At 45.9% G+C, this 144,179-nt stretch overlaps 1 protein-coding gene across 1 annotated transcript; it reads left to right on the top strand.

Moving 5' to 3' along the window:
* Nucleotides 1-4,187: 4,187 nt before the first annotated feature.
* Nucleotides 4,188-115,926, top strand: MAP2K6 (mitogen-activated protein kinase kinase 6). The gene is made up of 12 exons (XM_075014318.1): nucleotides 4,188-4,439; nucleotides 60,511-60,577; nucleotides 65,905-65,953; nucleotides 74,156-74,269; nucleotides 78,583-78,702; nucleotides 80,235-80,351; nucleotides 81,636-81,687; nucleotides 84,625-84,752; nucleotides 86,418-86,495; nucleotides 89,947-90,086; nucleotides 97,117-97,162; nucleotides 101,877-115,926. The coding sequence occupies exons 1-12, from the start codon at nucleotides 4,424-4,426 to the stop codon at nucleotides 101,952-101,954; spliced, it is 1,005 nt and encodes a 334-aa protein (XP_074870419.1). The 5' UTR covers nucleotides 4,188-4,423; the 3' UTR covers nucleotides 101,955-115,926.
* The last annotated feature ends 28,253 nt before the right edge of the window (nucleotides 115,927-144,179 follow it).

A 144,179-nucleotide genomic window follows, 5' to 3' on the forward strand; every position in this document is an offset into this window, starting at 1 on the left:
ACGATCAAGATGGAATTTACACAGGAACAGACCAAAGTTACATCCACAAGAATCTCCTGTTAACATGCATCCCAAAGACCAATGTCTGCATCCAAAACAAAAGCTCCTAGTTCTACTGAAGAAAGTGTCACATGGGAATATTTATTTTTGAAGTTCCGAGTTATAGCAGTGGATGCAGATGGCGAGAGTATGCACCATAGACATACTATCGCTACAAATAGCAATGTAGTTGTGGCAGCGTGGGTGGTAGTTCCGAGTAGCCAGCTGAGCAGAATCCTGGCCAGGCCCCTGTCTACATACTCTGGTGGCTAGCCTGTACCAAGATGGGTATACTGTTATGTGTAGTAAATTGAATCAATCTGAATTGCCTTGGGTAGCTCTCTAGGCTCACACGTTAACCTCCCTGGACATTCAGTAAAGGATTTAAAAGTACCCATCCTTCTAGAATAAAACAAATTTGATTACTAAGGGAAACAGCTGAATTGGAGCTCATTTGTAAATTCCAAACTACACAATTAGGCCTCAATAAGGACCATAAGTGGCTAACACTCTATAGAGGCAAGTTCCTCTCCGTGGATATTCACCTCTCCCCATCAGCTACCCTGAATGGCCACAGTCACCCTGATGGATCACCCCAGCTTCTTCTTCTTTTTTTTTTTTTTGCAGTCATTTTTGTACATATGTACTTATTTTTGTATTTCCACTCCAGTCATTCTGATGAAGTAGGTTATATCTACAAAAGCTTATGTTCTTATAAATCCATTAGTCTCTAGAGAACTCTTTTTTTTTTCCACCTGACTGCAGTGTTCAGGCTATGCATTGTTCATCACAGGGGGACACCAGCTGACCCTCATTCTGGAGAGTGATGACTTCAAAGGGAGGCATTTGGCTACATATAGCGACATGCTATACACAGTAAAAGGACGGCTTTTATGCATGCTGACCCAGCTGCAACACACAATACGTAGTTTAAAAATCTGCTCATCATGAAGGCTAATCCTGTAACCTGGAACAGACGTACAAGGGCGGCCTGGGCTTGCCAGTGCTTTACTTCGTATGCAACTTCTAAAAGACCCCATGCACATTTGTCTGGAAGTTTGGAATGATGTTTTCAACACAAACCCAAAGTGAGCATTAATAATCAGGCAAGAGCCAAGAAATTCAAAGCCGAAGTTGACACTTATTCCCTTCCTCCTTATAGTGAGCCTTCAGCTTCTCATATCTAATGCGCTCTTCTTCATCGCAGGGGCAATTTGAGGTATCACTGAAGCATTGCCCATACTCCTGTCCATGCACAGAAACATCTAGTTGAATGAAGTGTACTTTTAAACTCAAGCTAAATGCTTGTCCATGCCACACACTGTCTTTCCCTGCTGCTTGACTGCTCTGCAGCGAAGACAAGTCACACACACACACACATATTTTGGGTTGGAAGTGGCTTGGAGGAGATGTAGGGTCCTGATGCTGAGCTCACTGGTTTTATTCTTGATTAATGCCCAATCACATGGGTAAATTTAAGCACATGAGCAGCCCTCCCATTGACCTCAAACTAAGCGAGAGGGTAACTCTTTGCAGGATCAGACCCTCAGTAGAACCAAGATCACAGTTGAACAGTGTTAAACTTTCATATTCTCTCACAGCCCTCAAAGAGTTTAAATTAGAATGTACTAAGTTCTCCATTATTATCAAATTTTGACTTTTACACTGGTGCAGTTTTAAAAAGTATTCTAACGTAGCCCATGCCCTTGTGTCATTATCACAAACAATTCAGTAAAATATATACTACCCAGAATATCTATTACATGTTGTACCTCCCTCCTCTGGCACCTTTGGGATATGATCCCGAATGAGGGGATTTGCCGGACTGGAACAAGTCAGACCCTCAGGCTGCCTGGAGGGGGACCCCACTCATTCAGGGCTCCCCTGTGGGGCTGCTGGGTTCTGTGCTCTGTGCCCCAGCCAGCTCCCTGCTATGGGGCTGTGGGGCTCCGTGGCAGTGGCTGGGGTTCTTGCAGCATGAGGGCTGCCAGTGGGATTCGGTGCCCTGGTCAGCTTGCTGCTGTGGGGCTGCCAGGCTCCTCCTGCCTGCCTGGGGTCCCCACAGCCGTGGGGCTGCGGACGAGACTCCAGGGGCTCCTGACAGGACTCCTGACCGGGACTGGGCTTCCCACAGTGGGGCTCCCCAACCCCAGCCAGGCTCCTGGTAGTGGGTCTCCCCCACCTGACTCCCTGCCCTGGAGCTGCCCCTGGGGCTTCCCAGAGCAGGCTCCCTGCCACCAGCAGAGCTCTACTCTGCCCCACACAGCTGGAGCACCCTGGTTCAGGTGCTCTCTGGTCCAGCAACTTCCATGGTCCTGCCAGAAGAGGGATGCTGCTACATGAGGAAGTGCTGCACAAAAGTTTTAATTTGTACTGAAAACTGTTGGGAAACAATACCAAAGCACAGATGATCACCCTGAATAAAACAGCAGCAGAAAAGCAGGTTTAGTGCTCTTCAAGAAAATGCCATCACATTAATTTAGTTTTGTTTTTTCACAGTCAGATAAAGACATTCAGAAGGGCACCCAGCAGGTTAAAGACTGTCTGAGTTTGGAGTCTCTCTCCGTAAAATAGTTATTCAATATAAAAAAACTTCATAAATGAAATTGTATGTAAGACCTTGGCCCGTCACCTGAAAAAATGAATGGAAACAGAACGTTAAATAGAGCCTTTCATTCCCATGATATGACGAGAACTTCACAATAACATTTGGCAGCCTGGATACCTCATGTTTTGTATGATGAAAGAGGTCAAGGCAATATATGAAAATAAAAGAAACAAGTATGATTAGTTTTTATACTTTAATAATGCAATGACAGTTACAGGCACTCCTGAATACAGACCTAAAGAAAAATGTGTTTGTACCCTTCCTTTTGCTTCTTTATGATGGAAAGAAGGGAAATCTGGATAGTTTTCATTCCTCTCCTCACAATTATTTTTCCCCATGGTTGATTTTTTTTTTTTTTTAAGTCTTAGAGTCTTCAGTAAATGTCAACTCTTATCCTCTCTATATTTGCTAGAGGAAATATTGGGAAGCTGAAGCAGGAGATTTTCTAGACCCGAAAGAGGAATGGTCATGTAGCATCTTCCAATTATTTTTCAGTGAACTAGAAGGGTATTTTTTTTTCAAATAAATGAATTTCAATTACACTGTCTCCCTCAATTGCCCCCGTAAGGGCTTATTTAAAACCTGCAGTGCATAATCTACCGATTTTTACGCACCCACATCTCTTTTCCTCTGAAGTATTTAAAAGCTGGAGTAATCTCCTTTCCCTTCCCATTCCACAGGAGAAACCACAAGACTAGATTGTAAATTCACATGTTTCTTTTTGTGGCTGGGAACAAACCGATGTGCTGTAATCACATCAGACCCTAACACAAGGAAGGCCAGACTGAAGCAATTTTGCTGGTGCCTAATTTTGAAAGCAGTAAAATCAAAGGGCAGTTTTGGGGGGATGGGGAGGGGGTCAATGCCATCATGCCAACCCATGGATTTGCAAACTGCTCCTACTCACTGACAGTTTCATTCATCCAGTGGAAAGCAGCTATCCTAGGAGGCGGCTGGAAGGAGACAGGGTTTGTCATGGTCAGGGAGTTGGGGACCAAAGCCATATAGAGGGCTTAATATCCCTGGACTCTGCTGCATATAGCAGCGTCGGTGAGAGATGTTGTAGTCAACCTGTGTTGCTAAGCAGACATTTTGCATCAACCTCCATAAGAAGAAAGAACTCTTAGGAACTACCACGAGCAGAAAAATGCACAGGATCGCCGAAGGAATACTGTAACTCAGGCGACAGTAATCTGCCTCTCCCCAGCAAGACTCCCTGGAATTAGGCTGCTATTGACACGCTCCCTGTAAGCACAAGACCTTACGTGCAGTCGTTTGTGCCGAAGCCGATGTCTACCGCGTGAAAGAGCCGATACATGTTTTGCAATGCAGCCAGCTTGGCGGTGCTGTGCCGTGCGATCTTTGCAATGCACCGCGGCAACTGTGTCTCCCTTAAGGATGCCTTCCATGGACTCCTCCGGAGAACTACATTACCCAGCGACCGTTGCGGTGCTCGTAGGAAGGACGTCTGCGCACTAAGATACTCAGATCCAAGTTTGGAGCTTTTAGCTGCCAGCCCTGGCCCATCATGTAGGTGCAGCAGAGCCTTCCTTTCCATTGCAACTGGGGGAAAAAAATCACTTTGCAATCTGTTTTGCAAGGTATGCAATTGCACCTCCCCTCTCTGCAAAGGGATCTGCTGCAGCAAGTGAGAAAAACTCCAGTTGCATGAAGATTGAGCGCTTGCAGTGTGCATCTTTGTTGCAAAACTAGCTACAGAAGAGAGGCAAGGCAAAGTCTTTTGTGCTCCCCTCCCCCATCAAAGCAAAGGGGAAAATGTCTCAGCCGAGAGGTAAGGATCCTACTTCTGTTCCTTGCAAAATATGCAAAAAGTCGTGCATGCATTTTCAAGTGCATGAGTGCAATTGTCGGGATGCAGTTGCATTTTGAAGTTTGAGGCTTTCCATAGCTCTCAGTTGCATTTCCTGTTTTGTGTGTGTGTGTGTGTGGTTTTTTTTTTGCAGACACACACATACACACTCACACACACAGTTCCTGTAAGGCAGGGCTTTGCCGTTCAGCTGTGCATTGACGTTATTTGCATTCTTCTGCTGGGATTACCGAGCTCTTTTTGCCTTTTGCATAGTCAGGACAGATAAAGAATGCCGACAAGCATATGCATGCACTAGGGTCTGTATTTGCAAAATGCACCTAAACTGCGGCTGCGGATAATTTCCAGTGCAGCATTAAACCAAACTTTTGCATGCAAGATCTCGGCAGGGGATGGAAGGTGAAACTTGAGTGGAGTTACTAGGAATTAAATATATACCTGTTTCCATGAGAAAGAATTGTTCTGGTGCCAGCACTGAGATCATTTTCCACCGACACCTTCCACCCCCATTTAATATTGGGTAACTTTTGGTCAGAGGCCGGGAGTGTGGTTTGCAATGTCAGATTGCTGGGAATAGGCAATGGAAGAGTTGTGTTTTACTTTGCCTTTTAAAACACTCTTGATGGCTGGGTGTGTGTGTGTATTGGGACTGGAGCACTTCTGAGTTTTTTGGAAGCCCCGTCGACTTGGAGGGAGACTGTTCTCTTTTTTAAACCTTTGGTGATTCAGGATTCCTGGTGCTTTGTATCCTAAGGAGGACAAAAAAGTTGTGGTCGAGTTGTTTAATTGCAACTATGCTGGCGTGGGGGGAGGGGTTGCAATATACATCTCAGACAGGTCTTGAATGGAAGGAGGAGGAGTGGATTGCTAGCCAGTCACTGTGCACGTAGATGCATATATGTGGGCGACGAGGTGCCTTGGCTTCACCAAATGCAACTCTCAGCCTGATTTCATAGGGAAGCTGCTCATTCTTGTAGGCTGCAGCCATCCGAGAGATTCTAGGGGTGAATTAGAAGCACTGTCAGCATCGGACACTAGGGACTTTGACACGCAAGTTGCAGGACACACTGTTCTAATCAATACTCTTTGACTAGGTGCAATGGGAAAGGACATGGTGAGAGGGTAAGTTTGTCCTTTAAAGGGATTGCTTTCCTGTTCCCGCCCCCCCTTCCCATTTTCCTTTTGTAACAGAGAAATCCAGAAGAGGTGTATTATTTATTCCTAATTTGGATTAGCTGCAATCGTCTTTTCCAACCCAGTGGGGAATTTATAAAAGTTTCTCACAAAAGGAGCCAAAAACGTTTGTTAATATAAAACAGAACGAGAAGATGCCCATGAGTCACTAACGATTCTCCATCATGCTGAGCAATAGGGCCATGGTGTCTAACGTGCTAGCCCCTGGTGGCTATGTGGCTGGTTGAGTGTGACTACTTGGCTTGGACACTAAATATATCTTCAGAATAATTGGCTAGTTCACTGGTGGAGCTGTTCTTGAGATCTCCCAGCCACAGAGCTGGAAAAAACTGATCAACCAGAACCAGATGCCTCCTAGAAAAAGACTTCTGAGCAAAACTGGGTTTCCCTAGTAGAGGGAAAGAAATAATCCCATTTCTGGCTTTAACCTAGCTTTTTGCATTTCCCGGTGCTGGACTCATCAGTTTCCTTCATTACCAATAAAATCATAGTGGACAAGTAGCCAACCCACAAAATATTATTTCAGTGAATAGGTTCATTCTTGAATTCCCTTTTCCATGCATCCCACTCTCAGCTCCATCATAGTTTGCATTACTTTTGAATTGAGTCATCAACCGTCTCTCCCCTACCTCAGGAAGCTGTATTGAAAGTCATATTTTTCAGAATTAAATAAAGGCTTAACATATGTTAGATCATTTAATATTGGATATGAAGTTATCCTTCCAGGCTTCTAAAAATAAATGTTTATTCAAAAGTGCCTGCCATTCAACTATGGAACCCCCTTTGAAAGTGATTTCCAACAACTTGTTCTGAAAAGTTGAGAGAGTCTATTTAATTGGCTTTGGTAGTTTCTTTAAAAACATAGGCGATGCAGTTAGTTGTTCACTTTGTCGATATGTACATACAAGAGCAAGTCTCATTCTGGGTTTAAATGATGGATCAGTATTTTTAGATACCACATGTTTGTAATTGGAAATAAAATATAACTATTCCTGTTCCATTAAAAACATGTAGACAACAGTTTGAGGTAGTGATTGTCCTAGGCAGGCATGTCAAACTCAAAGCTTACTGAGGGCTGCACAAACAAAAACAGATAGCTTTCAGGGTCACTAAAAAAAATGCACTTCTACTGGAAAGTCATAAATATTTATTATTACAGATTATGTTTTAGGTATATTTTATAATATTTGTTCAGGTCTTGTTTAAATATAATACAATAATTTTAATTGCATTCAGTACTTGATAGGAAGTTTATTGTTTTATAATTTTACTTATAGTTTATAAAATTTGATGTGTAAAATTGTTTTTTTGCTTATGTATAATCATTTTTAATTTAAATATAAATTTAAGGTACTCTGTGCCCACGGTGGCTCCCAGCCCTGTGGCTGCTGGGATTCCCCCCCAGCTCCGGCCAGGTAGTGGGGGCTGGGGATGCCAGGTGGCCTTCACTCCCCTCCCAGCTCTCAGCCACAGGGCCACAAAAAATATGATGGGGCCACATTTGGCCCACGGGCTGGATGTTTGACGTGCTTGGTTTTAGGTATAGTTGCTTCCTGAATTGAGATGTAGCAGTCTTGTGCAGGTTTCTTTTAATAACAGTAACTCTAGTACAGGTTGAACCCATATAATCCGGAACTCTGTCATCCAGCAACATCTATAATCCAGCATGATTTTAGTTAACTGGATGACCATTTATCACAGATGGGGCCAAGTTTCCTGTGGTTCCATAAAGTTTGTTTGCAGCCCCTAGTCCTCAGTGTTGTTCTATGCTGTGATTTAGCTGTAATTTACCACTAAGTGTCTTCTAAGAGCCAAGTAGGTAGTGAAAGTGTTGGTGATGCTGCTAGACAATATTGAACTCCCGTGGTCCGGCAAATTCTCTCATCTGGCAATGGTCAGGTCCTGAGGGTGCTGGGTTAGAGAAGTTTGACCTGATCTTATAAATACATTGAGGTTCAGAATTCTTGTGCTAGAATTCAAAAGTGGCATGGCAAGCACGCTGTAAATTAAGAAGGCAAGTCACAAGAAGGTACAGAATTCTAGCATCTTACACATTAAGCAACCCCGGGGAAAACAGGATTTACTTAGTTCTGTTAGTTATTCAAGAGCCTCAACCTGTGTTCCTGTGTATGGAATTACTTCCTGTCAAAGAAAATGCAGCAAAAAAGTGAACAGAAAGAATTGAGAACCTAGAATTTGTAACCAAGTTTCATTTCTGTAGCCCAGAAGTAATTCCATCTTGCTGTATGCAAAATCATCTCCTGTACTATCTGTTTGAGGATATTGCAGAAGAATTAGAATCACTGCCAGATATGGAATGTGTGGCTGTGACAACTAGTAGGCTACTATGGGAGGAAAAAAAGGGGAGAAAATTCTTTATTATGTAGATTCCTCACTGAACTCATGAAAGCCAGAGGCTAAAAGTCTTAATTAATATGCTGTAGTATATACATTTATTATAACTGATTATCAGTTGCCATTTACTTTTTAAATCCATATTAAAAAAAATATCTTGCTGACACTTAGATTTTATTAAATAGTCTAGAAGTTCTGATCACAGTACTGAGATCAGAGTGTGAAATAGTAATATACTTAAATACTGGTTCTGCATTTCAGTGATTTAAGTTTAGGATTGTTTTTTAAATCAAATTGAAATTCAGTGCTGATAATGTTCTAAGAGGCTGGTCACGTGTGTCTCACTGACATATGTACTTACGGACTTTGATCAAAGGAAGTACACATATTGAATGTTACATTTAATATTTTTCCTGCTCTAAATAGCAACTGAACAGATATAAAACAAAAATAATAACTGATGTTTTTATCATCTTTGTGTATAGCACCCCTATGGGTTTCTGCTGGTATAAAATTAACCTCTTCTAAGCTTTGTAAAGATTCAGGTTAGTTATGTAATATCTACTTTTTCTCCACAGCACTGTTTTAGAACTTCTTGCTATTAACATACTGTCCTTACAGAATCACTTGGCTATGAGAGAGCTTTGAAAAGCAGTGTAAAAAGTAATGTGTGGTGCAGTCATGGAATGCTGAGACTAGCAAGTTTTTCTAGTTGGGTAAATACTGCAAATGTTAAGTTATTTGTAGGAATTCTGCCCTTTGAGCTGATAGGGTTTGTTTCCCCTTCCAATTTTCAAAGGGGGTTAATTATAGTCCCCATTTATTGCGTGCATTGTCTGGTTCTGTGTAGCATATTTTTATAATGGAATTGGTCACTCTAATTGGGAGGGACCTGAAGAAGAGAGAATACATTTAGCATTTGAAAAAAAAAAAAAAGTCAGTCTCTTAAAGGAGAATGTTCCAGTTGTCACAACTATCAGAGGAATTTGTCCAGGGTTGAGAAAACAGAATGTGAAACTGAAGATTAAGGGGTGGAAGATCGCAGCTTGACTATTCATTACTTATTGACACAGAATGGACCAGTATTTTGAACAGCTGACTAAGTAGGAGTGGTTATAATTTACAGTTCCGTCAGGCTTTTGCTAGCTTAAGCAGATGCTATTTGTAGCACCCTACCTGTGCTTTTCGTAGAGCAACTCCCAACATTATTCTCTGGATTACCGACTGGTAGCCTTGGAAGCGTTAGACTTTTAGGTGGTTAGTGTTGATAAAAGTTGATTTAACTACACAAAAATATTTCCATCGATTATCAAAATGTACATCTAGGTACAGGGGGAAAAAAGCTGCTTTAGAACTTTTTAGAGTTAGATTTGGTATTTACTTGATTTGTTTTGACACGTGATGTTGACAACTTCTGCTTTAACTTTTCAACTCACGGCATCTCTCATGAAATTATTTTTCAGCCATCCCCTGCAGTTTCCCACAACTTGAAAATTGAAATAGAAAAAGTGCTTAAAAATGTTCATAGTTTATGTATGGAGAGAGCGTGTTCTACCAAGCTTACCTATCAGAAAAGAGGTATACAGTCTGGCCATGTCTACACGGTGTGCTGCTGCCAGCAGTGTCATGTAAATGAAATGCTAATTTACAAATCGTGCGCTTCGTTTGCATACTTTTGCGTGATCACTGTCCCGGCAGAGGCTTGTGTTTCCACAAAACAAGCCGTGTTGATGGGGCTCTGTTGAGCAAACCTCCCCTTGTTGACAGCCCCTTATCCCTGAGATACACATCTCATAGAACTGGAATGGACCTTGGGAGATCATCGAATCTTCCCCTGCTCTCTTGGCAAGACCAAGCACCCCCGCCACCTTTTTTTTTTAATTTAATTGTCCCAGATCCCTAAATGGCCTCCACAATGATTGAATTTAGAACTCTGACAAAAAAGAAGGATAAGGGGCTGTCAACAACGGGGGGTTTGGTCATCAGAACCCCATCTGCATGGCTTGTTTTGTGGCAACAGAAACCTCTGCTGGGACAGTGATCATGCAAAAGTATGCAAACGAGGCGCACAATTAGTAAATTAGCACTTCATTTGCTTTGTTGAGAGTCCTCATTTGCATGACCCTGCTGGCAGCAGCGCACCGTGTAGACGTGGCCTCTGTGTTCTCTTTACCCTTCACCGAAGAGTCATTTCTGCATCTTATGGTAGTTTCAGAAATGCTGCCTCTTGAATAGAGGCTACAGCAGTGACTCCTAACCTGGGGTCCGTGGATCTTTGGGGGTCCACAAGGGTATTGCAGGGGTTCCGCGAAAAAAATAAACAAACATGATCCTAGAAAGTACGTTTTAAAGACATTGCCTAGTTACAATCAATTATTATTTGTAAAATTAAATATCTTCTGATAAGGCTATAAATCGCTGTCCAAAAATCTACGTTGCGTTTTCCTGCTTCATTTATTGAAGTGTACGTAGTGGTTAGGATTGGCTTTGATGGGGGTCTGCAAATGGTTTGGGAGGCGTTTGGGGGTTTGCACTAGTGAAAAGGTAGGGAGCCACTAGGCTATGGGCATTTGTCCCACATGTTTTGAAGCTGAAAGTGGTGGGTTCTGTGAGCACACCCTGTATCAGAGATAAAGAGTGGCAGAGGCCGAAGGGCTCCAGAGGGTGCCGTTGCTCTGCTAATATCTTGGATGGGAAGTGGTGTCGCCAGCTGGCTCTGGTGTTAGGAATGAGAGAGCAAGCAAAGGACAGTTGGATGCTAAAGCATATAAGGTCTCCTGTCCTTCAGCCTGTGAGCCGCTTGTCTCCTGCTACTCTGGAATAGCATGGGTGAAATGGACGACTTACTTTCCAGGACACCAGCTTTCTATAGTGCCTTGTGGACCATGTGCTGGTTTTGAGTTTTTGGGAAAAGTGAAACATTAAAATACTTTGAACAACAACAGTGATAAACAAATAGAGCAGAAACCAGCGATCTTGTGTCTCAAATGACTTTAAACTTCACAGCAACACTGTGATACAGGGGAGAGAATTTTTAAAAAGCACATCTCACCACCAAGATGTAGTGAACCAAGATGACTATTTAGCATTCCCTGGCAAAATCTTGAGCTAGTAAGGAGAAGGGAGTAAAGAACATTACATTCAATTAAACCTGGTGGGATTTAGAAAGGTAAGTATTAGACTTCTGTCAAAATTTGGTGCAGACTATAGTTAGAAGCAAAGTTCCTTCTAATTTTTTCCATCCATGTGCCGAATAATTTTTTCTATGTGCCATGGCATGTGCAAATGCGCACTACCGAGAGAAAAAAATCCTCACTGTGGGCACTGGGTGATATTGAAATTTCTCCTGAGCGTCCACAGACGTGCAGCGCTTACACAGAACGCTGGTCACAAGTCACATCTATGATTATGAGTAGGGGAAAAAAAAATCTCCCCACAGTATTTGCTTTCATCGTTCAGTTTGTTCCTTGGTGACAAAGGTCCTTATTAAGAAACTTTTAAAAAAATAGTTCTTGTAAGTGTTTTTCTTGGGAACCGCTTTTCAAAAGGATTTCAAAAACCGTTCAAAACATACTGTCTGAGGGTAGTTTTGTCAGAAACGAATTGTTTTAAATTAGCTTTTAAAAAGTTATAGAGGAACACTTCAAAAAAAATGGGACCTTGAATGGGCAGCAAAGCTGAAGTCCTAATCTCGTGTCATTGCTGGCACACTGAGTATTGTTGTATCTATTACCATATTTAACTTTTGTTGCCCTTTTTTTTTTTTTGCTCTCCTGTCTCTCCTTCCAGATGTGTTCCCAGTCTGTGCGCTGTAGAGTTGTTGTGGTAGCCGTCAGTCCCAGGTTATTACGGACACAAATCACCCACCTCATCTCTCCTTTGTAGGTTTAGCGTTTCCAGCCCTTACATCACCGGATGGTGGGAATACAAGACGACATGTTTATTTTAACTGCCATATGGAATAAATTGTACTAATTCTGTACTACCATTTTGCAGAGAAATACACATGCTCCATGCTTTCAGCTGTGTGATGCAAGCTTACAGTTTTTACAGGCAGCTGGTCAAAATAACTCTAGCACTTCTATTGTCAGCAGAGAGAAAAATAATTCAGACCACCTGGAAGGGAAAGCATACATAATAATGGATATCACAGCCTTATTTTTTTCCACAGGCCTAGTCGTTGGATGCTGGGGTTAATACCACACATTCTTCGCTTTGTCAATTTGTCTGTGTAGCATCAGCATTTTATAGGCTAGCCATCTACCTTTACAGTAGCTATGAATCTTCGAAGAGCAAAAAATTATGTAATATGTTGAGTCAGTCTCTGGTGGCTGGGCAAATAGAGGGACTATTCCTCTAATTCTTAAGCATGGCCAGAGCTATAATTTTTTTTTTTTAAAGTCACTGCCTGTAAAAGTGCTTAGTGTTCTTCCTTAGAGGCCTGTTCGGAAATGTTTTGAGATTAGAAGTATTGGTAGGAGTGATGCTTAGAAGTGAATTTAAGTCTCACAACATCGATGGCTTTAAATTTTGTGCTGTACGGTATTGAAACATAGGAAGGTGAATACGTAGAATTTTCACATTTTCTTAAAATCAACTAGAAGTCCTGGGGCACCTTATAGACTTAACATTTATTGGAGCAAAAGCTTTCATGGGCAAAGATCCACTTCATGAGATGCAACAGATTAACATGGCTACTCTTCTGATATCTGTCACTTCTTAGATATTGCCTCCAACGATGTTTTCTTCTGGCCTCTCATCACTTCCAAATCTTCCCGCTTGCTCATGCTCACACTAACGGCATGTCTACATGAGCAAATTTTGTTGACAAACCTTCTGTCGATGGCCAAATGTTGACAAAACAAAAATCGCCAGAGGACATTCGAACTTACGCCCTCTGTCAACAGATCATATCCGCATTGGGTGCACCATTGCCAACTGTGTGAGCAATGCACTGGGGGTATGTATCCCACAATGTTGTGTTGTGGGAAGGCAGAGCTGACCCCTGTTCATCTTAGGATTCCCTCCAACTTTTTTCCACAGCCTCCTTAGCTGCTGGGAGCAGCATCATGGGTCACTCTGTGCAGGGTGGATTGTTTTAAATCAAGGTTAATTAAGTACTTGATTTCATTCATAATTTAAATCACCAAAATCATTGATTTTAAATCAAGTTTCCCACGGATACTACCTCACATAGTTGTTCAAACAATCTTATCACTAAAACATGTTAATTTAGGGCTCGGTACTGTATTTTAGAACTTCTCAGAGCCACGATGGCCAGTGTGTCCACATGTGGAGAATGCGGAAGCGTGTGACTGGCTTGGGCTCTGGTACCACTCAGTTCTTAAGGCTGCGTAGCTTGGGGCTGGGCGGCTCTGGGGAGTCACCGGCGGTGCAGAGGGAGTCGGTGCCTGACTGTAGGGGAGCAGGGGGCATGTGGCGATGGGGTGTCTTGCTTAAGGACGCCACTGTTCTCAGACAGTACAGATTACCCTGGCTCTGTGAGCACTCTGTGCTGAGGAATGTCACTGCAGTGCAGGTCTGTCTCCCATCCCTAGCCGCAATCTGCGTGGTCCTGTGTTCCTAGTGCAGGGCAGATCAGAAGCAGTCCAGTACTTTTTGTTTGTTTTTCAAAGGGAGCATAACACTCAGCTGACAGATACCCTGGCTAGGAGCTTTGAAAGGGGAGGGGCCATGCCTCAGGGCAGCAGAGATCAAAACACTGAGCAGTGCCCTCAGGGCAGGCATTGTGGGATACTGGAGGAGGCCAGTTCTGTCAACAAAACAAACAGCAGCATCCACACTGTCTCTCTGGCCACAATAAAGGGAGCAGAAAAGGGGAAAAAAGTCTCTCTTAAGGGTGGAAGCGTTTTGTCATTGAAACCAGGCATTTTCCCTCCAAAAGTTCAATTGCAGTGTGAACATTCTCCCTGTTTTGTTTCCAAAAGGCAGTTTTTGATAACAAAACTTGGTAGTGTGGACACACTTCCACATAGAAAAGAAAATGCGTGATTAGTCATACTTACTCAATAAGATGGAGATTTCAATAAATAGTGTAGGGACTGGAGAACACAGTCCTTTTGTAGTTTACATTACTTAGACAAACAGCCAGATTAAAAGCATTATGTTTTAACCTGACATTTCTGAGCACTTGGCTGAAGTCTCGTGCGTTTCGTTACACCTGTCCTTTCAGCATGCGTTTATTTTAATATGTCCCATCCTGCCAAAATACTCTTCTCCTCTTTCTTCAGCTGCTTCCTTTAGCTTAGAGTCATGCAGAAAATCTTTGATCAAAATTCCTGCAAGTTATATTCGTACTTTTGCATACTATTCTTATTCGTTTAACGACCTAGCGACTGCCAGTTTCATCAGTTGGGGACTGAGCTTGTACAAATGTGGTGCAAAAAACCATGCAGTTAGAGCTGGGGAAAAAAGCAATATTTTGGGGTCTAGTGCGATGTGTGAATGTGTAAAGTCAAATTTAGACTTGAAGTTCTTTTCCCCTCCAGAGGCCTTAGTGGGAAGAAAGAGCATCAGTTATTGGGGCTGCTACCTGGCTTAGAGGGGAAGTGTGGGTGGCTGTAAAAAAACGTAGCAAGTGGAATAAAGGAGAAGTCAAGGGCCCCATTTACACGAGAAACCCGCTGAGCATCTACACACAAAATGCATTGTTTTGATCTGAAGTCAAAAGAATAAAGCCCCTTTTCTGACAACCCTTTTCCTCTCCCAGATGAGGAGCAGCGCCTTTTTTCGGCTGACTCTTACAAAGAAGAAACATGGGTAGATGATCCGCAGGCCCTTCTTTTGCAAGAGCAGTCCTCACGGTGCTAGATTTTTCTATCCCTGGCCCTTTCTTTTGAAAGAACAAGGGCTGTAGGGAGGGTCTCTATCAAAAGAGTCTCCCCTGGGCCCTCCCTGCAACCCGTCACTGCTGGGAATAGCTAACAGCGCCAGAAGCTTTTCACACTGGCGCATTACAGCATTGTAATTTGCCGCACTTGGTGTGTGTTTAAGTTTCTCCACACCCCTGAGCCGCAAAGTTGAAGTGCAGTGAAGCGCCAGTGCAGACTTAGCCTTAGTATCTGCCCATGGAACAAATATTTAAGAGTGGCCTCTTCAGGTATAACAGGATCCAGCGTCTAGAAGTTGAAGGTAGACAAGGTCAAACGGGAAGTAAGATATACATTTTTCATAGCAAGAGTAGCCTTTGGCACAACTCATCAAGGGTTATTGGTGGGTTCTTCAGCCCTGATTTAAAAAAAAAAATCCAATCTTGTTTTATCTTATGCTTTAGGTCAGGGGTATGTGTACCCTTGGGGGGTACTCGGAGTTCTTTCAGGGAGTACATCAACTCACCTACACATTGGCCTAGTTTTACTTCAAGCTACATAAAAAACACAAGTAAAAGTCAGTAGAATCTAACGGTTCCTTCAGACAAAGACTTGTTTCTACTGCTCCATATGCCTGACACTGAAATGTAAGTCCAATATTTCTATTCCTATTCATTTATTGAATAATAAGATGGTAGAATGTCAGCAAGTTTTCTGTAGTAGTCTTCTGTGATAGTTTTGTGTGCTTTTGTACAACCATGCACACCCTCCTCAGGCAGCGTCGACTCCGCTGGCTTGGCCACGTCCACAGGATGAATGATGGAAGGATTCCAAAAGACATCCTGTATGGTGAGCTAGCCTCTGGCAAAAGACCTCCCGGACGCCCCCCGCTGCGCTACAAAGATGTCTGCAAGAGAGACCTCAGAGAGGTAGACATCGAGCTGGACAACTGGGAAGAACTAGCAGACGACCGCAGCAGATAGAGGCAGGGGTTACACAAGGGCCTTCAGAAGGGCGAGATGAAGATCAGACAGCTAGCAGAGGAGAAGCGAGCGTACAGAAAGCACAATAAGGACTTGCCAGACACCCACTGCATCTGCAAGAGATGCAGCAAGGACTGTCACTCTCATGTGGGTCTTCATAGTCACAATAGATGCTGTAAATGAAGTCCTCAATTGAAACTTTAAATGGCGCGATCCATAGTCTATGCAGACTGAAGGATGCCTACTACTAGTGATGTATAACTTGGTGGTATGCAAAACAGATCTGACTCCTGAAAAGGGTACAGTAATCTGGAAAGGCTGAATGGCACTTGCTTTGAAACCTCAGATTACTTTAGGGGCATGTTTCTCAACCAGTGGTACGTGCACCGTTAGAGGTACATGAGAGAAGTCTGGGTGTATGTATAAACTTTTATATACTTTGTAAAAAAGTGTACATTATAAAAAAGGGTTGAGAAACACTGCTGCAGGTATTTTTGGGGAAGCCACCTGACCTTTGTGATACAGAAGCTCAGATTAGAGGATCACAGTGGTCCTTTTTGGCCTTGTAATCTGAATTTCTAAAAATAGGGCTAGAGCAGTGGCATGGGAACAGCCAGGCGGAATTGCAGCTTTAAAAAAAAAATCAGATAAAATTTCACAGTTGTAGGCAAGACTTCAGAGAGAGAAACATTTCCTTCACTTAGGTGGGAGAGCTCTTATGACCAGAGCTAACAGACACAGTTTATTGCTAAGTCACATTTTCCTTCCATACAGTCGCTGTTTTGTTAGTTTGATTGGTTTTCATATTTATACTCAAAGTGGGCATTTGTCAGAATATTATGAGAGGTGTAGGAATTTGTTTCTTCCATTAAAACCCTGGGGTATGGTCAGCTCTTCGCTTGCTTTTACGAGGCTAGAAAAAGAAAAATCAGAGACGGAAAAGAGGAACCCAAGATACAATTGTTGCAAATACTGGTTACAGAAATCCATACTTTCTACAGTTACTGAAAGTAGGATGCAATTTATGAAGATTGCATATGGTTAGATTTTATAAGTCGTTTTGCAGAAGGCATCTCTGCATGCAAATAGAACTACAGCAAAAGAAACACAAACGGAATGTTCATTCGTTACGAGTGACCTCAGGGCATCATGAGCATCACATTTGGCTGAGCTCCTCTGTTGGTTACAAACAATATTTACAAGTGGAACTTGCACTTCAAAGGTGCAGAATCAATTAATTGTGTCTTGGAGAATGAAGACCCAATCTGCATGCACATTCTCTCATGGGCGCACAGGCAGGAGTTGCTGCTGTTTGCTTGATCTGATGTTAAAGCAATGATGCCTTTATCAGACTATCAATTAAATCTGTGATTAGTTTGCCTCTATCTGAATCACCCCCTCAAAGGCCGCCTAGCTATTGCTTCTTTAGAGAACAATAAACTGAGAAGCTCAAGACCCGTTATTACAGACGGGGACTTCAGATTTGTCAGTAAAGGATCAATGTTTGATCAAAGTAACTGGGAGGAAAAGTTACTTAGCAGAAATAAAAAAAGCAGTTTTCCAAATGAAAAGAGATTTGCATAAGTTTCGTATATGAACTACCTCAAGGTTACAAAAAGGGATGATTTTTTAAACAGGTCAAAACAGTCCAGAAGCGATGATTGTCAGATTTCCCTAACCGAGTCCACTCACATATTTACTTTCTGGAGGATCTTGGTTATTCAGTCACATGTAATTTAAAGCTAGCATGTGTCTCAAAATTCCCAAGGCACAGGGCAGATGATAGCATAATACAGTTGCTAAATGTTCCACAATTCCAAGAAAACCAGGATCAACAAGTTTTTGCAGCACGAGCCTCAAAAGAGAGCAGGCCATGCCATCTTAGGGATGTTTTTAAGGAGTTTTTAAAGCGAGAGTGAGTTCTTTTTTATTCCCCAGGATGTCAGGATGGGAAGTGGGGAGAACAACAAATCTAAAGCTCACACAGAGCTCAGCAACCGGACTCAAGTTATTTAGAAAATCTTCAATGTGAAGATTCATTACACCCCTAAGAAAGCAAAGTTGATCAGTGGCATCCTCAGGAAGACAAGCTCCTGAGAATGTTGCTCAACCTTTGTTTGGAGAGAGGTCCTTAGCGAAGTTTTTAGCAAAATCAGGGGTGACATTGGGGGAGGATAGGTACATCGCTCTCCAAAACGCAGTGGGCAGAAGGGGGCCAGATTCTCTGGGTAGCCCAGGAAGCGAGTGGTGGGGACCTGATGCCTGGACCAGGTGGTGGTGGGGAAATGGAGCAACCCATCGCCACCGCTCTGGATGCATCACTCAATGGAGGAGTGGGACTGCCTGGCACAAAGCAGAACTGGTGAGGGTGGGGGGCGGTGGGCTGCACCTTCTGCTGCCAGTGCAAGGCCCGTACTAGTCTCCCAGGCCGAATCACCCGGGAAAGGAGACTGGGGCAAGAGGCCAGGCCAGGGTGGGGGCATTGTCCCAACCCTCCATGGGCGAGGGGTGGTGCGGGGTGATCATGGGGGTGGGGGAAGGGGGCTCATGTGGCCAGTGCCTATGCCCCCCCACACGTCATAGAACACTCAAACTGGAAGGGACCTCGAGAGGTCATCAAGTCCAGTCCCCTGCCTTTGTGGCAGGGCCAAACACTGTCTAGACCAGGGGTCTGCAACCAAAATAGCAAGAAGAGCAATTTTTTCAAATTCAGTTACAAAATCAATACTTCAGGAGATACAATGCATGAGAATGAGACATTCCTTAATAAATAATGTCAAACCCTACTTTCTGTCTCCCCTGTTTTAAGAACAGTGCACACACAAGTTTGTTAGTTTTACCCTGGTTGGATAGCAAATGAGGACAAGGAAGATGCTGCGCCCCCAGCAAAATCTCTCAGCTCCTATTGGCCAGAAACCAGTCAATGGGAGCTGAGAAATTGTGCAGCACTATCCCTACCCAAAGCAAAATCTCTCAGTTCCCATTAGTCAGTTTTGTGCATCTGGCCAGTAGGAGCTGAGAGATTTTGCTGGGAGTAGGGCAGTGGAGCCTGATTTCTTAGCTCCCGTTGGCCAGTTTCCAGCCAATAGAAGCAGAGGGAATTTCCTGAGTGGGTGGGGACAGCTCTTGAAGCTCCACACCATCTGCAGCCCTAGGCATCTGTCGCAAGCTAGATTAAAAGGCATGGTGGTGTGGGGGGGCGGGATTCAGCTTCAGAGGCCTCTCTTGCTCACCCCTGCTATAGAAGGCAAAGTGCTCCTTTTGGATCCATATTTTTCTGTGATTTTTTTTTTTTATTTTAGACCAAGCGGCAGGACAGAGACTTTGTTTTGTGTTTGTACAACACCTAGGGTGTGTCTACACTGGGAACTAACTTCGAGGTTAATTTCGATGTTAGGTGATACTTCAGAGTAGCCAGCAGAGTCTACACACATTTTCCCTTAGTTCTAAATTAACTTGGAAGTAACGGAGCCCAACTTCAAAGTCCTTACTCCATTCCCGAGACTGGAGTAGTGCCCTACTTTGAAGTTTGACTTCAAAGTCGGGTGTGTGTAGATGCTCAACTTCAAAGTCTGTTTTTTCGAAGTTGTACTTCGAAGTAAGCAACTTCCAAGTTGTTTTTGTAGTGTTGACACAGCCCTAGTATAGTGGAGTCCTGGGCTATGTGAGGACTCAGATAATTCATAACCCTAATACTGCACCTAACTGCGGGGGAGGAAAAAAAAAGTTCCATTTTTTCTTTTGAGCTAGGCAGAGCTTTTTCATTTGAATGCAACCTCTGTTCTGGGTGTTTCTTTTTATTGGCTGACAGCTGTGGGATCTCCCATCCTGAAAGAGAAGATCTATGAGAAATACGCAGACTTTGAGCTTTGGAAATGCTGAGATTAATTTTTTAACCAGGTTACAATACAGGCTTGCTCCTTTCTAACGGGGAGGGGTTTAGTGTTGTCCGCCTCCCTTGAAACTGGCAGAGTATGGGGGTGAGGGAGGGAAGAATTTTTGCAAACCCTGCTGGATAAAGATTAAAAACTCCAAATACACTATATAAGTAAGCAAAACATGCTTTAAATTGTAGCGTAACTCAGGAAGCTGGAATGACTTCTAGATCTGGGAGCTTTAATGCATAGCTCCTGTGGGTGTAGCATAAGGGAAAGAGCAATTTATATCCCGTGAGGAGCTGCCACAATCATACCTTTATGAAAGGCGTAAATTAGCAAAGATAGCCATTGGCAACCGCTAGATCTGAGAACATAGATTAAAATGCAGTTCTCCTCCAAGGAGCGTCTGGTTTGGTTTGGCTTTCTCTAAGGTCTTCTATTCCACAAATCCTCTCTTTGTTCATACTCAGCCATAAATCATTGGCTAAGGTGACACGTTTTTATGGCTCGTTCGTTCTGTTATGCCTGCAGCAGGAAAGAGCTCGTGCAAGCTGGGATTCTGGTCCTGCAAGCACCAGAATCACTTCCTAAAAGCCAATCAGTGACACCCCTGCAATCCCACAGTCTTTGTGAGGTTGTGTAGGTGTCACAGAGTCATAATTGGCAAGCGATGGGATTCCACAGGTCTTCAGCGAGCACAACATCTGGCCTGCAAGAGCCTCTGCAGTGGGTGAGATGCGTGTATAGCAAAGAACAGTCTGACTTGCAGAACCCAAGCTGAGTTTTCAGGGTGGGGAGGTCGGAAGAGGGGGATCCCCCCACAGTTTGACACAAAAAGCGAGCACGCTCGAAGACAGGGCGAAGTTCAGACATGCCACAGGGCAGAGTCACTTTTCAGAACAGCATCACGCTGGCCCACATACTGGAATTACAATTCCAAACAGCCTTTAATGCTTTGCCGTGCCAGTTAATATATTCAAAGCCCCGACGGCTGACCTTCACAGCACGCCTGTGTAATCCACACACTTTCTGGGGGTGGTGTACGGGCCCATGCAGTGCCATTGAGACCACTCACAAAGAGCATAATGAGTCTGCTAAACAGACTTCGCTAACCGCTTTTAGTTTATGCAGTAGAAGTTCACATACTAGGTTCCTGAGGTCCCAGGTTTGATTCCGCCTGTTTACGTTCACAGCAGCCATGTAATTTACTATGTAGCGCTAATTGAGTGCTGGCCTAAACCTAAGCCCCGCCCCGCCACTGCTCAGGTCCCTCACCCAGCCTAGGGGTAGGGGCTACTGAACCCAGGACCCAACTGATTTTGTGGGACAAGAGAGGAATAAAATAGGGGCAGGGGTACAGGCTACAGGTGCAAAATAAGGGAACCAGAGGGAGACACGGAGCAGAGAACCCTGGACACTGTCCACTGCTCCTCGAAGCTGCAAGGGAGACAGATGCCCCCTGCAAACCTTGGTTTGCCCCTCAGATTCCTAACAGGTCTGTGCTTGCTACTTTTTGACCCCTCCTCTCTGGGCTGTGCAGGGTAATATAGAATAGTTTGTGTACTGACACCCCTCTGCCTCCCGAGCCTTGAATATTTACAATGCACAAAGTTGACAGAGTAACACATTAATTGCAAAGAAATGAAACACAAACCAGTGGTTGAGAACATTTTCCACACTGGGAATCCCCTCCCATTGATCGGCATGAGACTGCCAGTGTTCGTAATCCCCTAAAAGCCCAACCTGCTAGCTTGTGAACCCCTGATGCACACAGCTAAAATGGGATGAAGCACCACCTGAGTCTCCGATTGACGGAGACAGCTATAAAGTGAAGATGAGCAGTTATAAGCACTGGAACTGTGGAAGAGAGCTAACCCAGGTGTGAAAGGTATCCTTTTCTGGGAAGAAATAAGGAGAATCAGTGCAAACTCCTTGCTAGTCTGAAGAACCGCAATGTTAGACATTTGTACCATGTGCAACACATGCACAATTTCTCCCAATGACTTAAGTTGTGACCCAGATGCCAGGTTCACAAATGGATTAGAGAACAAAACATCAGGCATGAAACAGGGAACAAGGCGACCTTGCACTCTTACAACTTAGAAAACAGCATTTCGGCTGGGTGAAGAGACACAAGGAGATGTTACCAAGGACTGTAGCAGTATTGGGCAACCTGTGGCCCACGGTACATGTAGCCCATTAGAGTTCTGTGTGTGGCCCACAAGACATTTTGTTTACTGCTGCCTACCCACAGGGTTGCCAGTTTTCACTTGTTTCTGTCCCCATAGTTTTTTTCCCTTCTGGTATTACTATGGTGACAGGCGCGTAAAACAGGCGCACATGAGATGAGGTGCATGCTGATTGCACACAACATTCACTGTGAGAGCCATGAGCTCCCTCTGTATCCAATCAAAGTGCTAGTACAGTTCCATCAGCACACCCCAAAAATTCTAGGTACACAAGCACAGTGAGCAAGACTAGCTGATGCTAGGAGACCATCTTGATTACAACAATCTTGCAGGCTGCTGAAATGAAGGATGACAACTCTTATGGCCCACTCACTAGCCTACCTTGCCCATTGTTGGTCTATATGATTAATCTACTGATGTTATGGGTACATACAGGTACGAGATCAGCTCCTGCCACACGATGAACCTTTGTAATCCGGAACGCTTTCGTCCAGCAACATCCATAATCCAGCAGTAGAGTGGCCAAGTTTCCTGGGGTCCCATAAAGTTTGTTTACATCCACTAATCCTGACTCTCAGTGTTCTGTGCTGTTCTTTAGCTCTAATTTACCCCGAGATGTCCTCCAAGAGCCCAGGAAGCAGTGAAGGTGTTGGCAGTGTGCTAGAAAATATTGACCTCCCATGGTCTGGCAAATTCTCTTGTCCGGCCTCAGTCAGGTCCCAAGGATGCCAGATGAAAGAAGATGAACCTGTATCTTGTTTTTGGGACACGTAAGAGACTAAAAACAGCTGGTAGGTTTTAGCCAGGATAGGGTAGAAAAAACTGCTCTGAATCTCTGAAGCTTTCTTCCTTTTAGTGTGAACAGAGTTTCACTCCATTTATTAAGCTGCTTTCTTTGAAACCTAGCCTGAGATTTCTCTCACAGTGTTTGGGACTGTCCCTCCCAAGAAGGCAGGAGCTGGAACAGCTTTCTGTAGTTGAAGAACCCTGCCAGTCCCACGAGTGTTTTAAGACACAGCTAATTGTTCTACTCTTTAAATAAGTATTTGCACTGTGTGTGTTAAGTGTTTGGGGTCCATTTTTAGACACTTGCTTCACAATCTGCGTTTTTCTTCCTCCAAGGCATGTTTCCCTTCTAAGCAGCTTGTTCTGATTTCAGAAGACCACTCCAAAAGTGATTGAGAGAGCTCAAACTACAGGGCTTCCTGGGGAATTTGATCCTAACCTCACAATTCAGTCATGGTGGGGGAAAACAAAAGCAAAAACCCCAAAACCACACTCTCAGATTTTTTAAGTTCTGGGAATTATTTTCTTTATAATAAACCCAGGGGTGAGTAATGGTTCTGATTTTACAAATTCCTACGTCTGCGTTTAATATTAAGCATGCAAATAGATCTTTTGAAGTCAATGGGACTCAAACTGGGCTTCAAGTTAAGCACCTGTAAGTCTTTGCAGCCGCGGGGATAAATTTTTTCTTGATTGCTAAGTGGAGCAGTTACAGGGTAGGCCGGAGTGAGCGTGTAGGTCAGTGATGGACAACCAGAAATAGCGAGAGGGCATTCATATCCTCTTTCACCTCAGTGAGCTAGAGCAGCCCGCTGAGGTTCAACCTGATGCCCTGCAGCCGTTCTGCCTGCCCTCCCCTCCCCTCCCCTCCCCTCCCCTCTCCCCTCTTGTGCACTGGGGCCTCGCCCTTACTTGCTCCTCTCAGCACTTTTGGAGCATGTGAATCACCCCATTTGTGCTCAATCCCTACTCCTTCCCCTCAGTTCAGAAGTAGAATGCCTCAAACAGCTGATTCACAGTGTTCCGGTTCTGGAAGGGAAGGGGCGTAGCAGCAACGGAGCTCGAATCAGGCAATTTCAAGCTCTTCCAAAAGTGCTGAGAGGGAGGCAGAGGTGCAGGAAGTGTGTACAGCTCTGGGGCCCCAGTGCATGAGAGGCTTGTGTGTGTGGGGGGGGAGGACGGCCTAGGGCTCCGCAGGCCACACATGTAACCCTAGTGGGCCGCAGGTTGCCCATGCCCATTGTTCCCTCTAAGCTGAGTGCTTTAGCGGTCACTGAGAAGAGATTCATGTGTTGCCCAGCTGATTAGCAGAGCACCTGTGGCCACCGACAGAGGGAAGCGTGTATTTCTATTGGTGGTGCACATCTACATATGCCTGAGTGCACGTAACAAAATTTATTTTGCTTGTGGATGGAAAAAATTAGAGGGAACAACTGGCCCCTCTGGTATAAACGCTGTATGTGTAATGCACCTGGCTGCACGTGTTTTTCTGTTTGTCAGATACTGACTTCTTATGCCGCTGATTCCTGTGTGACTTACAAATGCAAAAATCACTTGAAACCTCCCAACTGTGGTCTCAGCCCACCAATCTTGCACAGGTCACTCCGGGGAGATGGTGGAAGGAGTCTTGCAGTTGGGGGAGGTACCCTTGAAGCTCTTGAATGACAAAGCCTGTTCCGAATTGCAGAGCTGGAACCTTCCAAGGCAGACTGTTAAACCTGGTCTCACACGGCTTGGAAGGGTCGTGAGGCGAATAGAACCGAGGTGCTCAAGCATAGCTAAGTGTGGGCACAATGGAAAACAAAATAGAATTGCACTCACACGTGCATTATTGCCAGGCTGTAGTATGCTCATTCAGTCTGCTTCCCAAAGGGAAGATAAAACTGCATGCTAGACGAACAGAAGATGTTTGTGTTTTGCACACTGTGTACTTTTTTCTGTCATGAGATACAAACCCACTGAGCAGATGTCTAAAATGATAGTGAGGGATTTACTCTCCTTGTTCCAGTTTGGTTGAAGAGAGTATCTCCTTTGCCTGAGATTCACTATAATGAAGGCCCGAGAGAGCTTGTTCTGTGGAAAACAGTCCTGCACACAGCAACATGTGCTCTGTGGGACCTACATGTATAAAATCATGCACATGCTCAAGTGTTTGCAGAATGGGGCCTGGGTTTGCGGCATGGTGCCCTAAGAGAGCTTCCCTCTCATACTGAGCCTTTGCTTGCTGCTAGTCTCTGTTCCTTGCTTTAAACAGATACTAGTTTTGCTTAAAAATGTGAAAGTTGTAAAATGTTAAGTTTGCAGAAGTGCAAGAGCCATTATTCTTTTAGCATCTTCCCTTTCCTTCCCCAAGTTCAAGTATATTGGTTAGAGTGTTCGGTAGTTGATACCCAAGGTTTGGAAATCTGACAAGGATTGTCCTCTAGTTTTCAGGACTTTTAAATTTAGGAGCCTGCCAGTGAGATATTTGCATATGTACCTGTGTGATTAGGACCTACGCATGTATTTTGCTCTGCTACATTGCCAGCAGAGGGAGTCAAAGAATTAGCTCTCTGTGCACCATGAACAGTTTGATAGCATCAGTGATGCTACAGCTTGAACCTCTTTAATCTGGCACTCTCTTGCCTGGCAACGTCCATGGTCCATCATGATTTCAGTTAGCTGGATGTCCGCTTATCATGGCTGTGGCCAAGTTTCCCGGGGTCCCATAAAGTTTATTTGCAGCCACCTGTCTTGGCTTTCGGTGTTCTGTGCTCTGACTTACGTCAGTTTACCCCGAATGTCTTCTAAGAGCCCAGTACCCGGTGGAAGTGTTGGTAATGCTGCTAAACGGTATAGACCTCTGTGGTTATGCAGATTCTCCCATCTGGCACTGGTTAGGTCCTGAGGGTTTTGGACTAGAGTGGTTCGTCCTGTAATACCAAAGTAAAAATAAAATAAACCCCAAAAGACCTTACCAAAAGCAAGGGAGGGGTGTTTAAAGGGACAGTACCACAATAATTTGATCACAAGGAGGTTTGCACAGAACATAAGGCTGTGGCGACACTTGCTCAACAAAACTTTTTTCATTGACGGGGCTTAATGTCCCCTCACCTCCTCCCGCCTCCGTGAATGACAAAAACATGCTGTGGCAAATGCATATGTGAACACTGCTATGTTGGCAGTGAAGCGCCCTCCTGCTAGAATAGCAAAACCCACTTGTGTGGGGTGGAAGTATTGTGTTGGCAAAAGAGCCAGCAAACAGCATTCACACTTGTGACCTGTAATGACAGGGCTGTTTGATGCAGCCTTGTGGCTAAAAGCTGCGTAGTGTAGACATACACTAAGACTACCAGCAATGTGAGCCTGAAACTTTAAAAACAAGAATGTTGTTAAACAAGCATTCCCTGGCTGTGTTTGTAATCCAAACACTGCAGTGTTAAGATAATGTAGCAAAACCCTGAAAGTGAAATTGATTAGGATAGTCCTCTGGGAGTGAAGGGCAAAATGTAACTAGTATAAATAGCGCAAAGTAAATTAGATCCTTCAACTCCCAAGTGCTGTTTGAAGGACAGGAAATGAAAGTTCTGACAATTACTTTGACTCTGTCCCTTTTAAAAAAAATGCTAAATTCAACTGCATCCAACGAAGCGGGTCTTTACACACGAAAGCTTATGCTCCAAAATATCTGTTAGGCTATAAGGTGCCACAGGACTTCTTGTTGTTCTCGAAGATACAGGCTAACACGGCTACCTCTCTGACACAGATTCAACTAGGTGATCCTAAACAGCCACTTATGGCTTTAGCATGCTGAGGTGATATTATTAACCTGTGCAGAAGGAAAATATAAGTCCTATGCTACAATGTTCCGCAGACTGCACGTTGCAATTCTGCTTCTAGTGAAACTTCTGAGGGCGAAGTTAGTTGGAAAAGAGAGAAAGTTGCACTAAGAAAAATAAAGACCCTTATTCAGAAGTAGAAAGTGAAACATTCTCAGTATAGCCACTTTAGCCCAAATAGCTAACTGTTTCTTGACAGCACTTAGAACTTAAATTTTTCTCATGCATCTTTAAACATGGGTTATTGGCATACTAAAAACATGGAAATCTTTGAGGTTTAGGTATTACATATTCAACAGAATTTGTCTGTCTGTCTGTGTCTGTTCAAGAACGCCACCTAAACAGTAAGTGGTAGGAGCGCCAATTCGGTATGCAGCTTCCTCTTACCATAACATAAAGCAAAGTCAGGGTTTGGTTGTGCCAGGAGAATGGGATGTGCCTGGAATAAGACTGCTGCTCATAAAATGGAAATGGCGGGGCTCTGATTGGGGGCAGCAGGGTATATGGGATGGAAAGCAGGGATAGTTATACTGTATAATGACCATAGGCAGGCAGCAAGGGGCCAGAGATGAGGACTGGGACAGCTATAACCCCCTGGGCAGTAGGGGTAGGGGTAGAGAAAGAGACAGCTACCTACTGTGTATTTGAGACAAGTTTGTCCGTCCCCCAGCTGGGGGACAGGCACTCTTCCCCCCGGCTGTGTCTGCTGGAGCTGCAGAGGCCATGGACAGGTGCTTCTCATCTAGCCCCAGGCTGCTTCAGTGAGAGAGTTGTCCTCTCTCCACGGGGCAGCCTGTATACTGAACCTCTCACCTCCAGCCCTATCTCAGGGCAATGACTTAAAGGAAGACAAACAAAGATGAATTGAGTTATGGACCTGAGCAATGCTGGATAAATGTTTTAATGTGTCATGTTATTTCATTAGTGAAAAATGGTTGGAAATAAGTTGCCAATACTACAACACCTGTAACATGTGGAACCAGTCAAATCTGCTCTTGGTAAATTGAGATGCCTTTGGCCAAGCAGAATCATTGAACATTAGAACTAGGAGGGACCTCGAGAGGTCATGGAGTCCAGTTCCCTGCCCTCGCAGCAGGACCAAACACCATCTAGACCATCCCTGACAGGTGTCTGCCTAAACTGCTCGTAGAAATCGCCAATGGTAGAGATTCTAAAACCTCCCTAGGCTATTTATTGCAGTGCTTAAACCACCCAGACAGTTAGGAAGTTTTTCCTCATGTCCAGCCCAAATCTCCCTTACTGCAATTTAAACCCATTGCTTCTTCTCCTGTTATCAGACGTTTAGGAGAATAATCTTTCTCCTTCCTCATTGTAATAACTTCTTAGATACTTGAAGGATGTTATCATGTCCCCTCTTAGCCTTCTCTTTTCCAAAGGAAAGAAACCCGGTTCTTTCAGTCTTCCCTCATCGGCCGTGTCTTCTAGACTTTTAATAAATTTTGTTGCTCTTCTCTGTCCTTTCTCTAATTTCTCCACATTTTTCTTGAAATGTGCTGCCCAGAATTGGACAATGCTCCAGTTGGGGCCTAATCAGTGCAGAGTAGAACAGAATGACTTCTCGTGTCTTGCTTATGACACTCCTGTTAATACATCCCAGAATGATGTTGGCTTTTTATCCAAGTGTCACACTGTTGACTAATATTTAGCTTGTGGTCCACTATGACCCCCCCCACCCAGCTCCTTTCATGCAGCGCTCCTTCCCATAAGTTAAGGACCATGGTCACAAATCAAAGTGGAGCACTGACTTGTGCAGTATCCCTCTGAAAGAGTGATGATATGGCAAGTAATTACTCAGTGAAATGTTTTTCAGTGATCCTTTTTTTCACTGGGGTGGGACATACCAATTTAACACCACTGTGGTGGTTTGCACGTTAAAGGCGAGACAGAAAAAGGCAGCTTCAGTTTGTGCTTTTAAAACTGCGATTCTGCATTAAATGTGGTGGGGATTCCCCTGGGTGCAGGCCAGAGGCCTTAGCAAGAGATGCAGACTGTAGGCTCCATCCATAGATGTTGCAGCCAACAAGGCTTCAGTTAAGTCGGGGTGGGCAAAATATGGCTCGTGGGCTGGATCCGGCCCAGCAAGCCGCTGGATCTGGCCCGCGGACTACCTCAGGCACAGAGCAGCCAGCCGTTTCTGTTAGCAGCTTCCTCACCCTGTAGTTCTCTGCTCCAGATGCCAAGGCATGGGGGGAAGGCTTTTTGCACTGCTCTCCACCCTTCAGAAGATATCTCAGCTCCCACTAGCCGATTTACAGCACCCTTCTGCACCCAACCTCCATTCCAGACCCCGTACCTCCTCCATGAATATAATGGAAAATGCGGCCCTGGATCCCTTTCCAAATTCTTGGAGTGCCCACTCATCAAAAACTATTGCCCACCCCGATTTAAGCTTAAGGGCTTTGCAGAGGTCGAGCCCTGTGCAGTGTAGCGGTTGAATACATCCGTAGACTGCAGGGTGTGATTAAGTACCTTCCTGAATAGCAGGATGCATTTCTGAATTGGGCCTGAAGGGCAGACTTCTGTTTGAAAATGAAGGCTTTGAACAACTTAAAAGGACTGGGAAATTGTAAGTAGGGATATACAGGACAGAGGCGATGATCTGAAAAGAGGTTTATGAAAATACAGTAGTTTTAAACAAAGAATTAATGGAGGCTGTTGAGGTTGATATGTTCATCGGGTTTAGCTGACAGTGTTGATGGCCTAGATTTTTTTTTTTTTCTCCCCAGAGGTATTAAAAAACCTCTTATAACCCAGAGATGTGAAAGGAGCATACCAGGTAATATTCTAACAACCTGGATTACCTTTGCTTGAGCTAAGAAGTTAATTCTTTTCCTCACTGCCACTGAATATGGATTTTTCTGGCTTTGACAGGGAGCCAGTTTTTAAAGGGGTATTTATGCTTTCCGCTGCTTTTTAAGTAGTGAGTTTGGCACCTAGATTCCTTTCCTGATCTCATCTTGCACACCCAATGGGTAGATCCTCACTTGGTGTGTGGTATGATACCCCCTTGGTTTTGCCCTAGAAGCCACATTTTACACTGGAAAACAGTTTTGCTGAGGAGGCGCTCTGCGTGATACAAGAGGGCCAGGTGCCTTTAGAAGACAAAACCAAAACAACCCCTTGCCCACGGCCTCCTCTCCCTTTCAAACCTTGCCTGCCATTTAACTAAAAGCCTGAGACTAGAAAAAAAATTTGAGGGCAGAGTTGAACAAAAGCCCCATTGGGTTGCTGTACTGAAAACAAAAACCGTGTATCTTTGAGACTAAACAGAGAATCCTCAAGCAAATGACCGCATAGTAGAAGAACTGCTCAGATGGTACCCGCTTGGCTACAAGAAAGGGCTGTGAGGACCCCAGCTAATATGAAGCAAGAAGAAATGTTCAAGCTGTGTTGAAGGCTCAAACTGAGAAACAGATCGAAGCTGTAGCCTTGGCCGAGATAGGAGTGAGGTGTGAATTCATTGTGGTGTTGGAATAAATCCTAAAACGTCCCCCTTAAGAGCTCGCTGTGATTTGGAAAGTGTCCTAGAAGGGAGGTCATAATTACGGAGGTGCAAAAGAAAGGCTGGGACCATTGGCCATTTTGTAGATTAGCTCTGGGTATAGGTATATAATGGTCTTAAAAATACCCACTTATGAGAGAGAGAGAGAGAAGTAAACAACTGAAGTAATAAGAATTTAAACATCACTGACAACCCAAAACACTGCCTTATCTGTTCCTCTTTCGAGGCTGGCCTGTCTAACGTGAAATTCGCTAGTGAGCAGCATGCAAAGTCCTTTAGAGCAAAGGAACCTGGTGAAGAAAAGCAGAAATCATCCAGTCCTGGCCGGTGTCTTCAGAAGTCACTGCTAACAGCAGGGATGGCTAACCTCTCTATGCTACAGTGTTTGGTTGTCTTAACTCCATCACTGAGGATGATGAAGAACATTTCATGTGCTATAACAGTGATGGACAAATTACAACCTGGTAAGCCTTTGGATCCAGCCTGCAGTCTACTGGGACCATCAGACAGGCTCCCTGTCTTCCACAGCCCCACGCTGTTCAAAGCAGCCGGCTGCTGGGGCCATGTGCCTTTAGGTGGCACATGACTCTGGCGGGAGGTGGGGGGAGACACTTTGTGCACTGCCCCCACCCCCTGCACAATCCCTTTGCTCCTTTGGCCCGTTTACAGCCAATGAGAGGTGAAAGGGCTGTGCAGAGGGTGGGGGCAGCGCGCAGAGTATAGCTTCCCTCCCCCGGGGCGTACGACACAGAGAGGCACATAGCCCCAGAAGGTGGCCACTTTGAGCAACCTGGAGGTGTGGTGAGTCGGCCTGAGGGTCCTTCTGGGTTGCTGGTTTGGAACCATGTAGGTGAGAATGTGCCCCAGGTCACTTCCCAAACCCTCCACACCTTCCTCAGTCACAACTGCTTCCCAGACTCTGCAGCCCCTCTTACAATCCTCTCCCAGGCCAGACTCCTCTCCTGCACCCAAACCATTTCCCCCATCCTGCACCCCAATCCCCTGCCCCAGGTCAAAACTCTTTCCTTCACCAGGACTCCCTCTCAGATCCCACACCCTCTCCTGGACTCCAGTCCTCTTTCCCAAGCTCCCTTCTGCACTCAGCCTCCACCCCAGGCCCCGTATGCCATCCATACAAAAGTGCAGCCCTTGACCACTTACCAAATTTTTGGAGCGCCCCCCCACATCAAAATTTATTGCTCACCCTCCATTACAGTTACACTGACCGAAGCCCTGATTTAGGCACTGCTAGACTGATGGGGAAGTCTTCCCTAGACCAATCTACTTCTTCTGAGTGAAGTGGATTTTGTACAGCAACAGAAGAACCTCTTTCCTCCCACAGCATCAACTACAGCAAGGCATTTGTGTCGGCGTAGTATTTCCAGTGCGTTATCAGTCTTTGGGTATGTCTGCACAGCAAAGTGATTTCAAAATAACAGCTGTTATTCCGAAATAGCTTTCCTAGCAGCTATGCAATGCAACCGCTAATTCAAAATAATCTGAAATTAGCGGTTGGTTTATTTCAAAATAGACTGGGCATAGAGCCTGTTTCGAAATAAGCCCTAATGTGGCTAATGGCTCTATTTCGAAAGAGGCTCTATTGTGTGTGGATGCTGTATTACGAAATAGCCAAGTGCTATATCGAAATGCATTGTGTGTGTAGCAGCGTTATTTTGAAATGAGCTACTCCGGAATAGCTCTTCCAGAATAGCTTTGTTTGGAAGAACGCTGCTGTGTAGACGCACCCTTCCAGAGCAGGAAGAGAAAGGGCCAGGTCTCCTGGGGCCAGATTTTCAGTTGGCTCGATGCTGACTTAGATCGGTGAGATCAGTCTGCTCTCTGAGGCATATTCCCAGAACTGCTACCCCTTTGCAGACTCAAGACAAGTGATCTAGTCTCTCTGCAAAATGGACATAAATCCTCTTTGCTCTTTCATGGGGTGATATGAAGCATAATTAGAGGCTGTAAAGCACTTTACATTGGCAGCAGCATTGATGGTGCTTACGAGGTAATTGTTCAATAAAAGGAAACTGTTGACACATGGGAGAGTCCTTTGAAAGTGAATACGACAAGAGGGATCTGAAAACCCAAATGACTAAGATCTGGGAGGAGGGGAGGAGTCAAAGTGTATAACCCCCCTGCCCAGTCCTGGTCTATAGGGTTCCCATATCTGAATGTTCAAAAAAGAGGACACCCCTGAGGGGGAATGTATCTGTATCTGCCAACTCACCTTGTATTCATGTGTTATAGTAGATATAGAACATTAACACAAGGGGGTGGGGAGGGTTATCTTGGAGGTTTGTGCATTGGCTTTGTAAATCCACGGTTATGAGCTCAGTCCTTGAGGGGACCATTTGGATAGGTTAGAGTTTAAAAGAAGTATCTGTCAGGGATGGTGATACCTCCTGCTGCATATATAAGGTGAGTTGGTGGATAGGGGTGTCCTCTTGCAATGTTTGAAAGTTCAAATATGGTAGGCCTATGCCTGTAGTTCAAGGAGTGAACCTCCTTCCTTTTACTCAGGCAAATCCCACAGGACACAAAATAACCTAGGGGGTTTGGCTCAGGCAAAGCAACAATTAAAGGTAGCTAATTTACTGCCCCCCACAGGCCTGGGAGTCTCTTACTACCAGACTGCACAGTTTTGGAATTCCCATGAATGTCTTAATTTGAGAGATAAGCCTCAAGGAAAACAATATCTGGGATGGGAAGGCAATGGAGCATGGCAGACACAAAATACAAGCATGAGTGATGTTTCAATGGGGACGCTGGAGAGCTTTACTCCCCTGCCACTCAGGTCACTGGCTTTTTATTAGTGTTACCTCTCGAGATAAGGGGGATGCTGAGAGGTTGCCGGGGCTTGCAAAGCTGTTACTTCAACAGATGCCTTGTAGCTTCTTAAGGCATAATTGATTTTAGTGATACCTATGGTGACCTGCGTGCCATGCCTGTGAGGGACTGGGGTCACTTAAAACTGGGCAAGGGCTCTGCCAGATGTATCCATTCCCACCCATGTTCTTTCGGTTTATCGCAGTCTCCTGCAGTGCTGGGCCTCTCCTGAGCAGAGGCTGATGGACATGCGCATCCTGAAATCACCACCAGAAGAAAGGCGGATGGAGGCCACAAAGCTTACCTTGGTTGGACTGACTGATGATATCCAGAGATTGAAATATTAACAGAATAAGCCATCACCCCTTCTTGCTCTTATACCTAGTGCTTATTTGTTTGACAGCCGCACTGGCAGGTCCCAGTTCAGATGGGGGCTGAGTGCTGTACAAATGTAGTGGGAGAGTCCCTGCCATAAACAGCTCATTGTTTAGACAAGACAGACAAAGTGTAGGGGGAAACTGAGGCGTGAAGCAACTTTCCCAGAGTCACCCGACAGGTCATTGGAAGATCTGATAGTCAAGAGGGGAATACAAATAGAGCAACCTGTAGCCTCTTGTACGGGAAGGCGCTGGCCTCTTGATCTTGTCCACAGTCAAAGGGAGGCCAGTCTGCCTCACTGCAAGCAAGCTGGGCAGGTTAAAAGTCTGGCCCGGGCCCTGCTTCCTGGCAGGGCAACAGCCACTCGGGGTGCTCAGGCCCGTGCTCAGGCCTAGTCAGCCATCAACCTGGCCAGGCCCTGGTTTGGGCTGGGATGATAAGCAGCTCTGTTTATGCTCAAGCTGAGCAAGCAGTCTATATGCCCAGGCCCTTGTATGCATGGGGTGTGTGGCCAGGGAGGAGCAGGCAGTTCAGGTGCTCATCAGGTCTGCTATCCCTGTTGGAGACTATTAGTGACTTTACAAGGTCCAGTTTAGGTGGTGGTTGGCAGCATTAGCCGTTCTTTTGTTAAGCTGCCACCTGACACGCGGATGCAGATCAGCTTGCATGCTACTCTTAGAACTCATACCCGGGGGTTGCTGACCCCTCATCTAAAATTGATTTCTGATTTAACTTCGGCAACAAAGTAACTCCTGGGATGAACTTGGCTCTTGGGATATGTTTAGACCAGTGTTTTTCAACCAGTGTGCCATGAGAACTGTCCCAGTGTGCCATGAAATTTTGTCACTTCCCTCCCTGCCCTCGTGGTGACTCTTTGCAGAGCCACTATCGGGGAAAATGCTAACCCCATAGGACCCTGTTCACGCTGGGAGGTGGCTGAAATGCACTGGCCCGAATGAGCTGGTTGGGTGCCGTCCCTTGCTCCCTGCTGCGGCAACAGGACCGGATGAGAGGGCAGGAGCCTCTCTGAGCTGGGATGAGAGCTGATGGAGCTGTGATGCAGTTTAAGTGCATCCTGGCTCCAGTGGGCTGGTGGTGAGGGGAGCTGCTTTCTGTGATTACTTATTTACTCAAACATCCCTAGCACGGTGTTGAGCAGATTTGGAAAATGTGTCTGCGCTCGCTGTCTTAAGAAAGTGCATTCTGTGGTGGATTTGAAGCATTAATGCATTTGATCTTTGTTTAGCTTGGTATACGTACTACTGTGTTGCAAAGTTCTATAGTAAGACTGCAACCGTAGGAAACATAAGTAAACGTGGTGTTTATAAGCAATCGATTCAGCTGAAAAAAGCAGCTGTGCCATGGAATTGTTTGTCTCCTTGAAGCGTGGTGTGTTACTGACAAGGTTGGGAACCTCTGGTTTAGACTATGGTATCCCAAAATAGCAGCTCTGGGGCTACTCTCTCCTAGCAGAACCTTCAAAACAGGTGCTTATTTCAAAATAATGTATGCAGTGTGCACTGTGCAAATCACGTGAATTATTCCAAGGTAGAACTGCAGTCTAGATGTTGCCTTACAATAAAATAGACCATCAGCCACAGAAAATTAGATTTGAGGGCATTTAGGGATATCAGCAAAAGAATTGAAGTCATTTTTGTTTCTGAATAAAGAAAAAAAGCACAAGCTGCTTGCTTGGACAACTTATTGCGCTTGTACGTAGAGGCTGGGATGAAAAGCTGAGCACTGAAAAGTGCGTGTCAAATTCATGAGTAAAAATAACAGTGTAAGGAAAGGAAAATGTTGGGAAGGAGGAATGAGATGCATGAGCAGTGCAGTCCTTCAGCTGATCATTCTGCTTTGGCCCCAGTGATATTTCTGTCAGCTGGCAGAACATCTGGCACATTTATGCAAGTCACGAAATTTTCATTCCCTATATATTTAAATGCTGCTAAGTAGGAACTGCACAAGCTCCCAAGAACCTTGGTGTGTGGTCGAGCACTTCTTAGCACAGGGTAACATTTAGTGCAGACTGGCGTCCCTTTCTAGTTTGAAAATACAGGTGTATTTTTGTTGTGTGTCAGGATCACAGCACATTTGGGAATTAGGCACATAGGTAAGAGAGGAGGGCGTGGAGGTTAAGTAACATTGAGAGCCAGGACTGGTGGCTTTAAACAAACTTGATGGGGCCACAGGAAACTTGGCCACACCTATGACAAGTGAAAACAAAAAGCAGTCAAGTAGCACTTTAAAGACTAGCAAAATAACTTATTAGGTGAGCTTTCGTGGGACAGACCCACTTCTTCAGACCATAGCCATGCCAGAACAGACTCAATATTTAATGCGCAGAGAACCAAAAACAGTAATCAAGGTGGATAAATCAGAAAAAAATGAGAAAGGTGAGCAAATCAGAGAGTAGAGGGGCAGAAGCGGGGAAGGAAGTCAAGAATTAGATTAAGCCAAGTATGCAAACAAGACCCAATAGTGACCCAGAAAATTCCAATCGCGGTTCAAACCACGTGTTAATGTGTCAAATATGAATATGAAAGAGAGTTCAGCAGCCTCTCTTTGAAGGGTGTTGTGAAAATTTCTCTTCAGTAACACACAAACTCTTAAGTCATTAACAGAATGGCCACTCCATTAAAATGCTGACTAACAGGTTTGTGGATCAGGAGTGTTTTTATGTCTGTTTTGTGCCCATTAACTCTTTGTCTAAGAGAGTTTGAAGTCTGTCCAATATACAAAACATCTGGGCATTGTTGGCACATGACGGCACATATGATGTTAGTTGAGGAACACGAGAATGTGCCCATGATTCTGTGAATAACCTGGTTAGGTCCAGTGACGGTATCTCCAGAAAAGATATGTGGACAAAGCTGGCAGCAGGCTTTGTTGCAAGGAAAGGTTCCAGGACTGGTATTCCTGCGGTATAGACTGTGGCTGTTCGTGAGGAACCTCATAAGGTTGGGAGGTTGTCTGTAGGAGAGAACAGGCCTGTCACCTAGGGCCTTCTGGAGTGTGGTATCCTGATTAAGGATAGGTTGTAGGTCTTTAATAATTCATTGAAGTGGTTTGAGCCACACTTCCGAAGGTCCTAGGTGACAGGCCTGGTCTCTGCTACAGACAACCTCCCAGCCTTGTGAGGATTCTCACCAACAGCCACAGTCTCTCTGTTACTATGACAAGTAGTCATCCTGCTAGCTAAAAACATGCCAGATTACGGATGTTGCTGGATGAGAGGGTTCCAGATGAGAGAGGTACAACCTGTAGCAAAGTTTGCATCTGTACATACACAATGTGTTATATACAGGGGTGCTGGAATAATTTTTCTAGTGTGTGTGTGGGGGGTCGGGGGGGGTTAGAACACTGAAGCAACCTGTAAATCCTGTATATAATGGAAACTACTTCAAGCCAGCCTAATTCCAGCACCTATGATTATTTACAGAAGTATCCAGTAAACCCATTCAGCTACACGCATTCTCCCATGGGGCTGGCAAGGGGATCAGAAGCACAGTATAGATGTTAGTCACATTCCTTAATGTATCACTGGAAGGTGCTCCGATATTACAGTACTGAGTGTGATATGGGAAGCTGTACAGAGAGCAATCTAACAGTAGATAGTAGCTGGCATATCAGTGGAGACCAGCATTATCAGCCTCATTTGAGAGATGGGCCAAGGCCGAAAGATAAATTGACTTTCCCAGGGTCACTCAAGAGGCGAGGGGCAGAGCTGGGACCAGAACCCATGTCTCCTGAGGGTCAGTCCTGTACTCCGATAAACCTCCTTGGTTCCTTCTGAAGGAGAGCAGGGTACAAGATACTGATAACTCGGCTCTTGCCCCCAGCCTCTTGAGGTGCTTGAGCAGCTGCTCCGTTAAAATGGTAGCAAAAGGCAGTAAGTGTTATGAAAACAAGTTAAGCTAGTCGCGCATAATGAAAATGAAGATCCAATCCTGTGGCCCTTACGCAGGCAAAAGTCTTGTGAATACTTCACTTTTGTGTTGTATCATTGCCCAGAGCACAGCAAGGTCAGGGGCTCCTTGTGCAAGTCACCGACTGCTACCGATTAGCGGCTGAATAAAGGCCGCAGGATTTTCCCCTGGCCACAGACCCTGACCGCGTTGCTGCATTGTCTCTGCAAATATCAGCCGATTCCTGCCACGATTGCAACTGAACAGAAAGTGAAATTCCCCTCCCCAACCACGGACCTTTCTGGATCTCAGCTGTCTGCCTAGAATTGTATTGATGCAGCATGTTCTTGCTTTCTCGTTGCACTTGTTGCTCCACTGGGTACTGTTCAGATAGGCAGCATCATCTGGGCCAAACGAGGGAGGGAGCTGAACAATCACACAGCTCCTCAGAACTGAGGTGCAATTTGAGGGTGGCATTTGGAAGGTAGAGTCTTTTCCTGGCACCTGTCCTGCGAGCGTGTCAGAGATGAGATCAGATACAGGTTGAAGCTCTGTTGTCTGGCAACGTCCCTTGTCCAGCAGGACCGCTATTGTTGCTGGGCCAGAGAGCACCAGGACGAAAGTGTTCCTACTGCTCAGCTGCAGAGGAGCTCTGCTGGTGGCAGGGATCCCTTCTGGCAGCCTGCTCAGAGGAGCCGAAGGGGCGGCCCTGGGACAGGGATCTGGATAGGGGAGCGCCACTATGGAGAGCGCAGCCCAGTCGGGGAACCCCGCCAGGAGCCCTGTGGTGGGGATCCCAGCTGGGGCACAGACCTGCCTATAGCTCCAGGAACTTAGGCTGAGTGAGTCTGGCAGCCTCGTGATAGGGAGCCCAGCAGGCATGGGGCTCTCTTTCCCAGGCAGCCTGGGGTCAGGGAGCAGGGTGCCCCATCCCCCTATCAGGCAGCCAGAAGGCCTGACTTCCCCTAATCCAGCAAATCCCCTCATTTGGGACCATTCAGGTACCAAGGGTGGTGTACAAGGAAGTTACAACTTGTAGCTTATTGAGTGTGCACATAGACATGTGGACTGAAACAGGAGTAAAAATATACACAGACCTCCTGGAGCCACAGCCACTCACTCAGTTTTTACCCAGCTTTATGTTAACTGTTTGCCATTGCATGAAAACCTCCGTCTGTGAAGGCTTCTGTATAAAATGCAGCTGGCTGCAGTAAAAAGAGAGAAGGAAAACTTGGCTCTGCTGAAGGCAGTGACAAAAACAGCGAATAAAAAAAAAAAAGGGTGCTGGAAAACCTTGCAGACAGCAAATGCACAGGGGTGGTTGCAGCTTGGAAGGAGAGAGAGGTTGGGCTGAAGTGGGAACCTTTGACGAGATCCTCTGTTGTGCTATGGCCCTTTTGTGCCAGATAAGCAGGCCCAAACAGTATTCTCTGGCTGGGGTAGGATTCTTCTGGTGCAGACATGGTGGGCACAGCTCTACAGCTGCCTTCCAAGGAGCCCTCCAAAGTCCTGGTGCAGAGAGTAGGTTAGGTAATAGCCTAGAATCCTCCCTGCCATTCAGAGCTACACTCTACCTCATAGGACTGGCCCCAGGCAGCTGTCTCCTGAGCCATATAAGATATGCTGGCAGGGCACAGAAAGGCAACCTAAAGCCACCTGAGCTCCCCCTCTTCATGCGCTGCGAGTTCTGGGAACTGGACTTGATGACATCTTCCAGTTCTGTAGTAACAGAGAGAAAGCCGTGCTAGTCTATATACTATCAAAACAAAAAAGCCATCCAGTGGCACTTTAAAGACTAACAAAATTATTTATTAGATGATGAGCTTTCGTGGGACAGACCCACTTCTTCAGATCATAGCCAGACCAGAACAGACATGGTATGGCTATGATCTGAAGAGGTTCTGATATGGCTATGAACAGGTTCTGGTCTGGCTATGATCTGAAGAAGTGGGTCTGTCCCACGAAAGCTCATCACCAAATACATTATTTTGTTAGTCTTCAAAGTGCTACTGGACTGCTTTTCTTCCAGTTCTAGTGTTCTATGATTCACCTTTACTTTTATCCCTGTGCTCAGGTCAACCTCCTGCTATGGTGCCTCCTGCTGGGCACATAGGGAATTTGCTCCGTTTGTTGAACTAGGCCGCCTGCTGGCCAGGGTCTCTAATTTTTTTCCATCCATGTGGAATGAATTTTGTTATGTGCATCAAGACATGCATAGATGTGCACCACCAGTAGAAACATAGGCTGTTGGGTGCGGGTGCTCTGCTACTCAACTGGGCAGCACTTGAATCTCTCCTGGGCGGCCCTCCAAATGATCAGCAAAAAGGGAACACTTATCAGCAGTCCTCACTTGATACACCTTCCCACCATGGCCAACTGCAGCTCCGAAGTCTAGCTCCTTGCTTCAGCGGTCTGTGAAGGCCATGGTCTGTGGTGGCAAAGTTTGGTGCAAGCAGGAAGGAGGGGACCCAGGCCCCTTGTTAGTCTGGGCCCTGGTCCAGGGACCCTCTTGCTTCAGCCATTTCCTTCCCTCCTCTCCCCTTTTCTGCTTCCAGTTTCTGTGACCCTCGTGGCCCAGGTAGCAAGGCTGCAGCCTGGCTGGTATCAGGCTGGGGCTCCTCTCCAGCTCCTCTGAGCCTGTCCAGCACTGCTCCGTTTAAGGTGCTGTGCCTTCTCTGGGATTCAGTCCTGTACCCTCACTGGTCAGGACACCACTGCCCTCTCCTCTGCTGAGCAGCTTCTTATATCAACACTGTCCCAGCAAGCAGGCCTTTGATTAGGTCCTTATAAGCACCCCCTTGCTCTCACTGGCTGAGTTTGTGCAGTCTTCCTTTGTTTAACTCTTTTCTCTCCGGAGTGGCACAGCCACTCCACTTCAGTACCATTTAAATTCTCTGTTCAGTTTCATACCCAGATGTTACCAGCTCTTATGAACTAGCTGTACAATCCAAGGAGCAGTCAGAGAAAAGAGACAGATGCTCAGAACACTGTTGCATATGTTTGTTAAAGACCAAATGTCCGTAAAAAGTAGAAAGGGGGAAGACAAAAAGGAAAGCTAAAGTCTTATTTCAGACTAGATGGCTGTAACCTAGGATACTGGACCCTGCGTTTGCTGGAATATGTGGTTAAGGACAAATTTGACAACCAATGTGAGACTTGACTAAATCAGGAGATGGACTTAAGAATTGAATTACCAGTAGCTTGACTTTTTTGAAAGAACAGGTAAATGCACTCTGGCATTGGTACAGTTTAGTGATGCTTTTTGCATGCTTCTGTCCCTTCTAAAAGAGAGCCATTAGCTTACAGGCATTGTTCGCAGTGCTTTCTGCCCATGGAGGCTGTGCTCAGAGAACATGTAGCATTTTATTATTTTTAGACCTTTCAGACCCTTTTGGACAAAACGTTCTTTTGGCAGACATGCTGTCAAATGTATTGGAGCAGAGAGTGAGAACAGAATGGCTGTGTGAACTTGGGGTATACAGCCCTCAACCAGAGACTGGTGTAGTATGTTTTGTATCAGTGGCTTATACGCTTCTGCCTTCTGAAAAAGGTGGAAAATTCTCCTGTTTGTACGGCATTGTACAAGGAAAGGGAATTTTGTCTTACATGCTGCATCATTTCCTGAGTCTAACACAGGTTGAACCTCTAGTGCAGTACTCGCAGGTTCAGCAACATCTGTGGTTTGGCATGAGTTTAGTTAGCTAGATGTCCACTTATCAGGGGCATGGTAAAGTTTCCCAAGGTCCCACCAGTCCTGGTTGTATGCTGTTATTTAGCTCTGCTTTACCCCTAAATATCTTCTAAGAGCCCAGTGGAGGTGTTGGTAGTGCTGCTAGACAATACTGACCTCCCATGGTTTGGCAAATTCTCTGATTTGGCACCTGGTCCTGAGGGTGTCAGACTAGAGGGGTTGAACCTGTACCAATAAAACAATGCAGTGCACTGCTATAAAGATAATTCCTCCATTATCCTCATGTTGCCATAACCTTGGATTTTAATAAGTATGTATAACTGTGCTACCAAGGGTATTGTCAACTGTAATAGTGTCCTCAAGCCTCCTGTTCTTCTCCAGGTCACACCGGTGTAAATCCAGAACCATTCCATTCAAGTAAAGGGAGTGACTCTGGATTTACAGGGATCTAAAGGCAAGTAGGTCTCATGATGCTGGAAGATGGGAGTAATGTAAATATGTACAACCTGATACATGAAGTTGGTCCACACTGGCAAAGGTCATCAGGCTCCGGTTGCCTGTGCATTCCTGCAGCTTTTTTTTTGCTTCTGTAAGTATCAGAGACCTGATGACAGCAATGAGAACAAGATGTGCAGGCTCGCCCTGATGATATAAAATTGGGAGGAGCAGGAAATAATTAGCAAGTCAGTGCCCAGTAGGAAGAGAGGGAGTCAGTTCATGTAACTTGTTACAGATCTGTATGACAAAATGTGCTTTGATTTACTTGAGTTCTGAAGCTGAGAGAAGGTACTGGTTGCCATGTAAAGGATGAAGTAGCTCGACATTTTGGGGCCTACACATTTTGGCAGTCTGAGAACATCCTGATCCGCTGCACAGAGCTTTCTGTACCAGAATATTGTAGCCCACAGGGCTGGCCTGGGTGCTTGCTGGTTTTATGAGATCCTGTCTTTTTTTTTTTCACTAGGCTGCTGGTTGTTTTATTGGAGTTGGCTTGTATTTTGTGTTGAATTACTTCATTTGACGTTACTTCAAGTTAAGGGAATTTGATCTCTTTATCTCATTTTGGTAGTTTTGACTATGGGCCAACTCACTTGCCAGGAAGCTCTGGAGTCAGGCATTCTTGAGAAATGCAAGTCCAATTTGCTTGATCAGAGCAGAGACTGCCTGTTGCTACAGTTCATCTCAGTCCATCTTTTGCAATACCCCTGTTGTTTTAGTTTGAGGGGGAGTCTCCTGGGCGGAGTTTATTATAGGTTGCAGGGTTGAGTCATAAGAATGAGTAGAACATTATGACCATTAAACCCCTGAGAGCTGGGTTGCAGCACTGCTACATACACAGGTACTGCCACCTCTGGAGTTTGCAGCAACAAGCTTGTTCAACCTTCAGCATTACGGGGTAGTCACTGTGTCACCCAACAGTTTGGGAACTAGTCAAATACAGTCTGTGAAAGAATTGCTCCCCAGATTAGTTGACTCTGCCTTACCTTTACTACCGAGGTGAAGACCTTGCAGAATTTGAGTAATAGCAAAATGAAACTTACGCCTGACCTAACTCTAACATACACCAGTGTAAGCAGCTTTACCTCAGCCTAACTATGCAAGTGTCTACACTTAAATTTCACTTATGCCAACTTAACTCCACTACCACAAGCAGCGTAGAGTCGAGGTCAATGTGGTTGGGTCAATGCAGTGTCAGTGTAGCCACTGCGTTGCTTATCTTAACGGTTATAGGCTTGTGTGAGTTGTCCTACAATGCCCCACATGGACGGTACAATCTACATGAGCGCTCCTTGCGCGCTGCCGACCCAAGAAACAGTGTAGACATGCAAGTGCTGTAACTCCTGCCGCAGATATAGGCCAACGTAAGTTGGGTCAACCTAATTTTGTAGTGCAGATGTGGCCTTTGTTCATCCACCTGAAGTACCGCTGCTTTGTTGTTTTCTCCGGGGTGAAGGTTCCTGTGTAAAGAGCCTTCTCTCGACTTTGTCTGGACTTACGGCAAAGTGGAAAGTAGCCTTCTGAACTTTGGATCTGATTTCACTTTCTTCTCATGAACATGATCCCTAATTCTCCCAGGCTTTGGATGACAGGCCAGTCCTCTCCTACAGGCAGCCACCCAACCTCAGGAAAGTACTTATCAGCAGGCACATGCCATGCCACAGAAACACTAACCCAGAGCCTATCCCTGCAACAAACCCCGTTGCCAACTCCATCGACGTAGCTATGCAGGTGACACCATCACAGGACCTAACCGTGTCAGTCACACCATCAGGGACTCATACACCTGCATACCTACTCATGTGAGAGATGCCATCAAGTGCCAGCAATACCCATCTGCCATGTACTTTGGAGAAACCAGGCAGTCTCTGCACCAAAGGATGAAAGGACATAAATCTTACCTCAGGAACTGAAATACGCACAAACTTGTGGGGGAATGCTTTAACCTCCCTGGACATTCAATAATGGATTTAGAGTAGCCGTTCTTCTGCCAAAGAATTTTACTACCAGATTACAGAGAGAGACATCTGAATGGGAAATCATTTACCAGTTTGACCCAGGCCCCTGAACAGAAATCTCAACTACCTTATGCATTACCAGAGCAATTTCCCCACCTTTGATATTCACAGGAATGGGACACATGCTACTTAATTTACTTCATTAACTGGTTCTTGTCATGACAGATAACAGCCCCCCCCGCCCCCGCGCAGCCCGCACTTCCTGCTATATAAACCCTGGGTTCTGTTTTCTCCTCCATTCATCTGAGGAAGTGGGTTTTACCCGCGAAAGCTTGTGACCTAATACATTTGTTTGTCTCTAAGGTGCTTGTTATATATATTGAAGACTGAGACCCTGGCCTCATTGAAATCAGTGTGTCTTTTGCCTTTAACCTCAGTGTGGCCAGGATTTCACAGCTTGGTGTGCGAGAAGAGAGTGCATCCGGCACAGATCCTGAGCTGGTATAAAGCATCTGGCACTCTGTTGTTGTCAGTGGAGCTACATGAAGTAACACCTGAGGCGGACTAGCCAGAGAGCAAATGCAGCTGTTCCCTAGACAGGGCTGAGCACCAAGACCTCACATGTCACCACCCCTTTGATTTCTTATATATTGGCCAAGTCTATGACATTTTTAGAGCACCCCTCCTCCCCGAACTTCCTGCCACTGAAGTGGTTTAATGTTGTTTCCTGTAAGGAAAAGGAGGGATGATAAACTGGTGCACTCAATGACAAAGCTCAATTCTAAGCTAGTGCGTGCAGTCCAGCGTTCAAGAGCAACCCCCGCCCTCTGGTAGCCACCCGCTTGTGCAGGGAAGCACATAGCAGCTGCCTTCTGATAAGCCATTGTGTGCAGGCCAGCATCCCTCTGATAACAAAGGCAGCCCAGCATTTCCAAGCAGCCCTGCCCTAATACAAAGTGCAGCATTCCCTGCTTTTCTCTGAGCAGCCCTGCTGTGAGGAGTGAGTTGTTAAGGAAACCAATTTCAGTGTGCCGCTTCCAGGGTATTATTGCAGACAGCGAGTGGCGACATTAATAAAAAGCAGCAGCAGGAAATCCTATGACTGCACCCCCTTGACAGAGTCTGTTCGGAGTAGATTCGTGGCTGTAGTAGCTGCTCCTCCCTCGGATCCGCCTCCAGCTTTTCTCATTATAAAATCCTCCAGGAGGAGAAGGGCTGTGTCAAGGAAGTGGGTTGTCTTTTGCACGACCCAATCATGAAGATGGCCTGCGGACGTTGGGGATTTGTCTGCCCAAGGGGTACTGCACCTTTGACTGTGGCACCATATAGACTAACAGTTATAGAGGAGCATAAGCTTTCATGGGCAAAGACCTACTTCGTCAGATGCAATTGACCAAGTGGGTCTTTGCTATGAAAGCTTATGCTCCACTATATTTGTTAGTCCATAAGGTGCCACAGGACTTCTCATTGTTTTTGCGGACACAGACTAACACGGCTACCCCCTGATACTTCTCACCTTTCACTGTATGGATATAGTTGATTCAGTACACCTCCCCTCCCATGCATGCTGTTGCACTGATACAGCTTATTCCCCTTCCTGTGTAGGAAAAAATTACCAGTATAGGTATTTTATACCAGCATGTGTTTGGACCTCTCTGGTCCAGTATTCTTGGGACCTGACCAGTCCCGAACAAGGACATATGTTGGATTGGGGGGGTTAATTCCAGCCCCTCTGCTGATAGACTCTGGGCTCTCTCAGGATTCATCAGCAGACTGAGCTGGTTTCCCCTCCGCGCTCTACACCCATGGCTCAGCTCTACTGCTGGACTTGACCATTGGTTTGACTCCCCTCCTGGATGCTAACTAGGCTTTGCTGCTGGCTCAGTCCACTCCCCGACAACTGGGCTACACTGCTCACCCTGGCTCTGGCTGCCAGCATCTGCACTCCCTAGACAGGCTTGGCTGCTGGTCCCAACCCCTGGACTCTTTGTCCTCAGCTGGGCTTGACTGTGGGCCCTAGACCTGGCTCTGGCCACCAGGTTCCATGCCCTCAGCCACCAGCTCCTCTCCTGGGTGCCAGCACCCCAGCTGCCAGTCTCCCAGCAGCCAGGGCGCTCTGATCCAGTGGGTATCTGGTCCAGCAACATCCATGGCTGTGCTGGACCAGAGAGTCCCAGGCTGCACAGAGGTGTAACCTGCATAAAGTCAGCTTTATAAAAGTAGAGCTGCATTCACATAATGGGTCATACAAATATACTGTCAAGTATCGGAGGGGTAGGTGTGTTAGTCTGGATCTGTAACAGCAACGAAGGGTCCTGTGGCACCTTATAGACTAACAGAAAAGTTTTGAGCATGAGCTTTCGTGGGCAAAGACTCACTTCATCAGATGCTGGTCTTGGAAATCTGCAGGGCCAGGTATAAATAAGCCAGAGCAAGGGTAGGGATAACAAGGTTAGATCAGTCAGCAAGGGTGAGGCTTGCTACCAGCAGTTGATCTGGAAGTGTGAACTCCAAGGGAGGGGAAGCTGCTTTTGTATTTAGCCAGCCATTCCCAGTCTTTGTTTACGCCAGAGCTGAGGGTATCGAATTTGCAGATGAATTGTAGCTCAGAAATTTCTCTTTGGAGTCTGGTCCTGAAAAGGTAGTTATCCTACAGCAAAGAAATTTCAGGACCAGACTCCAAAGAGAAATTTCTGAGCTACAATTCATCTGCAAATTTGACGCCCTCAGCTCTGGCTTAAACAAAGACTGGGAATGGCTGGCTAAATACAGAGGCAGCTTCCCCTCCCTTGGTGTTCACACTTCCAGATCAACTGCTGGCAGTAAGCCTCACCCTTGCTGACTGAGCTAACCTTGTTATCCCTACCCTTGCTCTGGCTTATTTATACCTGGCCCTGCAGATTTCCATGACCAGCATCTGATGAAGTGAGTCTGTGCTCACGAAAGCTCATGCGCAGAACTTTTCTGTTAGTCTATAAGGTGCCACAGGACCCTTCGTTGCTGTTACAAATATACTGATCAGTTAACTCGGCTCCCACAAACCATAGTCATAGCCACGTAACTGACCCTGTAGAGTTAGACCAGCTTAGGAACAGACCTGACCTAGCTGCACTCTAGTTTGGGTGCATCATTCAAACAGGGTCCAATCATGGGTCAGATTAGGAACTTTCCCGTTCTGGCAGAGGAGGCTGGCTGTGTTGCCAGGATGCACTTAGGATCTGAAGTGGTGGAACCCCTGTCAGCTTGTTTGATTTCAAGGTTTTAACAGGTGCCTAATATTATTATTGAGTTCTCCTGTCTTTATTGCAATCTGGGTTTCGGTAATGGAGTTTTTGGCTCACCATTAGGTAACTGGAGTGTGTTTCATTCCAACAGTAATACAGAGACAGCTAGGTACGGACAGTTGACAGTTTTAATTTATTGACAGGGCTGCAGAGAGAGAGGTTCTTTATTCTATTTCAGTCATACAGATAAAATACAGCTCTCTCCTTGGCGTTTCCCTTGGCATTTGATTGAAGCTGTAATTGTGCTTTCTTGCATTCTGACTGCTTCATCTGTATCTTACTGAGCATCTGAAAATGGGAAGATTTTTGTCCATTTGCACCTCATTTGCTACTTTTAAAAAATGCTAATATTTTCCCCTCCCCGCAGATCTGTATTGTTTTTAAACAGGGAGCCTTAAAATCTACACCTAGTCTTGGAATTGAAGGTGAAAAATCAGAATACTCGTGTGTTCCTCCTGTGACTGTTTAAGAACCTACCGTGTGGTGGGTGCTATTGAAACAAAATCTCCATGATTCGAGGGCTCAGAAGTCACTGGTGCTTTAAAAATGGTTTGCCTAGACCACGAGACCTGAGCATCAGCTTGCCCAAATGGTTACTGTTCACTTGAAGTAACTGGATCTACGACAACTTGCACCAGCTGAGATTTTAAAGCCAGAAGGAGCCATCTAGTCTGGCCTGCTGAATAAACAGAGGGCAGAGACTATCACGGAGCCAAAATCTGAGTGAAGGAGCGCTGGGGAAGAATTCGATGCCCACGCATGTGACAAGAACAGCAGATGGGGAAATAGTGTGATGCTTCCCTGTAGCCGTGCCAGAAAGGCCTGAAGAATGATGGAGCAAGGAGGGGAGCAGGGGGTACAAACATCACAGTCCAGAAACTAGGTCTATGCTGACAGATATTTTGGAGCATAAGCTTTCGTGGGCAAAGGCCCGCTTCATCAGATGATGAAACGGGTCTTTGCCCACGAAAGCTTATGCTCCAAAATATCTGTTAGTCTATAAGGTGCCACATGACTTTTTGTTGTTCTCAAAGCTACAGACTAGCATGGCTTCCTCTCTGATGCTAGGTCTATGCTGGTGAAAGGGACCAAAAGTTACTAATTTTCCTCCACCGCTTTGTTCCAAGGGGGCTGCTGGAGAATCCCTTCACAAGCTCTTGTTTCTCCAGCCCCAATCAGGGAGAATGGAGAGGGGGCTGGGTGAACAGAGGATAGCTCAGTGGTTAGTGCTTGGCCATGTAAACTGCCACTTGTGAGGTCAATCCTTGCTGTAGGTCTCAAATGAATTTCCTGATAACATCTGTCAGCTGTGGTGCTAAGTTCTGCTCTGAGTGCTGGGGGGCTAGAACTGACGACCTTTCAAGGTCTCTTCCAGTTCTGTGATTCTGTAATAGTCCTGTGCCTGCCTGGTAACTGACCACACCTACCAGCCTCCTTAGCAGGAGCTATAAGACTGGATGGAAGTGAGAGAAAGGGGCACATAAACTAAGAGTGGGTGGTAAGGCCGGGCTCAGGGGCATAGGTGGAGCCTCCTAGTTTGTTGCTGGCTGGGACTGTAGTGGGTCGAAGAAGTTGTAAAGCTGGTGTATAATTGGGAGCTGGGTATGAGAAACTGATCACAAATCAAGAGCACTAGGCTGAACTGTCACTGATTAACCAAGGAGAGGGGCCGAGGGGCCAAATCTGGAGGGACATGGTTTGCCCCTTGTCAGAAGCTGAAACAGAGGCAGCTTGTGAAAATTCACATGGAGGAGCCAGGCTCTAAGAAGCCCAGGAAGTGACACTCCTGTCTGAGAAGATGCATTTAAAAAGGAGTTTTGCTTATTTTAATCTTTAGGTGCAAAACCTTGGCTGGGAACCAGGAAGGCCCATTATTCAGGGACTGTTTAGTCTAGGGGAGGTAAATGTTTTAATTCAAGGAATAGAACATGCTTTTCCACTCCTCTTGGCTGGAGTGTCCTCAGTTGTGGGATTTCGAGTGGAGAGACAAAGGGATGAATTAAATCAGAGGTGGGCAGCCTCCGCCACACAGGTCGCATGTAATTCTTCAGGGGCAGCTACGGATGGGCTGCCAGATGGTTTGTTTACCTGAGCGTCTGCGGTACAGTCACTCGCAGCTCCCATTGGCTGGGAATAGCAATATGTAGCCAATGGGAGCTGCAGCAAGCGGTGACCCAACCCTCTGGGCCTGGTGACTATGTACAGCCACAATCTAAAGAGAGGTGGGAGTCAAGGTTTGGCCTGAGGGTATGTCTCCACTGCTCAGAAGATTGACACAGTTAGGGTCAATCTTCCAGGGTTTGATTTTGTGCGCCTCGTGGGGATGTGCAAAATCAACCTATCTGGGGCCTGCAGTTAACCCTGTGCTCCTCAATGTTGTGAGGAATAAGGGAGGTTGATGGGAGATTTTCTCTGATCAACCTCGCTGACCTCCCTCAGTGAGGAAAGCCAGGTAAGTCGATAGTTGATAAGTCGATTCCAGCTATGCAATTGTTTCTGCATGTAGGAGGGAGGGGGAGACGACCTGGTCCGCTCCCGGATGCACAGCCACAGGCTCCTCTGGGGATGGAGCCAAATGGGTCTTGCTGCTGCCTGGGGTTACTTGTGCCCCTCAGTGGCTATGTCTACACTAGCACACTACATCGAAGTAGCCTATTTTGATGTAAGAACATCGAAATAGGATACTTGGATGCATATCGTCTACACATCCTCCAGGGCTGGTGCCATTGCCGTTCAACGTTGAAGTAGCGACAGAGAACGTCAAAAGGAGCTGCCCCAGAAGGAAATGCAGAGCGTCCACACGCACAAGTGCTCCCCATTGAAATAAGGGGCCAGCAAAGCCCCAAGCCCCTCCCTTAGAGGGCCCCTCCCAGACAAACTCAGCCTGCACTGCATGAGATCCACAGAGCCAACAACCGGTTGCAGACCCCGTGCACACAGCATGGACCCCCAGCTGCAGCAGCAGCAGCAGCCAGAAGCCCTGGGCTAAGGGCTGCTGCACACGGTGACCATAGAGCCCTGCAGGGGCTGGACAGAGCGTCTCTCAACCCCTCAGCTGATGGCCGCCATGGAGGACCCCGCTATTTCGAAGTAGCAAGACGCAGATCGTCTACGCACGCCCTACTTCGACGTTGAATGTCGAAGTAGGGCGCTATTCCCATCTTCGGATGGGACTGCCTAACGTCGATTTCAACATCGAAATAGCACATGGAGCGTATAGATGCGACGCATGCTATTTTGACATTGTGCTGCCTACTTCGAAGTAGCTGGCTAGTGTAGACGCACCCAGTAAGTCACTTCTGGGTGGGAGCTGAGGGGAGGGGGTGCTCTTATTTTACTGCCATGGAGGACGTGGGGGATATAGCAAAAAGTTTGGGAGCCCCTAATCTGTTGTAGCCCAATAATGAAGGTCACCTCAGGTCTGGTTTACCTTTGCCACCCTCCGAGCTCTCATGGAGAGGACATCTTCCCCACTCCATGCCTCAGTTTGCCCTCTGTGAAACAGGGAAGAAAAACTTCCCTGCCTCCTGGAGTGAATAGCAGCCCTGCGTCAGCAGGGCTGGTTGAGTGCTGGATTGAAGATCCCAGACCTGTGCCAAGTGTTTATTCTTATACCTTGAAGTTTGCGATTCCAGTGACCTCAGCAGAACTTTTTGCAGAGTAAGGTGCTGTGGCTCATGGGAGGAGGGAAAAAGTTTGTCCCTGAGTGCCATGCATAAACTCAGAGGCAGAGCACAAGCAGAACCCAGCAGAGCTCTTTGCTCCTAGTCATCTCTTCCATCCTCATGAAGAGAGAAAAAGACCTTCCTCTTCCTGTGATGTTTTGCCGGTGATCTGTGTGCTAAATAGAAGAACACTGCCACATGCTTGTTGAATTTGGCTCTCATAATAATTTGTGGCAGACAGAACTGGCAAATATCCTCTGAAGGAAACAGGAGCATTTTGGAGCAAGGCACCATTTACTTTGGATTAGGTCACGAAGAGCTTTAGACTTCATTGAAAGCCTGGAGGCTGGTATACAGGATTTCTCTGTAACAGCAAACATTTATTTTCTGTCCCAGTGTCTCTGGGTAGCAACCTCCTCTGTCATTCCCTCCTCCACAGCTGTACTCTTCTCTATTTTGTTTCTTTTATTTTTGTGAGAAATATTACTGGGGTGAGTATTTTTTAAAAAATAATAATTTGTAAGGGCTGGTAGCCGTCATCTCCACCAGGGAGCCGACAGCAAATTCCTGGACCCAAATTAGCAAGACTATTGCATGAATGCAGAGGTTTTTTATTCTTGGAAATTAAAACTTTCAAAGGGAAGTATTCAGTCTGGATTTTTAAAGCCATACTATTTATCCCCTATTTTTTTTTTCATTCCCAGTCTGTGGTTTACTTACCGGCTCAATTTAAAAAAAAGCCAAAAAGAAACAGCATTTCAAGGTTGTGCAGTCATAGCCCTAAAACTAAACAACTTGGCAGCATAGTGGATTTCTCTGGTAAGCTGTCACCTCTGTAAGGCAGAGATTTCTCTGCCTCTGGGCTCTATCCAGTTCAAAGTACTTAAGCACCTGCTGAAGTACATTTCAGAATGAAGATAATGTAAGCATGTGCTTAGAGTGTAAGTATGTCCTGAAGTGCTTTGCTAAGTGAAAGCCTATGTTGTCTTCCCAGTCTTGGCAGGGCTAACACAATGCCCCTCTTCCTAATTCATTCGAGTCCTACCTTCAGGACACAAATTTGCGGATGATGCTAAGCTGTGGGAGAGGTAGAGAAGTTGGAGGGCAGGGACAGTGTGCAGAGTGACCTAAACAAATTGGAGGATTGGGCCAAAAGAAATTTGATGAGGTTCGACAAGGGCACGTGCAGAGTCCTGCACTTGGGACGAAAGAATCCCAAGCACTGTCACAAGCTGGGGACTGACTAGCTAAGTAGCAGTGCAGCAGAAGAGGACCTGGGGATTACAGTGGATGAGAGGCTGGATATGAGTCAGCAGTGTGCCCTTTTAGCCAGGAAGGCTAATGGCACATTGGGGTGCATTAGGAGAAGCATTTCCAGTAGATTTAGAGACGTTATTATTCCCCTCTACTTGGCACTGGTGAAGCCACATTTGGAGTACTGTGTCCAGTTCTGGGCCACCAAGTATAGAAAGGATGTGGACACATAGGAGAGGGTTCATCGGAGGGCAACAAAAATGATTAAGGGGTTGGAGCACATGACCTATGAGGAGAGGCTGAGAGATTTGGGTTTGTTTAGTTTGCAGAAGAGACAACTGAGGGGCAATTGTATAGCAGCATTCAACTTTCTGAAAGGGGGGTTCTAACGAGGATGGAGAGAGACTGTTCTCAATGGTGACAGGTGGCAAAACAAGGAACAATGGTCTGAAGTTGCAAAAGGAGAGGTGTAGGTTGGATACTAGGAAAAACAATTTCACCAGGAGGATGGTGAATGACTGGAATGAATTATCGCGAGAGGTGATGGAATCTCCATCTCCAGGGCTTCGAGAACAACAAGAAGTCTTGTGGCACCTTATAGACGAACAGATATTTTGGTGCATAAGCTTTCGTAGGCAAAGACCCTCTGATGAAGCGGGTCTTTGCCCATGAAAGCTTACGCTCCAAAATATCTGTTCGTCTGTAAGGTGCCACAAGACTTCTTGTTGTTCTTGAAGCTACGGACTAACACGGCCACCTCTCTGGTACATCTCTAGGGCTGTGTCTACACTACCACCTTCCTTCGAGGGAAGGATGGTAATTAGGGTGTTGGGGGTTTACTAATGAAGTGCTGCCTATGCATGGCAGCACTTCGGTGGTAAACTCCCAACACCCAAATTACCATCCTTCCTTCGAAGGAAGGTGGTAGTGTAGACAAGCCCTAGAGGTTTTTAAGTCCCCGCTTGGCATAGTCACGTCTGGGATGATTTAGTTGGGATGATCCTGCTTTAGACAGGTAGCTGGACACGATGACCTCCTGAGGTCCCTTCCAGCCCTAGAATTCTATGATTCTAAGTCATTCCTCAATACAAGTGCTTGCAAAGTTAAGAAAGCAGCCCTGTAGCACCTTAAAGACCAATATTATTTATTAGGTAATGGGCTTTTGTGGGGAAGACCCACTTCTTCAGATCTGGAGTATTCCTGAGAGAAAAAAATACTGAGAGAAAACTGAGGAGTCAACTAAATAGTGAGGAAGGAAGGAGGGGAAGAGAGAAGAAAAGCATCTGTGAAGTGTCTGTTGAAGTGGGCTGTCTGCCATCCCTGTGAATACCAAAGGTGGGGAAATTGTCTTTGTAATACATAAGATAATTGAGATCTTTATTGAGTCCCATGAAAGCTCATTACAGAATAAATAATGTCATTAGTCTTTAAAGTGATATATGACTGCTATTTTGTTTTGTTAGAATACAGACTAAAGCTACGTCTACATATGAAGCCTACATCGAAGTAGCTTATTGCGATGTAGCGACATCGAAATAGGCTATTTCGATGAATAACGTCTACACGTCCTCCAAGGCTGGCAATGTCGACGTTCAACATCGACGTTGCGCAGCACCACATTGAAATAGGCGCTGCGAGGGAACGTCTACACGCCAAAGTAGCACATATCGCAATAAGGGTGCCAGGCACAGCTGCAGACAGAGTCACAGGGCGGACTCAACAGCAAGCCGCTCCCTTAAAGGGCCCCTCCCAGACACAGTTGCACTAAACAACATAAGATCCACAGAGCCGACAACTGGTTGCAGACCCTGTGCATGCATCATGGATCCCCAGCTGCCGCAGCAGCAGCAGCCAGAAGCCCTGGGCTAAGGGCTGCTGCACTCGGTGACCATAGAGCCTCGCAGGGGCTGGAGAGAGCGTCTCTCAACCCCTCAGTTGATGGCCACCATGGAGGACCCCGCTATTTTGATGTTGCGGGATGCGGATCGTCTACACGTGCCCTACTTCGACGTTCAACTTCGAAGTAGGGCGCTATTCCCATCCCCTCATGGAGTTAGCGGCTTCGAAGTCTCGCCGCCTAACGTCTATGTTAACATCGAAATAGCGCCCAACACGTGAAGCCGTGACAGGCGCTATTTCGAAGTTAGTGCCGCTACTTCGAAGTAGCGTGCACGTGTAGACACGGCTTAACACAGCTACCGCTCTTTGACTATTCCACAGTGATAGGTATTAAACTTCAAAATGAATTCCAATTCAGATGTCTCCCTTTGTAATCTGGTATTAAAATCTCTTCATTGTAATACACAAACTATTAAGTCATTCATTCAGTGTCCTGCCAAGTTAAATTGCTCACTTACTGGTTTATGTGTATTCAGATTCCTAATGTCTGATTTGTGTCCATCTGTCCTTTGGTGAAGGGATTGTCCAGTTTGTACGTACGAATGGCCATATTGGGTCAGACCAAAAGTCCATCCAGCCCAGTATCCTGTCTGCTGATGGTGGCCAATGCTAGGTGCTCCAGAAGGAGTGAACTGAAAGGGTAATGATCAAGCGATCCCTCTCCTGTCATCCATCTCCTGCCTCTGACAAACAGAGGCTAGGGACACCATTCCTTACCCACCCTGGTTAATAGCCATTGATGGACCTAACCTCCATGAGATTATCTAGCGCTTTTTTAAACCCTGTTATAGTCCTGGCCTTCACAGCCTCCTCTGGCAAAGAGTTCCACGGGCTGACTGTGAGTTCTGTGAAGAACTTCTTTTTATTTGTTTTAAACCTGCTGCCTGTTAATTTCATTCGGTGTCCCCTAGTTCTTACTTTATGGGAACAAGTGTCCTACCTGCCCCAGGATTAAGTTCACAACCATGAGTTTACAAGGCCAATGCTCGAACTATTGAGCGATCTCTCCTTGAATTATACATGGCAGGGGGCATTGCTGGCACATGATGGCATATATCACATTAGTGTAAGTGCAGGAATATGAACCCCTGATTGTGTCGACAAAACTCATGGAATATCTACACACAAAAGTGTTTTGTGAGCAGAAACTGTCAAAAAAAAAAAGCCATGTAGACGCTCCAGGGGGCCCTTTTGTCTACAGAGCGGATCAAAAGATCGATCTGCTTTTATGTGTAGATATGATCCGTCAACAGAAGTTTTGTCGAAGCGACTCTTCTGACAGTAACTTCTGTAGACCGATGCTTCTAGTGTAGACATAGCCGAAGTGCATTGCATTCACCTAGAATGGGCACCAGTCACCAACTCTGTGAATCTGTGTCTTTTTACATTTCTTTTTTATCATGCGTGTAGTGCTGGGGAAAGGACAATATGTGTTTTACCACTCTGTCTATCAGGGCAGGTAGCTCTTCCAGCTCTCTGAAGAAAGCACCTCAGGGGGTCAGTCAGTCACTTTCCCTGGCTCGCTCGCTTTGTAACCACGCTCTGCAGATGCCTAGAAAGATGCCAGCTAATGTAAGATGGGGTGTGTCCAGGAGAGACTGAACTGAGAGCCACCCATCTTCTCTCACACGAGCTTGTGGGAGCAACTATTGGAGGCTGCAAACTAGTGTTGCCTGTAAGATGAGTGGTTTAGCATCACCCAGCTCGTAGGCAGAGTGTCTCTTGGTGGTGCACATCTGCACATGCCTTGGTGCATGAAACAAAATTCATTCTGCCCATGGATGGATGACTTAGTGGGGGTTGATTCTGCTTGAAGCAGGGGTCTGGACAAGATGACCTCCTGTCCCTTCCAGCCCTGTGATTCTGTGAAAAAATTAAAGGGAACACTGCTGCTCACCTGGATTAGATTCAATCTGTGACCTAAAAGCATAAAACCTTTTATTCTGGGTCTGATCCACAACCCTTTGAACATAGTGAAAACAATGGGGTTCAGGAGACTGGTACTCAGGAAACCTCATTTATATTGCTAGTACCACCATTCATCGAGTGTAGGACTTTGGGCAAATCACTTCAACCTTCTATTTCCCTTCCCATTCCTGGTAAATTTAGATTATAAACCTGTTGGGCAGGGAATGCCTTGCTGTGTGTCCGTACAGTAATCAAATCAATTTTAGCTGAGGGCTCTCAATGCTACTGTAATACAGTTAGTAATAAAAAGCAGTCCAGTAGCACTTTAAAGACTAACAAAATGATTTATTAGGTGATGAGCTTTCGTGGGACAGACCCACTTCTTCGGATCATGGCCAGGGCTATGATCTGAAGAAGCGGGTCTGTCCCATGAAAGCTCATCATCTAATAAATTATTTTGTTAGTCTTTAAAGTGCTACTGGATGGCTTTTTTGTTTTCATAGTATATAGACTAGCACGGCTTTCTCTCAGTTAGTAATAAAAATCACTAAATGGCTTTCCATTGACTTCCCTGGGCATTGGATTAGGCTCCTATTAGCGATCCCTGGGCTATCCAGTCTCCCTGGCATTGCTGTACCATCTTGTTTGCTGGTAACTACTGTGATAGATCAGACATTAGACTTCGTACCAGTATAACAGTCATGACTCCTGGGTGCATCCAGGATGACACGTCCTCGGATTCAAATAAGCGTTTCCAGAGATTAGAAGGCAGATTGTTCGTGCTGCAATTTAGAGACTCTCATGAAGAGCAAACGCTTTTCATGTTAAAAGGAGCAAAGAAATTTTGTCTAATCCAGTAGAGGGTCATAAAATTGCCAGGTTACAACTAGGGACTTTCATTATTCCTACCCAGGAGATGAATAGTGGTGCATGCTGGATTTGGTCATTGTTTTCTTACACTAATACCGCAGGCAAATTGCTGGAGCAACAACTGTCAGTTCCTCCTAGTTTAATTCCATCCTGCAGTTCCGCCTCTCCCTGTGCCATCACCAGATCTGTATTTTCTTTTGATCATTGTTGATGCTTTATCCTTTAATATTAAATGAGGGCCATGTCTTGGCAGCTTTGTTAAACAAACAGATGGTGCTTCAGAAAAAATGGCAGAGTTTCAAAATATTGTATTCTCTTAAGAGAGACAAGGAAAATAAACCCCAAACGTGCAGAATCTGTTTCAGCAAAAGGTGAAAAGGCTTTTCCTATTTATTTGGGTTTGGTAAATTGCTGCTTTGTTCTTTCTCTGACACCACTTGTGAACCAAGATAAGATTAAATTCTGCGCTGTCTGTTGTGTCTCTTGCTCAAATTAGGTTAATTTCCACTGGGTTCATTTCCATCCTCTCAGAGCTGCCTGAAATATGCTGTGCTGAGATACTGGTACCAGCATGTGTGAGTCTGCAAGTAAATCAGTGCAGGAAGTGAAACAAAAATTGGTGCTTGTTTTCACTTTTAAGTAGACCACGTGGGAGTGGTTTTGCAGAGCGTGTTTCTCAGTGGCCAGTGTATGAACCCATGCAAGCCCCCCTGAGATCTCCCTGCCACAGTTTAGGAAGGCAGGAAGCCAGTTCCTGATGTCAAAAAGGTAGAGAAACACTGGGATAGATGATCAGGATGAAGATGAAATAGCAAACCAGAAGATAACAGATGGTCTTATGATTAACCGGCTGTGCAGTGACTGAATCCAACTATGCACTGTGTCATAAACTCTCTGTTTGTCACCTTGGGCACCTAATCTCAGTTCTCCATCTGTAATAGGGGGATGGTAAGCTAGGGGTTTTACACTCAGTGTCTATCATCTCTGCTTAGATTGGAAGGTCTTTGGGGCAAGGATTGTCTCAGTATCACTGTGGTGAAAGGTCTAATGGTGGTGGTGGGGAGTGGGGAGCATGGTTCCAGAGACAGTCACAGACCCCATCAAAGTCAGGGAGTGTGTCAAGCCCCAAGCATGAATCCACGCAGGGTTTTCCTGGTTGCAAGGTCAGGGGTTAGGGTACAGATTGCAGGCTGTGTCAGAAAGCCAAGAGGAGGAATTGTGACGATGAGTCTTGAAAGAAGTAGAAAGACAAAGCTTCTTAGGCAATGAGCCTTCTGGAGTGTCAGGCTTGGAAGTTTCTGAGCAAGGAAACTTCTGTTTGTTGTTTTTAATCTACTCTGTTCAGGGAAACAGGACTCTGTACATTTTTGTAAGCAGGATTGAACCAAGAGTATATCTGACTTCATTACTACTTCATCAGCCTCATAGAAATAACCCTGCAAGAGCCTGAATTTGGGTTAACTATCAGGCAGACGAGGGAACAATATGCACAGTGTGGGGTCCCAGGGTTAGTTGGACCCGCTAGGTGTTACAGGTTGAGCCTCTCTACTACAGAACTCTCTCATCTAGTAACGTCCGTAATCCAGCATGATTTTAGCCAGAACACCACGTATCATGGATGTGGCCAAGTTTTCCATGGTCCCATAAAATTTGTTTACATCCACCAGTCCCGGCTCTGTGTTTTGTGCTGTTATTTAGCTATAATTTACCCCTAAATGTCTTCTAGGAGCCAATAAGCAGTGGAAGTGTTGGTAATACTGCTAGATAATATTAACTTCCCATCATCTGGCAAATTCTCTTGTCCAGCACTGGTCAGGTCCCAAGGGTGGCCAGACAAGAGCAATTCCACCTGCATAACTAAGCCCCTATGAAAATCACAGTCCATTTTGGTCAATTTCACAGTCATCAGAATTTTAAAATAATTAGTTTCATGATTTCATCTCTATAAATCATTTCACGGTGTTGTAATTGTGGGGGGCTGACCTGAAATGAAGTTGTGAGGAGGTCCCAAGGTTATTGTAGGGGGGCTATGGTACTGCTACCCTTACTTCTGCATTGCTGCTGGAGGTGACCCTGCCTTCAGATCTGGACAGCTGGGGAGCAGTGACCGCTGGGGGGGATCCCAGCTCTGAAGTCAGAGCTGCCAGCGGCAGCAAGGCAGACGTAAGGTTGCCATGGTATGATGCTGCCACCCTTACTTCTGCACTACTGCTGGCGTGGTGCTGCCTTCAGAGCTGGGCACTCAGCCAACAGCCGCCGCTCTCCACCATTCAGCTCTGAAGGCAGTGCAGAAGTCAAGGGGCAATACCATGATGCCTCCCCCACACATAGCCTTGCAATTCCACCCCTGCAGCTTCCTTTGAGAAACGTTGGTCTCTGCACAAAAGACCAGATTTCACAGTCCATGATGCATTTTTTTATGGCCATGAATTTTGTAAGACGCGAAGTACAATACAACCAAGAATAGTGGAGGTTGAATCTCTTTCATCCGGCACCCTGGGGACCTGACCGGTGCCGAACGAAAGAGTTTGCTGGACCATGGGAGGTCAATATCGTCTAACTCATTATTAACACTTCCACAATTTATTCGGCTCTTAGAAGACACTTCAGGGTAAGTTACAGCTGACCACCAGCATAGAATACTGAGAGCCAGGGCTAGTGGCTGGAAACAAACTTCATGAGACCATGGGAAACTTGGCCACACCCATGATAAGTGGTCCTCTGGCTAACTAAAATCATGCCAGATTATGGATGTTGCCAGATGATAGGGGTGTGGATTAGAGAGGTTCAGCCTGTAATAAGCTCAGAGCTGTAGTGGCCAGGGGTGAATTGATCATCTGTTTCCAGAGGTGTCTGTGTTGGTTTTTCCTATTTTCCATCCTCCTTATAGACCAGCTGACATCAGCTGCCAAATTTTTGAAAACTATTCATTATTATTTTTCGATAGTCTCCTTCTTTTAAGATGTTCTCTTGGGCCTTGTCTTCTCTTTGCCTTTTTATGTGTCAACTGAGAGCTCTGAGGAGCAGGGAGCACGCCTTTTTCAAACGCAAGTTTGTAGTAATTTTTTGTTTTCCATGAGGCTGCTTTGCAACCATCTGTTACAATATGTTGGAATGGCAAACTGAACAAGCTTGAGCTTGTGTTTTGGAACTGGGAAGTAAAAGCCCTCCAGTTCTAAGCTGACTGGTTGCTTTAAAAGGGTCATGTTCAGTTCTGTGGGCATGTATCTTAAACCTGCGGCTCCTGCAGTTCTGGAATCCACTACTTATAGGCCTGCGTGTCAGAGCATGATGGCAGAGTGTGCCGTGGAGAAATAAACTGAAACACGCATGTGTAAAAAGGTTAAAAGAGGGTATCGTGAACAGAGAGGTCTGGAGGAAGACTGCAACTGATGTAAATTGTTAGGTTAAAGAAAAATCTAAATTAGGTGTCTGTGCTTTTTTTGAGACCAAGTGTTTTATGACACACCCAACGTGCATCTGTATGTTTATCCTTGGGGTTGGTGACGTGACTTACATTCCCAGGTTATTTTGTCCCTGTATGTTTAGCAATAATAAAGTTCTCGTGTTTCCTTAGATCACCTGACTCTCACTCTCTGTTTTGAAACCCAGTAAGTCCAGAGCCCCAGTATTGATTTGAACAGCTTTAGAACTTGGTTTGAATCCTGCTCATGTTAATTCACTTTAAGAAAGGGTTAGCTAGCCAATGTGAACAAACATTGTTCTGTCTTTGGAACCTAACTCTGCTCTCATTTGTGCTGGTTTTATGTAGTTACATTGGCTTCAGTGGACTTAATCCTGCTTTGCACTAGTGTAAATGGCCCAGGTCCTCAAAAGTTACCTAAGTCCCATCAATTTCAGGGATCTGTGTCAATAATATTAGATCTGGCCCTGTGTTGTTTAATGTTCTTTCAAAAGAATCTGTCCCTGCTTGCACAGGATGGCCAAATAGGTGTTTATACTTGGTTTATTAGAACTGGTTTCAGTCTGAATTAAATCGGTTCAGGAAACATAGGAGCCAGTGTAGACAGGGATTAAAAAGGTGAAATGTACTTTCAAAGGGCTTGTTTTGCATGACCTGTCCTCTGCCTTCTGTGCCAGCGTAGGAGCTAGAATAGCAGGCCTGATTGCAGCTTATTGAACAAAGGCACTATTTTGAACTCTCTGCCCTGCATCTGCACCACAGGCTGAGCAGGTGTTTCTGTTAGGTAAGGTCAACCACTATAGACAACCCCTAATTTATAAACTGTAACCACAGGGGAGAATCCCCTGCTCTGTCCCCACTTGCCCACCAAAAGACATCTCATTGCTTTTGCTTCTTTCTTGTTTCACAGGCAAGAAGAGAAACCCTGGGCTGAAAATTCCTAAAGAAGCATTTGAACAGCCACAGACAAGCTCAACGTAAGTCTTAAATCGCTAAGCGGGTATATCAACCACCTCCTGGCCCCCACAGTTAATTTGTTCTTTTGTGCGTCACTTGACCCTGTGTCTCAGTCAAAGGGAAAAGAAAAGAGGGTTTGATTTTAGGTGGTGGTGTCACTTCTGTTGTGTGAAGGAGTTCATATGTTCAGAAGAAACCATTCTGATCCGCTGCATAACACAGGCTGGAGAAATTCCTCAAGATAAGCCACTCAGGATATGTCTTCACTACAAGGAAGATTGACCCTGCTGCGGTTGATCTTCTGGAGTTTGATTTAGCATTCCTAGTGGGTGATGTGCTAAATCGAATTTATAGGGTGCCACCATTGGCCCCGGTACTCCTTAATGGAGACGGCGTGAAAGCCTGAATTAAGATACGTCGACTCTAGCTGGAATTGCGTACATTAGTTCAACCTTCCCCTATAGTGTAGGTTTGCCCTTAGAAAAGAGATCTCAGGATTAGCGTGACGTTTGCTGCACAGGGCAAGGCCTGCAGCTAAAAGTCGGTTGGCTTATTAACCTCCTTGAAGGTGAATGATTATTACAGCAGCAGCGTTCACTGTTCATTGTGACTTGGAGATTTATTCGCTTTGGCCGGTCTGCTTGGCTCATAGGCATAAATGGAAACACTCAAGCCCACCCACCAGCTTCTTCCTCATGTTCATTATGCTGGTCTTCTGGAGTCTGAGCCCCTAGGTGGGGAGCTGATTTTTGAAAAGTCAGAGAGACAATGTTAGGGTAACTGTTGGCTGCATGGACGACAAAGTGGCTAACAGCTGAAATGATAAAAAACAAACAAGCAGTCCTGTAACTCTTTAAAGACTAACAAAATAATTTATTAGGTGATGAGCTTTCATGGGGCAGACCTCTTCTTCAGATCTGGAGATAGTGCTGTACTGGAAAGAGCTGAAATGATGCCACATCTTCCCCAGGAGCATGGAAATTGTGGCTGATGCTTTTGTGGTCATTGGGAAAGCAATTCAGATTTAAGTGTCTCTTAAAAGCGCGTGTATTTTCTACAGGCTTGTAACAGTTGTGCCGTATACCTGCACCTCTCTCTTGAGTGATTTATAGAGGTTGAACCTGTCTAATCCAGCACCCTCAGGACTTGACCTGTACTGAAGGAGAGAATTTGCCAAATCACAGCAGGTCAATATTGTCTAGCAGCATTACCAATGCTTCCACGGCTTACTGGGATCTTAGAAGACATTTAGGGGCAAATTACAGCTAAATACCAGCACAGAACATTGAGAGCCAGGACTGGTGGCTGGAAACAAACCTGATGGGGCCACGGGAAACTTGGCCATGCCCATGATAAGTGGTTGTCCAGCTAACTGAAATCATGCTGGATTATGCAGGTTGCTGGACGAGACAGTTCCGGACTAGAGAAGTTCAACCTGTAATAGATAACATTTCTGGAAGAGGCAGGGCCGGGGGCAGCTAGCCCTCAGCACCGCAGCCCCGCTCCAGCCACAGAGCAGAGAGGCGCTCTGGTGTTGAGATTTGGATGGCCTAGTGTTCCAGGTGCTGCTGCTACCACAGTAGCAGCAGCTGGAAGCCACAGGCACTGTTCAATCACCAGGCCCCAGAGCAATTGCTTCCTGTCAGTGGGCCTGTGGTATATGGATGTTCCTTGGAGTTATATGGTTGGGGTACACTTATTTTGTTTAGTGAATTGGCATTAGGGAGACCAGCAAAAGTTCTCTTTCACTGCATCAGATGCATCTGCACTAGAAAATGTTTGCTGGTGCACGTCTGGAGTGGTGTAGCTCTAGCACATCTGGACTGGTGTAGCTCTAGTGGCAAACATGTTCTGGTGCAGACAAGAAGCCCCAGTCAAATCAATAGACATCAGATACATACTATGCAGTGCCCTGTCCGATGTGCTGTTGGCCTGGAGTCTTTGTCTGACATGGATGGGGTTTCAGAAAGAAATGAGTTAATAAAACCCCCACACCTTTTTAAAAGAGTTTAATTCAACTCCCTCGTCAAATGAGCAAACCAGGTATTGCTCCTTTGGGCTACGGGGGGCAGCCTGCTCAGTCAATTAGCATAACACCTACGCCACAAATGTAAAGAGGAGGGCTGGAGGCCTTGATTTGCTACTTGTTCTCAGGAAGCTGATGTACCAGCAGAAAGCCTGACTTCTTAAAGTGAGCCAGCAGTAGGTTTAATAAATGAAATGAGATAAACAGCACGAGAAGGAAGAATTCTGCCTCGGGACAGATATACCTGAGGCCTCACCTTCCCCAGGAGGAGGAACATTTATGAGAAGAGGAACCATCCCACACCTTGTCTTAACTATTCCTGGAAAGGATTAGTGTGAGATAAATGAAGGCAGCTTCAGGTGCTCTGTCAGTTGGACGGGGTGGCTATCAGGGCAGAGACTGTGGAGGCATCAGAGCAGGGAGTCCCTATTTAGCAGCCTTTATGGGTAATCTCTCTGCCTGGTATTATCTGGGAAAGAGCAGAGTTCCCTTAGCAATCTGATGGGAGATTTAGCTTTGCTTAGTGATCATTTTAAGGCAAGTGGGGCCTTGGTAACTGTAGGTAGGATCTTGGTGTTAATGGTGTTAATGGACTGCTGCTTCAGACAGCATTGGATGTGAATACTAAATAAAGATATCGGGGGGTAATGAGATGTCAGTTAACCTTTTTGCCTGGAATCAGATAATAAGCAGTTAGGTTGGCTATCAATCCTTATGTTTCAGCGCACACAGAGTATATCTACAGACCAAAAAAAACCCCAGCCCCAAAATTCTCCTTGTTACAGGCCTCAGAGCCCCAGTCAACTAACTCAGGCTTATGGGGCTTGCTGCATGAGGCAAAAATTCAGACTAAAAGATTCCCACATGGGCCAGATCCCAGGCCCTAGAACCAGAAATGGAATGGATCCCAGAACCTAGGCTCCAACCGAGGCAGAAATATCTATGTCCAAGCAATGCTGCTATTTTTAGCCCTGGAGTGTAAGCCCCTGAGCCTGAGTCAGTTGTTCTTCTGATACTCGCTGCTGCTGGGTGTTTCTTGCAGTGCAGACATACTCATAGCTCAGAGGCCAGGGCAGTTTGGTGTATTAGGACTTAATGCTTTCCTCTGATTTTTGTTTGGGGATGCTGCTTCATCTGGGGAAGGGGAGGAAGAAAACAATGTTGAAATAAAAACCAGCCAGGTCCTCTTAAGAAGTATTTTCCCATTCTTAGTGGAGGAGAGTCCTGAAGAATAGCATAGGGTCCAAACCCCTTTCAGTCCCTAGTGCGTTGGGGGCCAAATGCTGCTTCTGAGCTAGATGAGAAACTACACCTGAGTTTCCCCACTCTGCCTCTTTAATGTGTCCTAATGCAGTGGTGCTCAAAGTTAGGGGCAAACCCCCGGGGGAGCATGAAATTTTATAAAGAGGAGCAGCTGCTGGGTCTCAGGCTCATCCATCTCACTATAAATGTTGAAATGTGGTACTGTTTTTAAGTCTGTGCATTCACATTTATATACTGATTAATAAAGTTTTTACATTCCCCAGGCCTATTTTCTTACACGTGCCAAAGGGTTTATTTTCACATGAACATGACCGAAATTTCCATCAGTTTGGATTACATTAGACAGGTTGGGAGGGCTCGGGGGGAGGCTGCTAATTGCAGGGATGAACGGTGGGGCCCAGTGTCAAAAGTTTGCTTGCCCCTGTCCTAATGTGTAATCTGGCTAAGGGGGTTTTGCTTCTCTCTCCGTCACTCGTGTTTCCCAGGAGCTGGTTTCAGTCCCAGCCTGTCAAAGGGCGGAGTCTTTTTGAATTCTTAGCACTGGAATTGGACACAGGCTTGTGAAGTTCCAGTTCAGCAGCTCTTTTCCTGATGCCTTTTGAAGTGAACGTTGGCAGTGTCTAATAGGATTGTGATTCTAGGGGTAGGTCTGCACAGCAAAGTTATTTTGAAATGACTTTCCTAGCATCTACACAATGCAAATGCTGTTTCTAAACAGCGGTTGGCTTATTTTGAAATAGGCAAATCTCATTTCTTGAGCTATTTTGAAATAGCTATTTCCAAATAGGGACTGTTAAGACAGGGAATAGAGCCTATTTTGAAATAAGCTGTAGTGTGTCCAAGTGCTCTGTTTCGAAATCGGCTCTATTGTGTGTAGATTCTCTAATTTCAAAATGCATTTTGTGTGTAGCAGCGTTGAAATAAGGTACTCTGGAATATCTTTTCAGCCCCGTCTCACTGGCACCCTCCTTTCAGAAGGGGCATGGTAATGAGGGATTTTGTTAGATGCTAATGAGGCGCTGCCATGAATATGCAGCATCTCATTAGCATAATGGCAGCCGCACACGATTTAAAAGTGCCACTTTCGAAACGCACGCTGACTGTGTAAACAGGGGCCTTTCAAAAGGCCCAAAACCAAAGGGAAGAATGGGCTTTTGAAATCAGGGGTTCCTTTCCAAAGGCCCCGTCTACGTGGGCAGCGTGCTTTTCAAAAGTGGCGCTTTCGAATCATGTGCGGCTGCCATTATGCTAATGAGGTGCTGCATGTTCATAGTAGTGCCTCATTAGCATCTGACGATATCCCTCATTGCCATGCCCCTTCCGAAAGGAGGGGGCTAGTGTAGATGCAGCCTTCCAGAACAGCTTATTTCGGAATAAGGCTGCTGTGTAGACATACCCTAGGAAACCAAGTTGGCTATTCAGGGTGACGTGGGTGCACATATTTCTTCATGTTGCTGTCCCATCAGTGTGGCTGCGTCTACACTGCAGCGATCCTTCGAAAGAATTTCTTCCAGAAGACACCTTCTGAAAAAACTTCTTTCAAAAGATCGTGTCCACACACCAAAAAAGCGGATTGAAGAACAGGGCCGGTCTTTCAACAGAGTATCCGTGCAGCCCCTGCTCTTTTGAGAGAACAGGCCTGAGATCGAAAAATCCAGCACCAGGAGGACTGCTCTTTTGAAAGGAAGTCCTACAGAGCATCTACACACGCTTTTTTTTAAAGAATCTTTCTGAAAAAGGTCCTCTTCCTCATCTGGGAGGGGAAGAGGGCCACTGGAAAAAGCCACGTTTTTCCGATTAAAGATCGAAAGAACGCGTCTTGCGTGTAGAAGCTCCTTGGGTTTTTTTGAAAAAGGCCCGGCTTTTCTGAAAAAAAAACTTGCTAGTGTAGACTCAGCCTGTGAGGGGAACTTATGCCCATTAACATCACTGAGAGTCCGATGTTCACAAGGTAGTAGAGAAGCAGAAGCTCTGAAAGTTTAGGGCTGTGGAATATTATCTGCATAAGGCCTCTGTGACTGATGCTTTTTGCATGTTTTTTTTTTTTCCCTTCCACAGGCCACCTAGAGATTTGGACTCCAAAGCCTGCATCTCTATTGGCGAAAAGGTACATTTACAAGCTGTGACAACCAGAGACTTTGTGTGTGTTGGCATGCACAGAGCTGGGAACTAAGGGGAGCATGTTGAGGAAAATAGTTTCTTGCTCTTGTGTGGGATGGGTGCTGAAATCTGAACATGAGGGAAGATTTAAATCAAGTTTAGGGCAGGGCTTCCTGGCTGTGTTTAAGCATAAAACTATTGACATTTTCTGTTGATATTCCCTAAACCACATTTCTCCATTTTTCTAGCGTCTTTTGCACTTCATCAGCTAATTATTTGGCACGGGTAAGGCCACATCTGGAGTATTGCACCCCTTTCTGGGCATTACAGAAGGGATGCGGTGCACTGGCGAGTGTCCAGCAGCGGGCAACAAAAATGACTGCGTCGGGGGGCGTGGCTGGAACACATGACCTATGAGGAGAGGCTGAGGGATTTAGTTTATTTAGTTTACCAAAGAAAAGATTAAGGGGGAATTTGATAGCAGCCTTCAACTACCTGAAGGGGGTTCCAAAGAGGCTGGAGAGAGGCTGTTCTCACTAGTGACAGATGACAGAATGAGAAGCAATGGTCTCAAATTGCAGAGTGTGTGTGGCGGGGGGTGGGGGGGTGTCTAGGTTGGATATTAGGAAAACCTGGCTCACTAGAGAGTGGTGAATGGGTTACCCAGGGCAATGGTAGAATCTCCTTCCCTAGCAGTGTAAGTCCCCGCTTGACCAAGTCTTGGCTGGGATGATTTAGTTGGGATTGGAACTGCTTTCAGAGGTGGGGTTGGACTTAATGATCTCCTGAGGTCTCTTCCAACCGTATGATTCCCCACTGTGTTAAAAGTAAATATTTATATTCAGTGCATAGAAAATATGATCAATATACATTTTACAAGCAATACCCAGAAAGTATTGTTTGTCCATTCAGACAGATATGTCATGGATTACCTGCTGTTTAGCGTCATAGCTTCAGTAAAACTAATTGAAGAAACAGGTAGAAATGTGTATATTGTATATTTTGTAGCTATGTGACAACAGATCATTCGATTTATTGAAAGTATAGCACTGGTGATTGTGTGGTGTGTATGTGCAAGGACATAGGTCCATCCCATATCTATTTCTGAGTGAGGGCTGGAAATTTTTCTACAGACTCTAAGTTTTCCTGATTTATCTCTGGTTTAGAGGATGGAAGTGGGTTCATGGTGGTTTCCTTAAATGTATGCGTTTGGCAAAAGAAAAGTAAAATTATGAAGCGTTTGGGCTAGGACAGTGTTTTTAGTGTGTGGTTTACACAGCATGTTGTACAGGGGGGTCCTGGGCTGTGATCAAGTCTCTTAGCACCATCACAGATTCACATTGAGGCCCCACCACATTCATGGCCATGAAAAATCCGTCACGGATCATGAAATCTGGTCTCTCGCTCTGAAGGAGGGTTTATAGCGCATTTTTAATTTACGCTAAATTGATTTCAGGGGGGTGACCAGAGTTTCTTAACCTGGGGGCCCTGACCCAAAAGGGAGTTGCACAGGGATCTCAAGCAGGGTTCCCTCTAAGTTTTTCTGTCCGTGGGCTTGAATAAATTTTGTTACGTGCACCAAGGCATGTGCTCATGTGCACCACCAATAGAAACACATGCTGCCCACTGTGTGTGGCTGTGGGTACTCTGCTACTCAACCGGGCAGCACCTGACTCTCTCGTGGGTGACTGCTGAAGCACTCAGCTTATAGGGAACACTAGTCACAAGGTTATTTTAGTGGGGTTGCATCGCCACGCTTATTTCTGTCCTGCTTTCAGAGATGAGTGGCAGCTGTCGGCCAGGTGCCCACCTCAGAAAGCAGCACCCCTATAGCAGCAGCACAGAAGTCAGGGTGGCAGTATCCTACCATGTCACCTTTACTTTTATTCTTCTGCCTTCAGAGATCGGCAGCCAGAGCGTAATGGCTGCTGACCGAAGGCCCAGCTTGACAGGCAGCAGTGCAGAAATCAGAGTGGCAGTACCATACCATGCCTTCTTAACTTCTGTGCTGCTGCTGGCTTTAGCTTCAGAGCTGGACTCCCAGCCAGCAGCTGCTGCTCATCATCTGCCCAGCTCTGAAGATGACACCACTGCCTGCAGCAGTGCAGAAGGAATGGTAGCAGTACCACAGTGCTCACCTCAACAATAATTTTGCAAGGCCCTAAAACTCCTTTTTTGGGTCAGGGCTCCTACAATTACACCACCAGGAAATTTCAGATTTAAAGAGCTGAAATCATGAAACTTAAGATTTTAAAAATTCCAAGATCATGAAATTCACCAAAATGGACCATGAATTTGGTAGGGCTGTAATTATCATCATTATTAATAATACAAAGCCAGCAGTGCAGTCACAGTGGGCACCTGCATGCTTTGGAGTTTTTTGAAGGGATAGACCATACGCCAGATACCCTCAAGCACCTGAACAATTGATACCTTCTTTACCGCAGCAGCCTCTCAGCAGGTTTTATTTCTTGTCTAAGGTTATTCCCCCACCCCTCTTCCACCACCGTATTTTGATGAAACAGCCGAACCCCACGGATATACAGAGATGAGGATTGTGCTTCCACGCCCACAGGTTAGGTGCCTAAAACCAGTTATAGCAGCAGGCTCTTGGTCCCAGTGGATATAGAGCTAACAAAGGTCGTGAGTCTTCAGCCGTGTCTACACGTGCACGCTACTTCGAAGTAGCGGCACTAACTTCGAAATAGCGTCCGTCACGGCTACACGCGCCGGGCGCTATTTCGAAGTTAACTTCGACGTTAGGCGGCGAGACGTCGAAGTCGCTAACCCCATGAGGGGATAGGAATAGCGCCCTACTTCGACGTTCAACGTCGAAGTAGGGACCGTGTAGTCGTTGCGCGTCCCGCAACTTCGAAATAGCGGGGTCCGCCATGGCGACCATCAGCTGAGGGGTTGAGAGACGCTCTCTCTCAAGCCCCTGCGGGGCTCTATGGTCACCGTGGGCAGCAGCCCTTAGCCCAGGGCTTCTGGCTGCTGCTGCGGCAGCTGGGGATCCATGCTGCATGCACAGGGTCTGCAACCAGTTGTCAGCTCTGTGTATTTTGTGTTGTTTAGTGCAACTGTGTCTGGGAGGGGCCCTTTAAGGGAGCAGCTTGCTGTTGAGTCCGCCCTGTGACCCTGTCTGCAGCTGTGCCTGGCACCCTTATTTCGATGTGTGCTACTTTGGCATGTAGACGTTCCCTCGCAGCGCCTATTTCGATGTGGTGCCGCGCAACGTCGAAGTTGAACATCGACGTTGCCAGCCCTGGAGGACGTGTAGACGTTATTCATCGAAATAGTCTATTTCATGTAGGCTTCACGTGTAGACGTAGCCTTCCTGACCTAGTGCTATTCGACTGGATTCTCACACCATCAGAACCATGTGGCCTATTACCATGTCTCAGTGGAAACATTTGCGCAGTGTTTAGAGAGGCAATGGCTGCAGCTTTTAGAACCTGTTTGGGCCTTTATTCTGGATGGTGACAAAAAGGAGCATGTGTGGGATCTTTGGTATCCACAAGTGTTAAGAAGCAGACCAGTTTGGAGCTCGCAAATGTGACTGTCCAGCCCTGCCTCTGAAGAGAGCAGCTGTTTGACCAGCACTGCAAAGCCAGCCCAGGGGAATGGCTGAGCAAGAGGCCATCTCAGGGAGTGACTTCTGTGGTGAAGGCCTCAGAGATGACTGCTGGTTGGTCCTCTGAGGAATTTTCCCAACTCAGTGGCATGGCTCCTTTTACCTATGCAGCTTCTGCAGCCCCCTCTCCTCCTTGCCTGGCTTTTACATGAGGCCCCTATCACCACACACTTAATGATATTAATGTATTTGGGGCAAAGTGCTGATTGTTAAGCCCTGGGTAATGCTTACAGGTTTGTTTCTATTTCATTCTCCCACCATTGGGGTCAATGCAGGCTAAGAAGATGGTGCCTCAGAGGGGTGGCCATGTTAGTCTGCAGCTTCACAAAAAAAAACAAACAAAAACAAGCAGTCCTGTAGCACCTTATAGATGAACAATTGTATTTATTAGGTAATGAGCTTTTGTGGGTACGACCCGCTTCATCAGATGGCACCTGGGAAGTTTACTTTTCAGTGTTCTGTGTGAGCCGTATTGACTTCTTCTGATAACTGGAGTATTTTCTCTGGTGTGGTCGCACCCACCCACCTGGCCACGAGCCACTGTTTGTCTTCCTTTCTAGGCAAGTAAAGTCCTTCTGTTGTAGAGTCAACATATGTATTCTCTGCTGGTGGAGTCCAGAGCTTACCACACAGTGGGCTGCCCTGCTCACCCAGCAACCACCTCCACGTAGATGCATGTGGAGTTGAGACAGAGTTTTAAAATTCTCGATATATTCTCTTGAACTGGAGGCAGGTGGAGGACTCTTCCTCAGAAGGATGCCGGGTGAGTGTTCTGGGAGTGCCAGCCACAAGCAGTAATGCAGGGTCTTAACTCTGGTGATCCCATACATGCTGGAAGATTCCTGGATGGGGTCCCTGTGAATGGAGTCACTGATATTAATTGGCTAGGATTGTCTGCTGCTGGTCCTGATGTGGGATACTGAGAGCATTACATGTGATAGGGATCCTCATGGAGGGACACTGCTTAGACTGTTGGCAAAACACTAGATTCTTGGCTAGGAATCTCCATGTGCCTGGTATGCGTGATCAGCCTGCTTGTGAGATTTCTGTTTGAGGTGGGGGCTCCTCCGTCTTGGCATCTGATGCTGAGGATACTCCATTTCTCTGACATAGCCTCACCTTTAAGGACTTCCCTCCCTGCATCAAACCACTGTCCTTGCAATCGAAGAGAACCAGCTGAGCTCTGCATCTTCAACAGCCAGAAGCTGGTTGCTTCTTTGTAAAGACAGCCCCAGAAACTGTTGACTCAGGAGGTACGACATAGTAGTTAGCTGGGTAATAACTTGACTTGGGGCTCTTGGAAGTGGCAGGATCACCTTGTGAATAGCCATTTTCTCTTCACCCCAGCTGGAGCAGAGAGTAGGACTTGTTGTCTTTCCTGTTTTTCTTGCCTCCCCAAGGATACTGCCCATTCCTCAGGAACAATGTCCCTAGCTCCAGCTGAGGTTGAACTTCACCTCTTTGTTGTTGGACTGTTAATATCAAGGCTTAGTTCCCCTGCTATTCTCAAGGTGCTATTAAACTGCTTCCCCAGTTACTCAGCCTTGGCATATCCATGAGGGACACTGCTTTTGATTTTCACTCTGAATATATTTAATCAGGAGGCCTAGTGGGTGGGGTAGGTGAGAACCCACTTTCCCCTACTGAGATATAATCAAAGCCAACTCGCTTATCCCCTGGTAGCATGCAGGACTATAGCAGAGTAAATGGTCAACCTGGAGAGGGGAAGAGATCAAATAGGCTTCTTCCCTTTCTTTAGTGCTAGCCATGAGGAGAATCCCAAATTGTTTTTTTCTGTTAGAACATAAGACCACTGAACTCTTTGCATTAAAATGCTGTGTATTGCTACCAGCATGAGATGAGAGCCAGGCCCTGGGCTGGTTTAGAAATTAAACACTTCTCTCCCGTTTTTCTTTAAATACATGCAATTTAGAAATCACATGAAAAACATTGTGGTGCTCCTTGAATGTTGTATGCTTTGCCCTCCTCTTCCCTTTGGAGAAATAGCGATCAAGCAGGGTGATGTTTGAGCAGTTGCTTGTTGTCATTGGTTCAATTCTTCTGAATGACTGCTGGCTTAACCTGCCTTCCAAAGTTTCTGACTCCTTCTTCACACTGCAAGTCTTTCTTGGTCTGTGCTGTTCCCATGAATTTATCCGACCAACATTCCAACTAGCACAGGTCAGCCTGTCCCAGAGCAGGCACGGAGCCTGGTTCCATTCAACATTGTAATTTTGTTCCAGGAAAACAAGAACATGCAGCAGCTATTTTTATTAATGTAAATGTTCCAGGAGCATTAATAAAAGGACAATAAAACCAGACAATTAAATTGGTTAGGACTATCTTTTGCCACTGAATGTCAGCAAGTTAATTTATTAGGTGATATATTAGTTCATTAATGTTTAACTTTATCTGTCATTGGGGATTTCTCTCTCTCTCTCTCTCTCTCTTTTTTTTTTACACCCACATTTTGAATAAAGGGTGCAGATGTGGTTGCCACATCTCAAAAAGATATATTGGAATTAGAAAAAGATTCAGAAATGATTAGAGGTATGGAATGGCTGCCATATGAGACAGACTAATTAGAATGGGACTTTTCAGCTTAGAAAGAGATGATTAAGGGGAGGTATCATAGATGTCTATAAAATTTGGACAAGTGTGGAGAAGATAAATAAGGAAGTGTATTTACTCCTTCCCATAACACATGAGAAATCATGGAGCAGATCTCCAAGGAATCCGTTTTGGAGCATGTAGAGGAGAGGAAGGTAATAAGGAAGTCAATATGGAGAGTTTTTTTCTGCTTTTCACTTGTGTCTGGCTCTCAACTGATTTTTTTTTACTGTGGTTCAGGGTCTCCAGACTGAGGAAAAATGTCCGCCACCCCTGGTTTAGGACATGGTATCTTCATGCTCTTCTTCCACAGTCTGTATTGACTTCCTGTGTTCCTAGAGCGAGCTGCTTGTTCCTTTCCCTTTAATGTTCCTTCTTTTGAGCAGCATTGTTCAATTGAGCAGCAAAGTTCTGGTTGGGGAAGAGTTTTCATGAAACAGCAGGCCACTTGTCGGGCAGAAAAAGATGCATGGATCACTGTTAACACAAGAATGCTAGGGAGGGCTCTTTTTACCGTAAATGTAATTGTGACTGAACAGCCGGCGTCCAAGCTGTGCAGTAATGCAGTGTGTGTGCTCAAGATCTAGGAATCATCCCCAGATAGCACTTTGCAGGCGGCAGCTTCTCTGCTGCTCAGGCAGAAAGCGGTGTAGGATTGTGTGCTGTGAATTAGTTCATTATAATCCATCACTTTCCACGGCATGATTGACTTCTGCAGTTCAGCATATGCAATGGCTGGTTTGTTAGCAAAGATGTATTTTGAAATCCAAAAATAATAATAAGCAAAAATGCACCCCATGCAAGATATTGCATCGAGAAGATTAGGAGACAGGATAAAATGGGGAGCTCAAAACAAAGTCATCCTTTCTGCAAAGCCAAGAGAAAACAATTTGTAATGCTAGACAAAATAAATATACTGAGGTTTAAAGTGGCGATCTCAACTCTGCTTTGCCCCCAGTACAGATTTGTAGACACAAACTTTTTAAATCCTAAAACCATTTAGAAATACTTCTTTGGATTATTTTTTAAAGACATGCTATGGGATGACTTGTTTCAGCGTTTTTCAGCAGTGTTTGCAACAGCCGTTATAGCACTGAGACCCTAAAAGTCAAACAAAGTGAAATGGAAAAGAGAAAAAGATTGAGAAAGGACATGGTAATAGCTTTCAAGCTCCTAAAAGTTTGCTACAAGGAGGAGGGAGAAAAATTAGGAGTATCCTTAACCTGTTAGGGTAGGACAAAAAGCAATGGACTTAAATTCCAGCAAGGGAGGTGTAGGTTAGACGTTAGGAAAACCTTCTAATCTGTCAGGGTGCTTAATCACTGGAATAAATTGCTGTGGGAGGTGGTGGCATCTCCATCATTTGAGATATTTAAAAGCAGGTTAGACAAACATCTGTCAGAGATGGTTTAGAGAGTGGTTGGTCCTGCTGTGGGGGCAGGGGACAGACTTGATGACCTCTAATGGTCCCTTCCAGTTCTAGTGTTCTGTGGTTCTGTGAAAGTGGCTTGGTTGATTTTCCTTGTCTAAGATTTAGGAAACTTACTGAAATGATGGGGAAATCCATTCTTAAAGCGCTTTTGGCTCCACATGAGGTGCTGTTAGGCCCACAGGTAAGTGCTGCACCTCTACTGTGATTTACCTCTTCTGAGGACTATGTTAATTACCATTAGCTTGCCAATCCTCATCGTACTCCCTGGGGATAGGGTCAGTATTCTCACATTACAGACTGTATCCTCATTTTGCAGTATCCAGTATCCTCATCTTACAGACAGAGAGAAAGCTGTAGAGAGGGGAGATCATCTGTCCAGTCCCACCAGTAGGAATTGGTGTTCATGCAAAGCCTAGATCTTAGAAGGTCCTGGCTGCCTGTACCACACTGACCATGCTGCCTTCGTTAAGGAAGACTGATGCTCCCGTCCTTTTGCATTTGATCTTTCCACTGTGTCCCTTTTCCTCCCGCAGAACTTTGAAGTGAAGGCCGATGACCTGGAGCCAATCTCTGAACTGGGCCGAGGTGCGTACGGGGTGGTGGAGAAGATGCGGCACATGCCCAGTGGGCAGATCATGGCAGTGAAGGTAGAGTGAGACTCCTAAGGTGTTTTCTATGTGTGTATGTGTGCTGACCAGCGTTTCCTCCATCCCTTTTCCATCCAAGGGTGGAGTAAATTTTGTTATGTGCACCAAGGCATGTGCGGATGTGTACCACCAATAGAAACACATGCTGCTGGGTGTGGGCACTGTGCTAATCAGCTGGGTGGCACCTGAATCTCTTCTGGGTGGCTGCCGAAGGGCTCATCTTACAGGAAACACTGTTGCTGATGCTTCAGGCTGTCCTCTGCATAAACTTCTACTCTTACTTTCTCTCGAGTAGACCTTATCTGGCAAGGGACTAACACTTTCCATATTAAGGTTCTGAGATGGACAGGTCATTAAGCCTCATTCAAGTCCCGAGCTACACTTGGAAAAAAAGGTGTGTTTTTTTTTTTTTTCAAACATGACAGCTGACATGTTTAAAAATCTCAGTGTAGACAGGGCACATTATTCTCTCACATTTGAAAAGAAGAATACTGGCATCCGAAAGGAGTTGTTAGAGAAAGATTGTGAGAATAGGATGGATGCAGAAGGTCACCAATGAGGAATTATGTAGGAAGATACAGCCGAAAGAGAACCTGCTGCAGAAGGTTATAAAACAGAAGCTACAACTATTTGGACATATTTGCAGAATGAACGATGAACGAAAAATCAAGACCTTGGTATTCGGCATAATGGACGGTTCGAATAGGAGAGGCAGACCCCGCAAAGAATGGATACATGATGTAGTAGATTGGTGCAGAGCTAGTGTACAGAAGCTAAGCCACTCTGCACTGGACAGGGAAAGATGGAAGGAAGTAGGGAGAGAGGCATCAGACATCAACGGGCGCTGAGCCCACGGTTATTGATTATGATGATGATGATGATGATGATGATTCCTGACAAGGGTTCAGTCTACAGTGTGCCCTGTCTTCACTAGGTAACACCTTAGCCCTTGGGTTTCGGGAGTACACTTTTGTGTGTAGAGATACACCCTGGCTTAGTGTGAGACCCGACAACAGACAGCTTGAATTTGTCCCAGGAGAGTCCATGTTTCATCCTGTGGGCCTTACCAGGAGCCCAAGGGTCACGTGTCATTAAGAGCACCTGCTTTTAAGAGGCCTGTCCAAATCATGGAGATTGCAGAAGACTTGCAAGGGGAAGAAGAAGCACCACTGCCTACGAGGATGTTTACTCTCTTGTGGTTGTCACCTCCCTGTTAAATATAATTAGCTTCCTTTGTCCTCTGCCTGGCCTGCTTTAGAGCTTTAGGGAGAGGTGAATTTCTCTTACCGGGAACAGAATAAGAGCTTTCAAGGAGCATCTATGTACAATGTTTGTGTTTCCTACCTCCAGTTTATCATGATAGTTTTTGAGGGTAAAGGGGAGATAATTTTCATTGGATCCCCTCTGACTGAGGCAGTCCTAATCTGAGTCCCATATTGTGAACTTGACCCATTTCAATTCATAGCCACCTACCATTGTTGTTATTTCATGGGTCAGCTGCTCTGCCTCTTTAATCATCCATAGAAGAATGTGTATTCATGTATATACCCTGTCCCCAGTAAATAATAACTAATCAAAGTACTAGCAGGGACTTCCGAGGGTTAGCAACTCATTAATCTACCAGTAAAAGGCATAATAAGACCAAGCAGGAACTTTTCAAACTGGAAATAAAGCCCATTTATTTAAAGTGTGGGGAATTAACCCTTGGAATAATTGATCTAGGAATGTGATGGACTCCCCATCACTTTGAGGCTTTTGATCAAGCCTGGATATCATTCAAGTAGATATGACCTACCTCACTCAGAAGTTCAGGCCTTGATCTAGCAAATACAGAGTGATGTTGGTTGACCTATTTTATAGGAGGTCAGACTAGATCATAATGGTCCCTTCTGAATGTACATGCCTAGGAAGAGTGAGAGGGATGCATGGCATTTGGGCAGTGTCTATATCACAGAAGATTTGGGGCCTCATTTTCTTCATACTTACAAAGGGGCAGCAGATTCCCAGACCCCTGTTTTGCAAAGGGAGACTCTTCCAGCTTCACGCCTTCACAGATAAATAGTAGATCACTATCTTCACCCAGCATCTGGACCTGCTAGGTTCAGAAAAGCCCTCTAAATACCATCACTTGGAAGCAAAATGCCTGTCTTGGCAGCTGTCATGACGTTGCATCCTTTTCTTTCTAAAGCTCCAGCTCCAGGGCTAATGTCATGACAGGAGAGTTGCCACTTTCCATTTTTATTTTAAAGTAATTTCTAGTCCGCCCAGCTGCCGGGAACAGCCTGAAAATGTAACCCTTAAAGGCTCTGGCATCAGAAGAGAAACCCCAGATATTATTTTTAAAAATTTCTTGCTTTTTCAAGCAATCTGGTGATTTTTTTTGCAAGCCTGATTGGTAATTTTTATCTTGCAGCTTCCTGTATTGGGATCCATTCACATCTGTTTAGGGCAGGGACTGTCTCAGGCTGATGATTTTGGTAGTGTCCTCAGTGAGAAAACTGTAGATGGTTAAAATTACAATAGTTGTTAAACTTTGTTTTTACTGGGGTCTGTTTTCCTGTGGATTTCTCTCAGCTGAGCCATTGAAAGTACAGCAGTCAGTTTCACTCTGGTTTCTACTCTCCTGGGGAAAGAAACAGTTTTTGTTCTGTATAGCACCTACCATGGCTGACGCTCCTAGGTTCTACTGTGCTGTGAACCTCTCTAATCTGGCACCCTCAGGACCTGACTGGTGCCAGATGCCAGAATTTGCAGGAGCGCAGGGGGTCAGTATTGTCTAGAAGCATTACTAACACTTACTCTGCTTACTGGGCTCTGAGAAGATATTTAGAGGTAAATTAGAGCTAAAGAACAGCACAGAACACTGAGAGCCAGGACTGGTGGCTGTAAACAAACTTTATGGGACCCCAGGAAACTTTGCCACACCCATGATGAGTGGTCGTGTGGCTAACTTAAAATCATGCCGAATTACAGATGTTGCTGGACAAGGGAGTGCCAGATTAGATAGGTTCAACTGGTAATATTTTAAATGATACCCGAAACTTTTTTTGTCATTAAAGAAAGAAAGTGAGAACAAGTGTGTTGCTTGTAAGTTTTCTAAAATGTTATTTTTACAGTGCTTGAATCTGGGGCTGAATGTGAGCTTGAAAGAAAAGAATAAAAGAGGCCAGGCTGAAAGTAATAGGTGAAGTGAAACCATGCTCTGAGTTCATCAATCCTGCCAAGAACCCAGCTGAGCTTGCCCAGTATCTCTGGAGCAAGGAGTATCTTAGGGTATATGTGCACTGCAACTGGGAGCTATAAATCCCAGCTTGGAAAGACATACCCTCTTCTGGAACATGCTAACAATTGCATTGTGAATATAGAAGCACGAGTGAGCTTCAGCATAGACAGACCCCAAGAGCTTGCACTCTGTACGTTTCGTATGTTCTCTTTGTTCAGGTGCCCCCCGCCCCACAGGTTCCAAAAGCCCTCAGAAGATGGGTGTGGACTTTGACAAGATAGGATGGTGGGAGCCTATAGGGCTGTTGTTTTCATCATGGCTGCCCCACTGTGCTGAGCAATTTCATTCCTTTATTATCCTCCCATGGCTTTGTCGAAAGAGCCAAGAATACCTGCATCTGGTCCACATTTAACTGTGGGTGCTCAGAAGGCCACCACAGGCACTTGGTGGCAGCTGTCTCTGGTGCCTTCCCATGATGGAAGGAGAGAGAAAGAAAAGGAGATACAGGAAGAGCTGGTTTAATGACAAAAATCTTTGCCCTTCTATACTAGGATCTCTGAGGATCTCCCAGGGCTTCAGACATAAATTCCACCTCACGCCTGTGCGGTTGGTAACCCCGATGATCCCTGTTTTACCTCAGCACAGGGAGCTTTAAAGACCAAGTTTTCAAATGTGTCCTTTTAGTTTTGAGTGCCTGACGTGAGACATCCCGGAAAATCGCCCTGAGTTACAAGAGGAGTCATTGGGCAACAACTGGGATAGCACTCAGACATCTTGATGCTCAGGAGCAAATTCTCTGCTGGTGTAAATTGCTGGATCTCTGGAGGGGTGACAGTTTACACCTGCCTACAATTCGCCCTTCGCTCCCATCAGTTTCTTGCTCACCCATACAATCCATGTGCCTCTCTGATGTAAAGAAGTCAGGAAGAGGGTAAATGATTTGGAAATTGGAGTAAATGTGGGGACGCTGGATGCATTGTGTTGCGTGGAGTTTTGTCCTCATGGAGCTATTGGGGGTGCCGACATGTGAGTGAAACCCTGTGTGCAGCTGGGAGACTCACAGCCAGGGCTAAAATGCTCTCTTTTCCAGCGGATCCGAGCCACAGTGAATAGCCAGGAGCAGAAGAGGTTATTGATGGACTTGGATATCTCCATGAGGACGGTAGACTGCCACTTCACTGTCACATTCTATGGGGCGCTCTTTCGAGAGGTACAACCTTCTGGATTCCTGTCTATCCCTGCTTGTCACTTACACTTCCTTGGGTCAGAGACCACTGTGATGGGTAGAACCCTGCAAATTCACAGATATCCACAGCTTAATACGGACGCATATATAGATACCAATTTTGTGTCTAGATCCTGGCGAATTTGCAGATGTCTGTTTTTATATCTGTGGATCTGCGTATCCGTAGATCATTTTTGCAGAGGCGGAAACCAATTTTGTGTCTGCACCGGGCTCTAGAAGTAGGCACTGTTATTTAAAAGCATAAAATAGAAGATTAAACTATGACGTAACCCTTCTCCTCCAGCCATGTAGGCACTTACGCTGCATCCCTCCCTTGGGTGTCTGAACATCTTTTAGATAGATGGTTGTTTTAACACACCACCCTGGATGGGCACTCTGCTATACAGATGGACAAAAAGATATGATCTCTACCTGGAGGAAGGTACAGCCTGATTCACAGAGGCCTCCTTGGTCAGAGGAGACAAACCCCGATGGTTCCTGGGTGAGGTGGGAAAACCCATCTTTATGGTACTTCAAGTTTCAAAAGTGAGTGTTTTAGACAGCCGTATGCTAAGAACATCAGGTCCTTGCACACTGAGTTGCCTAGAGTTTAAAGGCAGGAGGACCATCAGATTCTCTAATCTGACCTCTGGTTTATCAGAGCAGTAAATCTTACTTGAGTACCCCTCACAGGTAGTTCTCCATAATGTCCCACCAACGGTAAATACTAATCTAGAGTTGAACTGAGCCAGGGTACTAGGGCAGAAAATCACCATAGGGAAGTTTTTCAGAAGCACCTCAGTCCTCTTGTCAAAAGTGAGTCAGGCCAAGCTTTCCAAAATGACTCGTCATTTTGTGTACCTGAAAAACAATGAGAAGTCTTGTGGCACCTTAAAGACTAACAGATTTTTTGCAGCAGAAGTGTCTGACATGCTTCTGACGAAGTGGGTCTTTGCCCACAAGAGCTTATGCTCCAAAAAATCTGTCCGTCTATAAGGTGCTACAGGATTTCTCATCATTTTTGCAGCTGCAGACTAGCACAGCTACCCCTCAGATATTTGTGTACCTCAGCTATTGGCTGCTGAACCTGGGGTCCTTTAGAGAAGGGCCTGATTATCAGAAAGCGCAGAGCACCCATCCTGTGAACATCTGTCCCCTTTCAGGAGTCCAAGCTGAACAACCCCATGTAGAGCCAGACAGACTCTTCGGTCACTTGTGAGAATCTTGGGGCTGTAGGCACTTGGGAATGTAATTTCTGTCGCAGCATGGCTGAGACTCCTAAGCAATTTGGTGCTCTGGAAAATTTTACCCAATATCTGTTTTTTTAACCCTGGAACCACGCCAGGCAGCTCTGTGTATAGCTCAGACACCTTGCACTTAATCCAGGTGGGCTTGGAAGAGAATGGAAAGCCCAGTGCAATCTTCTGGGAAACGTTTAAAAAAGCCACCAAAGGCAAACCACGGTGAGTTCTGTAGGTCAGGCTGGGTAGATGTTTGCCTTCTCTTTCCCCCTCCAGGGAGATGTGTGGATTTGCATGGAGCTGATGGATACCTCACTGGACAAATTCTACAAACATGTCATTGACAAAGGCCTGACGATTCCTGAGGACATCTTAGGGAAAATAGCCGTCTCCGTGAGTATGGGCAGGAGTGTTGTTTCTGTTCCCACCCTAGCCTGAGAACATCTCCTGTCCCAGCCCTCTGAGCATGGGGTTGAACTTGGCTCACAACCCAGCCCCAGTGCAAATTCCTATTTGGTTTGTGATCATGCATCTTAATTTACGAGCCGTAAACACTCTCCATGCTGCCAGCGGCTTTTCAGTTGTGAATCAGAAAAACCAGATGAGGTGGAGAGGACACAGCAGCTGCTTTCCTTTTCCGTCAACGCTGTGTCCTTCCCAGGAGGTCTCCGAGAATGCGTGTTCCTTTAAAGTGGCATGGATTGGAGGAAGGACAGCTGTTGATTGCAGGGAGGAGACCCACCGGCCAGGGGAGAGGATAATGAGAGGGAGAGTCAAGTGGAAATCAGGGAGTGTCCTTGCCAGTGGAGGAAAACAATTTGCATGCTCACATCTCTCACAACCGTTGCCGTGAATAGTCCACTCAGGACGAGATGGGAACAATGAGAGGATCAAGAGGGGTTGAACGTGGCTGCATTCCCAGCTCTCCACGGCGAGTCGCTAGAGAGGTGCACCAGCCCACGCTAGCTGTTGAACGTGCTGCCTCCGTAGCACGCACTGCTGCATGTTTCCAAAATGGCAAACCAACGGTGCCGCTGATGGGGCCAGCGTGCAACAGTTACGCCAGGTTGCACCTCCCTAGTCTGGCACCCTCAGGACCTGAGTGGACCCAAAGCAGGGATTTTGTGGGACCAGGGGAGGTCAGTGTACCCCTGCCTGCTGCCACCTCACTCTTGGCTCCCCTCTAGGCCACTGGCTGCTCTCAGTAGCCTGCCATGGCCTCTGGTTCCCTTTCGGCCTCTAGCCCAGCCCTCTCCTGGCCCCTTGGCTGTTGCTGGAGCCCCAGCCTGGGTCCCAGCTCCTGTTCCCTGGCCTCTGCCAGGCCCTGGCCCCAGCCTTGGTTCCTGCTCCCCAGTGGCCACTGGCTTCCTGGCCTTGGCCCTAATCATGGGTCCCATCCGCTTCTCAGCTCTTACTGGCCCCGCCCCAGCTGCAACTGTATGGCCTCTGCTGGGGCTCCCAGTTTCTGGACTCCCAGTTGGCCCCCACTCCCGGCAGCTGGTGCTCTCTGGTCCAGCAGCGTCTGCGGTCCAGCCAGCACACTGATGTTGCCATCCCAGAGTCCTGTATTTTAGAGGTTCAATCTATATGAAGGTGGGGGAGACGAGTGAGCGGGTTTTGATTGGCCACATCCTTCTGTTGCCAGCCATGGCTCACTGTGAATTTGTTATATTTCAGATTGTAAAAGCACTAGAACACCTCCACAGTAAGCTGTCCGTAATTCACAGAGGTAAGTGTGACCTGCGCAGCCACTGGCATGGCTTCTTTCTCACTGAGTCCTGTGTCCTGCTCTTGGGCTAGCAGGGCTGTACTCAGCACTGGCTTGGCCCACTCAAGGCAGCCAGAATAAATGAGGTTTGGGAGGCAGGGGAAATCCTGTGGTCTAGCAACCCCAGGATAACCCAAAGGCTGAGTGGCTGCCCGGGGGAAGGTTGTTGAGCTGCACTTAAAACTCCATCCACTTGCCAGCACCTCTCCCCTGACGCTGTGCACATGGGAAACCGCCTTCATCTTCACGTGGCTGGCTGAAGAAATGGATGGTTTGTCTGCTTGCCCCATTGGATTCCTCCCCTGCTTCTGCTTCCCCATTGCATGCTGGGATGAGCGCAGCAGGCTAATTATGGGCCTGACCCCAGAGCTCTTTGAAGTCCACGCAAAGACTTCCATTGGTTGAGGTGGGATTGAGATCCGATTTTGCATGTTCAGATTCCTCTCCAGGTGTGGAAATGGGGTAGGACTGCCCTTTCGCGGCATATACCCTTAGGCAGGTAACAAGTCTATGATTCTTTACCCTCCAGTGCAGCCGGAGTTTTAAATGCCATCCACCTAGTAGGTTATCCCCTGGGGGAGGCATGCAACATACATTTATAGGTATTTTCCCATTCAGATTCTTCTGCCTTCTCATCTCGGTTGGAGATAAACTACATCCACCCTGATTCCCTTAGCACTGATGTTACACTCCCATCTCTGTAACCTGGTTTGGTTATTTTTCCTTTGGTATTTAAGGAAGAGAGTTATATCTCATGAGAGCTTATGCCCTAGCCTCCTAATAAATTTGTTGGTCTTTAAAGTGCGACCAGACTCCTTGTTGTTGGTTTTTTTTTTTTAAAAAGAACCAGACATAGATACTAAAAATTAAAAATTGTGGCCTACCAGATTCGCCCCCCAACAACCAAATTTGACCTCCAGCTTTGTGATCAAGCCTGCAATGTTTGGAAATATTAGTGATTCTAGCAGGGTAAATATCTCACAGTGTGTGTTTCAACCCCCTTCCTGATCAGTGTCACTAATAATAATACAAAATTATTAAAGCTGGAAAAAAGTTTGTGTTCGTACAGCACCTTGCACAGTGTTATCTGGTTCATAACTATGGCTCTCAGTGGCTTCAGCAGCTTGTAATAATAATAATTCATTTCCCCCTCTGTTTTGAGGTTTTTGCACTCCTCTTTAGTATCCCATCAATTTCAGGCTCAGGCCTTAACACACTTCTGCAACTCTGCAGAGTTTGCATGCCAAAACCCGAAGAGGGCAGCATTTCTGTGGCATTGCAGGGGTGTTATTTGTCTTGTTTTTAGCAGAACCTAAATTTTGGGCATAAACTTTCTGGACAGTGTCCCCTGTAAAGAAACAAACTGCATTCAGGCAGATGCCAAGGCCCTTCCCTACAGGAAACTGACTAACTTGCTCTTTCACCAGTTGGCATGTTTGTGTAAAGGGTTGTTTTGCATTTGTTGCTCTGGGGAGAAAATAATCCTGTATCTGCAGCGTGTGTGCTGGGGAAAGAGTTGTTTGAAAGGACAGGAGTGCAGACATCACAAGGGATTGTGTCTTGTACGTAGTGTGTGCCACTTGAGGTTGATCTTTCTGGATATTTTAAGGAAAGTAGAAAATGCCCTTTCACTTCTGGATTTAACTTTGCACAACCCATTACAAGTGAAATTTCCTTATTCCAGTCTCAGCTGCCAGATGCTTTGATTGCAAAGCCCTGATCAGAGGCAAGATGCTAAATGCTGTGAACCTGTAGGTTCTGGGTAGCAGGCTCAAGGGGGTTGTGACATCGCTAGCCACTCTCAGACGTCCTTACTGCTTTTTATTATGTTGCAAGGTGTGTTTACAGGATGTGGCTCGGGAATAATGGCTGGCGCTTCCAGAGTGAGGGATGAGCTCATGGTTAGGTGAGGGCACTACCCTAGGGTATGAGCAACTGAGGTTCCAATCCCTGCTCGGCCAAAGACTCCTTTGTGTGACCCAGGGCGGTCTCTTCAGAAAGTGAGGCACAGAGACACTGTCTGAATAATGGCGTTAATAGCGCTGTCCTGCCTCACACACGGAGTATGGGGAGCTCCAATACTGTTGTGTTGGAGGCCAGATAAGTAGCACAGAAAGTAGAATTCCTGGCACCATGGGCCTGCTTTCCAAGAAGTATGGTTTGTCCCAACTCCAGCCAAAGTCATTCAGAGCTGCAGGAGCACCTGTAGGTGCTGGAACAGGGAGAGCTGCTGCCCTCTCTGGCTTGAAGTGGTTTCTGTCCAGGGTTGACAGGTGGGTTCGATGGCTCTCAGCGCCTGCACTGCGGAAATGGCTTCAGCCCCTCCATGTGCACCTCTGATTCAGGGCCAAGGTGACTCAAGTTGGGCACCAAAATTAGAGGCCACTTTTGAGAACTTTGACTTCAGTGTCTTGTCTCATGATTTTCAACCTTTCCCACCTCTTTCCAGCGTCCCCTGCCCCACTTCCCTATCTCCTGTCCCCATGGCCTCTTGACTCTTGGGGTTTCCTTCATGCTTTTGTGAAAGAATCTGCAGCTCAGCAGGCAACATGAGGGTGGGTGCTGCTCTGTGGACTCTTGTCGGTGACATCATGACGCTGGGCCCTACCCAATGCAACAATCCCAGGGAAACCTGTTAGTTTGCCTGTGGGCTGCACTGTAAGACGTGGGAGGGGTTTGTGTAAACAGGGACAATTGTCCTCATTAGGGGTGGCTCCCTGTTCTTCTGCCAGCAGCTGCAAAGCTTTGCAGATGAGCCCGGATGGGTCCACAGAGCTGATATTTGGTGCCCTCTTGTGGTAGGAAGCTAACCTGCCTTGTTCGCTCCCAGGGATGCTTTAAAACGACGAGGTCAGGCCCAGCTGCGAGAATGACGATGGTGTGTGTTCCTTCTTGCAGATGTAAAGCCCTCTAATGTGTTGATCAATACGCAGGGGCAGGTGAAAATGTGCGATTTTGGAATTAGCGGTTACCTCGTTGACTCTGTTGCTAAAACCATGGATGCGGGATGCAAGCCCTACATGGCCGTAAGTTGAGTAGCTGTTTGTGAATCTGACTGCTTGGCTGTAGAGAAGTGCATGACTTTGGGCAACAGATGATTTTAAAACAGGAGACCTAAACAGAGCGACTTACAGCGTGCCTCTGTAAGCCTCAAAACATCCCACTGCAGTCATTCGTTGTCCAGTTCTTTGTAAACACAAAGGCTCGATCTACATGGAGCTCTGCCCGGCACCGCTGTTGGCACAGCTATGCAGAGTGAGCTTCTCCGGATTGCAAATGGCTGCCCATTTGCATGCTCCCAAAGCTCATTACCATAGCCACGCAAGAGTTTGGTGTCGGCAAAAAGGGGTTCCGACGCTGGAAAGGCCGTGTGGCTGGCTGTCTGCCGGCTAAACCCCCCCTCTGTCACCAGTGCCTTATGCCTCAAACACGGAGGGATGGGAGGATGGCATTCACAATGCTACACTATCGAGGGACACTGTTAATGATGTCTTCTGGCCTGTGGTTTCCCTCCCCAGACACCTTTGATCTGTCTGTGCAGCAGTAGCTTTTTTTATAGCTTCCAAGCCAGGATAGAATCATAGAACAGTAGAACTGGAAGGGACCTTGAGAGCTCATTGAGTTCAATCTCCTGCCCTCACGGCAGGACCAGGCACCATCTAGATCACCCCAGACAGATGTTCATCTAACCTGCTCTTAAATATCTCCAAGGATGGAGAGTCCAATTTATTCTCGTGCTTAACCATCCTGACAGATAAGACATTTTTCCTAATGTCCAGTTTAAACCTGTCTTTCTGCAATTTAAGTCCGTCGCTTCTTGTCCCGTTATCAGGATAGATCGCCCCCGCCTTGCTGTTTGCTACATCTGTGCGAGAGTGGGTGTGAAACACTACTGGGAGGGAGAGGGGATCCTTCACTCACAACCCCCCGAGGGGAACATTTTACTTTGCCCAGAGAAAACGTCTACTTGCGGTATAAGGCACTAGAATTGTATACTCTGGTCTCCTGAATAAATCCAAGCCTGATGTGCTTGCAGTTTGGTACTGATGAAACAGGAGTTAAGCTTCTGTTCTACAGAGCTCAGAATGCGAATGCCATCTACTTCCAGTTCCCAGTCTTGTTGCCTGTCCATGCAGGGAGACAAACAGACATGCGAGGCCAGATCCAGCCAATAGAGAACAGGGCAGTGACATTTGACTACAGAAATAGCCCTGTGGGGTTGCTGTCAAACATTCCTCTCTGGGTTGGGGGCTGATCCTGTGCATTCAGCAAAATTATGGCTGCACCAGTGTGCCCTGTAAGCTGAGCGCTTGGCGACTGTCCAGGACGGATTCAGGTGCCACCAACTGAGTAACAAAGCACCCACAGCCGCACACAGCCACCAGCCTGTGTATCTATGGGTGGTGCACATCTGCACATGTCTTGGTGCACAAAACAAAATTTATTCTGCCCATGGATGGAAAAAATTAGAGGGAACCCTGGGCTGCACCCCCCATCCCTGCTGGAAGGCATCGTGTTCGTGGGCTGGTGCAGACTGACTCAGGGTATGTGCTGAAGCAAAGGGGATAGTTTCTGCACTCAGGGAGTTCATGCCAGGGCTAGTGAGTACTCCAAGGGCACGAAGAGGGATGGAGCACTGTAAGAACTGAGTTCATGTGTGTATTTACAACCCTCTTTGCCTTTCCTTCCAGCCTGAAAGAATCAACCCGGAGCTAAACCAGAAGGGATACAGCGTCAAGTCGGATATCTGGAGTCTGGGAATCACCATGGTAGGGTCTGAAAGGGCAGCTGTACAAGGCAGTGGGGTTTAAGGGAACACTCAGCAGGGCTGGCAGTGCTCTCCGGTTCTGTTTCCTTTTGGACCTCCCCTTGGATCAGTGACCCGGCTCCCCATCTGGGAGATATTCAGCTCTCCCTGCACCCGCAGCCCATAACGTACTGCAGTTTAAAGGGGGAGGAGCCTGTAGTTCGAGGATGGGGAACCTTTGCCGGAGTTGGGGCTGCTGAACCTGCAGGCAAATCTATCGGGGGCCACACAAGTGAGAAGCTGAAATCAGATACACTCTTGGAAAAAATTGCCTCAGTTTCCGATCAGGACCAAGGGTTGATAGCCCTTCTGTGTCTTCTCCGGGTGCCGTGAGCATTAGTGTACTAAAGATGTGAAGGGGCTCAGGCATGAAGGCAATGAAAACCTTAGTGAGGAAGTGCTTTTAAGCCCTCTCTAGGAATGCATATGCCCTGCGGTCTGAGGTGTAATTGATGTAGGTAGCGTAAATAAAAGTGTGGCAGGCCCAGGCTCATCCAAGGACCTTGGTATGACCTCAGTCGGCCCAAGCTACCACAACTGCCGTTGCGGCCAAGCTATTTTTAGCATGCTGGCTTGATTGAAGCTAGTGCTTGTTTCGCCTACATCCAGCTGCAGTAGAGCTCTGTCTTGTGTGGTGGCTTTTCACGAGGCTGGGCAGAATAGCTGGCTGGAGCCATGTGAACTGGGGGAAATCCACTGACCTAGTTAGGTAATATCACACATGCTTTGCCCTCGGAGCAGTGAGTGCAGGATGTGACCTGAGGCTGCTGAGCACAGATTATTTGCCTGGGCAAGGACTGCAGCCTTCTCCTTGGGTAGCTTGTGTGCTCAGGGTGTGCACCGTCTAGTGTTTGTGTTGGCACAGCACTCCCCAGGTGCAAACCAGCAGAACTGGCCCCTTAGGCTTCACCGTGCACTCCTCGTGAAGTCCCAGATCTCTCCTGATTGGGGCCTTAAAGATACAACAGAGGCCAGCATTCCTAAGGTAAAAGTTTTAGGGCTCAACTGGACTGCTTATAACGGAACAGCAAATCTAGCATAACATCAGGTGGCCAGTGGATGGCAGTACAAGCCAACACTCGCAAAAGGCCTGAAATGCTGAGTGTGCAGCATTGACCCCACTTCGAAGCATCTGTAGTTTCAGAGCTTTTTTTTTTAATTTCAAAGTTAAAAATTAACTCTGTGGCTACAAACTAGCAAAATCTCTCTTTAAACTCAGAGCTGAGGGTCTGCCCCAAAACTCAGGAAAACTGGAGTTAAAAGAACACTGGCAATGGAAAAAATCATTCTTGACCAGCTGCTGGGACAAGTTTACACCTCTGAGTAGGGTAATGGAGAAAGACAGGAGTAGGGAAAGATTTTAGCTCAGATTTGATACCTTTGTGCTTTTAAATTATTAGCTATATAGTCAGATAGGTGCCCTTTAATTGGGGTAGGCCTTTCACACAGAATATTACATATTAAAAGACAATTGGAACATTAGATTTGTAGACTAGAAGATGGTGGTGGCATGGAATTGAACTTCATGGTCAATATATACAATATTGGCTACATCTACACGTGCCCCAAACTTCAAAATGGCCACGCAAATGGCCATTTCGAAGTTTACTAATGAAGCGCTGAAATGCATATTCAGCGCTTCATTAGAATGCGGGCGGCCGCGGCGCTTTGAAATTGACGCGGCTTGTCCAGACGGGGCTCCTTTTCGAAAGGACCCCGCCTACTTCGAAGTCCCCTTATTCCCATGAGCTCATAGCAATAAGGGGACTTTGAAGTAGCCAGAGTCCTTTCGAAAAGGAGCCCCGTCTGGACGAGACGCACGGTGGCAAGCCGCGTCAATTTCGAAGCGCCGTGGCCGCCCGCATTCTAATGAAGCGCTGAATATGCATTTCAGCACTTCATTAGTAAACTTCGAAATGGACATTTGCGTGGCCATTTCGAAGTTTGGGGCACGTGTAGACACGGCCATCTAGTGGGTTCCGATCCCGGAGTGGTTGGGCCCCTGAGCCCTACAGGTTGAACCTCTTTAATCTGGCAACCTCGGGACCTGACTGCTGCTGAGAGAATTTGCCGGATCACAGAAACTAAGTATTGCCTAGCAGCATTACCAACACTTCTGCTGCTTACTGGGCTTTTAGGAGACATTTAGGGGTAAATAAATATTTCGCTGTAGCTAAATAACATCAGAGAACACTGAGAGCCAGGACTGGCGGCTGGAAACAAACTTTATGGGACCCTGGGAAACTTGGCCACGCTCATGACAAGCGGACATGCAGCTGACTAAACTCAAGCCAGGTTACCGATGTTGTTGGATGAGAGTGTGCCGGATTAGAGAGGTTCAGTCTGTGTGAGGATACAAACAAGTAAAGCATCAAACTGACAGAATGGATGCAATATAGACACCATGAGTCAGAATCCATCACTCCCTTCTTCCAGGTGGTGGTGACATACGTTGCTTTGCACTGTTATAAATGACAGCACAGGGCAGCGATGGGCAACCTAGCCGCATAAATGGCCGTCCTTCATCTCAGCGGGCCACAAGATTGTTGTGACCAAGACGGTCTCTCAGGATAGGGTAGGTTTGCTCACTGTGTTGGCGTACCTAGAATTTGCAGGGCATGCCAATGAAGCCGTAGGAGTGCTTTGATTGGCTGGAGAGGGAGCACACAGCTTTCACAGTCGATTTGACGTGTGATCAGCACGCACCTCCCTTCACGTGCCCTTGCTTTGGGTACACAGCACGTTAGTAATACCAGCAGGGGGGAAAAAAAAAGCCTGTGCTGATGGAAACCAGCAGAATCTGGCATCCGTGCACCTGGGCAGTGATAAACAAAATCTCTCACACACAGAACCCTGATGGACCACCGGTGGCCTGTGGGCTGTAGGTTACCCTCCACTAGCATAAGGGGTAGGGCAAGTCAGGACTGAGCCCTGAGTCTGCGACGAGCATGAGATGAAGAGAGAGGAAAAAGTCATTCACTGATGTATCTGGCATGAGGCAAGGATAATCCATGTATCCCCTTCAGCTCAGATCTGGCTGTATGTTAAAACAGGTCCCACTCATGTCCCTTGCAATGCAGACACCCGCTGCTGTGTTGCATTCTTAATTCCAGGGAGAGGAATTAAGCCTAGACTGCGAAGTATTGGGGGTCTCTCTCGGTTTCCCAGCTGTCCCTAGCCCCTCCAGCGAGGCAGGGCTGAGGGAAAGAGTGCTCCTACACTGTGTTCCTACAAGGTAAGCGGTAAAGGGCACATTGGATATTGACAGAGCAAATGATTGAACCCCACACCTGTTCCACCCTCCATTTGTGTCCCTTGAGCTGTTGGTGGGGCTAAAGCTGAAGATGTTCGGGGGTGTGTCTTTCCGGCTGACTCGCTGACCACTGCTCTTCTCTCCCACTGCTCCCCCCCAGATCGAGCTGGCAATCCTGCGGTTTCCTTATGACTCCTGGGGGACGCCGTTCCAGCAGCTCAAACAGGTGGTGGAGGAGCCCTCGCCACAGCTGCCAGCAGACAAGTTCTCAGCGGAGTTTGTTGATTTTACCTCACAGTGGTAAGCAGGTCCCTCTAGAGTGCTGGCTGTGGAAACCCAGTCGCACCCCAGGAAGCTCAGCTCCCGCTGAGCCCTGTCTGCCCAGCATCTGTCGCTCTCATAGGTTTTTCTTCTGGTTTGAAAAATGCAGGAGGCTTTAGTGCTGGCTCCGTCACCTAGAATGAAGCACAACAGAAGCCTCCTCCCCGCATGTGCCCTGGGCCTGTCACTGGTCAGGAGTGTGGAAGGTGTCCCTGAGGAATATTGGCCTATCGGAGCCAATCTTATGCAGGTTCAGCTGATATAGGCTACGTCTACACGTGCACCCAACTTCGAAATAGCTTATTTCGATGTTGCGACATCGAAATAGGCTATTTCGATGAATAACGTCTACACGTCCTCCAGGGCTGGCAACGTCGATGTTCAACTTCGACGTTGCTCAGCCCAACATCGAAATAGGCACAGCGAGGGAACGTCTACACGCCAAAGTAGCACACATCGAAATAAGGGAGCCAGGCACAGCTGCAGACAGGGTCACGGGGCGGACTCAACAGCAAGTCGCTCCCTTAAAGGGCCCCTCCCAGACACACTTTCATTAAACAGTGCAAGATACACAGAGCCAACAACTAGTTGCAGACCCTGTATATGCAGCACGGACCCCCAGCTGCAGCAGCAGCAGCCAGAAGCCCTGGGCTAAGGGCTGCTGCCCACGGTGACCACAGAGCCCCGCAAGGGCTGGAGAGAGAGTATCTCTCAACCCCCCAGCTGATGGCCGCCATGGAGGACCCCGCTATTTCGATGTTGCGGGACGCGGATCGTCTACACGTCCCTACTTCGATGTTGAACGTCGAAGTAGGGCGCTATTCCCATCCCCTCATGGGGTTAGCGACTTCGACGTCTCGCCGCCTAACGTCGATTTCAACTTCGAAATAGCGCCCAACACGTGTAGACGTGACGGGCGCTATTTCGAAGTTACTGCCGCTACTTCGAAGTAGCGTGCACGTGTAGACGCAGCTATAAACTCCCCAGTGTGTGAGCAGTGGTTTCCGTCTTGGCCAACACGAGGGTTTCAACTGGGCACCTCCAGTATGAGTGTTCGAAGTGGAGCTAAAAAGCTAGGTTTGCTCGCTGGGGCTGTAAGAGTCATGTACTCTGTGGGTCAGGCCTACAACACACACTTCCCAGGTGGGGCTCTTTTACATCTTAGACGTTCTCTGAGGCTTGTTGTTCAAGGGGACAGCAGGTAAGAAGTCTCGGCCCCAAACTGGAACTGCTCCAAAGCTGTTGGGCTGAACTGGGAGAACGTTTCCTCAGAGAGGAGCTGGAGGAAAAGAGTTTTTCAAGTCCCTGTATTCTTCACTGAATAATTAAACCATCCCGGTCACTCCTGTCACAGCTGTCCATGTGGAGCTGTGACCTAGGCCCTGGAGTTGGCTCCACTCTTGCCACAACAGGTGGTTCCCCCAGCAGAAGATTCAGAAACGCACGTCTCCTCAGCCCTGCACATCGGCAGCCTGCACTGCTTTCCTGTGCAGAGACACGTGAGCCTGAGTGAACCTTCCGTCAGGAATCCGGGGCAGACCGTGTTTGGGCCTGCAAATGGCTGTTTCCTGTGGCTTTCAGGAAATGTAGTGCTGACCCAGCACCCTGAGGAAGCTGTGCCACTGAACGTCTTGCCGAGGACAGTGGAAGTTCAGCGTTGACTCAGCGATTGGTCCCATCCTCCTTTCGATCTGGACAGGGGGCAGACTCTGCTCTGTGCCTTATCGCAGAGCCTCTGCTTTGATTTCATTGTTGTTTCAGGGTGGGGCGGGGGAGGATTGGGTGCCAAAGTAGGAGGTGAGTCTGGAGAAAGGTTACAGGCAAGGGCAGACCAACACTGTCAGCAGGTTCGGGGAATAAAAGAACAGCTCCTCCCTGCCCTTTAAAATAGACTGGCATTTGCCCTTGCCCTGCATTGCATTGGTTAGTAGCCTCTGGCAACAACCCTATAGCTTTTGAATGCGCCTCACTGAAAACTACTCCGGAGGGCCCCCTCCTCTCTATTTTCCAGGCACTGCAGTGCCACATGCTGTTTGCCAAGTTGGCAGGTGGACAGCTGCTTACAGGGCAGCCAGGGAAGTTCTGCAGGCTGACAGATGGAGGGATTGTTTCTGGTCTCCTGGTGTCAGGGCTCAGAGCCCTGCCAGCCCCCCCCACCTGTGTCGGCATAAAGGGTTTATCCAGCCAGCCCCATGGGATATAAAGAATCAGTGCTTTGGTTACCGGTTTGGGGCCCTTTTTAACCTGGCCGTGTGCTCAAGTCCCCTGGGAATTTATTTTCTCCTCTTACTTTGTGGAATGCATCCTGTGCTTCCCACCCCTGCCCTACACACAGAGCAGGACTGCTCCCACCCAGGAAGGGGCAGCAGGGCTGCCAACAGGGGGCATCGAAGGGAGCAGCTGCCCTGGGACTTGGGGCTGCCACCACTGCTACCACAGCAGTAGCAGTGACTGGAGCCCTGGCCAGTGTTCCCTGTAAGCTGAGCGCTTGAACAGTCACCCAGGAGAGATTCAGGTGCTGCCCAGCTGAGCAGTAGCTTGCCTAGAGTGCCAGCAGCCTATGTTTCTGCCACACATGCCTTGGTGTACATAAAATTTATTCCGCACATTAATGGGGAAAAATTAGAGGGAACATTGGCCCAGACATTTTAAATCGCTGCTGGGGTGCTGCACGGCACAGTCCAGGCTGTGGTGAGAGCTGGGTGAAGGAGCCCCATCCCCACCCCTTCCGGCCAAAGCCCTGCCCCTTCTGGGGGCCCAAAACCAAGCTGTCTCTAACTTGCCCAGGGCCTGGCCATATCTGTCGCCCACCCTGAGGGGCTGTGACACCTCCCCTCCTTTTGGAAGCTTACGACTGAAATCTTCTTTTCTAAACAAGCTTCTGTCCTTCCATCTTGCGTGCTTGGCACTGTGCTATTGTAGGGTTGTTTGTATGACCTGCACAGCTTGTTGTTTTCCCACTGAGACACTGACTTTTGCAAGTCCTGTTTCCTGTTGCAGGTCACATGGACTCCACCGGCAGGGTTAAGAACATGAAATCCAGACTGCTTGCAATGGTTATCATAATACCCTATAGACTAGGACTGGCAAGCGAATCCCTGTGCCTCTCAGATGTCTGATTTAGCATCCACAGTCCCCCTTGAAGTCCATGGGACATATTGGTGCCCAGCACTATTGTTCCCTCACATTTTTTTCCAATCAATGGGCAGAATAAATTTTGTTATGTGCACCCCTGCATACGCGGATGTGCACCACCTATAGAAACACACTGTCGGCTGTGGGTGCTCGGCTAATCATCTGGGCAGCACCTGAATTTCTCCTGGGTGTCCACCCAAGTACTCAGCTTACAGGGAACACTGCGAAAACCAGACCCTTTGTGTCCTTTCGGCCTGGTTCAACCTCACTGAACTCAATGGAAGCAGATTTGGACCCTTAATTTCTGTCCAGGTTATACCTGGAGGTTTTTTGGGGCACTGATCTTAAACAAGCCATGTGCCAGGTGGCGAGGAAGCTGAAGCAACTGACGAGGATTTGGCAGAGTCAGAAGTTCCCTACTGCTGTGATCCCTATGGCCCATGATGATCAGCAGGGGCTTCAGTAATAATCTGCCACTGTACACCAGGGGATTGGCAGCTAATCTAGAAATGATCCTTTCCCATAAGGTCTCAATTAACAAGAGCATAGGCCAAACCCTGAGAATACAGCCCAGCATGGGAGTTCACCTTTGTACCCCAGCTTGGGTCGTCTCTAAGCCTGAAGGATATGAGGCATCTCTTTCCAGATGCTGGCCAGAGTCAGCTGTTGTGACATGCCTCATACCAGTGCATGAGCATTACGGTAAACGTGAGCTCACCCTGTGCAGCGGGAGACAGGAAATGCCTAGTCAGTGTATCCAGCACTTCCCTTAGGCCAGGCAGATCCCACAGTGGAAGCACACTTGGTTTGGCTCAGTGTGACACCTTTCCCCATGGACTTGTCCAGAGCTTTTAAAACCACCGCAAGCTTCTTCCCATAAATACACCACCAGGAAGTGAGTAGCGATTAAGTCCTGTCTTTAGAAGCTATTTTCTGCTGGAGGGAAACAAAAACAAGCACCCTGCCCCCACCATCTGTTGCAGCAGAGGGGACTAAAGAATATTCTGTTTCACTGTTGCAGTGCCATAACCTAAAGGGCAGCGCTCAGTAAGTAGCCAGGCTTGAGTGTCAAGCCAGCTGTCCACTCCCTTGCTGGAGCTCTGAGCTGCTGCTAACTTCTGCAACCTCCAGTTTTGCATTGAACATCCTAGAGGGCCACTTTGGAGCTTGCTGGATGTGCAGTGTGTTGGCTAGCGTGGATGCTGTCTAAGGATGCGGCTGCAGGAGTCAGGGCACCCGGGCTCTTTTTCTACCACTAACTTGCAGTTGGACTTTGGACAGATCCCATCACTGCTCTGCGCCCAGGTGCTTACCTACCTGTAATGGGGCATGACTCACTGCCGCGGCACCTCCTGGGAATTCGCTGCTCCAGCCTCTGGAGTGCCCTGTGCCAGCAGGCTTCTTGCCCACCATGACTGGTCTGTTCTCTAGCATCTTTTATCAGGACCCACGTTCCTCCCAGATCACGGTGCCCTTTCCTTCGGGTACTGGCCTGCCGCAGTGCACCCACTCTCTCTGGGGTCCTCCCCTCCCAAGGAACCCCAAGCCCCTATACCCACCTTTCCTCAGTGGCCCCAGGGGTCAGCAACCTTTCTGAGGCAGCGTGCTGCAAGTGGACCTTTTGACCTCTATGTATGGGCCAAGTGCCAGTAAGACCTTTTAAAGCCTACTTCCAACAGCTTCATTAAGTTAGGATGCAGAGGTTTAGTGTGATCTTTGGCCTTGTTAAGTTTTGCCTCAGTGAACACTGTGGCAGGGCGCCCCGCCGCTGGCCCTGTGCTTGGGTGGGGGCTCCAGCTCCCTATTATTGCCCCCTCCCATGCTGCAGAGGGGGAAGAGGGGCAGGTCTGGAGCCCATGCCACTCCGAAATCAGCCCATGGGCTGAGCGTGGCACATGTGCTGGGGGTCACCAACCTCCAATCTAGCCCCTTATTTCAGAGGCAAATTTCAGTCTGAAATGGCAGCTCATCCTCGGTGAGGAGATGTGGACCTGGTGCCTTCTCCTGCCCTGGTTGCCTCCCTGCAGCCCTAGTACCCTCAGGCCTTCTCCCAGGCCTTTTAGCTTGGGGCTTGCCTGGGCAGAGCTCCCTCAACTCTGGCTGCCTTTCCCCCAGCCCTGCTGTGTGTTAGAAAACCCCTGTAGTTTCCCTGACTGCTAGGTCCCTCCAGCTCTATAGCAAGCATCAGTCAGTCAGAGTCTCAGCCTCTCATCTCCTCTCCAGGAGCTCTCATTTATACAGCCCTCAGCTGGGCCCTAATTGGCTGATACAGGGCACAGCTGTGGGCTCCACAGCCTCACTCCTTTCTCAGGGCAGAGTTTAAGCCTTGCTAGGCCAGTGCAGGACAGATGCCCCATCACGCTACCTCTCTGGAGTTATGGGAGGGTTAAATTGGAGAGGGCAAAGAGCTTATGTGAACAGCGCTATAAAAGGGTAATGACTGTGCATGTATCACGCCTCCTTTATTAGGGGCCCTTCAGGAGATAAACATTCTATTGTTACCCCCCACTTACAGCAGGAGCAGTGTCTTGGTTTTGCAGACGATGATCCTGGCGTTATTCAATGGTCCTATGGGCCAAAAAAGAGCAGCCTAGTTTGTCACCCTGTTGCCCGTATGAATGTAGACCACCAGAGTTCATATCTAGCTTGTGGTGGTTATTATGGAGCCATCCAAAAAGCAGCTGTTTCCCCCCTTGAGTCACACAGTCCTTCCCCTGGAGTTGAGCTGCTGCTGGCTGAGGGATTGAGAAACCAAGACACAAACCTACAAGGATGCAGGCCACTGGGCTGTTGCTTGATTACACTGCATGTGCTGAGCTTGCAAGTTCGCAGGGCTCTGGCACTGGCTTCTTGGGGAATGACCCTTGGCAGACAGAGGAAATAGCAAGGGATGGGGGAACATAATTCAGAGAGGCACATGGCAGTAGCCAGATGTCATACAAGTTGTAAGATGGGTGCAGTGCAAGGAGCAAATATCTGTTGGGTTAGGGGTGATCAGTCTGAGACACAGGCTGCTGGCTTTCTGTCGGGGTGTCAGTGGAATCTGCCTGTGCAGACTGTGATCAGAAGAAACCAAAAGTGCCGACTCCATGGGTGCTCTGAGGTTGAAGCATCCATGGAAAAAAATTAATGGGTGCTTGGGACCCTCTGTCAGCCAGTCCCCCACCTCCCTGCCTGTTGGTGGCCCTGCCACTCGACTGCTCCTGCTCTCTCCCAGCACCTCCCTCCTGCCAGTCAGCTGTTTCTTGTTGTGCATGAGGCTGTTGGAGGAACAAGGAAGAGTGAGGATTGGGTGTGCTCAGGGGAGAGGGTGGGAAGAGGCAGGATGGGGATGAGAACTTGGGGATGGGGTCAAGTTGGGGTTGGGTCTGAGGCGGAGCAAGGGTTTAGCACCCCGACCCCTGGGCCTGGAGGAAGCCAGTGCTTATAACACAGTCTTAAATTTATAACCTGTCTTTTTCTAGACATTGGAGTTCAGAGCAAATTTGGACTAGCACAATAAGAACATAAATAGGAGCAACAGGACTGCTAGGGAGATCCAATCCAAACCCATTTGTAATGAACAGAAAGACTGGTGCACTTCAGTGAGCTGCAGTTTAGCTCTGCTGATGAGACAGAATGAAACAGAGGAAGGAGTGAATGCTTCAGAGATATTGAGAGCCCTGGGAAGGCCAGAGTCCCAGTAAAAAAAAAAACCTAACTGCTAAGAAATCTAGAGTGTTCGTACCCCAGTCACTAGAAGGTCCTGAAATCTGAGGGCAGATGATCTGAAATATTAATTCAGGAGTGGATAGCTGAGTGGTGTTGTTTTATGTCTTCACTCAAATTGCATCCGAGATCTAATTCTCCTCTTCTTTCCTTTTCTGCCTTAAAGCTTGAAGAAGAATTCCAAAGAACGGCCAACGTACCCAGAACTTATGGTGAGTGTGGCTCGACTAAACGGACATCATAGCCAGAGGGTGAAGCTTCGGGTTTTCAAAAGTTATTAGTGGCTTTTTTTGGGTGCCCCAAAACCTTCCAGGGATGTAATTGTCAGAGCAGATGCTCAGGATCAGGCCTCTTTCACATGTCTGGAGTTGAGCCCACAAAGCTGGAGGCACCCCCAAATCACTAGTTGGCCTAGGAACTCTTGGTGTAAGTACCAAATTCTGTTCTTTATTACTCAGGTGCATTTCCCATTCAGATCAAAGGGGAATGCACTAGTATGACTCAGAGCAGTGTATTTCCCTAAAGGTGTAAGGGACCGAGATTTCATGCTTGGATGGGTTTGCAAAGGCAAAACTCTCCACTCGGATCTGCACGATGGCTTTTGACACCTATCCTGAGCAGAGTTTTCATTGTTCCGCATGAGCAGCAGCAGCAGAATGTGCAACAGAGATGCATTGCCATGGCAACTGAGAGAGGAGGCGATTGGACAGAATGAGTCCCAGATGTTATTGGCAGGGATCAGCATGTGACCAACACAATAAATCACTTACTGCATTTCTTCTGCTGCTTGGGATGTGGTTGCTTTGGGTAAGGCTGGGAGAAGCAAGTTCTGAAAAAGATTGATAATGGGAAGGCCAGGCAAAGTAACTGGTGCACAGTGAGCTCAGGTGTGTTTAACTGCAGATGAACTGTCAGCAGTTCAGACATGGCTGTATACTCAGCCAGAGGGGTAAGCACTGATTCCATAGGAGCAGGCTTTGCAGGGAGGTGGCCTGTACCTCAGTCAGAAACTCTCTCCTGATCTTCTGGAGCTACTTTCTGCTCCTGTTTCTGCTCAGAATCTGGAATGGCCGAGGTTTGATGAAAAGGAGAGACTTAATGGAGCTGAATATCTGCTTATGAAGTTAGCAGCTCACTCTCTTAGATATTCTGGTCGCTTTCTATTTTAGTCCAGGGCTTTCTCCATTCCCCCAGTGCACGTCTAAATCCCCCCCTGCCATTTCCAGAAACTCTTTCATTTGCTGGGAACCTGGGATGGAAGTTAGTCAACAATTTGCACTCTTTGCTTCCTCCTGGTTCACTGTACAGGTCCTGGCGATACCCACTGTATGAGAGCTCTGAGGTTCCTAACATTTTCTAGGTGCTAATGGCACTAGAAGGCCATGCATCTTTTAAAAATTATTCTTAAACTGCAAATAGTTCCCAGAGCATTTTTGCTGGGGTCCGTAATGTGATTAGACTATATCTAGCTCTCCTTTCTACACAGATTTGCTTGAACGCTGACTTTCAGACAACGGGAGAACAAAATGCTTTTATTTTTTTATGATTGAATACATGAGAGATTGAGAGCGCAAATCACAGAACTGTGCCAAATGGCCTTTTATCAAAAAAAGGTTCACCAGAGAAGACTTGTCTGCTACAGCATAATACCCACTGGCAGTTGTACTCATGCCTATTGAATTAGGTTCTTGGATCACCTTTCTAATATATCTCAACACTGTGGTATTTTACAGCAGACATTTATGTTGTGAGGGCCTGTGGTTTTGGGTTTTTTTTTTCGTCCTGTTCTCTTATGGCATTACGAGTTGCGGTACTGGAATAGAGTCGCCTTTTTAGAACAAGACCACTCCTTGCTTTCCTGTGGAATTGAGGTTTCTCATGGAAAATGTGACTCTGTTCTTCAACTTTGAAGAGTGGGTAAACAGATAGGGAGGGGGCTGTGCTTAATTCTGTTTTAAATCCCGCTTTCCCAGGTGAAATGAAGCATGAAACAGCAACAGGAATCGCCCTCCCATGGCTTGCCCACTGTAAAACACAGCCTAGGTCATATGGGATTGGCTGGGCCATTAGCTTTGCATGTGCTGTTCTCTTCCAGCCAGTGGCTGAGGTTGAATCCTGGCAGGATGACTAAAACATGAATAGGAACTCTTGTGAGACTCCTATCACGGGGTACTTGTGAAAAGGGACTCAGTCACCTGACTGAAACTGAAGCATCAGGGACTTTATTGCTCCTTCTTGTAGCAATTCTAATAGGCTGAACACTGAGCCGGATTTATGAGTTGTCGTCCCAGCTGTCCTCCAACATTTGGGTGAGTGCACCAGGGCCTTGTTTGATGCCTAGCTAGCCACTTACATGTGAACTCACCTGGCTTCACCGCAGCAATTTCTTGTGCAAGTCCTAGGTACAACACAAGCATGTGTGCATTATGCCTGGGGACCTCTGCCCAGTGTTCAAAAATCTATCAGCTTCCCGCTGAGTTGCCAGATATGTCCATTGGATTGGGAAGAATCTACTTCTCAGATAAGTCCCTCCTTCCTTCCTGTGCAAAAAATAAAAGCATCCTGCAGCACCTTGACAGAGGAGGGATCACTTGATGACTGCCCTGTTCTGGCCATTCCCTCTGGGGCACCTGGCATGCTCCAGTGTCAGAAGACAAGACACTGGGCTAGACGGTCTGACCATTCTTAGGTTTTCATGAACCAAGATTAAACCAGCATAGCTATCACTTAGAGATATCTGCACTGTAGTTTGTGGGACCCTGCTGCACCATCCCTCTTTTTCTCAGTATTGGCTTTGGCTGTGCAGTACAGGCCAGGGTAAGCAATGGACTTCTGTGATTTTAGATACATATAACTTAGTGCTGGAAGGGACCTCAAGAGACCATCACGTCCAGTCCTCTGCACTCACAGTGGGACCAATCATCATCCCTGACAGATTTTTTTGAAAATCTAACCTGCCCCAGACCCTTAAAAGGCCCCTTCACGGGCTGAACTCCCAACCCTGAGTTTATAAGGCCACTGTTCTAGCCACTGAGCCACGGTCTGTACAGAGTGAAGTGGTACACATCGGTCTGAAGTAACGTATCTGGGACTTCCTGTCTCCCGGGGTCACACCTAGATTAAGGCAGAGATTGCCTGCTGCAGCTAGATCATGCACCCCTGTTGATCCGACTATGAGAGATACTTATTTGGCTCCTATTACAACAGCATCTCAGCACCCCAATAAAACCTCAATGAATTTATCGTCCCACCACCCTGTGAGGTCAGGGAGGAGGTTGGCTTGTTCTGCATCATCCAGCACCTTGGTGATTTCTGGTGTAAGTGAACTGATCTCTTGCACACGGATGTAGTCCTCAGCAGCAAAGGTTAGACCTCATTTCTGGTCAGAGTAGGTTTATGGCTTGTTTCGTTTCGTGTTTTGCTTCTTGCACATATTTTTCCGTTTACAGACCCGTAGATAGAATCTCCAGCAGGATGCCTTAATACGTTAGTTACGATGAAGTACTTAAAGAGATCGCTGTTTATCATTTTCCAGCCAGCGTGGCTTTCCTCTCTGCAGAGCAGTTAAAAATGAAGTAGCCTTCTCCTGCTGTAAGACTTAAGAGTTGCTGATGGGAAGGAATAAGGCACGGAAGCGAGCCTAGGGAAAAGAATACATAAATACAGTTGGAAGCTTGGTAAATATCAGCTGCAGATGCAGTCTTCTGGTGAGGCTTTTCCCTGCAAACATTTATCCATTTGTGAAACCCCATTCTTACAGTGAGTCCCATTTCTGTGAGTTAAGCAGGATCAGGCTCTTAAAATGCACACCCGTAATGAATGCATGTATATTGTCCAAGAACGGGAATGAGAATTCAACTGAGACATGTCTCTGCCTACTAAAATAAAGGATAAATTTCTTTTGTTGGTTCAACAGTTCAGTGATCCAATGCCTTTGGTTTACAATAAATTCAAGTTTTTTGAATAGGACAGATTCAAGGCTAATGGGCCCTGCATTTGTCTAACCTTCCTTGTTTTTCCTTGGGCTCAAAGCATCCTTGCAAACTTGTGTCTCGTATGGTCTTCTTGCACGCTGTGTTATTTACACACTTCACCGCTCTTTTTCCTTTGTTTGGACTTCTCAGGATGTTTCCATCTTTTCCTACACACATGAGGATCATTTGTCCTGATGGTTATTTTGTAAATCTTGTGGTGCTGAAAAAAGTGTTCCACTTTAGTCCAACAGAAGCTCTATTTGACCTCATATAGAGTAGAGAGAGCAGTCCGTTCCAATACTGCTACTACAGGTTGAATCTCTCTCATCTGGAACTCTCTCATCCAGCAACATCTGATTTTAGATAGCTGAATGACAACTTCCAGCAAAATCTGATTTTAGATAGCTGAATGACGACTTGTCAAGGGTGTAGTGAAGTTTCTCGTAGCCCCATAAAGTTTGTTTACAGCCACAGGTCCTGGCTCTCAGTGTTCTGTGCTGTTATTTAGCTGTAATGTACCCCTAAATGTCTTCTCAGAGCCCAGTAAGCAGTGGAAGTGTTGGTAATGCTGCTAGATAATATTGACCTGTATGGTCCAGCAAATTCTCTCATTCAGCGCTGGTCAGGTCCCAAGGGTGCCAGACGAGGGAGGTTCAACCTGTATCTTTCAGGACAGAGGGACAGTAGACAGGAGAATATCCTGTGGAGCTAGAGAACCACATAAAATTGCAGAGTTGTGTAGGGCCAGATACAGAGAATCCACAGTCCGTTCATTTACCAGCGAGGCACAATATCTTCTCACCCACCCGAATGACACCGTTAAGTTGATAGCAGGGGAAACGAATGTTTTTCTACTAGGAGGAGTTTTTTCCAATAGAGTAGAATTTTTCCAGGCTGACCTAGATGGTAACAGTACATTTTAATATGTTCTCTTTTTTCTTTTCTTTCCCAGCAACACCCTTTCTTCACTCAGCATGAATCCAAAGAGACAGACGTGGCTTCTTTTGTAAAACTCATCCTGGGAGACTGAGAAATGGACTTGTACATGATTTGCCCTTCTGTGGACTGGTGGGTGTAGGGGAAGGGGTGTGTGGTGGGACTTGGTCATGAAAGCACCAATAGAAAACGGCCATTTTATTTTAATTTTAACTCCCCCCCCACCTCTCCAATGTTTTTAAAGGGTTCTTTGATATCCATAGTGACATAGAGTGAACTGGTTAGTGAAATGAATTTTAATCAGGTTGGCACCCTTCAAACAAACAAACATGGAAAATTATTAACCAGAGTGAGTGAAATATTTAATGGCAGTCAAAATTCCCTCCCCCACCTAAAACCTCAACCTTCTCCTCAACCTCCTTTCCTCATTTCTTGGATGGCTTTTGTCATGGTAATAGGTGCTATGGTAGTCATGAAGTTGTATGTAGATTTATATCTTGTCCCGTCCATTATTTTAATATTTATGTTCAGTGCTTGATTGAATAGATTTCTGTTTTATATGAGAATGAACGTGTGACAATGAAGATAACGTGGCTGCAGCAAGCAATATTTATAGGGCTTGGCTGGGAAAAGGGTTACAAGGAGAAAAGGAAAAAAAAAGAAGCCTGTATGTTGTAGAAAACTATTTAATATTCATTAGTAAAGAAGTTTTAACATGGATCTTGGTTCAAATATCGGGGCTACCTCGGAAAACGTACTAAGGGGGTCAGTAGGCTCTTGTGATGTAGGGCACAGGAGACTTTGTTCTGATGCTACATGAAAAGGAAACACAGCTTGGTTCTCATGATGTTTGCGATGCATTCCCATTGCATCGCATAACTAAAGCCTCAGGTTCCAGCTGTTTATACGCGTGTCTGACAGTCACCGATATTGTGAGGCAGAAATGTTTCTGCAGGAGCGACTGAGACTAAGGCAGGGAGGAAAAATTCATTGTAAAGTGCGTGGCAGTCTGAAGAGGCATTAGCTGATCCCTCCACCTGGCTAGGAATTCACGGGTGCTTGACCGAGAACCCTGTGCTGACTTTAGAGTTCAGGTTTTGTGGTGGTGTTTGCCTCAGACGGCAGTTTTCCTGTACTCCTTGAAGAGAAAGGGACATTATGGATATCTGCAAAGAGGAGAAGGGGGAGGGGGGGCCAATGGATTTTATCCCACAGTGGGTTTCCAAAGCTCCTAGCGCTACGGAGGCAGATGTCCCCTGCACTTACCCACAGTCATTGGAAACGCTCCACAGGAACTCCTGCTGGAGGGCGGTTTGATCCTCATCCAGGGCTGGTCAGGATGGTCAACGCAGCTGCATGCAGCACCCGCTGCAGGTGCCCCTACTAGGGCTGCAGTCTGGGAAACCTGCAAGGAAACCACAGCTGCACCGATACGAGGAGTTTGTTGCCATTGGACATGGCCCGCAAAGAAAAGCTGCTAGCCGAGGTGGGGAAGAGCATGAGGGAGTTCAGGACAGGAGGGAAAGACAGCACAAGAATTCTGCTCTCCTGTTAATACAGTAACTGGTGCTCTGCAGGATGGGCAGATGGACTCTGGGTCTGTGCTCAGGGACTCCACCGACTGCGAATTCCCAGTGGTGTCAACGAACAGAATGTCACCCAAGTCTGTCTCCGCACTTGGCTCTTTCACTGCCATCAGGTCTTTTCGTCTTGTCTCCCCTCGTCTCCTCCCTGTCACCCTCCCGTGAGGGAGAATGTCTGGGTGATGTCCATAGCCCTGCTCTGTCTTTTAAAAGCCACCACCCCAGCACTGGGCCTCTCTGCTGGGAGGCTCACAGATGCAACTTCCAGATTCCCGTGTCGCTCGGGAGCAGCTGGGAAAATGGGGGCTATGCCAGGCAAGAGAAAGCTGCTCTTCCGCAGCCTCAGTGCCAAGGGACAGCCTTTTCTGCTGCATCACAGGAAACAGAAAGCTCCCTCTGTGGCCAGTCTTAAGTGTCCCCTGCATCCATTTCCCGTTTTTACCTCTATTAGGGAAAGGAGGATCCCCTGAGGAAGAGCTAGGGTGGGAGGAGGGAAAGTACCAGGAAAACACACTACTGCCCTTACTGAAGTGCCTAGAAGTCCATTCGCTGCATGAGAAGTAGCACTCACTGCCACAGATTGGCTCCCTCGGAGCCAAGTTCCGCCTTGTTTCACACCCTGTACACCAGAGCCTCAGCTGGTGTCCCGGGGCATCATTCTGTGGATGTGCCCAAAGCTCATCACGTTGGTGGGGAGATCCCACTGCACAAGGTCAGGGATGGGGATGGAAGTGTGCCAGGCCATGGGCAAGGTGGGGGCAGAGCCTGAGGCAGATGGGGCCAGGCTGGGGAGGACTAGCCTCCTTCCCCGAGTCCTCAGTGCCATGCAAGGTTCCAGCTGTGATGTAAAGGCCCAGGGGCTCTAGCCACTCTTGCCACCACAGTAGCAGCCTTGGGCTTTAAATTGCCAGGCCCCAAGGCATCTTCCCCCACCTCCTTGCCCCCACTGGCAGCCCTGCACAAGGCTGCCTTGTTCCTTTGTGCTGCGAGGTCAGGGGGTGAGGATGGTAGCTTGCATTGCCTTTGGCCGGGGGGTCATTACTAATTGGAGACAGCACTGCACAGCTCTTGGGAATTCTACCCTTGCGTTCACCAGAGTCCTGTCTTTCTGCACCACGTGCTTGCTGCATTTGTAGTCTGAGGAGGCTCTGGAGGTTTTGGTGTTTGGATTATGTGGTGTTCCCGGGGGCATGCTGTCCTGAAGAATTTAAATTGGCTGCAAAGACTTTGGGAACATCTGTGCCAGCATTACAATGGTGTTTGAGCAGAAGTACCCCAAGGCAAAGCTAGTTGGGGTCCCAGAGAAGTGAAGCTGCAGATTGGGCTAGCTTGGTGAGGAATTTTCCCAAGGTTCCAGACAGGCTTGCACAGCCTGAAATGGACGCTGCCTCAGTTTCCCTGTTCCAGGGGTTGAGCTAGCTTGGGTCTGTCTGCTCAAGCTGCAGTCATGCCCAGTGAGTACTGCATATTGAGATTATTTATGAGAGGTTACATGCTCCCCAGCTCATGTTTTCTAGCATCAAGTCCCTTGTAAGTATAATTTCCCTCTCACATGGTTCCACGTGAAACTTCCAAGGAGCAATTTTGCTGCAGCTGAACCACAAGGTTCTTTTACATTTCAGTGTAATTTTAGAGGCCGAGGCGGGCTCGTAATCAGTGCCCTGCTTTTCAGCTTTGCGTGCGTGTCTCTTCTTTCTCTTTCATAGACTCTGAGCTGCTTTGATTGATTGTCTTCAGCTGCGGCAAAAGTCCAGCCAGCCAGTTTATAGAGCCAGTTCCAGCATCGATTCTCACTTTGAAAAACATGACATTTAAAACCAGCCTTTGGTTTTCCTGCATACAGATCTGATGCTTTCGTTAAAAAATTGTTTTTGCCTCTTTTCTCTTGGAATATAAGTCTCATTTGGACAGCGCATTCCCTTGACCTCAGAGCACCTTTATTCTAGTGCCATGGTAACTGACGGCTTGAATTTATGTGATACTGTCAGGGATCAGTATTAGCAGCCGATATTAATAGCCCCAGCAGTTTCCAACAGAAAACTAATGTCAGTGTTATATGCGGTTAGGAACCGGGTAAACCAAATTGTGCATGGCTCAGTGCTGCAGGGTGAGTGCTTTCTTTTACGCTTTGGACTCTTGTGAAGCCTAGCTCATCCAAATCTTGGTTTAAGGACATTAAAACTAACCAAGAAGGAAGGAATATTGAAAACAACACTCCCAACCCCCGCCTTCCCCTGCCCTGCAATCCCTCCTGATCGGCTGTTCAGGGGCCTGTGTCTCTTCTGCCTTTCCTCTTGCGTAGGGACTTGATTCATTGCAAAGTACGTGTAAATTGCTACTAGTGGTGTGAGTCCAGATTTCTGACTGAGCTGCATTATGTGCCCACGTTGCATCATATAAATGACCTCACTAGGCACAGGTCAGTGTAGAGATTTGTTCATATTTCAGCATTTGTCTTGGGCAAATACCGGCACAAAGCTTGTCATTTCTGGGGCTAATCTGGCACCTGCCTTACATACTATGCAACAGGCAGTCTTGGAGGCAGTATGGGCTAGTGGTCAGAGCACAAGACAGGGAGCCAAGGTTGCTAAAGTGCTCAGAGTACCATAGTGGTGGCTCTTTACTAACACTGTGGTGGTAGGCAGGTGTGTAATCTGTGCCTCAGTTTCCCCATCAATAAAAATAGACATAATAGCACTTACCAAGAGGGAGGTGCTGAAGGTTAATTGTCTGGCTCATGCAGTGAAAATGGAAAGGGTTCTGCCACTTCTAAGGCTTGGTCTACACTAGACCTTATAGTCAACTGCAGATATGCTATTCTAGCTATGGCAATTGCATAGCTAGAATCGATGTATCTGCAGTCAATTGTAAGGTCTGTCCTCACTGAGGGAGGTCAACGGAATCCTTTCTCCCATACACCTCCCTTACCCCTCATGAGAGCGGGAGTCCAGGAAGTCAGCTGCCAACCCCAGGGAAATCGATTTCACACTTCTTTACCAGGTGCACGAAATCAAACTCAGGGCGATTGACCCTTCCACCTGGTAGGTGGAGGCGCATACCCTAAGCACTACTGTGTTTCTCACAGAATGAGATGTACAAAGACTCAGATCATCCACAAAGTCATATTAGTGTTACCTGCACAGCTGACAAGACTTTTCCACTTGCATAACACCCAGCTAACATGCACTGTACAATCTGTGCATTGGGCTTAGGGGGGTCCCCGCCCCATCACTTTCATACAGCTAAGGATTGTGGACTCTTTTTTTTGTACCAATAAAGTATTCCAGCTTGTGATTTTTTTTTTTCTAATTGCAAAGGAAGCAGGACAGTTTCATGATTTCGGTCATAGCCTGTGTTCCCTCTAACTTTTTTCCACCCATGGGCAGAATAAATTTTGTCGCGCGCACTGAGGCATGTGCAGATGCACACCACCAAAAGAAGCACATCTCCTGGGCGCTTTGCTGATCAGTTGGGTGAAATCTGAATCTGGCCTGGGTGGCCACCCAAGTGCCCAATTTACAGGCAACACAATGTCATTCCCTAAAAATGGCACAGTTCAGTGCCAACTCTGTGTGACAGAAGCATATTAAATCACAGAATGGGTCAGGGCTATACTTAGGGAAAAAGAGAAGGGCAAATGCAGTGTCAGATGTTTCCTCCAGAGAATAAACCAAAGAACTTTCAGGCTTTAAAAGAGTTCCTTAGGGTTACAAGTGGCACGGGATGAAAAAGCCACTTGCCACATTAGGGCGCAGTCCTACAAAGGCAACGTTCCTGCAGGCTTCCTGAAGAGATGAAGACTCTCTAGGCATATGATAGTTTCAGATTTGTAACCCCAGAACCACGGCGGTAACCATAACAGGACAAGGAAACGCCATTCAGCAGCTTCCTTCGCACCCCAAGAGGCACCTTGGTCCATCACTCCCTCTCAGAGAGAAGGCTCGTGCCAAAGCAGGTTTGTTGCTGCTGTTTGTCTGCTAGGATTTTGTTGGAGTGGAGGGCAAACCCCCATTTCGTTCTGGAGATTTCCCCAGCTGCCACACGAGACTTTAAACAGAAATTCACGCCGTGTCCCAGCAGCATGGCTTTTGGCCTGTCTTTCACCACATTTTCACCAGTGCTTGGCCCAACGTAGTTGTAAAGGTCTCAGGAAGCATGGCTTCTACCACTTCTCTTGGGAGGCTAGTCCCTTGTCCCTGTCAACAAAATGCATCTTGTCCTCTTCCATCCCATTCATGTCCATACTCCGTAGACTGTCCTTGATGCTTGCACGCTTCCAGGTGGACATCATTATCACCTCCCTTTTAGGTTGCTATGCCCCCAAACCAGCACAAAAATCAGCTTCTTCATTACACATTTGTTGCCTTTAATTGAATTTCCTCCCATTTATTGACCTCTTTCAGTTACTCAGCAGTTTTGCAACTGAGAGCATGGTCAAGACAAACAGTTGCCTTCACTGGTCTGCTTTTATTGATGAATGGGGCGGGATATTGCAGAATATTTATTGTTATTACTGGAGTAAACTCTCCTGTCCCTAAAAATGGGAAGGACACCTGTTGGGGCTGTACATTCTCCACTGTCATAAATCGGCATCACTGCTTTGATTTCAGCTGGAACGATGCTGATTTACTCCAGCTGAGATTCTGACTCCTTTTTTATAAACAGCTGTTCTACAATAATTAAGATTAATGAATGGAAATCTCCCCTTGAGTCACATAAAGGAGCAAGTTCCACTATTAATCTTTATAGCCATGCTATAACTGTTAACGGTTAAGGAATTTCATGTCCCTCTTGTGCATTATGTAGTGGGAGGACTGGTGTGAGAAGTGCATATGAAAGAGACATAACTCACCTGATGTCCACATGTTTTATCGTCTGTACCTCCCTCCTCTAGTTGATTGTTTCCTTGAAAGCTGTCAGCCAGCAGCCAAGGAGGTGTTACAAAGCTCTGTCTGCATAGTTGGCCTTTTGGTCCTCTATGAAATCCAGGTTGTTTCTGGCGAGGAAAAAAATCAGATCTCCTAATTAATATTTCAGCTCAGCCTTTAGTGGAGCAGATGGATTATATGAAATATGACGCGTTCTGGCAGGCAGGTGCTATGCCTGAGAACTGATGCACTGGGCTTGTTCCCGCAGGCTGCATTTGGAAGAAACGGCTGCTGTTGAGTCTCCCTAGTAGATAGATGTGTTTCTCTTGTTGAAAGAGCATTTAGCAACCCCTGCAACCCCACTCAATCAAGGCAAGTTGATTTCACCCAAGACAGTGTTGCTTCCCTTCTCCTCCATATTTTTTTTTGATCCCCAAAACTGCTGCCTTTGTAAGTTGTCAGCTGAGTTTTTACGATAGACACGGTAAGGACACCCCTTGTATTGGAACTATGGGCAGACGATCGCTGTGCAGGGCTTTGCTGTGCGAACCATCTTTAGTAAAAAAAAAAAAAGTTTCCTCTCGAGGCACGGAGGAAAGAAATGTTCCAGGAAAGTCAACCGGCAGAATGACTTTCAGCACCGGCAGTCAGAGGTGCAAGAGCTCAGTTATGGTCCCAGTGCCTTCCTTTTGCCCATCTCAAGTGCTGGGGTCGATGCTTTCCTCTGAACAGAGGAGAGGAGACACAATACAGTGTTGTGAAACGTGAGCAGTAGCGAAGATTCTGGGCAAAGGACTTTTCCTTTTTAGATTTCCTCTGGGCTTCTGGTGGTTGTGCTGCATGGACAGAACATATTCTAACAAAGGAAGATGTGCAAGGTCGGGGCAACAGGCAGAGGAAGCACAAAGGAACTGGCCACAGTGCTGATCCTCCCATTTGCCTTCTGTGGCTGGTGGGAAGCCCAGCATGAGAGCCGATCGGGTATCCTCGTGTGATACCTGGCATATACCATAGGCAGCACCGGCTGCTAAGACAACTGGGAGCAGTGTTCCTTTTAAGTTTTTTCATCCTTGGGCGGAGTCAATTGTAAGTGCATCAAGGCATGCATGCATGCGCATCACCAGTAGAAACACCTGCTGCCAGCTTTGGCTGGGCATGGGTGCTCTGCTAATCAGCTGGGCAGCACCTGTATCTCTTGCAGGCAGCCCCCTAAGCGCTCAGCTTACAGGGAAGCCTGACAGGAAGGAGGATCTCTCCTTCCCTGTATCTGGTACATCTGCTCAGCACATGGCCCGACTTTGGACATTGCAAATACCGATTCCTGCTGTACCCACCTTCTCATCTCCCCAGCCAGTCCCATTGCAGGCCTTAAAGGAGAGAGCAGAAGAACCTGAAGGTCACATACAATCCCCAGGGACAACTTGGCCAGTTAATTTATCCTGACGAGCTTTGGCAGCAGTACACAAACAGGAGAGCCAAGGGAAGCTCTGTAAAGTCAAGAAATGAGAGTCAACACCTTTTAAGGTTGTCTTTGAATATCCCTTTAAAAGGAATAGATGATATGCAATCTATTAGGGAAAGTTCAGCCCTCACTGAACCTCGTGGTGGTCCACCAGTGATGAACTCGACTGTGTATTATTTTACACCTCACAGCTATAGCTCTAAAGTTCTCATCCGAATGCTGCAGGGAAACTATTGGCTACCAACATCCTCATCTCATTTTTGCAGATGTCCTCTGAGACTTGCTTTATGTCCCTGGGATTTCCTCCATGTTTTGTGGGGCTTGCTGTTGCTTTTTGGGTCCTTTTTATGTGTGGATTTATTTTTTGTCCAGTGACTCACAATACAGCAGTGAGCCATATTCAGGCCTAAGATGGATGCACGCTTCAGGTGGGAATCTACTGCTACCTATGGCCCATTCCCGAACACCCTGGCTTGACTTGTTGCTATCAGTGCCACTTGATAAATTCCTTTCCAGAAATGGAGCAAGGCTGGATTCACGCCCGTGGAACAGGGGTCTCATCCATAGTTGGGAGCAACATGTTTCTTTCTCAGAAGAATTATCAGGTTCCGTAAAGCAATGGGACAAGACTCCAGGGGTTGAGTAGTTCCATGGGGAGAAGTAGGCAAAAGCTCAGAAGCTTCTTAAGTTCTCTGGAAGTAAGGAGGTTATTTGAAGATTTCCAGTACATCATGGGTTTGGCCGGAGCAGAACAATCTTCCAATGGCTTCTTGTGTGGTACTCTGATATATTATTGCTAATGTTTTCCCATTCATGGTCTGAATAAATTTTGTTATGTGCACCAAGGCATATGCTGATGTGCACCATCAATAGAAACACATGCTGTCCAGTGTGGGTGGCTGTGGGCACTCTGCTAGTCAGCTGGACGGCACCTGAATCTCTCCTGGTGGTCGCCCAAGCACTCGGCTTACAGGGAACACTGGTTACTTCCCCTTCTGGGCCCAACCAAATCCAGTAAGGACAGAATTGCACAATTTTTAAATAGAAGGGAAGAAAAAACGTGAACCAAGGTTTCTTTGAACTTGGTTGAACAGTGTCCTTTTGGGGCACTGTAGGAAGGATTCAGGCCAGGTCTGATAATATATCCACCCTAATTCTTCACCTTTAGAAGGAGATATTGGTCTTGATTCTTACGTATCGTAAGGGGCCTCCACTGTGCCAGAACCGTGTGTAGGAGCCTGAGGGTAAGTGCAATTTGGATAATCCTTTTGAAATAGGGTGGCCCCAGATACAGTTCAGCCTCAATTCTAGATTGATAGCGGCCACGGTGCGGTGATGAGAGCAGCCATCTTGGAAGTATGGTGGGGAAGTTCTTTGACCTGTGCTGTGCTGTGTTCCCTTCTGAGCTGAAGATCCGCGAACAGAATCAATGAGGAAAAATCCAAGTTTCTGCCATGTGCTTCACTTCTGCTGGATGCCTGAGGGGGGACCTAAAGCTTCGGCTGCACTTCTGAAGGAGAGATGTGCTATATAGTGATTACTTGGTATCACACAGAGTATTAATGAACGATAAGCTGCTGTAGATTCAGGTTGTTATACGTACAGGTAGATGTGTGAGGAAGGAGGGTGAGGAATTAAACTTTCAGAGCAGCAGACAGATGGCCTGTCGTCCATTTCAAATCCCCTCTTCCCTTCAGTGAGAACAGAGGCCCAGAACTTCAGCTGAAGTGCATCTGTTGATTTGAATGATATTGCAATGATTGAGGACAGCTGAAGAGGTGGGCGTTAGAGCATGGCTTGGTTTTTCTGCCTCAGCAGAGTGCATTTACCTGATTTAGGCAGTCCAGCCTTTCCCTTACAAGTTCTTCTTTGACAGTGGCAGGGAAATTTTGAAGTACTGTATATACCAAAGGATAAGAACATTAAGTTTCTTTCTTCAGATGAATGGTATTTTTTTTTCAAGTAAAAGAACATTCAGCCATTTCTGAATTTGCAGGAACAGTGTCTGAAAGCTTTCAGTCCTTCTGAGCCCAGTCTTGTATTTTGTCTCAGGAGAACACTGTGAAAAGATAGGAAGCACTAGGTGTCAGAGGTATATATTAAGGGTCTACTAAGAGCCAGGGCAGAACAGCAGGTAGTTACTAACTGCTCATAGGGTAAACTTCAAGATAAACAGCAGTCAGCTATAGTCACAGCTGTTTAATCAACATCTTATTCTGCTTTCGTGTGCTTTGGTAGCAAGTATCAGAGGGGTAGCTGTGTTAGTCTATATGCACAAGAACAACAAGAAGTCCTGTGGGACCTTATAGATTAACAGATTTTTTTGGAGCATAAGTGGGTCTTTGCTCACGAAAGCTTATGCTCCAAAGATTCTGCTAGTCTGTAAGTGTCAGAGAGGCAGCCATGGTAGTCTGTACCTTTGAGAACAGCAAGAAGTCCTGTGGCACCTTATAGACTAACAGATATTGTGGAGCCAAAGCTGTCATGGGTAAAGACCCACTTCGTCAGAAGCATGAGTCATAAGGTATCACAGGACTTCACGTTCATGTACTCTGGTGTAAAACCAAAATTCTCCATCCAAACCAGTGCACTCACTCCAGCTTCAGAGCGCAGTTACATCAGAGTACATTAATGTCAAAGCCACTTGCTGTAGTTTTTTCCACCTAGAAAATGAATTTTCGAAGCCGTGTCATCTTTCATTATCTCCGAAGCTCGTGAATCAGGTGAATATAGCGTTTTCAGTGGCAACTGCCATTGTGCTGATCAAGGCTGGTTGAAATATCCACAGCAACATCTTGAAAACTTTGACACTTTGCATTTTGCTTTCATCTTGTGCAATGAAATTAATTTTTTTTAAATAAAAGCTGCTACATTTTGTTTCTTGCAAATTACAAATGAACATGATCCCCGGTTGGGGCACAGGGGGAAGAGGGCAGGAGGCCTCTAGAAATGAATGAAATTTTGAAATCAAGTGGTTTTAAAAATTGGCCCAGATTAATTTTTTTTGGGGGGGAGCATATCAAAATAAATGACATTTTAAAGTTTTCTGCAAAAATGTCTCATGCTGAAACTTCTAGAATCAGATACTGGAAAAACAAATTCAACGGTTTGGTTGCAAATGGGCACAAGTGGTGTTTACATACATGCGGGTGGAAACTAGTCTCTGTGTCTGTCTTTGTGTCTCTCTCTTCTGTTGTTATTCTTTCGTGACAGCACCCCAGATGTACTAAAAAAGCAACATCCTTGCCCACAAATGCTTACCTGTCTTCCTTTGTTATCTCCTGCCTGTTGAAATGGCAAATGTCTGCTGTTGGCTAATGAGGGTTTTAAATTTTATTTGTTGCATTTTGAAATTTAACTTGTTCTGCCATATAATTGGCTGTGGGAATAAGGGTTTTTTTCTTTTTTTTTTTTTACATGCTGTAGTTTTCCTTTTAATTGAAGGTCTTGGAAGTTTCTAAACAGATCTTGCAGCCAAGATAAAAATCACTGTAACACTGGCTAAAGAGAGCTCCCATTTGGGTGTAATGATGACTTCAAGAATAGATGGACTGAGACTCAGGTTCAGTGGAATCGGTAAATTCTGTCCGTATCACAGTGGTAGTAACCAAAAGTGCTATTGTCAGTTGCAAGGATAGACTTGTTTAATTTTTTTAAATGCCTCCTGAGAAATAAAATCTGTGATTTGGCGAGAATTAAAGATGTTTGGTTGTCTAAGTCTTCGCTTGACTTGGCTGCTCCATGTCTTTTATATGTCAAATTCACATGGAGCATTTGTGTCTTTAAATCTTGGCCAGCTTGACATTCATTTGATGTCAAGCAAAGGTTATGATTATTATGTTATGTGATCACAAGCCACCCATGGAATTCGACAGCCAAATTGCGTCCTTGGATATGCATGGCACAACTTCCAGTGATGTCAGCAGACATATTACGCACATTGGAAAGGCAGAATCAAGCCTCCAGACTCCTCTTGAACTGTGTCCTTTGTATACTCCCTGGCCAGGATCTGCTGCTAGAACCAAGCTATGATAGTTAATCCTGGTCTGAGTTGAGAGACGGTGAGTGACGTCTTAGGGCGTGATTCTGCAGGAGTAGGCCCACTGCAGTCAGCAGCTATTAAATTCGTAAGTGCCTGGTAGAGTCAAACATGCACCTGTTTGCATCCCACGTGTGTTATATAGAGGCCTGGACAGGTGTGTGCGGTCCTTGGATGGTGATGGAACTTGAAGTGGTAGAGTAACTAAATTTCCCACGCAATCAGTGCAAGCTTTGTTCTCTCCATTTCCCTTCTGTGTTGGTGCTTCTCTCCTTTGCCGGTAGGAAAACCTCACTGGCACTTCAGCTAAAAGAACTCTGCATCTCTCCTTTAGTTTCTTGTTTTGTTTTGTTTTTGTGAACAAATGCTGGGAAGTGGGTTGCAGAACATGGAACTCATTAGGCGTAAGGCTTTCCAAAGGAGATGGGCATAAATGTTTTCCTGCATCTGAAGTGAACTTTAAATGCATTTCTGTCCCTAGTTTACTTTCTGTGTTCCCAGTACATGTTGGGAGAATGTGGAGTTGTCAAACCAGGTAATAAAGTTTGCATCTTTCTGCTAAGAACTGCACAAGTAATCTGTCTCAAGATGAATACAATAGAGCAAGAGAGAGGAGGGTGTCTTTGCCATTTAGGATATTTTTAAATGACGTGAGATTAAAAATAAATGTAAACTAGTTATTTATCAGAGAAAGCACATCAAACTGCATTTTCATTCAACTTTTCATTGCATTATGTTCGTTCTAGTGGCTAAGGCTATGGCTACGTTATGCAACTTTCGGCAACATGGCTGTGCCACAAGAGACGTACTGCTGAAATGCTGCTGTTTGTCGGCAGGAACGAGCGCTCTTGCTGACACAAAATTTCCAGCCTCCCCCAGGAGGGGGAGCAGCATTGTTGACAGGAACTGATGTTGTTTCTTGGTCATTTTTTTGTTGTTTTGGGGTGTGGAGGAGGAAATTAAGATGACCGACGAAGTGCCAGAGTAGCCAAACCCTAAGTCTTTGCCTGCCTGTTTCTCCTGCAGTGTGTTTTCCCACTTGGGATGAAGTGGGATCTGTGAGGACTTTATTTCCCTGGTTAGGTTGCATGTGTTTCCAACTGTTCTGCAGTAAACTGTAGTGTGTGCCTCGGTTTCCCTAGGCACAGCATCAGTGCATAGTGGTGAGGGAAGCATCAGTGTGATGATTTTTGTCACGTACACAATGGCCTTCCATGGCCTTTGTAACCTAGGCATCTGGGTGACACCTTTTTTCCCTGGGAAACAGGACAAAGGAGGGAGGAGGGGCCTGGCTGGTTTGGTTGGAACTGGGCTGTTGAGTGGGGCAGTCTCGTGTGGCTGGAGAGGGAGGAAGAGGGGGGCCAGAGCCCGGCTTCAGGGACCCCCTCTGGACCCCTCTCCCCAAGATGGATGGTACTGATGGCTTCTGGTTTCTGTGCTGGCAAATCTGTTCTACACTGTGTCCCTGTTGCCTAATAATCCTTCTGTTCTCCCTGCTGAATGAGTGTCACATCTGCCTGTGGATGGGATGCAGGGCCTGGTGACCCCCACACTCTGTGACACCCCTTCTGCTTACCAGCTCCTCACTTCACATGCCCTTCTAAGAATATGTGAGCTGGCATCTTAGGTTGTGTGACGAAGACATAAATTTTGTGGCTGATTCTAAGCTCTTAAGGTCAAGATAGATGAAAAGGGTAGAAAGGACACAGACAGGTATGGAAAACTTGGGCAGTTTGATTGGGAAGCTGCTTTTTCACTTCCTTGCATTGGTTAGTAGCTCTTCCATACTGAAAAATAAAACAACCCAAACCATCATAGGGCCCCAATCCAATTCCTGTTGTGCAAGTTGGATTTGGCTGAAATATTGCAAGTGTTCGAGTATTTTTCAGGCAATCTGTACATCTTCATGCTGTACTGTATTTCTCTTCTGTGTATGATCTGCCACAGCCGGTTACTGTGAACAAGTGTTGGGGGTATGTTTGCAAAAAAAAAAAAAAGAAAAGAAAAACAACCATAAAAACTGTCAGATTTGAGCCATGTGCCTGTTAATGAGAACTCGGTCTAATAAAGATATCTCCAAACTTCGGCATTAAAAGTATTGTAAAGTAAAAGTCTGCCAGTCTGCCTAGTGCATGCAAGTCTGTTTCATCCCAAACTACAGGGCTAGGGTCAGCAACCGTTCCAAGGTGGAGTGTTGAAATTTGACCCTTTGACCTCTAAGTATGGTGCCAGTGCTGGTAATACTTTTCAAAGTCACTAATAGTCCTACTGACAACAGCTTCCTTCAGAAATAAGTAAAGTTGCAGAGCTTTACCATTTGGGGGTTGTTGGTAGTATTAGCTGGTCTTTTGTTAATCCACAGGCGGCCTGGCTTTGAGCAAGCTCCCAGCTGCACGGGGGAGCTCTTGCCTCATGTGCTGATGAAAATTCGCTTGCATTCCACTCTTGGCATGTGTGCTATGGGTTGCTGACCCCTGCTGTAGGGTTTCTTGAATTAAGAAGACGATCAGTAATCAGAAGCTGGCATTAGGAGCAGCTGTGTGCCATTGTGTGTGCTTTACTTTGGGCTTTTCTTTATTAAACAGTATACAGACCAGCATTCTACTGAATTAATTTAAGGACATAGGTGAAATATTGGAACAAGAGTTCTTTAAATCACTGCTGCCTGTCCTCACCCTTTCACAATCCCCAACATTTCAGCGATTTGAAATGGGAGCCTACACTTTTACTTGAAAAAAAAAACCTGCTAGCAAGAGAGGAACTCTTTACTACGCTCTGGTCTTAGTTCTCAGGATATTCATAGGTTTAATACTGCTGCTGAGAGAAGAAGGGGGAGTAATACCTTTTTTGAAACTTCAACCACTGTAACCGTTTTCCAGACATGTGTTTGTTAAACTTGGCTCTGTGTGTGTGTTCTGCTCAGTGTTGTGCTCGACCATCAAATGATTCAGACAACTGCTTGGATGGAAAAATACAAAACAACAGTAACCTCTTTGCTGAGACTTTTTGTAACCACATGTGAACTGGTGGTATGGGATTAAATATTCAAAGAGCCAGGCTTCTTTATAATGATGGTGTGTCAATCGAGTTCAGAAAATGTACGAAAGAATAAATGAAATTTGTAAAAGGTGTGTCTATATGTCTTAATCGACGGGGTGATAAATGGAGGGGACAGTTACAGTAACTAGTCTGGACCTTTTCAGTACTGTATTGTTTTTGTCATATATACCAGATTCTTGAAAGAATTAACTGGGTCAAAATTCGTATTACAAATTACTCCTGATAATGGATTAGAGGTTATTAAAATCCACAGAAGAAAGTGAAAGCTCTGATGTGTTTTCACTTATTCTACTGTTTGGTCGCTTTCTGAACTTCACTCAGCATCAGTGGTGAAAATAGACAACTTACATTCCCTTTCAATTCAAGGGGGTTTGAAACTCTTTCCTGCTTCCCAACTCTTGCACTCTGCCCCACTGTTGTCAGGTTTAAGTGAGAGGTTTTTGGGTCAGCAGACGGGCAACAGATTAGTAAAAATCTGGCCACTTTGACAGCAATGGGAGTGTTTATTGTCTTCACTGGGGAACATGGGATTCCGTTTGTGGCTCCAACAATGATTCTCAGGGTGACTGAGCAAGTCACTTCACCTCTCTGTGCTTCTGTTTTACCCAACCCATGAACACCCCTTTCCCCAAGTTTGGTGTGTATCCTACATGAAATTGTTTCCTTAGGCTACATCTATACTACAGTGATCTGTCGACAGAAGTTACTGTCGGAAGATATCTTCCAACAAAACTTCTATCGACAGGTCATGGCAACACACAAAAGTGGATCGCTTTCTCGACAGAGAGCAGACAGACTGCCCGTCCGCTCTCCCAATAGAATAGCCAATTAGAAGCACAGCAGACAGGGCTGCCAGGTGACCCAGAAGCCCTGTCTGTTGACAGAGGGCCCCCAGAGCATCCACGTGGCCATTTTGTCACCAACTTTTGTCGAGAAGGGTGTTCTGCCTCCTGGGGGAGAGGCAGAAGGTTCTCAACAAAAGTGCCGAGTTCTGTTACCAGTATGTCAACAGAACACATTTCGCGTGTGGAAGCTCTGTGAGTTTTGGCAGAACTGTCTAGGGTAGACATGGCTTTAGTGATCTTGATTTCGTTGGGACTTGAAATACCTCAGGGCAGCAGTTTCCAAACTATGTTCTGGCGGAAGGCTGGTGTTCCTCGAGCTATGGCAAAGTGTTCCACCACTGAAGTTGAGTAATGGCAGTCTCTTCCCCAGTCTCAGGGGGGAAAAAAAATTTGGGATGGAATTTTCTCAATTTTACAGTTTTCTTGAAGTGATTATATAGTAACCAATTTTAGCTGTGTTTTGTCAATGTCTGGTTTCATTATTATTTGTGGAGTTCGTTTACTGTACAATAATTTACTTACTATTATTACGAAATATTTTCCATTAGTAATGTTCCTCATTGTATGAGGATGTAAAAAATAGTGTTCTGCAGAGAGTGCTTTGACGGCCAAGTGTTCCACAACCAGAAAAAGTTTGGGAACCGCTGCCTCAGGGAATGTCTACTTCATGCAGTAAGCTCAGACATTTCTGGTTAAGGTTGGAGCCCAAGCCACACTTCTGTTCACACACTCATCAGTCTGATCAACTCAAGAAGCACTCAGGATCTGGGTTCTCAGACTCTGTTGCAGACGATAGGTCAACACCTGAATCCTGCTGTGAGTTGGGTCCAAGCCCTGTCATTCTGCAGTATGACACCAGTGAAGCCACATACCTCAGTCAGATGGTCTGTGTAGTGCTGAATGGATGCATGAACCCAGCTGCTATTGAAGGCCAAGACTATAACAAGGTTCAAAAAAGTAGATAAATTCATGGCGGATTGGTCCATCAATGGCTATTTGCCTGGATGAGCAGGAATGATGCCCGTAGTCTCTGCTTATCAGAAGCTGGAAATGGGCAACAGGGAGGGATCACTTGATGATCCCTGTTCTGTTCATTCCCTCTGGGACACCTGGCATTGGCGACTGTCAGAAGATGGGTTACTGGGCTAGATGGACCTTTGTTCTGACCCTATATGGACTTTTCTTATGTCCTTACAGGGAACCAACCACAATTCTTTCTTGGAGCCCTCATCTTTTCTTTTCTCCAAAGACTTCTCACGCAGAATGATGCCAGAGGTCGCCCCAACTCCAGTAGCTTCTTATCCCTCTTAGCAGTTTTTTCTTCTCTTCTCCCCTTTAGGTTTGCTAATCTTGGGATAAGAACACTGTTTCCCTCCAACAGCAAACGTTCAAAATCAAGCATCCAAAAATTCCAGTTTTACTGCACTAGGCCACAGGATGTGCTGCAGGCTAATTTTACTTCTTCCAACAATCCTCCAGCATCCTTCGGAAAATGTAGAAAAGACAACTTGAATTTATGAAGTTATTTTTGACTGACGACTTCACCCAAAAAAGACCCTCTCAATTTGGCTCCAGTTGTTTCAGTTGCCTAAAATAATAATAAAGCTGAAACCGTTTTTTTTTTCTTTAAAAAACAAATTCATCACGCTTCTGGTTCAGATTCATGCTCACTAGTTAGTTGAGATTGGAGTTGTTACATAAACCCGTAAGCCATCATTTTAACCTCCCTAGATATTCAATACTGAATTTAAATGTAGCCATTTTTCTACCAAAGAATTTTACCACAAGGTTACAGAGGGAGACATCTGAATAGGAATTCATTTACAAATTGAACACCTTTATCATTGTCTTGAATAGAATTCTTAACTAGCTTATGAATTACAAGGGCAATTTCCTCAACTTTGATATTCGAAGGAATGAGCCACATCCAACTTAATTTACTTCATTAATGGGTCCTACGAGTGACAGGTCATTTCCTTACCTGCCCTCCCACCCCGGAGCCCTGCTATATAAACCCTGGATTCTGTTTTTCCATTCCAGATCTATCTGATTAAGTTTCTACTCACAAAAGCTCATGACCTAATAAATGTTTGTATAAATTAATTTTATGTGAAAATTTGTGTGAATAAAAATCTTTTGTGGGCTGGAGCCTACTTTGTCAGATGCATAACTTACAATGAAACATCAAAGTTCTGTGTTTCATAGGAACACATTGCCTTCTCTATAGATGGCATTTGTTTATTTCATAAACTGCAGAGAACTGTGCTTGGTTTGAGATGCATGCAAAATTCCCACAAGTATTAGGAGACTAGACAGGCTCTAATTTCTTTCTTACAAGATCACACACATGGCTACAGATAGTTTTAAACACAAATTATTACTTTCAATAGGCTTGTGGTACTTGCAGCTTTTTTGCAAGAATCAAACATTATCAGCCTTATAAAATTACCATGTGTTAACAAATTATTAACTGGAAGCAGTTTCAAGAGAGCATTCTGATTGTTTAAATGCAGTGCTACACATCAAAGTGTTACTGTGAACTCAGAAAAAATAATCCCTCTTGAAGGACTCATTAGTAAAGCATTTTGTATACAGATTACTTCAGTGTTCATCACTCTGAATCTTCACTAAGATTATGAGATAAAAGCCAAGTTTTCTTGATTAAGATCAGATGGCTCGTGGTGAGAAGGAATCTAGATGACTTAACTGGAAGGATTAAACCCAAGTGTTTTGCTTCCATTTGGCTATTTTAAAAATTGAACAACTAAGCCAATTAGTTGGGCTGTGTGTCCCCGGTCATGTATATGCGATGTTAGAGTCTTGAATTTGTAATATCAGATAGCCAATCAGGATTAGCAGTGCAGATGTCCTGGGTGAGAAAAACAACAACAGTGTAACCATAGGCTAAAATAAGTTCCCTAGGCTTCTTTTAGTGGACTGCTCAGTGACGGACCTACCGCTTTGCCTCGTTGAATCTGGTTAAGCCTGGCGAGCGTTTATTGGTATATCTGTCTCTGAAGCCTTTAGCATTTTTTAAACAGACTGAAAATGTTGCCATCAGGCAGGCTATGCAAGCTCCAGGGCTCTCTGCATTTGCAAAAGCCCAGCCCATTTTCAAACGATGGCTATCCAGGAAAGCGTGCAAATTCGGAGCGAGTGAGGGCTTTCGATCATCTCAGCATTGTGAGCATGTTGACCCAGCATCATCAAATTTGGACTCTTCACATACCAAACCCGAGTTTACTATTTTCCCTCTGTGGCTTGCTGGGACGTGGACTCTAAAGCTGATTCTGGTATTCACTCTCTCTTTCTCTCTCTCTCTCTCTTGCTTTATAATTCAATTCCAGATAGAGGAACAGTTTGGAAACACCAGGATGAGTATTATGTGACTGGCATTTTATATTGAGAGCCACGTCTTTTTAACTCACCCAACACTGGAGCAGCGTACTGAAGGGCTGATCTTTTATTGCCCTAATATTTAATCGATTAACCTCAGTTGAAATGAGGGTTGAAAATAAAAGTCACAGGTTTACCCTATTTGCTTTTTCTGTCTAATTCCATCTTTATTTTAGTTTTTTTTCTCCCACATTTTTCTGTATTTATTCTTCCTCTCAGATTATATTCTCTTTATTGTATACACAGTTGTTAAGCCTGTCCACATTCCTCCATTACATGAACCTAACTTGGCTCTTAAGAGATCCTCACCAACTTATCCATCTCTTCCAACTGTGTTGCTCTGCAAGAGATAAGATGTGGTTTGTGTATGGGCAGTGATGACGGCTGCTACTGGGGACGGGGGTGACAGAAGTGGCAGTTGCCCTGGGGCCCGGCAATATATAAGGGCCTGGGGCTCCAGGCCGTTACCACCGCTACTGCAGCAACAGCAGCAACTGGAGCCTGGGTCCCTTTAAATTGGTGCTGGAGCCTCACATGACACAGTCCAGGTGGCATTGATGGCTGCCCCTTGTCCAGCTCCTTCTGCCCAAGGTCTCACCCCTTCTGGGGGGTGTGGGTGTTGGGGGAGGGGGAGGCCTGGAGCTGAGTCCCTACCACATTGCCCGAGTCCCAGCAAAGTCTGTTGTCAGCCCTAATAAACTGAGCAGGATACTGCAGTTCTAGTCACACCTCCGCTGCCACTGACTCACTCTGGGGATCTAGGCAGGTCATTTTAACCTCTCTGCCTCAGCGTGCCCATCTGTTCTATTGTAAAACGTTGGCCATGAACGTTCTCTGAGCCTCAGATGAACAGCTCTTCTGTAAGGCAAATGATTATCTGAGATCAGAGAACATTACTGGCTTGCTATCAAGTTGTTGTCGACAACTTCTCTGTTGGGAAAAACTTAGACACAGCCAGCAAGAACACACTGTGTGCTTTGAAACTGAGCACTTGATTATTTTGGCTTTCAACTTCCAGTAAGTGGATCCACGGCCATGGGAAAGGCGTGGTCCCAAAAAGCACAAATCATCCAGTCAGTTTGGACAGGAAGCTCCACACACAAAACATAAAATAGCCACCTGAGGTCTCAAGGGGATTGGAAATGAAAATGATTTCAGGCCGTTTCACCCATCAAACCTTGGCCTTTTCCCAAAGGAGAGCCAAATGAGTGCTTCGGAGAAACAAGTGATGTATAAATTCCATATGTGGCTTTCTTAGGGTTTCCCATATAGCAGAGAGCAATGAAGGTCTACCTAGAAAAAATAATCCTAACAACCACAGTACATAAATAGTGGATAGTGTAATGAGTGCCACAGAAATGGGGTGTATTGACAGTTCAGGGATACCGCCTATGGCTTCCTCCATCTGTAAAATGGGGCGATGATGGCAAACTCCTTTGTAAAGTGCTTTGAGCTCTGCCAATGAAATGCATTGTACCAGAGCTAGGTATTGTTGTTTGCCCTGGGTAACACAGCGTAGAAAGCTGAAAGGCAGGTTACTGCCACACCCCTTTGCCAACATGGCACAGTCTGACCAGTCTGGAGGGGTTGTCTGTGAAGAAGTAAAAACGAAAGAACGGCCCTACTGGGTCACACCAAAGGTTCATCTAGCCCAGAATCCTGTCGTCTGACAGTGGCCACTCTCAGAGGGAACGAACAGAACAGGTAATCAAGTGATCTCTTCCCTGCCACCCATTCCTAGCTTCTGACAAACAGAGGCTAGGGACACCATTCCTTACCCATCCCATCTAACAGCCATTGATGGACTCCAGGAATTTTTCTGGCTCCTTTTTGAACCCTGTTAAATTCCTGGTCTTCGCAACCTCCTCTGGTAAGGAGTTCCACAGGTTGACTAGATGTTGTATGAAGAAATACTTCCTTTTATTTGTTCTAAACCTCATTTGGTGACCCTCGTTCTTGTGTTGTGGACACACGTAAATAACTTTTCCTTACTCACTTTTTCCACGTCTGTCAGGATTTTACAGACCTCTGTTATATCCTTCACCTTAGGCTCCTCTTTTCTAACCTGAAAAGTCCCAGTCTTTTCCATCTGTCTGCAAATAACAGCTGCTTCAAACCCCTTATCATTTTTGTTGCCCTTTTCTGCCATCTCCCTGCCCGTTCAATAGCTGATGTGAAGCCCATTGGATTCTCTGCTCAGACTGCTAACAGCGATGTCCTTTCAAGCGCTGGCCTTGGCAACATGTGCACACTTCTAACGTGGTCTGCTGAAACCTCTTGCATGGGGCCATGACATCATCAAGCCCAACAAAGAGTGAAGATGACTCAGAACAAATAGGCTAGACGCTCCATTGTGCTGTCAGTCCTCGTGGACTATCTAGTCTACAGGGTGCACAGCAGGATAGTTGCAATCCATGGGGTACGACACTGTGGCCTCGTAGAATCATAGAATTCTAGTGCTGGAAGGGACCTCAGGAGGTCATCTAGTCCAGCCCCTGCCTAAAGCAGGATCAACCCCAACTAAATCATCCCAACCATGACTATGTCAGGCCAGGACTTAAAAACCTCTAGGATGGAGATTCCACCACCTCTCTTAGTAATGCGTTCCAGTGCTTTGCCACCCTCCTGGTGAAATAGTTTTTTCCAATATCCCACCTGCACCTCTCCCACCTTAACTTCAGACCATTGCTCCTTGTTCTGCCATCTGTCACCATGGGAAACAGTCTCTCTCCATCCTCTTTAGAGCCCTCTTTCAAGAAGTTGAAGGCTGCTATCAAATCACCCCTCAGTCTTCTTTTCTGTAAACTAAATAAGCCCAAATCACTCAGACTCTCTTCATAGGTCATGTGCTTCAACCCCTTTTGTTGCCCTCTGATGAACCCTCTTCAATACATCCACACCCTTTCTATACTGGGTGGCCCAGTATTGGATACAATACTCCAAATGTGGCCTCACCAGTGCCGAGTAGAGGGGAATAATAACTTCTTTAAATCTACTGGAAATGCTTCTCCTAATGCACCCCAATATGCTGTTAGCCTTCTGGCCTACAAGGGCACACTGTTTACTCATATCCAGCCTCTCATCCACTGTAATCCCCAGGTCCTTTTCTGCTGCACTGCTACTTAGCCAGTTGGTCCCCAGCCTGTACCAGTGCTTGCGATTCTTCTGTCCCAAGTGCCAGAATTCTTGTTCTCCTTCTCATGTACATGGTCTAGTGATATGCACGAGAAGTGTGGGATTTCTAACATGCAACAGTGTGCTCACCATGAACTGCCTTGGTAAGACCCTGTTGGTGTGCAACAACAGTTTCCTAGGGCGTGTTGCATAGTATGTTACCAGACTGGGGGATTTTTAGCATGCAACACCGTGCGCTTTAGAAATCATTCCCCTCTAATGCACACTGTAGTGCCAGGATAATGTATGGACACAGAATCTGTGTAGTTCCCTTTTCTTCCACATGAGGTATGGCTGCTGTATAGCAAGAACATGTTGAATCCACAACACCTTCCTACTGATAGCTTTAGAGAGAATTGCTGCCTGAAGGAGGGACTTCCCACCCGCCATCCTTTATCAGGCCAGCCCCTGAATTGCTAACAAATTGAAGGAAAGAAAGCTGGAAACTTTAGGAAATAGTTTAGGAGGAACTATGGCTTTGGCTATACTATAGCCATGTGTCAACAGAAGTTAGCGAAGGAAAAGATCTTCTGGCAAAACTGCTGTCGACAGATAATGTCCATACACAAAAGCAGATCAAAAGAGCAAGCCACTCTGTTGACAGAGAGCGGCTAGACTGCCCAGCCACTCTCTTGGCAGAACGTCCAACTGGAAGCTCAGGACACAGGACTGCCCGGTGAACCGGAAGCCCTGACTGTCGACAGAGGGCCCCCTGGAGCATCCACACAGCTTTTTGTTGACAGACATTGCAAGGAGGCAGAATGCTCTCGGTGGAAGTGCCGAGTTTTGTCAACAGACTGGCGACAAAACATATTTTGTGTGTAGACGTTCCACAAGCTTCATCGATAAAACCCCTGGTTTTGTCAACATAACTCTCTAGTGTAGCCATAGCCTCTTTGACTAGGAGTGTGGTGAAGCTCTGGAATGCATTACGTAGAGAAGTCGTGGAATCTCCTTCCCTAGAAGTTTTTAAGTCACGGCTTGACAAACTCCTGGCCGGGGTGATTCTATGACTAGACTGCATGAGTAGATATACAAAGACAGCAGTGCCAATTTGAACACACAAGCAGAATATGTACTGCAAGCAGGGTTATTTTCACGAGGCCCAAGTTTTGCGCAACAGTGACTAGTCATTAGGGATTGCCTGTTTTTACTTTGAAAACTCTTTATCAGTTACCTTTTCCCTACTGATCATCTTTTAGGCTGGTCCTATAAATGTAGCCTTTTGTTCATAACTTGAACAAATTGTTTTAGTAATGCTATTTGATGACAAACAACATTACTGGTGTTGCACTCATGAAAAACTACAACAACAAACTGTCATGTTTGCTATGGAATAAATAAACTAATGCATATATGATTTTTGGACTCTGCAAGATTAATGTAAACCAAGATATGAACATTTTTCAGATCACAGACTTGGTTCTCCTGCACATTTGTACGGAGCTGTAGTTTGGTGCTATATATAAAGTATATTAAAAAGACTGTGAAAAATACGTCAATAGGATTTATTTTTAAAAAGAAATTATTACTATGTTTTGTTAAAGCACCCTCCCACATTCTATGAGTCCAAAACAAAAGGCAAAACATCCTTCTAAAATCATATATAACTTTGGGCAAATGTCACATAAGACACCACAAAGTATCCACAATTAACATTTTAACCTTGAAATTGTATGGTTTTACATTTTATTTTTAATTTGGAAAAACTAAAAACCCACCACCTATGAAATTTCATGATTATTTGAATATGAGAATATTTCTGAGTAAACCAGTTATAATTTTCTATTAAAAATCTCCATCTTTACTAATTTAACATTTTCTTTAGGCAATGTTCATTATTTTATGTTCAGCTATTGAAAAAACTCATTTTTTGCGTATTTTGATGAGAAACTAGATGTTTCACACAGAATTTGTGAACCACAAAAAACTGGTTACTGTGGGGGCCGGGATTAAATTTACTAATATTTTTAAATGAAATTTTATAATATATTCTTAATTTCGAACAACATGGCTTAAAATATGTGTGAAGTCTGTGCTAATGCTCTTTAACTATGCTTATTTGTCCCATGTTCATGTGTGACTTTATGAAATAGAGGTACTATATAAATCATTTGCAAATATATTGAGCAGAGCTGCTTGAAACTGGGGTGGAGGTGGGGGATCTCCATTTAAAATAATTGTCTCTTCTTTTCTTCAAAATCAAAATACAATGTTGGTCAAAAACACTGAAAAATCATCAAACTTATCCCTGTTTTTTCCCCTGAAATTTGAAATTTGAAAAATTTCTACCAACTCTGTTACTTAATCATTGATGGATTTGGATCAGCTGAAGCACTTCATGAGGGCACCTAACTCTTTTTAGTGGTGTGCGGGACAAAGGTCAAATTCTAAAATGCTTAATAATAGTAATGTTTTCAATGTATGGAATAATAGAGAACAATCTTCCTGTGTGGAACCCTTTGTACTTCGAGAACACCTAGACCATAGCTGACAAGTATCAGAGGGGAAGCCGTGTTAGTCTGTATCCACAAAAACAATGAGAGTCCTGTGGCACTAAGAGATATATTGGAGCACAAGCTTTCGTGGGCAAAGACCCATTGCATCTCTTAGTTTGTGAGATGCCACAGGACTTCTCATTGTTTTAAACCATATCTGGACACTGGAAATTATCGCTTTTGGGCCTGAAACACGCAACTCTTGGCATGAGTAGATTTCACTCACCTCAGAATCCATTGACACTGTTGGAGTAAACATTTGCAGCATCAGACCCACAGCCTACAAGATAGTGTCTCCTTAACAGTGTGGTCCCTTATGACCTGTGGGACTTTTCTGAGGAGGGCTACAGATAATGGTAATTTTGTGTTCTTCTCTGAGAACATAAAGTCCTCTACCCAACCTTGTCTGCTGGGACCAGACAGGAGAATGTTTCTGTTGAAGAGTAACACATCAGACTTGGAAGAATTATGGGTATCAGAGCAGGGAATGTTTGAAAAGGGGGTTCTTCAGGCAGGAGGACTGCTCATAAATTCCATACTTTCCATTCTAAAAGCGTCTGCTATGAGGCTTTTACATCCTCTCCATCATTTCACAACGTTGAGCCTCTCTGAAACATGCAATTGTATGTGGACAGCAATTCCAAGCTATCATCCCCTTGGGAACAAACATTGCCCCTGATTGTACGCTGCTAAATGGCACAATGGCGAACCTCTTGGAACAAATATGGTGAAATGATACCTCTTTAATTCTTACCCACAATATCCTTGTGCCACGAGTCATGTTGATCCCAGAATAACATTCTATTTGCATCAAGAACACAGCCACCACAGTAGCCCTCCCCACTAACTTACATCAAGGTGGGGAACACACAGACCATGGATCAGGCATAACCCCTCGATTAATTTTATCTGGCCTGCAGCAAGTGTCTTCTCCATGGGCCAGGAGTTCTGAGCCTGAGCACCTCTACTCCCTGACAGGGCTGGAGCAGGTGAGTAGTGATGCAGTGGGGTGAGGGGGGAGTGGGTTGGCTTGCATGTGCCCCCAAGTGATTTTTCTGTGGGTCATTGGCCCATGGCTGGGAAAAGGTTCTCCACCCTTACTTACCCAAAACCAAAACTACAGCATTTACCAGTGTTCAGCCTGAGAATCAATTTAGTTAATGTTTTCAAGGTGCTTGGAAGATAAAGAACTTTATAATGGCTAAGGGTGATATTAAACCTCTAGGTCTGTCACAAAGAGTAGGGAGCAAGAGGAGCTATCTGAGAGGCTGATTCCTAGGTTTTGCTAATTGGCATTGGTAATGTTGGAGTCAGGAGTCAGACGGTAACCAGAAGAGGCAGATAGAGCCAGAGTCTCCTTGAAAATGAGGGGACAAAAAAAGAGGTTGGTGGGTGGGCAGCTACATTCCCTCTAGTCTTGTTCATCTGTGTGTGGAATGTGCACTGAAGCATCTGCAAATGTCTACCATCAATAAAAAGAAAGCCTAGCTATGGGTGCTCTTTTAATCAGCTGAGCAGCATTTGACTCTCTCTTGAATGACCACACAAGCACCTGGCTTACTGCAGAACCCTAAACTTTTCCCAGGACGTGACGTCTGCTTCAGCAGTGAGCTTAGTGACTCCAACAGCTAAATATTAACTAACCCACACAACACTGGGCTGTCTTATTCAAGCCACATACAGCATTTACCTGGATGCAAATAATGGATTGTTTTAAGCTTTGAGCCACCCTTGACTCAGCAGTTCCTTAACAGATGGGCTAATAGAGTGAATATTGTTCTCCCTGTTTTTCAACGGTTCAGGACTTTTAAACTCTGTTAAGTGCATAGGTTGGAAAGAGACCCCCACTTAAAAACCAGCAAGAGAAAATCATCGTGTGAGCACATACAGTCATTGTTTTAAAAGAGTTCTTGAGTCTTTTTCATGCTTCAACTCAATTATTCAAGTTCAAGGGGGTCCCTGACGGGCAAATGATGCTGTTCATTAACAAAGCAGAGCATGTATAAAAAACAATTATGATCAGGATGGCAATTTCCTGCAGTCTCTTGGACAAAATTCAGAGGAATTTTTGCAGGGTAAAAATACTCTCATCTGGCAGGAGAGAGACGTGGGCTTCCACCCAGAGAGGTGAGAGCTAGGGAGCTGTAAGCCTGTGAGTGGGAGCCCTTGATGGACCATTAAAGGGAGATACAGACATAGTTGTCCTAAACTGTGATGCCAACCCACCAACTAGAAACAACATATTCCCAGGCTACATATAAGCCTATATTTCTGTTGAAGCATCCTCCACTAAATAGAGTTCCAATGTGACTATATCTGATCAAAGGAGTTACACCAGGGCTGTTGTAGGCCCTCTACTTCTGACAGAGGGTGTCATTTCAAATACAAATAAATATCCATATTCCTAATTTCCACTGCATTCGACTTATGTGATCAATAGCAATCTTGTATGAGTCAGAATTTTGCTGCCTAGGTGTTAATGTGAATGATATGATTCCCTAACTCACATCTCGTTAGAGCTTGTGTGTTAAACAAATAAAAACACCTGCCTAAGCTATTCCTGATCAATGCCAGTCCACGTCCCTCTGCAAATTGGAGCTCCTGTACACTTAACATGCTATGTGTCTACTGAAGACCTTTTGCTCGCTGAGCTGCATGCTTCTATCTAGTCCAGTCATTCCCTTTATCTCCTCTTTTTTCTCTGCTGCTGTTTGTAACCCAGTCTCCCATACTTCTCATTCGTACCCAAGAAGCAGTGAATGTGTCAGCTATGAATATAAATATTTGTTTTCATTGATAACATTCATTTAAAAACCACTAATCTTTCTCAGCATTCCCTAGCAGGTGTGTACAGGTTGCACCAGCCCAGTTCAGCATGGTTGGGACCAAAGGGGTCCAGAACAAAAGAATTTGTTGGACCAGCAGCAGTCTGCCACCAGGCAGCCCTGTGGTCCCAGAAGCATCGCAGCCTCGGCCTGGGCCACCACGTGTCTTCAGCACCAGCTCCCCACTCCTTGGGGCCACCCCAGGCTCCAGTCCCAGTCCCACACTGCTAAGGGGTCTCCTGCTCTGGACCTCCATGCTGTGGTGGAGTGAGCAGGGCCTCCAGCTTCACTCCAGCCCTGTCCTGACCTGCTCCAACTGGGCTGCTGGACACTGGCCCATGGATGCCAGTCTGACCACAACCCCAGCACTCTCTCATCCTGGAACATCCATGGTCCTTCTGTCAACCATTTAGAGAGTAACTAAAAACTCGAACAGTAGCTGCTTAGTGGCACTGTTTAAGCAGAAGCACTCACCTGACACTCCAGTTCAGGGCTGGTAATAAGGACTTTCTCTCCTGCCTCAGCCTCACCCAGCAATGTCTTCAGAGGCCTCGGGCAACCCTTCTTAAATGGTGTGCTGGCTTCCGATTGGTCTGTGTCCCTTTCTGGCCCTTCTAGGCCTCTGGAGGACTAAGTCTTATTGGTAGAAGGGGCATCGATGCAGAGGTGGCTTAGGAATTGCTGACTGTGTTCCATTTTTTTTCTTCCTTTTCCCTTCCATTTCCCATAATAAAGGCATATGGAGTTTTCTGTATTAATGGGCATATGGTACAAAGCAGCTCTTAGTTTGCTCATTATGTGTATTGCAGGAGTGTCTGAAAGGTCCCGATCAGCAACTGGAAAACTATTATATGAGGAGCTGTACAAATATAATAAAAAAGACAGTCCCTGGATCAAAGGGTTTACCTAGACTTGTTGAAAGTAAACTATACAGAGGCAAAGGCAATTAGGTTTGAAACCATTTACCTTACAGTTGCAGTGGCAAATAAAGCCTGTGTGGAAAATGGTTTATAAAGCTTTTGTCATTAGGTAGTTCGTGGGTTTAATTTCCCCCCCCCCAAAAAAAAAGAAAGAAAGAAAAATCACAGCAGCCAGCGGAAACGGAAGGCATGTTTGTGGCAGTCAGTCACGTGATAAAAACCCAGGAAGAAGTGGCATGGAGAATTAATTACTTTCTTGCTACTAGAAATAGTCCTACCAGCTCATAGATGGAAGATGCTGATTAGAGAGAGTGGAGAAGTTCTCACTCAGCCGTACTGAACCTATTTGGATGGATAAAAAGAGAACACCTGCAGAAAGTATAAAACACTGCATCATCACCCATGTCAATAATCTGTTGCCACCATGATTGGCAAGGAGTGAAACCAAGCGGAGAAGAAGAGCAAAGACTGAAGGTTGCAGGATGGTTTTCTTTGAAAAAGAATATTTACTATAGGAAGGAAAAATGACAACTATGCAAGAACTAAAAGGGCAGCCGAAGAGAGAAATATGGCTGCGTATGGTCCACATTTAATCCCAATTTAGTGTGATGGTATGTATGCAGACCCTTACATACTGCATGTCAATACTTTTCTCTTATCAAGGACAGAATAAATTAATACCAAACATTTAAGCGGATGGGGAAAAATCTCTCCATCAAAAGGCTCTAAATTTACCATGGTGTTAACAACTCTGTAAGGCTTTTTGGCAGCCTCTAATGGAAATTTCCGAAGCAGATGGAAATATTTGGAGACATATAGGACACATGAGCCTGCAACATCCATTTTTATTTTCTCAGTGGGAGGGAAGGCTGTGGTTTCGTGAAGCCTTTATTATTTTTCTTTCTTTCTTTTAGATGCTGGGAAAAGCAAGAAAGAAAATGGACACATTATATACTCAGGAGTTTTCACTTAATATTGCCCTCATGAGGTCGGTCTGTCTGTCTGTCTGGATGCCCCACAGAATTCCAAAGTAAGCTTGTGTTGTAGTGATTAGATCAGGGGAACAGCAAGAATTGTAGGATATGTCCTTGACAAAGCCCTGGCTAGGATGATGTAGTTAGGGTTGATCCTGCTTTAGGCAGGGGGCTGGACTAGATGACCTCCTAAGGTCCCTTCCAGGCCTAGGAGTCTAAGATTCTATGATTCTGTGACTCTGTCTCTTTAACACTGCAGAATGGGCAGTGGCTTGAGCTTGGACCCGGGATATTACTCAGGTGGTTAGCTCAGGCTACTCCCCAGCCATTAGCTACCTCTAGCATGCTAGCTCAAGCAGAGCTAGCGTGTATTTGCCCAGGTTTAGAGGCACATTCCTTGTTGCAGTGTAGACATACATTCAATGGCCCAGCCAAAACTTCCAAGCATAATGTACCTTCCTGGCTTGCTGGTAGCAATGAGTGCTCTGCCTGGGAATAAAAAAACCCGTATCCTGTAGCAGCAGTGAGCGAATTCAGTGTCAAAAATCAATTGCTGGTCAGAATGGGAAGATTTTTTTTCACTGTAGCTATTCCCAAAATACTGTCCTGGAAAAAAAATGGGTTGTTTTCCCTTAGAGCACAAATTAGCTGTAGGAAGAAGATTTGAGTGAGTGGGATGGATGTCTTACCCTCAACTTGCTGATTAGTAAATGGAAAAAATAAGCCATGAGTCACTCATTGTCTCTGTAGATTAGCCAGCACATCGGAAGCCTTTCTGTTACATGATGCCCGGTCAAATAGGGCCAAATTTAAACATTGCCACCATTTGTGATGGCTACCGTCACCAGTAAGGAAAGCAATGGCTTTGGTTATTGGATCACAGAAACCTTGTGTGTCATAGAAATTCTGAACTTCTTGATGAATTGGGTGTTAGCCTAATTTACTCAGTCGAGTCACATTTTCCCTTGCATCCTTAACACAAGGACTGAGGGTCGCCAAATGAAATTAATGGGTAGCAAGTTTAAAACAAACAAAAGGAAGTACATCTTCACATAATGCAGAGTCAACCTGTGGAACTCCTTGTCAGATGATATTGTGAAGACTAGGCCTTCAACAGTGTTCAAAAAAGAGCTAGATAAATTCATGGAGGATAGGTCCATCCATGGCTATTAGTCAGGGTGGGTAGGAATGGTGTTCCTAGCCTCTGTTCATCAGAAGCTAGGAATTGGTAACAGGGGAGGAATCACATGTTGTTTTCATTCCCTCTGGGACACCTGGCATTGGCCACTGTCAGAAGGTAAGATACTGGGCTAGACGGACCTTTGATCTGATCCAGTATGGCTGTTCTTACGTTATTATGGTTCTGTAAGAGACGATGTGCTGGTGCTGAACGGACAGCTCCAGATAACCTTTGGACCTCTGGTTTCCTAGTTTACATTACTGCAGCCGAAAGCATCATATTCTGCCATTTTTTGGCTGTGTGACTTGAGTCCATTCTTGCTACTGAGAAAACACCACAGAACATGGTTCGTCTCCCTTAGTGAGGTTTGTACAAGATGATCACTTATTTTTCTGTGTCCCAGCAGCTGTGACCTACAGGGCTCGATTTAGCAAGGAACATATGCACACACCAAACTTTAAGCACATGATCAGTCCTCCTGAAGTTCCTCCAGTTCCTGGTATTAAAAAGCAGAGGGCTTGGTCCTGAGAAGCCTTGTACCTGGAACCCATAGCAAAGCCCTTTACTCCATGGCTACTGGTTTTCTTCATCTTTCAGGACGTGGGTCATCTCTTAGGAGGAGCGCCATGTAGTCGAGAGGCAAAACTCCATAGCTGCGTCTACACGTGCACGCTACTTCGAAGTAGCGGCACCAACTTCGAAATAGCACCCGTCGCGTCTACACGCGTCGGGCGCTATTTCGAAGTTAACTTCGATGTTAGGCGGCGAGACGTCGAAGTCGCTAACCTCATGAGGAGATAGGAATAGCGCCCTACTTCGACGTTCAACGTCGAAGTAGGGACCGTGTAGACGATCCGCGTCCCGCAACGTCGAAATTGCTGGGTCCTCCATGGCGGCCATCAGCTGGGGGGTTGAGAGATGCTCTCTCTCCAGCCCCTGCGGGGCTCTATGGTCACCGTGGGCAGCAGCCCTTAGCCCAGGGCTTCTGGCTGCTTCTGTGGCAGCTGGGGATCTATGCTGCAGGCACAGGGTCTGCAACCAGTTGTCAGCTCTGTGGATCTTGTGTTGTTTAGTGCAACTGTGTCTGGGAGGGGCCCTTTAAGGGAGCGGCTGGCTGTTGAGTCCGCCCTGTGACCCTGTCTGCAGCTGTGCCTGGCATCCCTATTTCGATGTGTGCTACTTTGACGTGTAGACGTTCCCTCGCTGTGCCTATTTCGATGTTGGGCTGAGCAACGTCGAAGTTGAACATCGACGTTGCCGGCCCTGGAGGACGTGTAGACGTTATTCATCGAAATAGACTATTTCGATGTTGGCTGCACGTGTAGACGTAGCCCATATTGTTTAACATGCTAAGAAACTGAAATGAGAACCGTCCTGTGTTATTACACATACAAATTACCTCACCACAAGCAGAAAGTTGTCACACAGAAGTCATGAAACATCTGTATGGAATCAGAAGCCTGTGTTAGTTTGCCCACTTCAGTATTTGCATGGAACAAGAAGCCCATAGCATTATCGCCACTGCATATAAATGAAGTTCTTTATTTATTAATATTGTTTTCAGAATCCTCTAGTTGCTAGTAGTAGTGAAGATGAAGAAACATGTTTGTCCATAGCAACTGGTGCCCAATAGGAATTCAAAGATCGCCACGCTTGTGGTTATCTACTTTCTGTATTCACCACGTTTTCCACCCTGCTCTAAATAAATGCCCTCCCTCAGAGCCAGGCATGCCCAGCCCCCATGCTAAATAAATACCCTTCCCCCCCAGAGCCAGGCACCCCCAGCCCCCTCTCCCTGGTTCTGATTCAATGCTAGCAACTCACCTGAACTGATGGGGCTGCCATGCACTTCTCCCACCGAGCAGTGGGGCGTGTATGTGGAGCAGGCAGATGGCAGGAAGAGCTGCGTTTAAAAGCTCCAAGACCTGCATGTTGCTTGAGAGCTATATTCTCCACAACGTGGTGTCCTATTCGCCACATGTGGTGAGTGACAAACAAATTGGATGCCCCGGTCTATAGCTTCTGATTCATAAGCGGACAAAGCAGGGTGGTAAAAACTGATGATTTGTTTTAAATGAGACTTTTCATTAAAATCAGATAGTCTTGATTTTTTCAATCAGCGGTAAAATTCTAAATTTCTCATTTAAAAACAAGAGTTCCAATTAAACCTCATCACAAACATGCTACACACACACTTACAGTCTCATTAAAAACGAATTAATAGCTCTAGCCTCTCTAGGCTAACTGCTAGCTCTTGCTTCTTGAACTGGGCTTTCTATTTCTCAGCAGGCTAAAAAATACCATGTGCAAAGAAAGACACAAGCTGGACAGGCTTTTTGTTCTGTGCTTATGTGATGATGGACCTTGGCCTAGTATGGCAGAGGAGCTAGTTAAGACATTGCCTTAAAGACAGAGAGACAATATATAGAAAAAGACGAAGGCAGCATAGAAAGGAATAGTGGAGTGGACTAGAAAGAAAAAGGGAAGACATTATTCATCTTACACAGAGTTTCCTATAGCCCCCCAATCCTTTTGCTGCAGAAAAACTGTCAAGGCATGTGGACATGAGAGTCCCTGTGTGGGGCTGTTTTGAAGACATTTGTTCCATGGGTAAGAAAGGAAAATGTGTGAAGTGTAAGCAGTGCAAGTAGGAGATGCAGGGCCTTGTTGCAAGACTGAAACATCATAAGAAAAACTGCTTATAGGGAGATAAAGATATGGATGAAGATGTGGGTATGGCTAAGGGGGATCAACTGGTCAGTGACTTAAATAATTCACTTTGCAGTTCTTCAGGACTCTCTGTATGCCTTTTAGCATGTGTGTGATTTGGCACGTAAACTCCCAAGCTGTTTCCTGTGTTGGATGGTGTTAGAAAAACAATTTATCTTAGCTAATCCGTATGGCTTGTTTAATTAGATTCTAAACCTGGTTAACTATCACCCAAGTACACAATACAGAAAGCTGCAGTAAGAGAAATCTATAGTTGCCAGTTGCCACTGAGTGTCCTTTTCTTATTTGATATTACATACTACCTGCCTTTTCTTTTGGAACACCATGGCCACAGATCATAACAATGATGCCGTAAGCCTACCATTTCATTTAGTGACTCCTACTTCTTAAGTTATGGAACAAGTAAATACCTTTCCTTATTTACTTTCTTCATAGCAGTCATAAATCCATAGACCTCTGGCATATCCTCTCCTTAGTCTCTGCTTTTCTAAGCTGAAAAGTCTTTTTAATCTCTTTTCATATGGCACCTGTTTCAACCCCCCATTGCCCTTTTTTGAATCTTTTCTGTACAAAATATTTGAACCATAATTTAATGTCACAAAATGCACTCCGCGTGGGCACTGTTGGACAGCACATGGGTGCTAGTGCCAGTAGCTTAGAGTTTTGCTTCCAAAAATGTGATCAACTCACCTTTGAAAAGTCCTGTTGAAAGCCAGGCTAAAGGGATAGAATAGAATGGATTAGAATAGACCCAAAAGCCGTGATTTTAAAGTGCCCACATGGGGGCAGCATTGACATTTGTCCTCAGCATGCGCTACTCGATAACTAGCCAAAAGGATTCTTTTAAAGAGCTCTTTACAAACACATACAGGTCCCATCAAAATCCCTTTAGGACATAAGGGAATGTGAGCCTCACAGCCCTTGGAAAAAGTGTAGGTTGGGTGTTCAGTGCCTGACAAGATGCTGATTAGTTATACCACATTGCTACCTCTTCGTTAGCTTATAGACTAACAGATATTTTGGAGCATCTGATGAAGCGGGTCTTTGCCCACAAAAGCTTATTCTCCAAAATGTCTTTGAATCTCAACAAAGAATTATATCCCACCCATAAAATCCAACAGGATATTTAAAAAAAAAATCTATCACCCTGTCATAGATTCCGCAGGCTTTTAGCACTATTTCTAAGGAAACCTGTGCTGGATTTGTGCTTATTAAATTCTACAGCCATTTCCATGAGGGCAGGAAGTGAGGAACCCAACTCACCAGTCCCTTTCGGAGATGGAAAGAGTCAGTGATTGGAACATTTGTATGTGCTGCACAAGAAAGCAGCCAATTCTATAGAGACTTCTTTTAGCCAGGCAACATTCGCCTAGCCAGAGGCCCTTGTGGGTTGTTACTGCTTTAGATGAAAAATGTTTCACCTCTACAAACCTCCAAATCTGTAGCACAGAACATCTCTGTGTTGTGTTCTTCCCAAAAGCAAACATTTGAATTTTCTCCAGATTTCTAGATTTCATAGAGACTTCCAAAGCACCAAAAGCAGCACAACAGGAAGGCTGGACTGATGTCTCAAGAACTGGCTTATGACACAGAAGAACTGGTTTCAATTTTCTGCTCTGCCTTGAGCTCCTAGTATGACTTGGGCAAGTCATCCCATCTGTAAAATGGGTACATAGTGCTCTCCAGGTCTGTCTTGTCTAATCAGATGGTAATGTATTTGAAGAAAGGGCCGTCTTTTACTATGTGTTCCTTCAGCACCTAGCACAATGGGGTGCCAAGATTGCTTAGGGACTCTAGACAGTACCACAGTCTTTAAAATAAGGCATATTTTCCAGGGTCTGTCATGTCTATGTATATACACTGTAGGTGGAGACGTAAAATCTCTGTCTCTGTCTTGTGCCAGGCAACTTGAATGGAATACAATGAAATATGCTGAGTAGATTTTCCATTGTCCAGAATAATTCGAGTTGGCACGAAGGAATTCTTTAAGAAAACAGAGGCAATCAGCTCTAAGCAAACACGTAAGCTCTTGTAGGTGGCAGCTCGGCAGAGTTTGTGCCAGCAAAACAAAACTGATCTAGTCAGCTTTTTAGCTGTGACTTATTAAAAAGGACATAACTTAAAACACTGTCTGGAAAGGTCTGTAACTGAAACTGATCTCCCCGGTTTGGAATGATCTTCAAGAAGGCAAAGGTGATCCACAGCAAGAAATAGCTTGGGCTTTTGCAACCCAGTATCCCCACTGGAAGGATTAAAGCTTAAAACATGGAAAAGGAGACTTGCAGGTCTCAGATTGCTTGCTTTGGGGAAATGTTTGTAGCTGGGTTAAAAGGGATGCAACAGGCAACATAATAGTTGCCAGACTGTGATGGAATGCACTGTTATATTCACACCATGCACACTGGTGTAATAATCTATGTGCAAGGCATGCCAGGTGAGGTATCATCTGAAAACTCGTAACTTGTTGATCAGTAATAGCATGGTAAAATGCATGGAGCTGCATCGTGTAGATATAGGAACGTAAACTAAAATCATGCCTGGTGTGTGTTCCAGAGAAGCCTGGGGAGTGGCTAAACCAGTTTCTTAAATTAAAAAGCTGATGCCCCAGCCAGGAAACAACACAACTGCTGGGGCATCACCAATCAAGTTGCCATTAGTTGGCAAGGAAGAGGGGCAGGGACAAAGGCCAGGTCTACACTAGGAAAATAAGTCACTTTCAGATATGCAATTCTAGCTATGGCAATTGCGTAACTAGAATCAACTTATCTGAAATCGACTTACCTGGCTGTCCTCACTGGGCAGAAACTCTCCTGTCGACCTTTCTATCAGCCCCCCCTCACTCCTTGCCATAACGAGGAGTATAAGGACTCCAATCTTTGATAGGTCAATTTTACACGTCCTACCACACTTGCGGAATCAAACCTCAGGAGACCAAACTAGAGAGGGCCTATCTTCTGGGTGATGTAGATCTGCATCTTAGGAAGGAAATAGCATGAGGTCTCCTTCCTTCACCAGCATCCTTGTCGCTTGGTTCTTAGCTGGAAATGGAAATGCAAAAGCAAAAAAGGAAGAGCAACCTCCCCCTCCAGGATATCCCAGCCTTCATCATATGTATGGAGTGGAAAATACAGAGGCAGGCATACATGTATATATTTTTACAATTAATGATCTGGCTCAATAGAACCTTTTTTATTTGCAGATTATCCAGGAGGAGATCACGTTTTCTTTGACATTTTCTGGATTGTTTGACAATTACATTTTTTAACTCTATCGCCTGATTGCTAATATGACACCTGACTGAAATTTTGAATAGTTGCAATTGGTCAGGTAAGTTCTCCTGTGTTCTAAATGGACACATGTGCAAGCAGCCATCATATATATTTGTTGGCATGAAAATAAATGCCATTTTTTCCCTTCTAGAAAGATATGATGGGTTGAAAGTTTTCCAAAAACAAAAACAAAAACAAAAACAAAAAAAAGGAGCATGAACATAGAGCTAGCAAGTTTGTTAATGAATAACGATGGAAAACGTTTTGTGTTATTCACTCATCCCCAGCTACACGTGATGATAGATGTTTGCCAGTTATGTGCTGCCTAAAAATATCTTCCCCAAAATATCTCTCATACTAATCACAGCTGGTGAGTCTTAAAGTAGGGCTCTCATTGGCCTTGTCTAATGCCCGCTTTGACCTATGTTGTTATTTGGAGAGAGCTAGCAGCAAGTCATGCATTAAGGTAAATATTCCATAGCAAGATTGTGCTCTGTGGTCTCTGACACCAAATTCAGTGGAACACGATTTCACATGGGCATTGTGTGGATTTGTACTGGTAGAATTGAAACATATGCAAATACATAACAATGTGGCTCCTGGGTCCAGCCTCTCTCAGCTGATGGGCTGGATCCCCCTTAAGAGGAAAAGAGGAGAACTCCTGGATGACTGCCCCAAACATACTTAGCAAGAGCAATACCTCTGTTGTGCATGACATGTAACTGGAAGCCTGTAGCTTTATGGTGGAAAAAATAGATCCCTTTAATGGCAGACACAAAACCCAGTAGGTTGACACAGACATAAGTCAATGAATCCTTCCGATGTAAGGATCTGAGCCCCATGCAATATTCAGTGTTTGTCTTTATGAACATCCACAACGTTAGGCTGTGTTGCATGTGTGTTAAAGATACCTTAATACTTTCAGTAAGAAAACCGGGTTTGCCCTCGTGCCTTAGCTCAATTTGCTCTGCATTGCTGCCCAGTGGGATAAGCCCTGACCGCTTGGGTTCTTCCCCTCAGAAGCAGCTGAATTACAATGGACCTGTCTGTCAATAGTTTGCAAAGCATGTTGGGACTCCTCAGGACATAGGAGAGGGAAGTAGGGGTGTGGGGGGTAGTATAGTACCCTCAGGTTTCACACCTGGCTTCCCTGCACCTTAGGGACTGCCCCACAGCTGGTTGTTCCAGCCATGGGTCCTGGCCATTGGACAGCCCTGCTGCAAGCTCCTACCAGGGCTGTGTGTCTTGGCCACCTCCTGGGGCAGTGCCAGACCCTTGGGGTCCTGCAGGGTTACCATATTTGACCTTTCAAAAAGCAGGCACTCCTGAGAGGCAGTGTATCTGTATCAGTATCTACCGACTCACGTTGTATCAATGTACTAGATAACACTATAACACATTAACACAATGCGAGTTGGTAGATACTGCTACAGATACAGTCCTTCTCAGGGGTGTCTTCTTTTTTACATGCTAACCCTAGGGTCCCATCACCTGCCTGCCCCTGGGTCTTGCCATTGGCTCAGGGCTCTGCAGCAACCCCCCGCCCACACAAACAACTGCAGCACTAACATGGGGCAGTGAGGGTTGCCAACTCTCCTGAACTGGAAGGCCCACACACCATTTGCAGCAATGGAGGCTGGGCCATCTGGTCTGGGAGAGTTGGCAACCTGATCTCAACAGGTCTAAAAGGTGTATGTTTATGTGGGGGTGCAGCTCAGCACCCCCACCCCAAAAATAGTTCCAGCACCAGTGCCTCAGGTGGAAGGGTTCAGGGTGTTACAAAGAGAATGGAATGGAGTAGCCTTGTTACCTGCCCAATGGCCTTGCCTTGTATCAGTGGAGTCTCACATTTCTGGAATAACAGAAATGTCAGACGAAGGCTGTGATTTGCCTGTTTTGCCTCATTCAGGGTCACACCCACACAGATGTCCTGCAGGGTCATCACACGCTGCAGACAAGAGGAACTCTTAGAATCCCTTTGAAAGGACAGTAATGCCTTCATTAGTCACACCAGCTAGGACGCTTGTACGTGTCCCACTAAGCCAGCTTCTGCATTTTATGCCCTCACAGTTCCTCTCTCTGCTCGAAGCAGACCAACCACTGAGCACTATTGTATATCCTACCTGTAACACCCATCCCCAAATGCAACTTGCTTCTACTTCCCAGAGAGTTGCTACTCATCCATCACATGAAGCTGTTCGCCATACATTCTGCCTGTGAGCCAGAGGAAACATGACAGCAGCTGCTTGCAGTTTTCTGTAGGGCCCTTTAGGATTCATTGTGTGTGGAGCACTAACTTCACTTCACTTGCAGTCTGCTGCAGCTGCGCTTCCAGTTGTCAAAGCCTTGCTTTGGGGGCAAAGGAGATGGCAGCTGGGTCATTCTGCAGGAGCATTTTCCCCAGAACATGTTATTACAAATTACTATTTGTATCACTGCAGGGTCATTTATCATTTGTAGGGCCCTTCTAGGGCTTGTTTTATACATGTTGGAAATCATACACAAGTATCTGTAATGCTGCATACATTGTAAGCACTTTTGAGTAGAGATTACAAACTCCTTGGTCTTTATCCGGTGCCTCACAAAATGGGGTCCCGCTCTTAGCTGGCCTCAGGAACTACCTTAATAAATGTGATTAAGAATAATAAAATAAAAATGCAGCCTTAATAAATCCCTCTGAGCAAGGGGGAGGGATAGCTAGAAGCCCTATTTACGGCCAAGGACTGTATCGTGCTAGGCGCTGTACACGCATGGAACAGAAAAGATGGTTTGTCAAAGGAGACATTGCTCAGAGGATTTCCTCTGTCCATGAATGTTGTCAGAAGAAGTATTGCCTTAGAATCATGGAAATGTAGGTCTGGAAAGGAGCTAGCGAGGTCCTCAGGTCTAGTCCCTCATCGCTGAGGCAGGACCAGCAAATCTTAGACCATTCCGGAAAGGTTCCAAACTGTTCTTAAAAATCTCTGATGATGGGAATTCCACAACTGCATTTGGAAGCTTGGAGACACTACTATAGCTGTGGCATCCCCAGTGCCCAACAGAGTGGGACAATCACCTCCAGTGTTGCCTGTAAGCCTAGTGCCTGGGCGGCTGCCCAGGGGAGATTCAGGTGCCACCAAGCTGATTAGCAGAGGGGCCCACCGTGGCTCACAGCCGGCAGCATGTGTGTCCAGTGGTGGTGCACCCCTGTACATGCCTCAGTGCACATAACAAAATTTATTCTGTGTGTGGATGGAAAAAAATCAGAGAAACAATTGCTCAACTCCTGTGTCCTGCTTATGACACATATGACATTCCTGTTAATACTCCCCAGAATGATATCAGCCTTTTTTTTGCAACTGCATCACATTGTTCGACAATTTCTCAGACTTATTTCCCCCTTGCTCTGTCTAAAGAGACTTTCCTGCAAGGGCTTTATCAAGGCTGCAATGTTATTGTTATGATTATGACTCCTGTTTATTGAGATAGTGCCTAAACACAAGCTAAGAGCACAGCCCCCGTGTGCAAGGTGCTGGATGAGCACCAAGAAGTTTGTAATCTGCTCCAAAATGCCTACAATCTAATTAATGTGAATGACAGAGTCCATTTTTATATGAGCTCTGACATGTTTTGTACGAAACAAGCCCCAGAATGGCCCTACACATAGGCTGGCCTGATTTACCTCCTGCCAAGCTTTGGTGTGTTAGATGGCTCCGAAATAGACACGTTCGAGGTAGTTTCAGGCTTTGCCCCTCCCCTTCTTCTATAATTGAACGAAACGCTCAGTGTGAACCATGCTGGGAAATCACTTCCCCAACTGCCAAATTCCCTGGAGCTAAAAGCAAGGCTGAGTCACAACATAAGCCCCGTAGCTATTTTGGAGTGGCCAAAGCCTAAAAAGAAGTTGGGAAGGTCCCTGTGCTATTTGGCACCCGGAGAGGGAATGCTTGGCCTTCCTGCATACAGGGAACTCACATGCCGTATGTCATGAAAAAAAATTTGAGCAAGTCCCGATCTTGTTTATACTCCTCTTTCTGTTCTGCCTGGGTTTCTTTGAGCACCTGTTTCCAGATTTCACTCTCCCCATTGTCAGAAGGGGACACCTGTTGAGGATGACGCAGATCGGCCCCTACGCACATCCTTGCCTTGTTGCTATCTTCTGGCATTGATGACTGTGTTGCTACGCCCAACAAATAGAAACCTATTCTTAGCCGGCATCTCCCAGTGTTTGGGTTTTTATTTTTTCCATCACCTCTTGACCTGGGAGTTGTAAATAAGGTCTGACTTCTATAAAGCTGAGAAAGTTCTCAGCATCTTCCTTCCTTCCTGCTGACATGAAAAGCTAAGTGTGGGCTTGCACGTGAAGAAGTGAGATTTTACATCACTCTAGCTTTTGATCCTTTAAGCTTACTGGATTCAAGTCCTCTTCCTCTTACTAGGCTGTCTGCTTGGGTGTCAATGCTTTCCAGCTCTCTCAAGTTTCTCAGGAAAGGGTGTTGCTTATAAAATGATGGTCGGCGATTTTTCAGCCATTATTGATTTATTTTGGAAACACAACTGCTAACATTCAGAGAAGAAAAGATTCGTCATGCTAAGGAGGGAGAGGGTGAGACAACTGTGGGTAAAATTAAATCCCTGAAGAACAGAGCCACTCTATGGGCAGTACAAAAGTCAGAGTTACAATGCCATGGGCCAGGAAGGGTTTCCAGCACATCGCTTCAGCTTGGCACGTCAAGTAAAGCCATCCTGCCAACTTGCCCTCCTTACTGTGCCATTGCAGCAGCAGAATTAGAAGGCTTTCCTGTTAGGAGCAGGTGCTGGAGGATGTGTCCACACACTGCCCTAACTGTGCATTTTTTCCCTTGTCAAATATTGATACTTTTTTTCCCGCCTAACAAAAATATTAGTTTTATGAAAAAGTTTCTTCTTTTCAAAATATTTCTGGTGAACGAGGCCCAGGCCGAGGGCCCTGCAAAATGAAATTCCCTCCTCGGCTGAGGTAGAGCTATGGTCCCTCTTACTGCCCTTTCTAAGCACCTCACAGTTTGTCATGCACTCTCAGATAATCCCTCTGAGGTTGGGAAGAGCTATCCTATTTTAGAGAGGGGCATCTGTGGCAGAGTGGGGTTGTTTGGGAGGGGTGATTCCCAACCTGGGCTGAGAGACTCGTGCTAGCTCTGATCAAGTGAGCGTGCTAAAAATAGCAGTGTGGCCGTTGTTGCTCCAGAGGTGGCTCAGGATAGCTGAGTCCAAGCCCATTCATGTGGCTAGCCGATGGCACTGTCTGTGCCACAACCACCAGACTATTTTCAGCATGGACTCACACCTCCCAGCTGCAGTGCAGACATACCCAGGGAGATTAATGTGACCTGCCTCAGGCCACACAGAAGCAAAGAATTCACCCTGAGGCCAGGTCTTCACTAGGAAAATAAGTTGATTTCAGATACATAATTCTAGCTACAGCAATTGCCTAACTAGAATTGACTTATCTGCCGTCGACTTATGTTGCTGTCCTCA

The sequence above is a fragment of the Carettochelys insculpta genome, chromosome 20 (assembly GCF_033958435.1).
Source record: "Carettochelys insculpta isolate YL-2023 chromosome 20, ASM3395843v1, whole genome shotgun sequence".
Lineage (NCBI taxonomy): Eukaryota > Metazoa > Chordata > Testudines > Carettochelyidae > Carettochelys > Carettochelys insculpta.

What these genes read in the sequence shown, in the direction of transcription:
- MAP2K6 (XM_075014318.1), top strand. An exon ending in GGAGTCTGGGAATCACCATG is followed by an intron (nt 86,496 to 89,946) that starts GTAGGGTCTGAA and finishes GCTCCCCCCCAG; the next exon opens with ATCGAGCTGGCAATCCTGCG. An exon ending in GTTGATTTTACCTCACAGTG is followed by an intron (nt 90,087 to 97,116) that starts GTAAGCAGGTCC and finishes TCTGCCTTAAAG; the next exon opens with CTTGAAGAAGAATTCCAAAG.